Raw genomic sequence first — 111,499 nt, forward strand, 5'->3', positions numbered from 1 at the left:
TTGTTTATTTATTAATTTGTTGTTCTTTTTTATTTATCTCTCTTTTGCAGGCTAAAGAAATTTTATCCCAGGAATCTAACGTGCAGCAAGTAAAATGTCCAGTAACAGTATGTGGAGACATTCACGGCCAGTTTCATGACTTGATGGAACTCTTCAGCATTGGAGGTCGAATACCAGACACAAATTACCTTTTCATGGGAGATTATGTTGATAGAGGATACTATTCAGTTGAAACTATAACACTGCTTGTTGTATTAAAGGTACGTCTTTATAGGTGCAGGTGTGAATGAGTAGTAAGAAGTTTGCTTCCCAACCTCATAGTTCCAGGTTCAATCCCACTGTGTGGCCCTTTGGGTAAGTGTCTTCTATGATAGTTTCATGCCAACCAAAGCCTTGTGAGTGGATTTGGTAGATGGAAACTGAAAGAAGCCCATCATATGTGTGTCTTTGTGTTTGTTGCCCACCACCACACTGTTGGTGTGTTTATGTCCCTGTAACTTAGTGGTTCAGCAAAAGAGACCAATTAAATAAGTATCAGACTTTTTTAAAAATTAATAAATACTGGGGCCAATTTGATTGACTAAAAACTCTTCAAGTAAAAGATAAAGATACGGACAAACTAAATGCAGATAGGAAGAAAAGCCATGCAGCATCAAGAATCAGTTTACATAAGCACTTGAGGGCATGCTACTCTTCCTCCCGATCTTATCACACAAAGAAAATGCCATCATGAAGGTATGAAGGGGTGCTGCAAAGTTACTGACTTTAAGGGTATCGCGAAAGGCCTGGTAGGTGGCCCAACCTTCCAAGTTCTTTTACAGGGCTTAGAAAAACTGAAGAACTGCTACAATAAGTGTGTGAATCTGAGACAGAAATATATAAATATATTGAATAAAATCATTATTAACTGATCCTCCTGTATTTTTTTTTACCCAAAGCTGGGAACTTTTCAGCACCCCCTCGTGTATACATACATACATACATACATACACATACATACACTCACAAGGGGTTGCTGAAACGTTCCTGGCTTTAAAGGTATCATGAAAGGCCTGGTTGGAGGCTTGGCCTTTCAAGTTCTTTTACAGGGCTTAGAAAAAGTGAAGGACTGCTACAATTAGTGAATCTGAGAGAGAAATATATTGAGTAAAATCATAATTAACTGATCTTCCTGTATTTTTTTTTTTTACTCAAAGCCAGGAACTTTTCAGCACCCACTCATGTGTGTCTGTGTTTGTGTCTCCTTGAATTGACAAGTTTCACCATCAGACAATCAATGGAATTCATTTCCAATATTCTGCAAAAAAAAAAAAAAAATGTGCCTAGTCATAGGGAATATTACTTTGCTTGTCAAAACCATATCTGTATATTAATAGAAATGTTGTTAAACAAGACCACAAACTACTATGAGAATGGAGAATGATATTGTCAGGTTGTAGCTTTATTGTGGGATCATCTAATTCAGATGTAACAAAATTGTTCTGCTAAATATTTCACATTTCTTTTTGTCTCTTTTTTGATATGTTTCTTTTTTGACACTTGTGAACAATTTTGCTGTAAATCAAATTTTCAATGTTTTTCTTCCCAAATACTCTGGTTTTGCTACTTAAAACTGTAAAAAAAAACCATGCCTGTATATTCATAAAAATGTTGTTAAACTTTTTTCTCTTCCAACAGGTCAGATATAAGGACAGAATAACTATACTTCGAGGAAATCATGAAAGTAGACAGATTACCCAAGTGTATGGATTTTATGATGAATGTTTGAGGAAGTATGGAAATGCTAATGTTTGGAAATTTTTCACAGATCTCTTCGATTTTCTTCCTCTCACAGCATTAGTAGATGAAGAAGTAAGTTTGTTTTCTTCTTGCTTCTTTGCAGATTGCTTTTGTGCTGCTTAGAGATTTGTTGAACCTAATTTTTTTTCATCATCATCTGGTTGTGCTTATTCTGCAGATTGCCTTGATGTGTTCTTTCCAGTCTGTTCAGTCTGTCATTGCATGTTGTAGGTCTTTTCGGGTGCACTCAGAGTCCTTGCATAGTTGCTTTACATGTGGTCTACTGACATTTATTTGCATGCCCGTGCTTGTGTTCTCAGAGTAGAACATTACTGATGATCTCTAAGCCTGAAATCAAAGGGCCCTAAAGACCAAAAGCCCAAGTAAATAGAAAAACAGACAAATCACTAATCCCTTCAGGGATTGTACGTGTGTGCGGATAAACGTGTGTATACAGACTTGTGTGTATAAACATATTTTTTCTAGGGATCTTTCTCTGAATGGAATTTTTTGAGTCTGCCTGTTGCAGTGGAGTTGAACATGTTAACGTTCATAATAAATTTTATCCTTGCAGTGGTGTTTTTATTAACACATTAACTGCCATGGCCTGTTACTGGAACTTAGTGATGGAGCAGTTACATTACATTCTGTTTAGTTAAAAGGAAATGTTATTTTTTTTGCATTTTTACAATATTTCATTAATTAAACTTTAATATTTAGCACTCATGTTCTTGTTTCAGTCTTTAGACTGTGGCCATGATGGGGCATCTCATTGAAAAATTTTCAGTCAAATGAATTGACCCCAGTACTTATTTTTGTTAAGCTTGGTGCTTATTCTGTCAGTCATTTTTGTCGAACTGCTAGGTTACAATGATGTAAACACACCAACACCAATTGTCAAGCAGTGGTGGAGGGCAAATAAGACACAAAGACATGCACACACACACACACACACACACACACACACACACACACACACACACACAAACACACACACACATGCACACACACATATACATACATATATATGATTGGCTTCTTTCAGTTTCCATCTGCCAAATCCACTCACAAGGCTTTGTTCAGCCCGAGGTTATAGTAGAAGATACTTGTCCAAGGTGCCACACAGTGGGACTGAACCTGGAACCATGTGGCTGGGAAGCAAGCTTCTTACCACACAGCCACACCTGCACCTAGTTAATAAAGAATCATTTTACTTTTTCTTTATTGGCCAAAGAACAAGATCCAAGATCTGCTTTACGGGGGGGGGGGGGAATACAGAATAAAATATTTTCTCAAATTACGAAAATATACCACCATGTATATGGCAGCTGTGTGAAGTTTGCAGTGAACCACCAGTGGTACATGTGGCAGTTGATGCGTTAATCTTGTGTGCATTCTTCTAAGACTTGCAGTATTTCTTTATTATCTTTGAACACTTGTAAACTATCTGAGTCTTTCTCTCTTGTTTTTTTTCTTACAGATATTTTGTTTACATGGAGGATTATCCCCTTCAATTTGCAACTTGGACAACATTAATACTTTGTTCAGAAAACAGGAAATACCACATGAAGTACGTGTAAATTTATATTGGTTTCAAATTTTGGCACTGGGCCAGCAATTTCAGGGGTGGGGGTAAGTCAGTTACGTCGACCTCAGTATTCAATTGTTACTTATTTTATTGGCCCTTAAAGGATGAAAAGCAAAGTCAACCTTGGCAGAATTTGAACTCAGAACATAAAGACAAGCAAAATACCACTAAGAATTTTACCTGGCTTCCTAACGATTCTGCCACTTCACTGCATTCATTATCATCATCATCATCATCATCATTTGATGTCTGCTTTCCATGCTGGTATAGGTCGACAGGAGTTGGCCTGGCAGAAGACTGCATCAGACTTCTGTGTCTATTTTGGCAGGGCTTTTACAGCTGGATGCTCTTCCTAACATCCAGTGGTGGTGGTGGTGGTGGTGGCGGCGGCAGCATCAAAACAAAGACACAAATACACACGTGTATACACACTTATATATGTGATGGGCTTCTTTTTCAGTTTCCATCTACCAAATCCTCTCACATAGCTTGCTTGGCCCATGACTATAATAGAAGAAGGTACCATGCAGTGAGATTGAACTTGAGACTATGTATTTCGGAAGCATGCGTCTTAATCACATTGCCACATCTGCACATTTTTTTTCTTTTTTTCTACAACTCACTGTGGGATAGAATGAACCATACACCCATCAAAAATTCTGGAAAGGAAATGGGACTGGAGTGGTTACACTCTGAAGCATTGGTTCTCAACCAGAATCCATGTAACCCTTAGGAGTCCACATAAGATTTTGTGGTTAAAATTCATATGCAATAAATTGATTACACTTTTACAATAAAGAAAATATCTCAACAATTCTTATTTATACAATTCCTAATATCTAATTATAAAAATATATGATATTCTTGTTTTTTACATGGAATGGCTGGGAGGGCCCATCTGAGTAAAATAGGAATCAAAGGGGTTCATAGATAAAAAATGGTTCAGAACCACTGCTTTAAAGAGACCTTCAAGTAGCATTGCAAGACAAGGGTTAGACTGGCAACCCGAGGGAAAGAGAGAAGTTGGACAATCTAAGAAGACCTGGAAAGGATGTATGGAGCATGAAATGAAAGCAGTTGCTCTCTCTTGGTCTGAAATCAAGGCAGGAACCCAAGATTGCATCCACTGGCATGAAATGGTCATAGCTCTATGCTCCTTACAGAGTAAATGTAGACTAACTAATTATAATGCACTGTAAACATGAAGCTAAATATACAGAAATTCTTTTTCAGGGTCCAATGTGTGATCTTCTTTGGTCTGATCCCGGTACACACAATGGTTGGAGCCTGTCACCTCGAGGCCTTGGTTACACATTTGGCAAATGTATTTCAGAACTGTTCTGTTACTCAAATGGTCTTTCCCTCATATCTCGTGCTCACCAGTTGGCCATGGAGGTAATTATAATTTCTCTTGTTTCTTTATAGTTTGCTCTTAATTCATACAGAATATAAAATCTGAGAACTTTTGAACTTTTGTAAGGATTTTGATATTTTCAAAGTGCCACTTTTTTGTCTTACTTGTTTCAGTCATTAGATTGCAGCCTTGCTGGGTCACGTCCTTGGACAATTCCTTAGTCGAATGAATTGACCCCAGTACTTATTTTTTTTAAACCTGCAACTTAGTCTGTCGTTTGCTTTTGCTGAGCTGCCAAGTTATGAAGACGTAAAAACACACCAGCACTTGTTGTCGAGTAGTAGTGGGGGACAAACACAGACACAAAGACACATGCACACACATACACCCATATGTACAACAGGTTTCTTTCAGTTTCCATCTATCAAATCCACTCTCAAGGCTTTGGTTAGCCTGAGGCTATAGTAGAAGACACTTGCCCAAGGTGCCATGCAATAGGACTGAACCTGGAACCATATGGTTGGGAAGCCAGCTTCTTACAACACAGCCTTGCTTGTGCCTATTTTATTATTTTTTATTTTATTTTGACTAATGTCAATTATTTCATTTCTGTAATTGATTTACAAGATTCTTGAGCTGAACTTGTATGTTGAAACAGATTTTGTCATGTCTTAGGAGGGTCATTGTGCCAATAATAAACACATGCATTGGTTGTATTTCACCTTTTATTATTTATTTGTCAATAAACTATTTAATTGTTCTCTAATGAAACATCAGTTGATGATGCCTTCTGTTCTTTAATGAAACATCAGTTGATGATGCCTTCTGTTCTTTAATGAAACATCATTTGATGATGCCTTCTGTTCTTTAATAAAACATCATTTGATAATGTCCACCATTTAAGAGTTGATCAGTTATTCTCTCTTTCTCCCTCTCTCTCTCTCTCTCTCTCAAACATAATTGTTAAAATAAATAGGAAAAAAATTACAAAAGCAGTTATTCTCTTCCACAGGGTTACAATATGTGTCATGACAACAATGTAGTGACAGTGTTCAGTGCTCCAAATTATTGCTACCGATGTGGTAACCAAGCAGCCATCATGCAAATTGAAAGTGGCACGAAATATTTCTTGTAAGTGAATATTATTAGTATTATTATTATTATTATTATTATTATTATTATTATTATTATTATTATTATTATTATTTCATAACACAGTGTAGGTAAAAATGCACTGGAGTCTTTAGTCATCTGTCAAGTCACAACAAGGACTTCACACATGTAATACTTTCCTTAAGATGTGCGCTGTGCCCAATAAGGCTGCTTTTTACAAGACATCGATCTTGCATGGGATTTCCATTTTCCTTAAGAAGTCTTGAAATTTCAATGGGACTGAGCCCAACGCTCCAATCACCACTGGTATCACTTTTACATTACCCTCCCGCATTCCATACAGTCTTGCCATTTCTACTTTCAATTTGGAGTACTTGGTGATATTTTCAACCTCTTTACTCACAACATTCATGTCATTTGGTATGGCTACACCAATGATCTGACAGCATCTGTCTCTCTTATTCAATATGACAATATCCGGCTGATGGTGTTCGGTTACATGATCCGTCTGAAAATCATAGCCCCAGAGTATCGTTACTTTTCCATCTTCCTGCGTAACTTTACTTGGCACATGCTCATACCAGTTCTCTGTTTCTTCATATTGGTATTTACGGCATAAGAGCCAATGAAGATACACACACACTTTATTGTGGAAGCGTTTGTATTCTTTTTGTTCAAGGCAATGAAATAAGTACCAGTTATGCACTGGTGTCAATGTAATCGACATCAAATGAATTGATCCCGGTACTTTTTTTAAAAATCTAATACTTATTCTATCGATTTCTTTTGCCAAACTGCTAAGTTATGGGGACATAAACACCCCAACACCAGTTATCAAGTGGTGGTAGCAGGGGGACACAAACTCACACACACACACATATACATGACAGGCTTCTTTCAGTTTCTGTCTACCAAATCCACTCACAAGGCTTTAGTCTTCCCAAGACTATAGTAGAAAACATTTAACCAACGTGCCACACAGTGTGACTGAACCCAGAACCATATGGCTGGGAAGGAAGCTTCTTGCCACACAACCACCTACATTTGCTTGTTTGTTTGTTTGTTTTTGTTAATTAGAAATAATGAAACAAAATCTGTTTTATTCTCTTTATTTTTCAGCTTACAATTTGATCCTGCTCCTGTGAAAAGAAGACCAAATTCAGATCACCCAGTTCCTGATTATTTTCTTTAAAACTGAACTTTTAGTGCAACCATCAACAACATATACTTACAAAGACATACACAGACACCCAGACATGTGTGAGTCTATAAATATACGAGGGAGTGGCCGAAAAGTTCTTGGCTTTAAGGGTGTCGTGAAAGGCCCGGTTGGAGGCCCAACCATCTGAATTCTTTTATAGGGCTTACAAAAACTGAAGGACCACCACGATAAGTGTGTGAATCTGAGAAGGGAATATGTTGAATAAAATCATAATTAACTGATCCTCCTGTATTTTTCTTTTACCCAAAGCCAGGAACTTTTCAGTACCCCCTTGTATATATAGGCATCGGGAAGGGTATTCAGTTGTAAAATCTATGCCAATACAGTGAAGCTTGGTGCAGTCCTGTAGTTTGCCAGCTCATGTCAAACCATCCAACCATGCCAGTATGGAAGAGGGATGATAAAGGATGATGATATACACATGCACATATCAGCATCATCATCGGTATAATGTCCACTTTTGCAGGCTTGCATGGGTCAAATGGAATTTGTTAAGGCAGATTTTCTTTGGTCCAGTACCCTTCTTGTCACCAGCTGTCCCGCTGTCTTCAAGCAAAGTGTAATATTTACTCATGGCACCGAAGATTGGAAATAAATCACACACACACACACACACATACAAACATACACACACACACACACACACACACACACACACACATACATATAGTGCAGCGCCATGACAAATGTACGCAAGTATCCTGAGAAAGCACTAAACATTCACAAATAGATACTTCAGAAAATTACTAAATGACAAATATCTAGAAATTGTAAGGAACAAAAATCGGTGGGCCAAAGCCAAACAGGTATCCACTGGCCAACAAATAGCCTGACATAAGTAGGCCATATGTGAAGGAAACCACATGGTTGTTTAGTGAGGCAAACCCAGAAGGAAAAAATTGAAGGCAACATTCCTGATGATAATCTAGTGAAGATTGGCAGAAGAGGAATTTGAGATGACAGCGAGTTAACGGAAAAGAAAAACACAGGATCAACAACAACAACAACCTTTTTACCCAGCCTGCTTCCAATTTAAAAAACAGAAACCATCACTGGCTCTGTAGTACAAATGTCTTGTTTTCAAAAGTTCTGAATTAAAATCTTCCTCCAAACCTTGAGCACAACTTATGTCCTTAACACTAGCTTAATGATAACTAAGTTATTTTACTAAATCTTTGTTATATTTAAAATGAATTGAAAGAAACACAGAGCATATCAACAGAAATATGGTAACAAAAGGGTTAATAACAAGTATGTCTTTTGGTGCACTATTAGTGCACGCTTTTATTCAAACAATTTTGGAAACATTTGTAATGCCTGCTGACAGTTCAAACAATGTTTTATAAAATAAATTTTATATTGGAGATGAGTGTTGAATTTGTTTCTTAACAACTGAGAAAATGTGACACATAGGTGCAGGTGTGGATGTGTGGTAAGAAGTTTCCCTCCCAACTACATAGCTCCAGGTTCAGTTCCACTACATGGTACCTTATAGTGTCTTCTACTATAGCCTTGAGCCAACCAAAGTCTTGTGAGTAGATTTGGTAGACAGAAAATGAAAGAAGCCCATCATACATACATATATATATCTCGCTAGCCACTACACATTCTTTATTTTCTCTCCTTGTTTCTTTCTGTGGAAGACTGTAGGGGCTCGAAACGTTAAATACTTTTTTACTTCCCAAGCGTTAAACTAATACATCTGTTTGTCTACACCACCTGTCTTCGTCTTTTGTTTTTTTGTGAAATCTCCCTATATAATCTGCTTTTCATTCTGAGGGTGAGGTCCTTAGTTACTAACAAAGGTAGAAGCTCTCTGAACTTTGCTCAGCCTATTCTTATTCTAGGAGCTATACTCTTGGAGCATCCACCTCTCATTCTGACTTGTTCACCTTGATAATGGAAGCTATCAACTACTTCTAGGTATTCCCCCTGGCATTTGATGATGTCTATTTTCTGTACATTTCTAGTGTTTATTGTACCTGTACATATCTCTCTCTCTCACTCACATACACATAGAGAGAGAGTTCTAAGATACATCTCATGAATGATCTGAGATATGTCATCAGTGATGTTTCTGGGATCTCAAGACGTTTTTAATGTTTATATGCTTATGTGTGAGAAAACACAAATATAAGCCAGAGAGGAAGCAAACAAACCATTTGGTATCATGAATTTTCTTTTTCTCTTGCTTCTTTTAATTACTTTTCTTCTCTTGCCTCTCTTTATCTCTTTCTTTTCTTTGTTTAAGAGTGTCACCCAAAACATTAAATTCTCTTCTGTTTCTTCTACCTCTGGTGTATTTAATCTTCAATTATACATTCTTTTGATTGTTGTTTTTTTACTTTATATTTCTATGCTTTTTCAGTTATGTTTTCATTTGCATGACTCAATGTCATTTGTTTGTCTCTTCTTTACATCATAATCATACTCTTGTTATTTTGATGATTTTTTTTTTACCTATTTATATCTTTTTGTTATTTTAGAACCAATTGCTGCTACTTAACAGATTGATCATAACAACAATCCTTATATATATGTGTGTGTTTGTGCATGCAGCCCCATATATCCATATGCACAAAGACACACTCATATATGTATATGTATATATCTGTGTATGCATTATACTCAATATACGTACATACATACATATATATATATGGTAAATGAATCTTTACGTATATACTCCCATACACACCCACTGAGATATATGCATTCATGTGTGTGTGTATGTGTCTGTCTGTGTCTATCTATATATTTAATACCTTTATCATTTTTTCTGTGTTCCTCAGAATACGAACTATATTTTGAAACAGTCTGGAGATAAAAAGAAGAAATAATGAACAGCCATTAGTTACATCAAGATATTTTATAGGCACAAAAGATCATAGAGTGCAGAAGTACAGAATACAATTTTTTGTTCTCGGTGCACCAAAGATATTGGTGAACATACAGACAGCTTAATGGATATAAAGTGCTTAAGCCAGGAACAGTGGTAGTCGTGGTGATAATGATGAAATCGGTGGTGGTGGTGTGAGTATTGGTAGCGATAATGATATTGCTTGTGGTGAGAATAATGATGATGTAGAGATGGTGACAGTTGTACTATTGTCACTACTACTGCTGCTGATGGTTCTGAGTGTGTATGGAGGGGCAGGGTGTAATTTTTAAAGAAAATGGCAACAGCAATCATTAACATTCTGTATTCTAAACAATGAAAGAATAACGATAAAACACATGTAAAAGTTAATTTGAATTTGCTGTATTGTATCTTTTTATTGAGTAATTGACTCAGCTGTAAGTTCTTTTGTCAATGGAATCAGTTTTAGTTTCAATTTTCACTTGGAAGGGATTCACTTCCTCTGAGATGGTATCTCTGCCACCACCACCACCACTACCATCATCATCATTATCGTCATCATTAATATTGTTATGATGATAAGCTAGTAGATTTGCTAGTATGCCAGGTAAAAGGCTTAGCAGCATTTCGTCCATCTTTACGTTCTAGGTTAAAAATCCACCAAGGTCAACTTTACCTAAATTTGTGAATTAGATCAGGGGTTTTCAAACTGTGGTCCGCGGACCACAGGGGGTCTGCAAATACTTTTTATGGGCAATTTGATTTTATATATGTTTTTTAATCGAAATCTTTTAATTGACAATAAACCTATTTGTTAAATACTGTTAAATAAAGCCTGAAATATAAAGGGGTCCGCAAGTCAAAAAGTTTGAAAACCCCTGAATTAGATGATCGACAACAGCATGAAGTATTTGAAATGGGTTACAAGGCTTGAATATTTAAAGGAAAATTTGACTGAAATTCTATTGCATTCTATTCTAATGGAATGAGTGGTGTGGAGGAATGAAAGGAGACGTCAGAACTGAAAGTGATGTCACATCAAGTGGTAGGGCATTTGAACAGGGCAACAGACATGTGGAAGGGATCATTCAGGAAGAGTACTTTTTTTGATCAGAGGTTCGAGTAGGGCACAAGTGTGGGTACAACCGTCAAATTCTGCTGATTCCCATGAAGCAAAGCTGAACATACTGTTCTGATTTTTCCTCTCAAGTTAAGAGTGTCTTTATTTTTTGCCTTCCTGCAGCAAGCTAGGTTGGCATTCTGTTTATCTTTCCTGGAGAGATGTTTCCGTTTTATTCTTCGTGCCTTTCTACTGCTGACATGTGCAATGCTTCAAAAATTGGAACAGCGAATTGAGCTTCGCTTCACAGGAATCAGCAGAACTCACCAGATGTACCCACACTTGTGCACTACTCTAACCTCTGCCCAGAAAAACTACTCTTCGCGAATGAACTCTGCCACAAATTTGTTGCCCATAATATCCTGACAAAGAAAGATGCTGTTTGAATGCCCTGCCTCTTGACATGAGTATCATTTGAGTTGAGTGCCTGAGTAACACCTTACAGCTTTATCAGGACCTAGGCTCTGATGAAACTGTAGCAGTTACTCAGGCACTTAACTATGAACGAGTCCAACAGCAGTAAGTTAATGAAGTTCATAAGATAATCATTTATTCCTCTATCTTCTATTTTTCCTTTTATATATATATATATATATATATATATATATATATATATGTGTGTGTGTGTGTGTGTGTATATATATATGTGTGTATATATATATATATATATATATATATATATATATATATATATATACATATATATGTATGTATGTATGTGTATATGTATCTCTCTCTCTCTCTCTCTATATATATATATATATTATACATATATATGCTAGAGTTAGTTCAGCTGGCTTTATTCCCTGCTTGGTGTCTTGTGGAAAGGAATCAATATATTCAAACAATTACACTTTTGGCATTTTTCCCACTGCCAAAATAAGAACTGCACTATACACACACGTGCCATGCCACCTCTCACCTCATTTATTATTTAATCTCTCAAAGATCTCGTTTATTCTTGTCATATCTGCTTTTATTTTCATGCTTTTCTGGAACAAATGAACCATCCTTAGAAAGAAAATATATCGTTTTTCAAAAATCTCCACAATGCACTTGAAATATGCTTTTACATCACGGATACACACACACACACAAATATGTATATACACACACTCATATGCATACACTCACACACACACATATATATATACATATATAGACATATATCTACATATACATATATATGTATATAAACATATATTCACACACACACACACGCACACGTATATATAGAGAGAGAGTTGGCTTGTGTAGATATATGAAGAATGGTAATGAGCTAGTCACCATCATTTATTTATTTCTTGAAGGAGAGTTTTTCATCCCAAAATATTGAATATACAGTAAAGTGTAACCTTATTTTTCTTTTCATTTCCAATTTGCATTTTCAGTGGCTTTTAAAGAACAATTTTAACAACTCTGTTACATGATTCGTTATTCAAACTGCATTATTCCAACACACAAGATGCAGGCATGGCTGTGTAGTTAAGAAATGTACTTCCTAACCGCATAGTCATGAGTTCAGTCCTCCTGCCTGGTACCTTCAACAAATGTTTTCTATTACATCTCCAGGCCGGTTGAAGCCTTGTGGATTGATTTGGTAGATAGAAACTTAAAATATCTTGTCATACAGGCACAGGTGTGACTGTGTGTTAAAAAGTTTGCTTCCCAACCACATGGTTCCGGGTTCAGTCACATTGCATGGCACTTTGAGCATGTGTCTTCTACTATAGCTTCAAGCTGACCAAAGCCTTGTGAGTGGATTTGGTAGATGGAAAGTGAAAGAAGCTCATCACACACACATAAATGTATGTATGTGTTTATGTGTGTGAGTCAGTGTTTGTCCCCACTCCCACCATCACTTGGCAACCAATACCAGTGTGTTTATGTCTCCGTAACTTAGCAGTTCGGCAAAAGAGACTGATAGAATAAGTACTAGGCTTAGAAAGAATAAGTCCTGGGGTTGATTTGTTCAACTAAAACCCCTTAAGGCAGTGCTCCAGCATGGCCACAGTCAACTGACTGAAACAAGTAAAAGAATATACACACGTGTGTATGTTTGTGTTTTGTCTTGTCTTCACATAGCCTTTTAACTGTAAAAGAGCATCTCCGTCATATTAGTAATGTCCTTCATTTCCAATCTTCCATGAAAACATGTCTGGCTATGAGGAAATATTACCTTGTTTGGAAACAGGAGGCTTGGTAACAGGAAGGGCAATCAGCTGAAGAGAATCTGCCTCAATAAACTCTGTCTGACCCATCCATGCATGTAAATATTGTTGTTGTTGGCACTCCGTCGCTTACGACGCCGGGGGTTCCAGTTGATCCGATCAACAGAACAGCCTGCTCGTGAAATTAACATGCAAGTGGCTGAGCATTCCACAAACATGTGTACCCTTAACGTAGTTCTCGGGGATATTCAGTGTGACACAGTGGGACAAGGCTGACCCCTTTGAAATACAGGTACAACAGAAACAGGGAGAAAGTTGTAGTGAAAGAGTACAGCAGGGTTCGCCACCATCCCCTGCCAGAGCCTCGTGAAACTTTAGGTGTTTTCGCTCAATAAACACTCACAACGCCTGGTCTGGGAATCGAAACCGCGATCCTAAGACCGTGAGTCCGTTGCCCTAACCACTGGGCCATTGCGCCTCCATGTAAATATAAATCTTAAACAATAAGGATCTGTATGTGCTCTCCTGAATAATATTTAAAATTGAATAACTTAAGAGCTATTTTGAAACCTCACCATGAATCTTGAACAATTTTGGCATGCGGCTTCAAATACATTCTTAAATAATTCACCCCCCACAAAAAGAAAAAAAAACCAGACCATTATGGCAAAACAAGAAAGAAATGAACAAACACTAGTTGTAAAGTAGTGATAGTGAGAGGAAGAAGCACATTGTTAAATATTGGTAAGAATAACAGGAACATTCTAAACTGCATTGTCACTTTGCAACATCAAACTGTTTTCTTACTCCATCCATTCTCTCTTTAACTCTCCCCTTTTCTGCTATGTTCTAGGTCTCATTCTTTCTCTTTTTCACTCAAATACAATGTTTCTCACTTAACAGTATGTGTGTCATAATTATCATTATGTTAACATCCACTTTTCCAAGCTTGTATGGACCAAACAATTTGTTGATGCAGGGTTTTTTAAAATTTTTTATTCTTGGTACAGGACCAACTTATGCAGGGTTGGATATTAGCCAGTCGAATCTATCTTACTGGTACTTTAGAGCTGTTATGCAGTTGTTTGACCTTTCAGAAACAGCATCCAAATCACCTCCAAATTCCAATAAACTGTCTAAAAAGAGGAAGGGTGAATTGGACAATGACGATCAGTGGTTTCCAACATTTCTGTCACCTTGTCATTGTCTACCTATTATGGTACATAGCACCCGGTGGTTAGAATATTGGGCTTACAATCATGAAGTTGTGAGTTTGATTTCCAGACCAGGCTGCATGTTGTGTGTTCTTGCACATGATGCTTTATTTTCACATTGCTTCAGTTCACTCAGCTATAGAAATGAATTATAACATCATTGGTGCCAAGTTGTATCAGCCTTTGCCTTTCCCTTGGACAATATCAGTGGCATGGAGAAGGAAGGCTGGTATGTATGGGCGACTGTTGGTCTTCCACAAACAAACTTGCCCAGAGTTCTGCCTCAGAAGGGTAACTTTCTAGGTGCAATCCCATAGTCATTCATAACTGAAGGGGGTTCTTTTATTAACCCATTTGATTCCAATAGAGACAATATAAGATCCAGAAATAAATGCCTTGCAACACCATTCACTACTGTTTACAACACCCTCGGGTATCATAATCATAAAACTAACTGGAAACTACTGTCCTAGATACTCCTAAAGAGACAGAAATCACACAGGTGGAATATTAATGATTATAGGTCCACTCAACAGCTGGGCGTCAGTTGCAGGGCTGCCTCATAGTCGATCATGTTCGTTGCACTCTTGTAAACCACTTGGTACTTAGCATGGCGGCCTAAAGAGGCAGTCTGATGGTGGTGGTGGTGGGGTAACGACACTGTCTGCCTTATTCAACGTCCAAAGGCTTTTTGTCCAGAGAGGTCTGAACAGAACAGTCAACATCAACCTACGACGGACAGCCGGGACAATCTCTACACATTTTTTTTCTCTCACCGTTTCCCACCGCTTCTTATAATCCTTTGTGGAAGAACGTAGGCTCGAAACGTAAAAGACTTTCCCATTCTTCCGAGTGTTAAACTAATACACCTGCTTTTTGTTCCTACACACACACTGTCATTCAAATAAAAAAAACGTTTTTTTAGCTTCAGAAGACCTACGTAACATTTCAGCTATGACCATGTTGTCTCTTATTCAAATATGTATCTATTACATCTCCTTTTTTAAAAAGATGTTTGACTGCTATTTCTAGCAGGTCGAGCAGCTGCGTAGAGAACCCGCCGTTGGCACGAAAAATTTGGTGCATCGTATGAAAATTTTTTTTTTAAATCGGGGGAGGGGGGGTTACATTCGATACAGTTCAACCCCAACCTTGTCTACAGTTAACAACAATCTGCCTCGCACTACGAAGCGCTTTTAATTTGATTTAAGATAAGCTTTTGTCGAATTAATTGTGTCTTTATACATCATATAAAGCCAATAACATACTCTTCCAACAAACTATATAATTATAGCTTTCTCAAGAAGTTGGGGATTTCCCGCTTCACTCTTGAATTTTTATCTCCCTTCTTCTCTGGTAAAAGTATCTCTGATCAGTGTTTCTTTCATCATATCCGTGTGATTTTTATTGGCTGCTATCAAATAATGTTTCTATATTTATAACTATTTAGGATAGGGAAATTATATTTCTCATAGCTTATTCGAAATGAAACGACCAATTTTAATAAAAAAAAAAGTTGGCCTCTTTTTTATTTGCGGGGGATTACATAATTATCACTTCCTTTACAGCGTTTAAATAAAATTCATGGGGGGGGGGAAGATTGGGTTTATTTATACAGAAATAGCTAAAATGTTCCCTGTTTATAATTATACCATATGTTACATATAAATTACTATCAACAATTAATTTACTTTTTGATTACTATATTCTACTCCTTCATGTTGCAAAATGTTTTCATGTATTTCATCTAATATTTATTTTTACTTAAATAGTGTTTGTCAAAATGTGTTACCAGGCGGGAAATGAACAATTCAAACTGTGATATATATATATATATATATATATATATATATATATGCATACCACACCGCCATCGACTTCGTTTCCTCATGATTTGTTTTGAAAAATTTTATCCGTGGATAGGGAGAAGAGTTTCGGAAAATTCACACGAGTTAGCTTTGTTTCCTCATAACTTCCAGAAAAATTGATATTTTTCAATGAACTTTTCAGAGTGAGTAAATTACGATTAAATCGGAATTTAATATGAAAGAGAAATAAAGAAACGTGGGCTAGCATACAACGCATATATCTATAAAATGAAACTGAAAATATTGGAAAAAAATTGCTATGTGTGGGTGTTCCCCATTTTTCTTTTCACACCAAATACCGATCTAATCGTAATTTACACACTCCGAAAGGTATTTGTAGAAAACTTCATTTAAAAATGCTCAAAAGCGATTAGTGTTGATTTTCCTTTCCCCACGTCTCGGAAAAAAATTCCTCCACAACAAAATTTGATATGATCGGATTCTATACCATATGAAATGTATTTGTAGAAAATATCATTAAAATATATCCACTGCTCTGGAAGTTATGAGGAAACAAATTCGAAGGGGTACATTCGTGTAGTAATACCTGTATTATATAATTAGATGATGGCTTAGCAAGTCGAAACTTCGAAGTCACTGTCAATGCACTTCTTGTGATAGAATATATAGTCTACAAAAAGTTTAATGTAAAATATTTATTATGACTTAAAAATACAATCATTGCGTATCCTAATAAATGGAAATTTCTTTCGAGACGAAGAGAAGTTTTTATATAAAAGTGCAAATTTCCTCTCGGGTTTCGATTGTTAAAAAAGATCGGAGCATACAGAAAAAGATAAACCTGGAGTTTTCTCCAATTTTCCTGAGGTATGCAACCGAAAGGAAATACAAGTTTTGGACACTTTAGTAGAATATAATTTAGCTGGGCTAATCCAGTTAACATTGGAGTTTCTCCCCGATCCGTATCCGGTTAGTCGGACTATTCTGACTGACCAGCTTGACGTCAAGGAGACTCCGGAGAAACAGTCAAGTACATTGGTATACGCACACATATGTGTACGTGTGTGTGTGTGTAGTAATCCCAAACTTAACGTGGAATAACCGCTCTACGTGTGTCACTCCGAATATAAAAGATGAAGCTATTGGTTGTCTTTCATTTCAGTTAGTAAGGTCAACCTTTCCGATTGACCGTAGGAAATCAATCATTTAGTCAGATCGATCAGGTCTGATTTCACATCTTTAAGGTGGATGAAATATATATATATTTTTTTCATAAGGATAGAATGGTTTGAATATTCTGAGGACGTTTTATTATTTTTTTCCCGTGAAACAAAAAGCCAGAATCGATAGATTATATAATTTAATAACCCAAACTGAGCAATATTTTAAAATTAGACACATAACTGTAGATTTCGGAGAAAGGGAAAAGATAGACAATTCAACCCTGGTATTTTATTTTAAGCAAAGCTGACCTCAAAAAGGTTTTAACAGAAACATAAATTAAAATCAGCACATGAAAATAATTCGATTATTTTATAATAAAATAATTACATGTAAAGAATGGAAACTAAATGAATTGTATAAGTGGGCCCAAGTTAAAAACTGATGCAAGTCAGTTCACGTCTGGTAAAATATTTTATCAGTGTAGAATCAAAAATATTTTGTAACGATGTAGTGATGTCTCTATTCCGAAAATAAATACATTGCTGAAAAGAAATGTGATACACATAAGAAAATATCAGCAAGATACAAGTGGATTTTAATATTATGAACACATCTCTTGCACAAACACTAGAAGGTATTGCTATATTCTATAAGTATAGTTACCGAGGATAATTCCAGGGAAACCGGATAAATAGTAAAACGTGTAGATTAAAACGTTGAGAAAAAAAAAGCCCCATAAAGTAGAGTTAATAAAAGAAAGTCAGTAATCATAAATGAAAGAAGCTAGAAAGTGGATGGACTTGAAATAAACTATTTTGGTAGTTGGCTTCAAGTTTATATCCAGGACAGCGATTTCGAACGACGAACAGATGATAAAGAAGCTGCTTTGTTTCACTTCCTTTCTTTATCAAGTTTGAAACAAAATAGCAGTCGCCGAGCGAATATTACCGGGTAGAAAAAAAAGATCTGGCACACACGCCTAGCCTCAAGAAGGAGAAATAGAAACCGCTAAATTGACAAAGAGGCTGATTTATAAGTGTTTAACATAGACTGAATTTCCGGTGTCGCTTCAGATTTACAAATAAAAAAAAAGATATTAAAGAAAAAATTATCTAAAAATTATCTAAACGATGAATCAGTATATCGTTTTTATCTAAACCCCGTAAATTTACTGTATATATGTTATTATATCTATATATGAATAGATTTATTTAAAAAAAAAAAAAGATAAGAAAATGATATGCGCAAACTCGCGTTTGATGACGTCACATTGATGAGGTCGGGTCGGCCATTTTGTAACGTCTTATAGAGTTGGCTTGATTGACCTCGGCAACAGAATTTTGTTGGTTTTTGCCAAGTGAATATAGGCTTGACAATCCATTGAAACTCTTCTTGACTGGTTCCTCTTATTCACTTTCCGTTTCATTCTGTGTAAAGTGCCAGCTAACATAACAAATAAAAAAAGAAATATAGAGACTATTGAAAAACCGAAAAAAAATGGTAGAAGATCGAGCTGCGGCGAAAGAATTAGATCAATGGATTGAGCAATTGCATGAATGTAAGCAACTTACAGAGACCCAAGTTAAAACATTATGTGAAAAGGTAAACCCATTATTTCACTTCTGTTCATTTAACATTACGTAGATACTCCCATCTTTTATATATCCCCCTTCAATTTAGTCTTAAGTGTCTAAATTTTCTACCAGTCTAACAATGTCGACACTGATGTACCATAGATGCTCTTCCCTTTCTAACTGCCGGTGTCCAAATTAGTTGCAGCCCCAAATCGCCAACCATACTTCCATCTTACATTGAACATTAAGCATTCAATTTCTTTTTTCTCTATTTGGTCGTTAATCCTTTTTAAGTGTCTGCTGCTAAAAGTCTACTTATCTGATGGAGGTAATTGTCTATGATTAAAAATTTGACAAACTGCTATGCTATGTATCTCTCTCTATATATATACCTAGATGGCTGTATTTTCTTTACTTTTTCTAATTTAGTATTTCCATTTATTTTTCCTCCCCTGCAAACCTGGTTGATTTAATTCCCATTCCTTAACTTTGGTTCTCTGATTACTGATGCGGTCTTACACAAATATCAACTTCATTTCGATGCTAGATTTGGAGGGAGGCTTGTCTTCTTTAAATCGATGGCGCTATGTAACAAAATCTCCTTATACTGACTTCTCCTTTTCTGTATAAATGAAACGACTAAAATCCGTTTTTCAAGTCTAAACATTCTTTATCTCCATAAATTGTAGGAGGTATTAGGTGTTACCATTATCTTCCTCTTCGTACACTGACTAATCATAAATTAAACCGATGCAGGTATTTCCCTGCCTCGGTGTGGGTGTTTATATTATATAACACATATGAGTATTATCCCTTTTTCCTTCTGTTATAATTAAGATCTTGATTGGGAAGGCCACCTTAATTAACAGGTCTTGAAACATCTTGTAGCGTTTCAACCGAGATGAGATTCTCTTCTATGATTTACCCATTTTACCAAGTAAGGTTACCCAACCAATTCCAGTGGCAAAACTTTCTCCTTCCTCCCATATTTAAGGCCTACCTTCCTCCCTATCAAATAAAACAATTGGTTTCCTAATCGTAATGTGTTCATATATATTAAATAATAGTTGGAATTATAGAGTATTTGGAATAAACTGGCCTACTCGTACATCAGAATGTTATATGCTTAATATATATATATATGTGTGTGTGTACTTGTTTTATATGTATATGTGTATGTGTAGATGTACGTTATGGTGTGTGTTGCATACGTTTATACCCGTGTATATATATGTTTTTCCCAACTGTTTCTAAACTAATGTCCACAAATGTGTAAGTTTCTAATTTCCATCCTTCTTGCCTCCCACTCCTTTACATTGACTTCTGCTCCGTTCCTGAGAGAGAGAGAGAGAGAGATGAGCAATTTCGTTAACACTTTCATTTGTTGTGCCATCATTCACCAACACATTAAGATCACTGGCCGACATTGTTTTTTTTTTTAATTTTATTTCAAAGCTAGAACAATGCCCCCCCCCCCACACACACACATATATGTATCTGTGTGTGTGTTACTTGTTTGTGTTCCTTGACAACATAAACTGAGTAATTGTCTGGTGTTACTGAATCCGGAAACGTGCCTCAGATAGAACACACTCTGAAACAGTTTTCTTTTTGTTTTATTATTATTAAATCAGTCATCACAAATCATTTGTTAGATTTATGAATGTTCATTAAAAGTGGCCTTAATGGACAATAATTTGGATAATATTCTGACATGTTCAACTACGGCTTCTGCTAACACTATATAGGAAATGTTAGGTTTCTCTTTTGGTAGCAACTTAGGCAAGGATCATAAGGTTTCACATTCGATATATATATATGATGTAAGACATAGCAATGTGTATATTTGTATATACATAAAATGAAAGGAATAGTGTGTGTATGTATATGTGTGTGCGTGCCGCCTGACTGGCCCCCGTGCTGGTGGCACGTAAAAAGCACCCTCTACACTCTCGGAGTGGTTGGCGTTAGGAAGGGCATCCAGCTGTAGAAACTTTGCCAGAACAGATTGGAGCTTGGTGCAGCCTCCTGGCTTGCCAGTCCTCAATTAAACCATCCAACCCATGCCAGCATGGAAAGCGAACGTGAAACGATGATATATATATATTGTAAGGGACAGAAGTGTGTGTGTGTAGTATATACATACATAATCACATGTAAAATATAGATATACAGAGAAACAACTGATGTGTCATGTAAGCGATATACTGTATGTATACATTTCTGTGTGTGTGTGTATGTATATATATATATATATATATATATATATGTTTAATGTAAGGAATAGTGTGTGTATACATATATTCACACAGTACATTGGAAAAATGGGTGTTATATGACTTGTTGGGGGAAGGTTTGATAGAACCTTGGTTCTGCTGAGGACAGGGTCTTATCAAGCACAGCATATTAACCATTCATCTTGAGGTTAGTCTTCATTATGTATATATTAAATGTAGGCACAGTTAGCTTTATATGTATATATTAATGTAATCAGAGCAATGCTTGTGTATGTATATCATAAGGTAGTAGTGTGTGTGTATACTCACACAAACAAATATATATAGTAAGGTAGTAATATTACAATTCTGTTGATTCTGAGATGAGGAATTTACATATGTATTTGGTGTGATGTCCTCATCTGTTTGTTGCTTTTCACTCTGTTTTGGCTGTTTATGCTTCAGGTGTCTTATGATTCACTTTTGTACCTTACCTGGAATTGAACTCAGAACTAAGGTGAGGACACCACTCCAACTTATACATAATATATAAATTCCTCATCTCAGAAATACAGAATAATATTATCCAATTGGTATGGAGATGTATAAACCTTAAAAATCCACTCTGACACTGCCTACGGGCATAGTGTAGTGGATAAAGGCACTGAAATGCTCTGCAGTCACCTAGTAGTCTTGAGTTCAAACCTAGGCAAGGCACTAGGTTGAATCACAACACACCTGAAGAAAGCTGGACTGTACACAGCCAAAATGTAGTGAATGTAACTACCATGATGACATCATTGTGACTAATACACGGTCATAATAAGTGTATCAGCATCATCATTATTCAATGTGCTCAGCATGTGTTGGACTACTTTAGCAAACTGATGAGCTAGAGGACTGCTTTGACATGATTTCCATGGCTGGATGTCCTTCCTAATGCCAGCCACTATATGTACTGGATGAATTTTTTTTTTTTTTTTTTTTTTTTTTCTGTACTGACGCTCGTGGAGTCACCAAGTAACTTGAAGTATAAGTCCATCCAACTGAGTGCAGATGTTGAAGGTGACTAGAGGTTAGAGTTTGAAAAGGGGGTCATGTCTTGTTGAAGACAAGAGACACAACTTGCCCAACTGGGAAGAGAGAGAGAGAGAGAGAGAGAAAGATCGGGGAGCAGACTCTCAAAGTACAAGTTGAATATGAGAGAGAAAATAGAGGTAGAGGATCAGAAAGGGTGAACAGGCAGGTAAGTTTGCAAGTGTGTGACAGATGTGGAGGTATGGTCAGTGGTGAATTGGTAATAAGGGGGACAATGTGAAGTAGGGGGCAAGAGTAAATGGTATCTACAGCACGAGTGAGTAGTGTCATAATTAGAAGAGTGATGGGGACAGGTATTTTATTTATCTATATTTTTCTTTTATTCCTTTATTTGTTTATTCATATTGACTGCAGCCATGCTGGAGCATCAACTCCAGGACTTATTCTTTATAAGCCTAGTACCAATTCTATCGGTCTGTTTTGCCGACCTGCTAAGTTACGGGTAAGTAAAGACCCAACATTGGTTGTCAAGCGATGGTGGAGGGCAAACACAAATACATGTATATATACGACGGGCTTCTTTCAGTTTCCGTCTACCAAATCCACTCACAAGGTTTTGGTTGGCCTGAGGATAGAATACAAGACACTTGCCCAAGATGCCGCGCAGTGGGACTGAACCCGGAACCATGTGGTTGAGATATTTATATTGTAAGGTATCCTGTGTATGCATATGTATGTGTCTATATATATATATATATATATATATATATATATATATATACACACACATACACACACACAAACATATCTCGTGTATGCACGCAAATATATATCATCATGACTATGTGTGTGTGTGTATATATATATATATATATGAGAGAGAATTAGTAATGTGTGTGTTAATATGTATGTATATTTTGCAATGAGTAATGTGCTGATTTCAGTGTGAGAAATGTTATGAGACAACAAATTGCCTTTTTTTTCTCATTTTACTTTAATAAGGGCCCTATTAAGTTATAGCACCCCTACTTAGGAAGCGAATTCTCTTAGATGAGATGCAGTTGAGGTGGGAGGGTCTCTGATGAGACACCATGGATGGCCTCTTCTTAGCCAAGCACTTTAGTTATTGTCAATCTGTAGATGAATGTCTCTAAGAATGGTGTTCAGCAAGGGATTTTATGTGAATGTCGGTGTCCATGAAGGTTTAGTTCTTAGCTCCTTCCAGTTTGTTATTCAACAGCTGTATGTATTAAACTCCTGTGTCAGTGGCCTGGTTTCGTAACTGAATATGTCAGTTTTACAGCAGAAATTATAGTTTTAGTGGGAATACATGTTCACATGTGGTCCTTGATCACATGCGTACACACCGCGGGATAGTGTGATCTGGAGCAGTTCATCTTGCCTTTGATTGTCGACCACCACCAATTATTGGAGCGGGTTTTAAGTGGGTTCTAGAGACATGCTATCCCAAGGTGTGTACGCATGTGATCAAGGACCACATGTGAACATGTATCCCCACTAAAACTATTGGTGTGTAGGCATGTGATACATATGACATTGGGTAAAGTGCTAAACAGTCAAAATGGAAGAGGTGGTGAGGGCTGATCTTAATAAGTTGAGCCTCATGAAGGAAATAAAGGATTGCAGCTACTTTTGAGAAATTGTGCTGGAGAAAACCCATCCAACACATGTAAGTGTGTGAAACAAGTGACATGTGAAATATATTTATTGTTTAAAATCTTCAGAATTTTTTTCTCACAACTTCTGAGTTAAACGATATAAGGTGATGGTTAAATGATTATACTAATACTAGCATGATTCTGGTCTTCATTTTAAGGATCTTAAAGAAAATAGCAAACGTCATTTTTTGAAGTTGAAATTAAATACTATATGCTTTCAGTTCTCAGTAAACAAAAATTTTAATGGAATATTATTATCATAGCGGTCATATGATTTGTCATTGATACAAATTTGTACAGAATGTGCATTGATCTTGTGGCAGTCACCCAGCTATGAAGTAGTATGTAATGAAGCACTTTAGGGCATTTAGTCCAACCTGCTTCCATTTCTGTCACCTGTCAACCTTTGTGATAGCTACATTTTGATAAATATATCACTGATCTAGTTTAGTAATTTTCTCACATATATTAGTGTTTGTTAATTGTTTTTCATTTCATATCTTGAATTTTCTTCCAGTACATTATGACACAAAGTAGAGAGAGCGGGGGAGTGTTGAAAAAAAATCAATTATTTGGTCAGCATAGCTGGTTAGGTTCTAAAAGCCTTCAAATTTAAGATGTAAAGGTTCTTTCTTAGTCACTTTTCTCCAAGGAAAATAAGATCAAGAATTCATTTATTTTTGCCAATGGCCAACTCAGGTATACTCTCCTTTTCCACATGTCATATCTTGTTTGCACACTTAGCATTAGATGTTGCTGTAAATGATTTCACAGTATCCTTTATATTTGGCTTCAAAACCAAATTTTGATATACAAAACTCCTTAGAGGTATCAAGTGTAATTAAGAGAGAGCTGAATGAAATTGAGTAAAGTGAAATATTCATACCCTCATCAGTGCAATCATTTGATAAGTAGACATTTTTTAGTTAACAGCAGCAATAGTTGGCCTTGTTGAAAATGCTTGCAATGTGTCATAAAAATGTAGGCATTTTTGACATTTCTTGTATGTTATTTGGATAGCCTTTTAATTTTTTAGTGACATTTTCTGACACCCCCTAGTTATTTTGTCAAAAAATCTAACTTAAATGAAATTAGATGAATTTTCCATTGCTTTTAGAATCTGATGTTTTATCAAGTTTTATGTTATTTCTATATTTAGAAATTGACCAAAAATAGTTTGGAGTGCTTTCCTTGAGTTATTGGTTACTTAATTCATGTTTTTATCTTGCACTGATGTTCATAGATTATAACTTCTTGCACCGATGTTCATAAATTGTAACTTCTAACTTTTGGTTGGTTGGTTGTGAGTTCACTGATTTTCTTTTGTCTCTTCTACAGTTACAACAATAACATCATCTTAGCCAGAAATCATTGGCTCTCCCATCCACCCCGCTCTTTTTTTTTTTTTTGCGTATGTCTGATTCTATCATTTCTCCTTCCCTGCTGCTGTTTTTACTATCTCCTAGTCTTAATATGTACTGTACATTCTTTTCAAAAGCTACATTGGCTCATTCCTTTCCCGTGCATGTGTTCCTCTAATTGCTACCTTACATCATAATTATCACATTACTGTTGCTTTAAAAAAAATAAAAGGTCAACTGTCGCTATCACATTTGCTCTCCCATATCTTCTCTCATAGGTCCCCGAGTTTTGGGACCAGCCTTTCTTCCTGTAAATAGCTTAAGTTTTTTTATGCATCTTTACATATATATATATATATATATATATATATATATATATATATATATATATATATATATATATATATATAGTAGTATATTTGTTTGAATTTCTGTTGAAATATTTCATTTATGTATAATTTTATTTTCTGGGCTGCCAAGCATGTACAAGCTACTTAGCCACTTGCTCATAGACTCAAACCTCATCTAATTTGAGAACATTTGGTCATACAGCACTTGATACCAGAAGGCATATATGAAAATAACTGTTATATACTTTTCCAACTTTGCCATCATTAAAATGAAACAGATGTAAAGTGATTGAAAATGTTTATTTGTTATTTTAAAAGATTTTCTGTTCATGTAATATCCTCAGTCACATAATTGGCTAGGAAATGAGCATTCAGGAGCTTATTTGAGCCTTTTGATACAAATCAGTCTGAGACTGCCTTGGGTCCAACATGAGCTTCCTGTTTTAAAAAGTTACCTTTAAAAAAAAAAAAAAATCTTCCATCAAAATTTATTTTGTACACAGGTTTGGTGTCAGTTGTTTTATCAAATTCTTCATTATTTTCAAAATAAATTGAAAAGAAGGCAGGACTATAACAAAATAGTAATTTAGTAAGTTGGTTCTGTGGCTGCTAAACTGGGCACCTTAATATTCTAGTGGTATATAAATATTAAATTTTCTTGACAGGTCTGTGATAAATAGAATTGACACAAGAAATTCATTTCTGATAGCTGCATTTTACTTTATCTGCATGTTATACTTGCACACTCTGAGTTTCATTATTTGCCTCGTTTGTTTTTCTATTACAGGCTAAAGAAATATTATCAAAAGAATCCAATGTACAACAAGTAAAATGCCCCGTGACAGTGTGCGGTGATGTTCATGGCCAGTTCCATGATTTGATGGAACTTTTCAGAATAGGAGGTCGATCACCAGACACAAATTACCTTTTCATGGGAGATTATGTTGACAGAGGATACTATTCAGTTGAAACTGTCACATTGTTGGTAGCTCTAAAAGTGAGTTTCATTTTTGTTTTCATCCAGTTGCACTTTTATATATACACACACACACATACAATTAACAGCTCAATAACTATTTGATTGTTACATCAAATTTGGAGTTAGAGAGGGCATCCTGCCGCAGCAACCATGCTAAAATGGACATTGGAGCACCATGCAGTCTTTGGATTTGTTGAATCCTGGGAAGACATCTGACTCTGGGGAAATGCTACCTTGCTTTGAAATGGATAAGGGCTGACAATGGAAAGAACATCCAGCCATAGAAGATCTGCTTCATCTAATTCCATTTGACTCATGCAAGCAATACCAATAATGGCAGTTGTTTGTATTAGTTACTGTTATTTCACCTTTGTGCAGTTCTGCTTAGTCATGTGGTTAAAAGACATTGTAATCCTGGCTCTTTGTTTTTTTTATTATTTTTTTGATACTATATCTGGTAGTTATTACATTACCCAATGTGACCTATTTATTAAGGTGGAAGTGCAATTTAAGGAATATTTGGCTACTATTTCTAGCAGGTTGAACAACCAGGTGGAGGTTTCTTTTGTTGGCTATGGTTGTATGTGCATGTATTACAAGATTGACTACAAACTATTCAAGGAATGTTGGTGCTATCATCTTGACACAGGTCTTTAATGTGTTGAGTACTATAGAGGATTATGTGGAGTTTCTTTTTGTTGTCCTCAAGGTACTTGGTGACCCTGTTAGTGCTGGTGCCATGTAATGATCACTGATGCCGGTACCTCATAAAGAGCAGAGGACTTTAATACTACTTCATTGCATGGGTGGTGTAGAAGAAAGTGAATGTGAAAAAGGTTCATCATTATTTCAATGTTCACATTTCTGTGCTCACATGGGTCAGATAGAAATACATTGAGGCAGATTTTCTGCAGCCAGACACCCTTCCCATCACCAACCCTCACCTGTCGCCAAATAATGTAATAGTTCTATTGAACATTCAAAACCAACATTAGTGCTAAACACACACATATGACAGGTTTCTTTGTTTTCATCCACCAAATCCACTCAAGGCTTTAGTTAGCCCAGAGCTACAGTAGACACTTGCCCAAGGGGCCAAGCAGTGGGACTGAACCTCAAGTTGTGTGGATGGGGAGCAAACTTCTTAACTACTCACCTAGACCTGCAGACATAAGATCACAAGCTAGGGTGAGAATGGAGAAGGATGTAACAGAGATGTAATAAAGAATTTTCTGCTAAATATTTCATATTTCTTTTTGGTCTAAATTAAATAATTTATCTTTGTTTTTAACAAGGATTTTGTTATTTCTGAATTTGTTATGAAAGTAAAATTTACACAAATATTATAAAGAATATTTTCTTTGTTTTTTGTTGGAGTAGACACTTTTGATTGATTTTGCTGTAAATCAACTTTCCAGTGTTTTTCTTTCCAAAGACTCTGGTTTTGTTATTTGAAACTGTTAAAGCCATGAGTGTATATTCATAAAAATGTCATTTTTTTTTTCTCTTCCAACAGGTAAGATATAAGGACAGAATAACTATACTTCGAGGAAATCATGAAAGTAGACAGATTACCCAAGTGTATGGATTTTATGATGAATGTTTGAGGAAGTATGGAAATGCTAATGTTTGGAAGTTTTTCACAGATCTCTTCGATTTTCTTCCTCTAACAGCATTAGTAGATGGACAAGTAAGTTTGTCTTCCATTTTATTTATTTATTTATTTATTTATTTTTTAAAAGGCTTAGTTGAACCTTTGCTGTGAGCATTTTATGATCAGAAGTGAAACTATAGCAAGAGTTGTAAGCCCCACAGGTTATAACACTGTTAATCCATTTACTGTTTATAAGCATAAAATCTAGCTGTGCTTCAGTACTATTTGGATTATTGTGTGTTAGGGGCTTTCCTTTTCTTTCTCTGAAATTTTGTGTTTAGGCAAATGAGTCTACTCTGTTTTGTGTATTCATCTTAAATAGTTTCCATTTCTGATTGTATGTGGATATGGTGTACATCTGTACATAAGATCTTCTCCAAGGTGTGCAGGGACCTTCATCCAATATCAGACATCATCAAAGAGTATAGTTGTTAGTTTTGTGCTTCACTTTCAAATGGATATCTACTTTGTTCTGTTCTGTTGTAATACCTTACCAGATGTAAACCTCTCTTAGCCTTACATCCTGCAGTAAGTGAGGCTATTGAAATATTGTTGTTTGGCTCTTTCAGTGGTAAACTATGTCAGTTTGTTCCAGCCAATTTTGCCAGGAGATTACTTACCCCTGTTGCATCTCTTTAGTGCTTGTTTACCCCACCAAAAGATTAATGGTGAGGACACCCAGCACCAGTCCATCTTTGAGTTGCCCCTCTGTCTGTTAGCAATCCACTGAAAGGATTAGTTTTATTTGATGGGAATCTTGTAACAGTCCAACCAACCAAGACTATTTGCTTACTGTTGAGGACACTGTTTGTTGTACATTGGTCTGTCCCCTTAATGAGTTTCTTTTATTAGATATTCAGGATTTTATGAAGGCACCCTTTTATTTTAACTATTTTAAACTTTAAGGACTAAAATATTAAAAATTACTTCAGCTGTATATTATCGATGCTTTGGTAGGTTTATATTTTGTAGTAGTGGTGAGGTTTGTCTTAGTTTCAATATGCTGATGTAATGAAAAAGCAGAATTGTAACTCAAAAGTTGTAAAAAAGAAAAAAAGTACCAAGCTTTAAAAAAAAGAGCTGGGGTCAATTGATTCAGCTAAAAATTCTTCAAGGCAGTGCTCTAGCATGGCTGCAGTCTAATGACAGAAACAGATAATATATGTAATTCAACTGCTAACATTGAACTGAAACCTTGTCACTTTTTATTATTAAAATCGTTATCTTTGCTATATTTAAAACATTTGATAATTTTAAGTTTTGCAATTCATATTCCTACATTATCTGAAAAGAGACAGAGATTTAGGTTAAATAAATTTTTAGTTGGTTTTTGTTTGTCATTGAAGAAGTGAGTCATATTTCTGTCAGGATCTTGTTGTCAAGTGACTCTGTGATCATTTTGTCTTTTCTCTTTCCAAAATATTGAAGTAGCTGTGGCATATTCGGAACATAGATAGTTGCCCATCTCTCTCTCTTTCTCTAAGAATGAGTTATTTTGAATTATTCAGTCACAAGAATTTAATTGTTGCATTTTAAATTTTTCTGTAGGATTTTGTATCGTATGTAATGTGTTTTTGTCTTAACCCTTTTATTACCATATTTCTGTTGAGATGCTCTGTGTTTCTTTCAATTAATTTTAAATAATACAACAAATTTAGTAAAATAACTTAGTTATCATTAAGCTCCTGTTAGGAGCATAAATTGTGACTAAGGTTTGGTGGAAGATTTCAAATCAGAATTTTTGAAAACAAGACATTTGTACTACCGAGGCAATTTCAGGCGGGTTAGTATCAAAAGGGTTAAATAATTAAAATATTTTGTGGCAAACTTTTTTCGTGGTAGCATTTATCTATTCATGTCTATAAACATATGTGCCATTGCTCTTTAACCTGTTTGGCCTTGATTCAACAAGCTGGTGATCAATAGGTCTTTTGCTGGTAGTGTTTGTTTTATAGCAGGTTGACAAGTCCATGAAGAAGTGCTTGTGTTGGCATGTATTTGCTTTCCAAATTCATGTATCCAGGTTTCATCCCCTGCATTGTACATTGTACAATTATCATCATACATTAGCTGTAGATTGATGCAAACCATGCTGGGTATAGAGAGACTGTGCTGAAGCTCTTAGGATAAATTGTACTTGTGATTCAAATCTTCAGTTTTGTCACACATTTTCAGGCTTACTTGAAGTTTATCTTTAGAGTACATTTGTATGTAAACTACTTAGTCACTTCCACTGAATCTTACTGAGAATTACATTAAGCGTACATGTCTGTGGAGTATTCAGCTACTTACATGTTAATTTCGCAAGCAGGCTGTGCCATTGATTGGATTAACTGGAACCATTGTCATAGAAAATGACAGAGTGCCAGTTATTTATGCACGTATTTGTATCAGTTACCGATTCTAGCTTGCATTTGTGTTAATACAAACTCTATGAAATGTATTTGGTGGTTTTCATTTTGTGTGTGGTGGGATTGCAGCTGTATTGTCATGACACAGAGCATGTCTTGAACTTTTCCAACCTTGTGGAACCCATCTCTATCGAGATCTGAACACAGCTGATTTCTTCTGGGGAGGGGAGAGAGAGAGTTTCCCCCAGTATTTAAAAACATAAGTGATCTTGGGTGGCTCTAAGCTTTAGAATGTACAGTGACTGCCACAAGACATTCTCTATCAAACTCTCTGAACAAATTTGCCAAAATGCCACCTTATTTCGTGTGTCTTTGGCAAGAAAACAGATTAACCTGTGATTTATGATATTGATTCTCTGAACTGGTATTTCATTGACAGAAAAATTAGAATGCTTGTATGGCAAAATAGTCCTTTGTTTGTGTATAGGTTACTGTTTAACACCACACCAAGTTTTCATACAGGGATATTTTTATTGCTGATATCCACATAAAATCCTGGAATGGATTTAAAGCCATAACACTGCATGTGTGTGTTGTGCAAGCATGCTGTTCCTTGTCACTTAATATTTTTTACCTTTTTATTTGTTTCAATTATTGGATTGTACCCTTGCTGGGGCACCACTTAGAAGGGTTTAAGTCAGACAAATTGACCCCAGTACTTTTTAAAGAAATTTTTCCTAAAGTCTGGTAGTTTGTCAGTCCTTTTTGCCAGACTAAGTTATAGGGATGGGTTGTCAAGCAGAGGTGAGGGACAAAAAGAAAGACACGTAGATACAAGGGGCTTCTTTCAGTTTCTATCTACCACATCCACTGGGGCTGACCAAAGATTTGGTCAGCCTGAGATTATAGAAGAAGACTCTAGCCCAAGGTGCTGTACAGTGGAACTTAACCCAAAACCATGTGTCTAGGAAGCAAACTTCTTACCACACAGCCACCACGGCACCTGTCCTAAATAATAGTAATGAAATTTTTTGAATTTGTTTCCAGATTTTCTGTCTGCATGGTGGCTTGTCCCCTTCCATAGACTCTCTTGATCATATAAAGGCTCTTGACAGAATACAAGAAGTACCTCACGAAGTAAGTATCTATTTTTTTAATTATTATAAATGTGGATTGTTACTACACTTTAGTATTTTGTAGAAAAATTTTATCCAGTATTTTCAGAATTGCTGACTATTATTAAGATGTTGTGCATCTAGAGTGGTTACTTGTTTCTTCTTTTTACAACAAGAGATTGTTTTCAGAGAAGGAAAGTTTAACTTGCTACATGTGAATATTACTTGGCTAAATAGAGTAGTATTTAAATAACTACATAATTATTAGTCAAAGGTAAAAACTGAGTAGTTATCTCTACTAGATTTCTGGTCGAGAAGTTTAGCATTCCCACAGGGCAAATTGCCAGGCTTATTTTGCTGTAGGAATCAACAGTGCGGTTGATAAGAATGAAATGTTTCATGTTGCTAGATTGTTGGAATGAGTGAAGATATGGAGTAATTTTGAAATAAGGATTCATTTGTACTTGTAGCAACAGCTAAAAATGACTTCAAAGAATTATTGAGAAGTTGCCATTAATTTATTGAATGACAATTGGCAGATGGTAATGCTCTGCTCTGATTTCCAGCTGTAAACAATAAATGTGATGGGAGTAAAGCATTCTGCAGATATGGAGTCAGCAGAAATTTCCTATGATGGTTGTGTAGGCTTGAAAGCATCAGGAATGATTAATGTTAGATGAGCAGTCACCTGCTCAGGGTGGCAAGATTTTGTTGGAATGTATCTTATTCATTGACTAGCAGCGTAACAGAACAATTGTCACTTGAAGCTAATTGATCAAATTAGGAAATTAAAAAAGATTATAGTACCAGGTAGAGCTGGTACTACTTTAGCCCCTTAGCTTTTAAACGGGCCATATCAGGCCCAAATATTCTATCTGTTTTTATATTCAAACTAGCCAGAATTGGCCTCTCACATCTGCTCTACAATGTCGTAACTAAATATAATCACATCATCAGTATTTCAAAGTTATGAGATAATATATGGTTAATTCAAAACAATGTGAAATAAGTAAGTATTACATCTGGCAGATGGCAGAATAATCTGAAGCGGTTGTTAGTTTTATATTAGGACATGCTATATTTTTGGGTGGCTTACTTGCCAGAGCTCTTGAATTTTTTTTTTTTTTTTTTCCCCGGAAGGCATTTGGTGGCTGTAATAGTCATATTATTTGCCTCAGCCTGTTACAGCATAGTTTAATTGCAAGGAAATGTTTTTTTTGTTTTTTTTTCATTTTTACAATATTTTCATAATTAGACATTAATATTTAGCGCTCATGTTATTTAAATGTGTATGAGTAAACAGTGCAGAAGTGAGCTCAGAGTAATGGAGGAAGACAAAGGACTGTTATAATGGACCTGTGATGAGGGTGAAGAACAACAGGTGAGTAAAGGTGATCCCGGTAGATAAAACTTGGAAAAGAGGGAAGGCATATAGGAAGAAGTAAAACCTGATCTCAAGATCCACAAACCTTACACTGTTTTACTACAAGTAATGGCACACTCTGCTAGAGAAGAGTCCTCCAACTCATGCCGTCATGCACAAACAGACATAAAAACATTGATTATAAGCTCTCTTAGTGAAAAGCACGCAAAGTAGTAGGTTGTTGAACTGACTCCAGTTCAAGATGTAACTTTGCATTATGGTCTCTCTCAAATTTTCATTGCTTCAATCTGAATGAAATTGGTTGTTGCCCTCTTACATTATAATTGAGTGGTTAAAATAAGATGTATAAATCAATTCCAAAACATTTCTTCTAATATTTCAGGTGATATATTTTTAAATTCATACAAACATTGAAGATCCAGTCTAAATCAACAAGACATGGTTTTGTTTAACTGGTTGGCTCCATGTGTTTAACTGATCACGTTACATGTAACTGGTTCCTTTTATAGAAACCAAGTACAGGCAACCTTTCCTGAGAAGCAAGTCACATGAGATATGGCAGTCACCGATTCAGCTTGCTAAGATCTTACTACTGCTCTAAGTCATAGGCAGTCATTTAGCAAATGGCCATAAGTTTTATTTTGTTGAAGTTGCTAATGACTTATGAGATAGTGTTAAATTAACAATTGTATTTTAGTGAGACGGGTTTAGTGCAGACTTTCAGTTTGCCTGCTTGAGAAGAGTTGAAAGTTGCTATGAAGGCTAATTATCTAGGTGCTCAAGACAAAGACCTCAGTGGATTTTATTACTGAAGTAACAGTGCTTTGTTATTTAAAGAGTTGTTGCTTTCAAGCATAATGTTAGGTAACATGTATTAAAAGTTAAAATTAGTATGAGGTGTAGATATAATTATGAAAATATCTTGCATCTAACAAAAGGTCTTTTTACAAAAAAAACAAGTTGTTTTCATAGAGCTATAGTGAAGTGGGTTAGGATTCAGTTTCTTCAGTATTAAGGAGTGGGTAGCTGCAGCATGACTGATTTAATTGAAGTACAGAAGACTGAAAATATTGTAATCTATAAATTCTCACAGTGTTGCAGGTGAGGGGTGAGGTAGGTCTAAAGCTAGTAGAGCAGGAAAATCTGAAATTTTTATGAGAAATTTAAAATACTTTCAATGTCAGCTGTACACTAGTTATAGACAATGGTTTCCTATTTCACAAATAGCACATAAGCATGTTTGTGTGAACATGTGTATAATGAAACAGTGGAGTAATGAACAAAAATATATGTGTCTATAATAAGTAGCATGTAAAAACCTGTTGAGAAAAAGCCGTAAAACTAAATAAATCACTCGAGAAAGTAATGAAAATATTCTCCATATGTGTGTGTATGTGTAGATAGTTACATTCTAATACTGTAAATAAATTTTCTGCCAAAATAAAATTAAAATAAGACAAGCTTCTGTAATTCCTTCTTCAGATAAGTTTGTAAAATTGTTGTAATTTAGTGCAATATTGATTTGGCTAACATTTTATATTTGTGGTGACCTCTGTTACATAAGGTTCTTAAAATCTGGTTTAAAGGTCACTCTAGAATTAATAGTCTAACAAAAATAATAGGTTCTTTGTATATTGTCTACTAACCTGATCAAATTTATAGCTTTACAGTTTTAGTAATAGGGTGATGAATCCTCTCTTTTGAATGTGTAATCTGAACTGAACATGTGTGTGTGTATAAATATGTTTATAGGCATGGGGATAACTGTGTGTTAAGAACTTTGCTTTCCAACCACTTGGATCTGGGCTTAGTTCCACTCTTTAGTATGTTCTGCTCTAGCTTCACGCCAACCAAAGTTTTGTGAGTGAATTTGGTAGGTGGAAATTGAAGGAAGTGAGTTGTGTGTATGTTTGTATTTCCTTGTCTTGACATCAAGTGATAGTTGTAAATGACTGTCACTGTCATTCTGAGAGAATGTGTTTGCCGTGGGTAAATATTACTATGCTTAGAACCAGGTGAAGGTCAGCCGGCCAGAGAAAATTTACCATAAACTCTTTTCAACTCATGCAAAAGCATGGAAAATGGTTGTTGATGATTATATATATAGATTCTTCCTTATTTTAAAAAATTGAAACAGTCTGCATGTTTTAACAGAAATATGGTAACAAAAAGGTTAAATTGAGTTTAATTAGTTGTTCATATTGATAATATAAAATGAAACCTATGGGTTATGGTAAATCTCTCTATTGTACAAGTATTGATTAGCTTAACATTTGAAATTAACTCATTATTGCTCCTTAGGCTATTCTTGTATTTGAGGGAATATATTTTGGCTTGGCATTTGTATTGCAAATAAAACTTATGTTTGTGATGATTTAGCAGATCAAAAGTATTCTAGATGTGAACATCCCAACTTAAGATAGTTGTGTGAAATCTGGTGGTTATTTCAGCAGATCAAGTGACTACATACAGGCTCCCTCCTGGGCTTTATAGCAAATAATATATATTTTTTTTACTTAGATTAAGAGTTTTGTTTGTCTATAATTTTGCTGTACTTCTATCTTGATTTGAACTTAAAACATTGAATGTATTATCCAGGGTCCAATGTGCGATCTTCTATGGTCGGATCCAGATGATCGTGGTGGTTGGGGCATCTCACCTCGTGGTGCAGGATACACATTTGGGCAAGATATTTCCGAAACTTTTAATCATACCAATGGGCTTACATTGGTGTCTCGTGCTCATCAACTTGTCATGGAGGTAAGTTGAAATCTTCTGAGATTCTTTGCAGTATTTATTCAAGTGATAAGTTTAATTTTAAAATTCAATTGTAACATTTTAAAAATAGATTTTGTTTTAAAACTCTGAAGCATAATTGTGTTGTTGAAAATTTCACTTTGACATCATGTGGTTGTTAGGTTTGGTTGCTCTGTGCAGAACCTTGGATGTCTTCTGCTTACAGTCTCAAGTCAACCAATACCTTATGAATGAAATTTGGTAGAAGGGACCAGTACAGAAGCCTCTGTGTGCACGTGCACGTCTCCCACTTCAAATTTTTACATTGACACCACTCTGTGATGTTTATGTCCTTATAACCATAAGTGGTGATGTCCTATATAACCATATAACAGTGGTGATGTCCTATATAACCATATAACAGTGGTGATGTTTATGTCCTATATAACCATATACACCAAAAAGTCTGGCACCTTGACAGTTTGTGAAAAATGGTAGAATAAATTACCTTACTTGAAAAAAAGTTGGTGTCAGGGAGTGCAGAATACTGTCTTCCAAAAGTCTTGTCCAACTCATACCAGCATGGAAAAAAAAAATGTGAACATGATAATGAATCTCTTAAAAGTTTCACAGCTACTTTAAGCAGGGATTGACAACTTTGTGTCAACTGGGACCCGCATCATACCATTTCCAAGTGGGAGAGGGCTGCATGATAGAACTCATATGCATGAAATATTACTTGCCCACTTTACACCGAATTTTTTGCAGTTCTTCTTAATTTTGTCTTAGTATGAAATTAGTAACCTAGAAACTCGTTGAGAGCATAAAAACATGCTGTGGGCCACAGGTTGCCCATGCATGTTTTAAAGCATGGGATTTTGTTTTCTGTTTGAGTAATTCTGTTCCCTTAAAATTTGTGAACTATACGTGTATTGTTTTCATTTTTTAATTTTTTTTTTTTTTAACTTTCAGGGTTACAATTGGTGTCATGATAGGAATGTTGTAACCATATTTAGTGCTCCTAACTACTGCTATCGATGTGGTAATCAAGCTGCAATTATGGAACTTGATGATGCATTAAAGTATTCCTTGTAAGTTAAACCTTTTTTTTTTTTTTTTACATGATTTTGGCTTTGTGTTTTTCAAATCTCTATAGAATTATTTTTCTTCTTTTCCAACTTAACCCCTTAGCATTTGAAACAGACCATACTGGTCCAAATATTCTGTTCATGTTCAGACCAGCCGGATCCAGTGTCGCATGCCTACCCTACATTGTCATTCCAAAAATAAAAAACACCCTATCAAGATCTTGCAGCTACAAATATAGATGTAATGGGAATGCTGACAGGTTAATATATTTCCCTATTTCAGGCTGCAAGCTGGCAGAAACATTAGCACCCCTGGCAAAATGCTTAGTGGTATTTCCTCTGTCCTATGTTCTGAGTTCAAATTCCACCGAGGTCGACTTTGCCTTTCGTCCTTTCGGGGGGCAATGAAGTAAGTACCAGCTGCATACTAGGGTCGATCTAACTAGCCATGGGGAAAATATTACCTTGCTTGGAAATGAGTTGGGGGCTGGCAACTGGAAGGGTATCTGACTGTAGAAAAATCTACCTTGACAAATTTCATTTGACCCATGCAAGCAGAGGTGGTGCACCAGCATGACCGCAGCCACTTGGCTGAAACACATAAATAAATAAATAAATAAATAGGCATGGCTGTGTGATAAGAAGCTTGCTTCCCAACCACATGGTTCTGGGTCCAGTCCAACTGCATGGTACTAAGTCCTGTGGTTGATTTGACTAAACCCTTTGAAGGTGGTACTCCAGCATGGCCACAATCAAATGACTGAAACAAGTAAAAGATAAATTAGATGATGATGTCTATCCTTTTTCCATTCCAACTTCGTATATTGCCCTGGTAATATATTTTTCCATTTTCCTTTTTCAGCTTGCAGTTTGACCCAGCACCAAGACGAGGAGAGCCACACGTAACACGGCGAACTCCTGATTATTTCCTTTAAGAACCCTGAACATTTTTTTAGTTGTACTGGGCAGCTAACTTTCTGTTTTTTTTTTTTTTTTTTGTTTTTTTTTTGGTAACTAGTCTAAGTACAACAGCATCAGCAGCATCTGGTCCCTTTCATTGGGAGCTGTGGCAAAATGATAAAAACATACTCTTGCAAAATATTAAAAAAAAAGAAAAAACAACAAAACAAATAAATATATCCCCCCTCAAAAAAAAAAAAAAGACCATTCTCTATTCTTTAATGTGAAAGCAGCCAACAAGTATTGTAAGACATACACGATGGTGTGTGTGTGTGTTTTGCGGGGGGTTTTCTTAATAATTTGAATGACATGAGCTGTCTACTGCTATCCCCGCCTTCCTCCTAACGTACATACCCTTTAGTTTAGTAACACCATTCATAGTTCATCTATTATTGGTGGAAACAAGGCTGCCATAGATCAGTTTTGTCCTCTCTCTCTCTTTCTCCTTACTCCAACATCTATTCTTGTTAAATGTTTAACCAAGTCCTGCAGACTTATGTGATATAAGATTTTCTTTTCTTTCTTTCTTCCTCTCCCTCCCCCTCTCCATCTCATAATAGAGCTGGCTCTTCACTTCTGTTTGTTTCTGATGGATTTTACTTCCCCCTCCCCTCTCTGTCTCTTGCTCCCCCCCTTCCCCATCCATCCTATTAATCTCCTCCGTATAGCTACAGAAATCTTTGTTTCTCTTCACTCTTATTATTATTATTATTATTATTATTTTAAAATGGAGCAACTGAAGGAATGGTGGACTTAAATGCTTGATGCCTGAAAGAAAGGGACACATGTAAAGAAAGAAACAAATTTGAAAAAAAAAAAACAAAACATATATATATATTTATATATGTATACATAAACATAAGAGAATCTGTAATTGTGATGCTAGAAATTTACAAACCAAACAAACAAAAACAGAAAAAAAAACACACAAAAATATCTTCATTGTATTACATTTGAATACTTTTTGTCGGAAAAAAAAAAACAAAGAAAAAGCAAAGTTTTAAGAAAGACGATTGGAATATATTCTCTGTATGGATATTTTCTGGAACCGATTCTTCATCTTATAGCTCAAAATGGAAATGAATTTACAAAAAGTAAAGAAAGAAAAAGTTTAAAAAAAAAAAAAAAAGTCATTTCTGTTTTAATATATATTTTCTTTCTTCATTTCCTGTTTTTTTAAATTTTATTTTATTTTACTTTTTTTTTTTTTTTTAGCTCTTATTTAATTTTTTTGAAATATTCTCATTTTAAATTATTGCTACTAATATAATAAAGATGCTAATGGAACAGTGCTGCTTAGGTGATATTTAATTTAAGTTAACGAATGTGTGTTTTATGTATGTATAGTTTGTGCGGGTTATATATATAGCTATGTATATATATATGTATGTGTGTGTGAGTATCTGTATTGTAATGGCTTTACAGAAAGAAAGGTCCTCTTGTGATGGGTATGCAGGAAGGGATTTGTCTTGAGATTAAAGATCTATCCCCAAAATACTTGCAGCAGTGGACTCTACAGAAGGCATGGATATGGGATGTTAGAGCACAGCCATTTCAGCACTGCTAATTCGTGGCTGCCTTATTTGACACGTGGCATTTTTAAGATGTTTTTGTTTTTTGTTCTCTTCTTCCCCTTCTCTCTTTGTGTATGATGAGAGAGAAAGTGTATTGTGTTCAATTAATGAATTGTAATGTCTCTTTCTCTCTCTTTTTCAGTCTGTTTATTTGTGTGAGCATACTTCTCTTTATGTATGAGGAGAGGGGACAGCATTTATGTCCATGTTCAATAAATAAATTGTATTGTTTCTGTCTCTGTGTTCAAGTGTGTGTGTGTGTGTGACGAAAAGGTAAATGCTTATGTCGGTCGTGTTCAGTTAATAAATTGTATTCTCTTTCTCTCTCTCTCTCTCTCTCTCTCTCTCTCTCTGTAAGCATATTTCTCTTTATGTACTGAGAAGAGAGAAAGCCTTTATTCCAATCCTATTTCAGTTAATAAATCTATCTCTCTATCTGTATGTATATATTTCTGCATGCACACGTATGTCTGTGTGTGTGGGACTGTTTCTCTCCAGCACCAAAAAGAAGTGCCATCACCAAAACAGAGTGAAGATTCAGTTCATCTGTGCCAAATTATTGGTATCCAGACAGCTATACCCAATTATCTCTTCCCCAAAAAGCCCTTAAAGGACGGGTAGTGGTATTATACTGGGTGGTGGATTAAGACCACCATCCAGCTGTGTGGTAAGAAGTTTGCCTCCCAACTACATGGTTCTGGGCTCAGTCCCACTGTACGGCACCGTGGGTAAGTGTCTTCTACTAATAGCTTTGAGCCGACCAAAGCCTTGTGAGTGGATTTGGTAGATGAAACTGAAAGAAGCCTATTGTTTGTGAGTCTATTTGTCTCTACCCCACTGCTTGACAACCAGTGTTAGTTTGTTTACATTCCTGTAACTTAGTGGTTCGGCAAAAGAGACCGCTCGAATAAGTACCAGTCTTTAAAAAATTATACCTTGGGGTTGGTTCGTTCGACTAAAAATTCTTTGGGGTAGTGCCCTAGCATGGTTGCAGTCTAATGACAAAATGAAAGATGATATATATATATAAACGTGTGTGTGTATCAGACATGGCTGTGTGGTTAAGTCTACCTCCCAACCATGTGATCTTGGGTTTGGTGTCTTACTGCATTTAGGACAAGTGTCTTCTACTATAGTAGCCCTGAGCTAACCTCTGCCTTGTGAGTGGATCTCATAAATGGAAACTGGAAGCCAGACATCTGTGTTTGCATTGTTCATTTCCCCCACCTACCACTTAACAATACCTTTAAACTGTTTCTCCTCCCCATTTTAGCTAAGCATGTTTTGGTATTTTAATGTAGCAATATCATCTATTCAATGATTATTTATTTGGTGGGGAGCTGTTCTCTCATGATTAAACAATATGAAAGACTCTCCTGCACCCACCCCTTTTTTTTTATCCAGTTAAATATTGAAAAAAGTATAGAAAACAGGTCTCCAATTATTTTATTCATATGCCTTACCTGAATTTTTGAATTCTGAGATTTCAAGGCAATAAAAGTTCTTTTTTTTTTTTTTTTTTTTTTTTTTTTTCACTTCATATTTATGAATGCATGGCTGAGTGGTAAAAAGCTTGCTTTGCAGCCACATGGTTTCAGGTTCAATCTCACAGCATGTCATCTTGGGCAAGTGTCTAAGCCTTGAGTGGATTTTGGTAGAAAAAAACTAATAAGAATTCCATTGTGTGTATGTGTGTGTAACTATATCCTTACCTTGACATCACATATTTGTAAACAAGCTCACCCATCATGCAAACAGTATGCTTCGTTTCCCATCTTTCATAAAAACGTGCTTGCCCATAGGTGTAATATTACCTTATTTGGAAAGAGATGAGGATTAGTGACAAGAAGAGCATCTGGTCATAGAAAATCTGCCACAACAAATTGCGTCTGACCCATGCAAACATTAAAAATTGAATGTGAAAATGGTGGTGATAATGCTTTAACCAAAAATTTCTTGGATAGTTTTAGGATTGTTTCATTGATATTTAGATTTTTGAAATAGTGCGCCAGTATCTCATTGCATTCTCTTGGATATCCTTGAAACCTTGCGGTCTTCCACTGCAAAAACTGAGGCTTGGTTTCATGGTCATAGATGTAAACCCATGATTTGTGTGCTACGAAGTTTGCTTCCCAACCATATGGTATCAGGTTCAGTCCCACTGTGTGGCACCTTGAGTAAATGTCTTGTATTATAACCTCAGGCTAACCAAAGCCTTGTGTGTGGATTTGGTGGATCCCCACCACTGCTTGATAACCAGTGTTTGTTTCTGTTCCTGTAACTTACCAGTTCAGCATAAGAGATCAATAGAATATGTACTAAGCTTAAAAAGAGAAATACTGGGGTCACTTTGTTCAGCTAAAGTCCCTTCAGGACAATGGGGCCCAGCATAGCCACAGCCTAATGGCTAAAACGAATTTTTAATTTTTTTTTTTTTTTAGACATATTTGAGCTAGGACTATCTTTCTATTACAATTGCAACAAAAAATCCTAACAAAAACCAGAACGTGAATTATTAGACTTAAAGATAAACAATGTCTTTTCTGTGATATATTATACTAATTGCTAAATTTGTTTTTTTTTTTTTACTAAGGAATTAGCTAACTTTTTGACACTAATTCAGAACGGTCTTTCTTTTGTTGCATAGTGTATGTAATATTGGATATTTGACAATTGCCTCATTGTTAGTTACTGACAATAGGATTAGGAATGGTCATGTGTACACCATGTTTGCCATTTAATATAAAGAGTAAATAAAAGACCTTCATTAGTTGACAACCTTCGAAGTGTGAAATGTCTACAGTTGAATATTGACTCTTTGATGATTATTAAATGAAATAATACTTCGTTATTAGTGATGAAAGCAGTATTAGTACCGGAAAGGAATCTGTATATTATGTTTTAATGTGGCTAGAGCATCAGGGTTGCATCTGTGAAATTGTGAGTTCCATTCCTGGACTGGGCTGTGTGTTGTGTTCTTCAGTTTATTTCATGTTGCTCCAGTTTACTCAGCTGTAGAAATCGGCCTTTGGACAACAGTAGATTTGGTGTGAAGAAGGGAAGCTGGTATGCATGGACGACTGCTGGTCTCCTGTAAATAGCCTTGTCCCGACTTGTGCCTAAGAGGGTAACTTTCTACATGCAATCTTATGGTTATTTGTAACTGAAGGGGTCTGTACCATTTTACTCAAAGAAAACTGATGGGTGCAGCCATGGCTGTGTAGTAACAAGCTTGCTTCCCAACAACATGGATCCATGTTCAGTCCCACTGTGTGGCACCTTCAAGTGGAATTGGTAGATGGAGTATGAAAGAAGTCTGCCATATATGTGTGTGTGTCTGTATTTGTCCCCCACCATCACTTAACAGTCAGTGTTTACATCTCTGTAACTTAACAGTTTGGCAAAAGCAACTGATAGATTGAGTATGAGGCTTTAAAAAAAAAAAGTCCTGGGGTTGATTCATTCAACTAAAAATTCTTCAAGGCAGTGCCCCAGCATGGCCACTGTTTATATTAGTTGGACTGATGTCCTCCTCTTGGTTGTTGATTAGTGTACTGCAGTCGTCTAGAGATTCTGAGTTCAATCCCAAGCAAGTCATAAGGTAATTCACAAAACAATCAGCTGAAACAAAAATGTCACAAAATGTAAAAAGTGTTGTGTGTGTATCAAAGGGTTAGGATTGAAATTCTGATGTCACAAAACTGAGTTCAACACAAGACACCTGAAGAAGGCTGGAGAGTACAACAGCTGAAATGTAATGGGACGCCCGTCTGACTAATATAAATAATATACATGAAGTACATTGTCATTTCCAGCAATCTGCCAATGCCTGACCTGTGGCAGAACCTTAAGGCAGTGAGCAGGCAGAGTCGTTAGCACAACAGGTGAAATGCTTAGCGACATTTCGTCTGCCTTTACGTTCTGAGTTCAAATTCTGTTTGGGATGACCTCACCTTTTATCCTTTTGGGGGTTGATAAAATAAGTACCAGTTGAGTATTTGGATCAATGTAATCGCCTTACCTCCTCCCCCCACAACTTTCAGGCCTTGTGCCTATAACAGAAAGGATGAGTATTATACAGATGCAGGCATGGCTGTGTGATAAGGACCTTGGTTCTGGGTTCAGTCCCTCTGCGTGACATCTCGGGTAAGTGTCTTCTTTAGTCTCAGGCCGACCAAGGCTTCATGAATGGATTTGGTAGATGAAACTGAAACATATATATGATTGTGCTTGTGCCCCACTGCTTGACAACCAGTGTTTGTGTGCTTACATCCCTGTAACTTAGCAACTTGGCAAAGAGACTGATAGAATAAGTACTAAGCTTAAAAAATAATCCTGGCATCAATTTGTTTGACTAAAGCCCTTGGCTTGGCATGGCCGCAGTCCAATGACAAACAAGTAAAAGAATATGTATATACACACACACACACACACACAACAAAGTTTATTATAGAAGATTACTAGTTTCAGAGATTGGACTGTGGCATTGACTTCCAATTTCCGGTCAGTCACTTCAAGCCTGAGGACTCATTAGAAATTGTTTCTTTAATTGAAAGGTTTTGTGACTTTATTTAAAATGCAACACCAGTAAATATAAATACTCAAGCAATGTAAAATATATATTTTACTATAAGGTCTTCAGTCAACAATTGTTATATTAGTGAAGTGAGAGTGCAACAGGTTAGTTTCGGATCAGCTTTGATCAAAGTACACTTGTTAACACTAGACGAATACGTTATTGTTAGCCTAATTTTATAATCGCCCACTCAAGATAAGGTTAAGATTTTTACCTGTACTAATCAAAATGGTATAACAGTTGGTGGCCAAACCATGTTTGTTTTTATCTGTAAACTAATAGAACACTAACCTGTTTACTTCTGTTTACAGCATTGATCTGTATTAGTATAATGAGCCATTTCACATTTAAGATGTCTAACATTTGAGAGCTATGAGTTTGGGCTTTGGGCTCAACAAAAAACCATTAGTGGCATTTTGCTTGTATTCCGAGTTCAAATTCTGCTGGGGATGACTTTGCCTTTCAGAGTTGATAAAATAAGTACCAGTTGAATACTGGGGTCAGTGTAATTGACTCATCCCCTCCCCCAAATTTCAGGCCTTGTGCCCATAGTAGAAAGGATTAGTATTATATATATATTAAGTTTTTAAAGTTATCTGTATAGATTTGCTATAGAAATTAGGGCCAGCATTGAAGGTTATGATGTTTCATATATAAATTACATCTATGTAAAACAATGTGATCGAAGATAGAAAAATAGGTAATGGGTGTATATGAATGTTTCAGGAGTGCTTGCATTCTCTTCAGTACCTTATTTTCCCCATTAACCATCCATGAACACATTACTTAAATTGCTTCTAAATTTAGCTGTGTAACACTTGGATATACCAATTTTACATATTAAACAAATTCCTGGCAACTGGTACATCATCATCATCATAATTTCATGTCTATCTTCCATGCTGGCATGGGTTAGATGGTTTGAAAGGAGCCAGTCAAGTAGATGACTACACCAGGCTACTGTGTCTGTTTCAGCATGGGTTTTATGACTGGACGCCCTTCCTTACACTAGCCACTTTACAAAGTCCTACATGCATATTAACTACTGGTAGGGACACCATATTTTGTTATGCAACTATGATGTACTACCAGTTATATTAAAGGCTTTATAAGTCAATACTGTGTTTAGCAGTGAGATTCAATCACTGTTCACATGTTTAGTGTCAGGTCTGCTTACTCGAATGGTTTATCGTGTAGGCACAAGATGTGTAATTCTTACAAGACAGAAGGTGAATGGACATTCAAATAGGACCAAAAAAAAAAACAATGCCTGTCTACGGAGGCAGATGAATTTAACATGGAATTAATGGCCATCCATCAACCCTACAAATTGCTCAGAGCCTCATTAACTTTATTGATGCCACCAACTTAGGACTGCCCCCAAGTTCTTTAATCCTTTAGCATTTAAACTGGCCATATCTGACTAATATATTCTACCAGTTTAATGTTGAAACTGGCCAGGTCCAGCCTCTTGCACATACTCTACAATGTCATTTTAAAAATAAACAACCACATCATCAAAATCTCAAGGCTATGAAATAATGCATGATTAATTTTTTTAAATGTGGATAAATAAGCATTACCTTTGATAGATTAATGTAAATGCTAAAGGGTTAATACAAACTTCTTGTTTTAAAATGATCTAAATTAAAACCTACCGTCAAAATTTATTGTCAATTTATGTTCCAGACACCAGCTTAGTAATAAAGTTATTTTATTTTACTAAATTCTTCATTTCTGAAATTAATTGAAACCAAGGCAGTGTACTTCACCAGAAATATGTTAATAAAAGGGTTAAGTAGGAGTTGTTAAATGGATCCTTCTCTGCTTTTTACAGAATGGCAAGCATTTCAACCAGACCTCTGGTTCCGTGCCTCTCAACTAAGATGTTTCTTAACCCTTTAGAAACCAACCTGTCTGAGACTGCCCTGGTTCTTTGATACAAACTTCCTGTTTTAAAGTAGAATAAGTTCAAACCTTCCATCAAAATTGATTGTTAATTTACGTTCCAGACACCAGCTTAAAATAATGACAGTTATTTTGCTAATTTTTTCATTATTTTCAAAATTAATTGAAATAAAGGCAGTGCATTTCAACAGAAATAATAGAAGGCTTTTGAAACATGCATTGCTGTCTCTTTTGGCAACCCTTGTATCCAGATGTCTGTCTCAGACACACTGGCCTTAACTCAGTAATATCCAAGTGGAAGAAACCCCTTGGTGAGTACAAGGATCACACAAGTAACTTGAATCAGTCCTGGCTAGGATTATTACCATTCCATCTCACGTTGTTTGGAAACAATGGAATGGATGAATGCCAGTTACTCCTTGCTACAAAAACTAACTTCATGCCTAATCAAAGATACCAGTATGATCCAGTTTTCTCTAATACTTTAATTTACTTGATTGTTAAGTCACAGAATTAATCTGATTATAGGATAATCTTTCTAATTACTCATAAATGACTTTGAATAGAGTCATCTCAAATATTACAACTACTTAATTTATAATGGGTTCAAATTTCAGTACAAGGCTTACAACTTGAAGGGAAGGAGTAAATCAATTACATTGATACCAGTGATCAATTGGTGCTTATTTTATCAGCCCCCGAGAGAACGAAAGGCAAAGTCAAAGCTGGCAGAGTTTGAACCCAGAACATAAAGAGTCAGAAGAAATGCCACTAAGCATTTGTTTTTGCCGGCTCACCACTTGATTTATAATTAAGTTTGTGGCTATGTGGTAAGAAGCTTGCATCCCAATCACATGGATCCAGGTTCAGTCCCACTGCATAGCAACTTGAGCAAGTGTCCTCTATTATAGCCTCAGTTTGACCAAAGCCTTGTGAGTGGATTTGGTAGACAGAAACTGAAATAAAGCCTGTCGCATGTATATATTATATATACATACATATATATATACACATACGAGGTCTGATCAACAAGTATCCAGACTGTTGCCATAGTAACAAGGCTAAAGCATGCAGAGTGAAGCCACTTGGCACAGATTGACCTTGAACTCTGCTGTGTATGCACACTAAGTTTTAACTTTCTAGCTCACTTCCGCTGTTGGTATCAAAAGGGTTAATGTAGAAGTGATGAAATGCTTGTTGCAAATTTACACACACGTCATGCACCAGGAGTCAATTTTTGTGCCAGATTTCGTCATCTCACCTTAAAATGCAAAATCAATGAATAAATAAATTCTTCTTGTCCATGTTTTGTTCATTTATAAATGCTAACCAAATAATGACATATAAAATAATGAGGTCATTATCTGAGCAGTTGTACTGCAAATAAACACACACACACACACGTACACACATACACAAACACACACAGACACACACACACACAAATAGGTTTGATGATGCAAACAAGAAAAATAGACCTCAAAACATGAGTATTTATATATTTTTTATTAAAATTTAACAAAAGCAACAGAGGGACTTAAGGGCCAAATTTTCATACATCAGCACTTATCAAATGTTTGATGAGAGCTAACACCCAAAACTCTCAGCCTTTGAGTCACTCTGTTGCTCCTGCTAAATATTAAGGAAAATATGTGTATTTGTGTGTATGTGTATGTGTATTTGTGTGTGTGTGTGTGTGTTTATTTGACCTATACAACAGTGTTTTAAGGACACAGTAATATAAATTTGTTCTATATTTTAATACAATGCGTCTTTTATATCTATCTGATTGATTATCATGATAATAAACATGACCTTCATTGTCAGCTCAATATCTGCTGCTGTCTTCCATGTCGTTCATGAATCACAAAAGCCATGGAAAGCTTAAAATATAACCACTTGTTTTTTGGGTTTTTTTTATGTTTCACATTTTCATCCAAACTAGTTGCTGGCTTTGTTTACTCAAAGTTTATGCTTCAGCAATTTTGGATATTCACAGATGGGTTTTCAGAGTCCTGTATTTGATGGTGTATTAGATACATGGGCATATAAAAGGCACCCCAATTTCAGCAGCACATATTCAAACAGAAATATCTTTTCAGTGCACAAAAGCATGTAATATTTAAAGCAATCAAGGCAGCGAGCTGGCAGAATCATTACTATGCAGGCTGAAATGCTTAGTGGCATTTCATCCATCTTTACATTCATCATCATCATCATCATCATCATCATCATCATTATTTAATGTATGTGTTCCATGCATGCGGGGGCGGGGGCGGTACCACTAGACTTCACTAGACTTCTTTAACTATTTTGGCAGGATTTTTACAGCTGGATGCCCTTTCTAATGCCAACCACTCAGCAGAATGGACCTTGTGCTTTTTATGTGGCACAAGAACAGGTGAGGTGAGTAGTGCTTTTTATGTGGCACAAGAACAGGTGAGGTGAGTAGTGCTTTTTATGTGGCACAAGAACAGGTGAGGTGAGTAGTGCTTTTTACATGGCACAAGCACAGGTGAGGTTAGTTTTGGCAAGGTTTTTACAGCTGGATGCCCTTCCGAACACCAACCACTTTACAGTGTGGACTGAGTGCTTTTAGGTGGCACCTGCACTGACAGGGGCACCAAGTTCTTGCAAGACAAAAACTTTTAAGAGGGGAGGAGAAATAAGATACACACACACACACACACACATACGTATATATATATATATATATATATATTTATATATATGTATATATATATATATATATATATATATATATATATATATATTTTATATATATGTATATAGTATATATATATAGGGTGGCCTAAAAGTAGGTTTACTCAAGGACACATCATACCTCTGTGAATCGAACTCACTACCTTACAACCAATAGCTGAAAACTCTAACCACTAACCCACGTCTTCATACTGCAGGATACACAGACGTTCTAGACTGCATCATGAAACATGGCCACCCAAATATCTGACATGAAGTTACTTGCCAACACACCTCAAACTCTGGCCCATAGACATGCTGTCTCCTCTCTACCTTACTTACTGATATGCTCCTGCTTCAGGCCGACATATTTTTTGCCTTGTTCTTCCATACTGAATTTGGTACTTTCATTATCAACCGTCAATTTTTATTTATTTATTTAATAAAGGATTAGTAAATACTAGGTAGAATCAAAAAATCCCAGACTAGTTTTATAGCGCGCCAACAGATGACAGCACACGGTTGTGTGCGCAGTGAGAGCTAGCAGTGACCTTCATGAGGCAATGTACCGAGTGACATCACTGTGTTTACTTTGCAAGTTGTGACATTTGTGTTGCTCACGTGTATGTTGTAGTCTGTGATTTTGTCATGGACAGGAATAAAGTGCAAACGTGAAATTTTGCGTTAGATTTGTGAAGTCTGCTGTAGAGTTATTGAACATGCTTTGGCAGGCTTACAAAGATGAGGTAATGGGTGTTGTACGCAATGTTTTGAGTGACACGCGCGCTTCAAAAGTGGAAGAACGTCCCCTGGAAGACGATGAGTGATCTGGAAGATCAGCCCCAGAAATCTGGAGAAAATTCATCAGGTTGTGCATGAGTATCGTCGGAGGACAATCAACAACGTTTTGAATGTGTTTGAGGGAGAACATTCAGCGAAAGCGACCGGATCTGCGGAGCACGAAGAACTAGATTCTTCACCACGACAATGCAGCCCTATCACCCATTCATGTGATAATAGCTGAGGAGGGCAGACAATGATTGATAATTATGATGGAAGGGAAACAACTCTGGCTATCAGACATAAAAATGATTTATATGTCACAAACGTCGACTATTTTCTGTTAATTTTCTTCATCTTGGCGTTTCTAGTCAATCTTCCATGACTTGAAAATTTATTTCGAGACATGAAACGTCTAAATAAATATATAAGGAACGGTTTTTTTTTTTTCAAATGGAAAATATTATTAAATAACTCAACTAACAGCAAAAGACACACACGCGCACAAAACAAAAAAAAAAAAACACGTTATTTTGAATATATTTGTTCGGTTATTTAATTAAGAATTGTTTTAATACAGAGCGATGTAAAACAAGAGATAAGATTTCGCAAGGTTAAGGTTACGACTCCAGCTTCTATTATAATTCTCTTTTGTATAATACTACGATTCTCGCTTTAGTAGCTGCATTTAGTAACACAAGCGTTCAGCTCTACACCATTCACGAAACGAGTCGCTTGTTGGAAGCCTATGAAATTCGGTATTTTAGTTTCATGCCGCCCTTAGTGAATATTTACGAATCATTAAGTCTAATCTGATCTCCCTGTCTCTTTCTTTTCGCATCTTGGATGCCCTCATATCTTCTTTTTTTTTTGTGTGCGTTAGGGAGCTGCCACGTGGTTGTTCAATCTACTAAAAAATCTCCCTGAAATTATTACACCTTGCTGTCAAACAAAAGAAAGTAGCGAATAAGATCATGTTGTCCTGGGGATTTGCATAAAAGAAAAACACGGTCTGCTCGATTGGGGTTGACCTGGAGTTAAACGACAATAACAACAAGCCTCCACTTGCCAGATCTGGTGATGGGGTGGGTGGTGTAAGTACTCAATCGCATTCCATTGATCATTTTACAGATTTAAGTGAAAATAGCTTTGATGTAGAACTTAATCTTGTACCACTAGCCTACAAGTTTTTCAACTGCGTACATCAATAAGCTAGGAACTCATAAATTATTCTGCGACAGAAGCTATATGATTAAGTAGGTTAGAAAGTATTAGATTACCAATACCCAGTGTACAATCTGTTGTTTCTAAACAACAGGCTACAATCTATGGGTTCCCCAACAATGCATTGTTCTTTAATTGCTGGCAATTCGTTATGCAATCATGATATACTACCAAGTATATTAAAGTCTTATAAGTCAATATTGTGCTGGCTCTAATTTCTATAGAAAATCTGTAAAGATATCCTTGAAAAGTGAACACTGTTCTTTGTATGTTTCTGGATAACATGCTGTAGTCTATATTTATTTCCAGACTCATTGTATTCTATGAGTATTTCTGAACAAATTACTATTTTCTATGCCCTTCTGAACATGTAGTATTGTGTTCGTTACCCTATATTCTATGTATGATTTTTCTGCATATCACTCTATTTTAGATGTATTTCTAAACACTGTATTTTAGACGTTTTTCTAAACAACATGCTATTTCTGTGTATAATTCAGAACAACACATTATTTTGTATGTCTTTCCAAACAACATTTTCTGTTTGTTTTTGAACACTGTACTTTATTCTATGTAGGTTTCTAAGTGATGCAGTAGTTTCTTTCTATGCAACTCACTATGTTATATGTATGAGTTTCTTCATAGTACTAAATATCATGTATATTTCAAAATGTCACATTATGTCCTGTGTATTTCTGAAAAATACACTATTTTATGTGCCTTTTTGAAAAGCTCACTCTATTCTGTATATTTCTGTTCTACATCCATTATATTCTTTGTCCTTGCCTGACCAACACACTTTGTTTAATGTGGTTCAATTCACTAAACTATTTGATAATAATAGGCAACAGCTTTTCTAGGAAAGTTACCTTTGTTAAATTAATTTCATATCCCGAAAGAAGATTTATCCATTATTTGCTTCAGACAACAAAACCTGAGCTGAGCATTGGTGTTAAGTAGGAAATATCATGGGTTTGCTTCTGTTGATTTTTTATATGTTCCCTTGTAAAAATTAGCTTGGCGTTCCTTCCAGTAGTAACCAATAGTTTGTGTGAAGCAGCCAGGAGAGGAATTACTATATTGTACAAATTTAAACCATGTTTGATGTGCTCTGCAAACTCAAAGTTTTCATAAAATAATAATTGCATGCATTTATTTATTTTAAGTTTGTTATTTATAGCTCATAAAGTTTGTTATTGGTTTCAAATTTTGGTACAAGATTAGTAATTTCGGGGCAGGGGGTAACTCAACTACATTGACCTTTGTGCTCAACTGGTACTTATTTTATTGACCTCAAAAGTCTACCTATGCAGAATGCAAAGATGCATTTTACTTGGCATGCTGACAATCCTGCTAGCTCACTGCCTTAATGTTTGATATATATATCTATGTCTTTATTGCGCACAAGAGGCTAAACAAAGAGGGGACAAACAAGGACAGACAAAGGAATTAAGTCAATTACATTGATCTCCAATGCGTAACTGGTACTTATTTAATCAACCCCGACTTTTATTTTACTCTACTGGACTTTCATAGCCATTTATTGCACATGAAAAAAATCCTACTGTATTTTTATAATTAAATATTATTAGGGTTTATTAGGGATTTTATTGTATAAAAAAAGTTAAAATATTTTGTATATAAGGCGCAGGAGTGGCTGTGTGGTAAGTAACTTGCTTACCAACCACATGGTTCCGGGTACATTCCCACTGCGTGGCATCTTGGGCAAGTGTCTTCTACTATAGCCTCGGGCCAACCAAAGCCTTGTGAGTGGATTTGGCAGACGGAAACTGAAAGAAGCCCGTCGTATATATATGTATGTGTGTCTATGTTTGTCTCCCCACCATCACTTGACAACCGATGCTGGTGTGTTTACGTCGCCGTAACTTAGCAGTTTGGCAAAAAGTGACCGATAGAATAAGTACTAGGCTTACAGAGAATAAGTCCTGGGGTCGAATTTCTCGACTACAAAGGCGGTGCTCCAGCATGGCCACAGTCAAATGACTGAAGCAAGTAAAAGAGATTAAAAGAGTATTGCAGAAGTATAAGCTATTTATTGCACAAATTTCAAGAACAAAATCTTATATGGACTCCCAAGGGCTATTGGACCCTGGTTGAGAACCAATAGGCTAAGCTATTATTTTCTTATTTAAACTCTTCACTCCCTTAGGAGCATAGGCTAGTGATGGCCTTCTTTCACTGTTCTCAACTCTGGGCTGCCCTTTCTGCATATCTTCAATTCAATCTATTGCTCTTTCTCTTGTGATTAAACCATTAGAAAGGGGGTGGGGGATGGCCTTATGCCAGACAGTTGGTTTGAATCTATTTACAAGGATTTAGTTCTGCCATAAGTGATGTTTGCAGAACCAAAAGCTTGTCTGGAGAGACAGGACAATACATTTTGGGTGAAAGCAGTTGCTGTTAGTGGAAAGAACTTTAGGTTGATGAAGTGATGAGATAAGGTTTTTACATATTGAACCTCATGAATAAGATGATATAAGATCAAATATGATGGTAATTTTCTGTATTGTAGATCTGTCCAATCTATGGTATAAGTGTAAAAACGAAATGGATGTTAAAATTATGAAAATGAGATATCACTAACTGACACCCACTGCCTTCCCTGGGACTTGCAGTCCTGTAAGTTGCAGGACAACTTCAATAGTGATGGCGGAACGAAAAAAAAAAAGCATCTAGTCTATACTGTAAAGTGGTTGGTGCTAGGAAGGTCATTCAGCCATAGAAACCATACCAAAGCAGACACTGGAGCATGATGCAGTCCTTGGACACATTTGATTCTGTCAAACCATCCAACCCATGCCAGCATGGAACACGGACATTAAATGATGAGGTTGTTGTTGATGATGATGACGATGATGATGATGATGATGATGATGTTGATAATGATGCTGTTTTAATTCACTGAGCATTTGGAAGATACCAGATCATATGGTTACCTACACAAGACTGTTGTTTCATTCATGAGAAGAAAGATTTACCTTTAATCTATTTTCTATGAAGCTAAGGTTAAGTAGCAAAGCTTGCTTGTTCATCGGTTTTGTGTTCAAATCAAATGCAGACTTGTGTGTGTGTGTGAGTGCGTGCGCGCTTCTGGACGGGACATTTTAATCTGCGTTGTGTCTGTTCACTGATATGTCTGGAATACTAAAATATGAAATAATCTGATAATAATGGGGGGAAATGATGATAATCTCCTTTGTATTCTACTCCAGTGCTACTCAAAGTGGTGGTTCGCGGGTCGGTGCCGGTCCGCGTGCCATCAGCTGCCGGTACGCGGTGAGTTTCTAGAAAAGAAAGAAACATTATAAAATGCTTATGTAATATTATATTATTTGTTTATAAAATAAATAAAAGATTTTAAAAATTGTTGACTTTTATTATATTTATTATATATTTAGTTTCCGTTATAAATTAATATTACTAAGAAATATTGCCGGTCCCTGGCACATTGGAAAAAAAAACTACCAGGCCGCCACATCAGATAGTTTGAGCATCTCTGTTCTACTCCACATCATAAAGCCAATGCATTGTAGCTCTTCCAAGGCATCTTAGGTCGCAGAAATCATTTATTTCCTTACCAGTCGAACACTGGGGTTGATGTAATCGACTTACTGCCTCCCCACAAAATTGCTAAGGCAGGATCGTTAGTACGCCGGGCAAAATGCTTAGCGGCATTTCGTCCGTTCTTACATTCAGAGTTCAAATTCCGCCGAGGTCGACTTTGTCTTTCATCCTTTCGGGGTCGATAAAATAAGTATCAGTTGATAATCGGGCTATCCCTCGTCCGAAAGTTGCTGACCTTGTGCCAAAATTATCGGCGCTCCCACGCAGATAAGATTCTGTTCCCAAGGGGAGGAATTAATTGTGGTCTTGTAGTTAAACGTGTTGCACTCATGTTCCGCAAGATTGCGGCTTCGATGATCGGACTGGACGATGCGTTGTGTTCTTGAACAAAACAGCTCGTTTTATGTTTCTTTAATCCATTCTGTTGTAAATGAGTAAGCTACGATGGGCTGGTATCCCATCCAAAAGGCAAATTGTGATCTCGGTCACTTATATATGCCATGGAAACCAGATAATCTAGGATTCGAGCCAGCAATGTCAAAGGGACTGACTGAGTATACTCATTTTTATCCTACTGCAAATCCTCCAAAAAAAAAAAAAGGAAAAAGAAAAAGACACATGGCTTTGTGTCTGACTTAGAAACCACTAGTCATATATTAGTTAATCTCTTTTTTTTTTTTGTTTCTTAATTTATATATTTAAATAAGGTTAGACCAGAAGAGGAGGTCATGGCCATGACCTTTGCAGCTCCAACCCCCGTTCTACTGAACAGGGTTTCAGGAAAAAAATTTCAGACGTCAGTCGTGATAAGCCAATATACATGGGTGGGTACTGTCAAATATAAATAGACAAACAAAACATTTATTTTTATCTGCATGTGTATGTGAAATAATTAATTATTTCCGTGTGTTGATATTAGCGATGTTTAATAAAGCAATCCGTCGTTAATATATAGATATAGATAGATATATAGTTTTAACTGAGGCCTGTGCGAGCGACGAGGCTTTAATTATTGCTTTTAAATCAATGTCTCTATCGCTAATGCTCTTTAAACAAATGTATGGATGTCATGACATTTTTTGAAAATAGGGAACCTTAGTGACTGTCAGAAAGAAGGGTATAATATCTCGGCGATGAATTAAATAGTTTGGACTTGAATTAAGCCATTACTAAAGGAGAGAGAGAAAGAACAAAATAGACTGAAAATAAAAGAAAATGGAAATTCAAATTATTTCTTCGTGTTTATTATTGTTAAATACTAAACAAGTTGATATCGCGGTTTCGATTCCTTCATATAACCATTCCATTTCGCATTTTATCGTATACAATGTCCCTGATAAAAAAAAGAAGCGTATTTCACTCCCCACCTTCTTTCTAAAGCAATGACTGGCCTTTTGCTCATAACCCCCCCCCCCCCCCGAAACTATATTATTTTATTTTAAATATTAAAAAGAGTTGAGAAAATAAAACTAGAAGAATGTATTTATTTAATGTAATTATTAATGTTTGCTCGGCATTTATATTTTTTCTTTAACAGCGTCACAAGACAAAGAAGAAAAAAAGCCGTCACGTGCGTTATAATGGTTGAAGAATATTTGTTATAAAGTAATGATTACTTTCTGTTAAAATAGACATATTTTGAACGTAAAGTAGCCTTCAGGTTAGAGCAAATCGTAACGCAGTATTTTATTAAACTTGAACTAACATGATATGGAAAGTGTTGGGAATTTATATAAATGAAATATTGGTGTCGTTTTAAAAGCGGTCTTTTTTTTTTTTATATATTTCCTACGTTAATTCATGAGTTCATTACAAAAATTTAATAGCTATTTAAAAAAGAAAGAGAATTTCTTTATTGCTTTAAAAAAACAAGAGAGATAATGAATGAATTTATAGTTTAAATGTTGTGAAAGTAATTATAGGTTTGTAACATATGTCCACAGAAGGCAACAGATCTTATGAGGGAGAAGTAAATCAACGCAAGGACACCATTGGTACTCGTCGACCCTTACTTCCCCAAAGGAATGGGAGACGAGGCCGACATCGCCGGGATATGAAATCAGAATGTAAAGATATGCAAGCTAATTACGAAAGGACTTTTTATCCGTCTGTCTGCTAATGATAATATAAATAAATCTCTTTCGGCGAAGCACAAGGTCAAGCTCACACGAGGGAAAGAAGCAGAGCTGACCGACACAATAATACGTAAAGCAAGGCTTACTACCGGCAGAATACCGGTTCAAAACAAAAGCGATACACTAGAGCAGCGATCTATTGACCCTGTGATGTAATACTATACTACAACTAACAAAAATAATTAAAATAATTGGTTGTTGCTTTACATTATACAAAACCCGAGCCTGTATCGAGTGTAATAAAGCTGTGACGTTTATGCCATTTGTTTAAAAAAAGAAAAAGTGTGTTTGATGTGTAAATGAAGGGGAATAGTCAGTTACCCCGAATAAGAAATAATTTAATGAATTTATTAGAAAAAAAAAAGCAATCAAACATTATTATTGTGTTCAAACAACGATCATTTATAGGTGAAAGGGAGGATACGCTAGGAGGGAGTAGGACTACTATTGCTAAAAGACTTGCATAAAACATCAGACGTCATTATCATTTTTCTGCAATGATCTGAAAAGGAAGATATTAAAAAAAAGAAGTGCTTCAAATAGTAAATGGATATTTATGTTAAATTGTAAATTAATCACATCCCCAGTTACCACATGTATTTTTATTTTTTAATGGGCAAATAAATGTGTACATATTTAATTTCCTCGCCTTTCTATTGGTTACTTGTTATTCACTGCCTTCACTTGCCGCTTAAAGTTCGATTATAGCTACCCACAATTCTAGAGGAGTCGCCATATTTTATTCTTCCTCTTATCTCCATTGCTCAGGTCAGTATCGTATCATTGCAGTTATAAACCTATAAAAATCAATTAGAATTTACTTTTTTTGCTTTTTTTTTTCTCTCACACATCCCCCACTTCTCTCTGGTTTTGTTTTCGATGCTACCGTGCTACAAACACTCCAACAAAATACCTCTTTCCCGGTTCTCTCTTCTGGATGTAATCCTTCTCTCCACCACCTACCAACCAAGATTGGATACGGTTTGTACATTATTCATTTCCTATGGCGCCCTTTACACGTTTCTCTCTTTTTTTTTTCCTTCATTCTTTTCTTCAACCATTATTTTTATTTATTATTACTTTAACAATCTCCCCCACCTCTTGTTATTTATCACCGATACGCGATGTTCATACTCGTCTTCACAACGATTGAAGCAGTCACTCCAATATGTCTTGTAAATCTTCACCTCCACTCACATAGACATAATTATGTGTGTTTCTCTATATAATGTATGGGATTAACGTAGTATTTTATTCGAAAGATCTTTATTTTCTCAATACCACTGTATTACATATAGTAATTATATAAATAAATTTCCTACATATACTTGTATAACGTATATGTAACAACGATGATGGCTGACCTCTCTCCTGTTTTTTTTTTCCCTCTTTCGTAACCGAATCGCGAAATATATTTGCCTTGTTCATTTCAAATATGCATATAAAGCTCAAATAAATATTAAACATCGATACACACGCATCTATACATACATACATACATATATATGTATTATTTATATATATATATACATATATATATATATGTGTGTGTGGTGTGTATTGTTGCGGCATCTGTGATCTTGTGTAAAATTTTAGTGACGTAGAAAGAAAAAACGGAATGAAAGTATGTTTATGTCTGTGAACTGGTTTGGAAGTATAAATGTATTTTATCCTAAATCCGTTGATGAATGCGGTTTAAAAAAAAAATTGGGAGTTTACTAAAAAAAAATAAATAAAACCTAACAATATATTCTCCATAGAAAATCCTTTACATTTCAAGTTATGGAGCAAATGTATTATTATTTTTTTTTGTCCGATTTTCTGTTTTATTATTCATTTCGTTTCTTCTCTACAGCCAAATGTTGGTTTAATTCATAGGTGAAGAAACATGAAACATTTACTTTATAAATTCTTTAATTTTTTTGTTTGTTTGTTTTTTTTCAAACTGCGACATTCAGGGTTTTCTTGCTTGGTTGATGTTTTAAGGTCCCAGGCCAACCCTGATGGAACAGAAAGACCTGTGATCATTTTTTGTTTTTTATTTTTGTTGCGATCGTCTTATCTTATGGCTGTCGAAAAACGTAACATCTTTTCCATTTCTAATTCGTTACGATATGATTTGTGAGATTTTAACTACCATCTCTAGTACATTGAGCGACAAGGTAGAGGCAAACTAGTATTGATTGATTCTGTCTAATATTTAGAGCATAAAAGACGGAACTGAAATCGATGCATCCTAAACATATGTTGTTCTCATCTATATTGGTAGACATCTTAGACGAAGGTTGTGTAATTAAACTATCAAAATCCGAAATTCCTGTGAATATGGAATATAGGTTGCCATTTCTGAATATCGATCAATCCGGTTAGAATGCGTCCTTAAGCAGATATTGATTGATATCAGTTTTACTGGCAAGCTAGAATGTGTTGAGTCCCAGCACAGACTGATAGTCAAAAGACAATGCATCCATGACCATTCCGTCAATTATTGTAGCCATTATATATATATATATATATATATATATATATATATATGTAGTATGCGGTGCTCGTTAATGTGGTTAAGTTGTAGTTTCACTAAGAAGCCTTCGTCTTTGTATTATTTTTTAATGGTTTTATGTGCCTTTTGCTGTTGAAGCCCGTGCTTCAGGAGGATGCTAGTTTCCCCTAGTCTGAGATGTCTGTAAGAAGCTTATCCTGGTGATGTTGAAAATCTTGTAGGCATCTGTAGGCAAATAAATAACTAGTTTTTTTTTGTTGTTGCTCAATTGTCATTCGATACTTTTCGTAAATTAACCGTATCTTCTTTTCCCCCACCCCCCCGGGGCTTGGAGAGAAGTTTGATATTTTCCCATACAGACTTATTCCAGATGGAAATGAGGTATTTGCTAAGAGTACAACTTCAGAGTAGGTTTCGTAGTAATTATTTTTAGTTAGATATATTAGGGGAATCAAAATTGTGAGCAAGGAATCATGGCGCTCAGAATCGATGTTGGCGGACAAAAACTTGACACCTGAGAAGTGCAGTGACAATAAGCAATATCTGTTGAAATGTGTTACCCCAGGAAACAAAAGTGGTCACGGGTGAATGGAATACATAAAAATGGGATGCATTAAAAGTTGCATTTAGGATTTTAACTCTCACCTGTACGTGGTACTAACAATGTTTGTAAATCTGGCAAAGGATGAAAACCTATTAAAAATGTTAATCTCGATGACAGAATGAGTGAAAGCGATTTCCCGAAGTTGAATTCCTTTATACTAGGAATGATCGAACGTTTTAGAGGGACTGCATTACTAAAAGGATCAAGGTAATTTTTCGTTAGATGTGCCATTCAGAAAACCCCGCGGGTTACAGTTTGCCCTAGACTGCTTTATACGCACCAATTTCATAGTTTTTGTTTCTAAATTTTTTTTCACGTAGAGATTCTTTATTTCCACAAGTACTGAAATTATACCTGTTAAATTTATAGTAGACTTTCGTTTTTATGTGTCGATTATTTGCCGATTCCACTTCGGTTGGGTTTCACGTACTCTCTCTCAAAACAAGAGGTAAAGAGAGACCGCTACGCGCATACATTGACATTCCTTCTTTACAGTACAGCCGTAAACTAAAAATAAAATAATAATACTAAAAAATAAAATACGCAATAAAAATTCAGACACAAACGTCAGATTTTCGAAAGAAACCAACAATGTTTATTATATATATATATACGTAATGTGTAACATTTCACCAGGGTAGTATTGTTTGAACCGGCATAATAGTAACTCCTCCTATTTCCACACCTTGAACAACTTATTGAAATTGCATTGTGCAGTCGACATTCTTTCATTCTTTTTAAGGAAATATCCTGGTGTAGCACCTGGGTTTAGTCAGACCAGAGTGTGGTCTGTCTCAGTCGTTTGAATACGTCAGTTATTCGGCACGACAAACCTAATAGAAGAAACTTGAGTGAAGCAACACTTTCGATCTTCGTGTAATACCTCAAGATGAGAGAGGATTTCGAGTTTAATCAAAGGAAGAAAGATTGTCGGCGTCACTGTTGAATCCATCAAATACTATAATGGCATTTAAACTTATATATTTTACTCTGTGATCACTAGTGTATATATATATATATATATATATGTGTGTATGTATATAATACAAGTTATTTCCCCCTCCAATATAATTGTTGAACCATCTAAAATGCATCTTTGGTGGATTTCACTAAAAAGTAAGCATTTTTTAAAGTTAAGGGTGATCTAAGTCGGTGAGGATGCACTTAAGCAGTTGCGCCATTTTGTGTGTGTGAGAGAGAGAGAGAGCTAAGCAACTATTCTTCAGCATTGGCTAAGTTCGCAACATTTTGCTGCGTCTTCATTTCTTTTCTTTTTTACGTAGATATCTTGTAAAATAGTTTGTATTAAGTTTCCTGTTAGTGTCTATCATACCAGCTTGTGCATTAGATTGTTTTAAATACGTGTATGTATGTAGGTTCCCGCACGCATGCACAGGAATTATTGATGTTCTCCCCAACCCCGCCCCCTCTGTTTATTGAATATAAAACATGTCTAGAATTTGAAGCCATATAACAGGCGAGCTAGCAAAATTGTTGCCACGCCAGACAATGCTAAGCAGCATTTGTTCTATCTTTCACGTTCCGCGTTCAAATTCCTCCAATGTCGATTTTATCCTTCATCTTTCCGGGGTCGATAAACATAAGTAGCAGTCGAGCACTGGATCCGAGGTATTCGACTGTCCTCCTGGCCTGTAATAGAAAACATTATTAATTCAAGAATGAAAAAAAAATGGAGTTTTAATCATCGGTTCCTGCCAGAAACGTTCTCAAAGAACGTGTAATTTTGTTTCCCTCTAAGCTCCAGTAAATATAAACCTTTCGATTAAGGTTGTCTTTGAAGTGACCATCTTATAAATAATGTCTTTCAGTTGGCGACGTGGACTACTATTTCGGGTGGGTCTGCATTTGTATTTAGTATTTTTGTCTCTCTTTCTTTTTGTATTTTTTGTTTTTATTTTATTTATTTGGTAATAAAATAAATCAGTAACTTTTTGTTGATGTTGTTGTCGTCAACTGGTAACAAGCAAGTTTCCTCTCTTAGAATCGTGCGAAAAGGCATCGACATCACTTGTGACAAAGAGGAGACTAAATCATGTATTGTTTATTACTAAAGCTGTTGACAATATGTTGGAAAGCTGACACAATGTGTTTGTTAGGCATGAATATATTAAGTTCTGTTAATTCATTTCTATATTATGCATGCATCTCTTCGTGTTTTTTTTCCCTTTTCTGGAATTGAATATTAGGTACCTTCCTTCTCAGAGCAATTCAAGGGCATGATTTTTCTTTCTTTTTTGTTTCACTGGGTTTTCTTATTCACCAGTCACCCACTTTTATGGAAATGCTGAATTTATTAAGCATGCTATTTCATTAGCAACAGATGATGATTGAATTTTTTTTTTTTTTTTCAATCAAATGGGTTTTATTTTTTAATGCTTGGTGTAGTTTGAAGTTCTGTGGTTTTATAAACTAATATGAAAGCTTATTCAGCACACTATTCGCGCCCATCTCTCCTGTTTTATCGAGACAGCTTTATTCCGCTGCATTTTCACGTCCATCGAAAAAAGAAAATATTTACCCCCCCCCCTCTTCTGATCGCGATAGAACTAGGTTAAAACCCTAGAATTACGGTCAAGACTTCTATCGTTCGTTGCTAGGAACTTTTAAGCAAGCGATTTACAGGGTCGTCCTCCCACCCTCTCGGTGCTTCTCCTCTATTTTTGGAACCTTAAAGGAATCGTCTCAGGACGATGTTAAAAATTTCTCGAAAAACTCATATATAAATGTGAATGTTAAACACAACTTTTCCTTCAGGTATTTTTGATGAAATAAAAGAAATATTGGCACTGTCATGCTATTAGCTGTCAGAAGTGAAAGTGCTCACTGCTAGTGAAGTATCTGTCTATCTGCCTGCATGCCCCTGTGTGTCCGTCTGTATGCCTGCTGGTTTGAGTTGATACTTTGGCTTACTTACTTACTGATTGATATCTATCTACTATCTATCTATCTATTTATCTATCAATCACTCGTCCACCTTATTAGAAAACACAAATTTAATATAAAAACATATTTCCTGAAATTGCAAATTATTTAAAATATAAAAATATAATTTTCAACAGAGAGAATTTATCAAAATAGAAAACAAATGAAGTTTGAAGTTTAAAAATAATAGGATCGACCACTCACGACTAGCTAGCGCGGACACGCGACCACTCTGCTTTAGTAGTACCCTTATACTCTGTGTGTTTTCAAACGCATGGATATAGGTGTCAAATTTGTTCCAATAACTTTCGAGTAATAGATAGATAGAGAGAGAGACAGACAGACAGACAGACATATAGCTCGCTCTGGCCAGTCATGGTATTAGCTGTCAGTAGCCAAAGAATCGACAGGCAGGCAGACAGACAGATACTTCACTAGCAGTGAGCACTTTCACTTCTGACAGCTAATAGCATGACAGTGCCGAAATATTTCTCTTGAGGAATGTTAGTTCCATAAGCTCACTTTTTATTGATAGAAACATGGAATTTTAGCCATTAATATTGGATTTTAGGATGAATATCTTGGAATATTCTATATTTTAGAGATTTTAGTGAGGAGTTGGAAAAGGAAGTTGGCATGTTTATTATGTGGAATTTTGTATATGTTGGTATTGGTATATCACTGGATTGGAGCCAAAAGAATTTAACTTGGGAAGACAATTGTAGCATTAATGGGCAAGAATGTGGAAGAAAATACAGATTAGTAGTATGAGCTGAAGTGTTCTTTACGAAATCAGCTCGAGTGGAATATATTTTTTTAGCGGATTAAACTGTTGCCAAAGCGGCCAACATAAAATCTTTCACACAATTTTTCTCAAATAAAGCTGGATTTCTCTTGCGTAATATTTTAGCTGTTGAGTTTTTTTTTTATTTATTTAAAAAAAAATTTAGTTTTGACTCTTGTGCAGCAGCAGCAGAATTTGGTAATGTTAATCATAAATTGAATCCTCGTTTTATGAAGTCATCATTATGGTTTGGTCAGCTTGTTTCTTATCGCTTGAGCTGTAGAAGTTCATTGTTGTTTTTAGTGAGTTCCATCTATTTTGATCAATATTTAGTTTCTTTCACTTTATATGGGAAATAGATATAATTACTTCCTGTTAAGTTACATACAAGTTTCAATCTTTGTTAAAGCTATTTCTTTGTTTTGCTTTGCCAAGAAGTTTGTTTGCCATAACTGAATATTAGCACTGCCCCCAATCAAAGGCCACTAAGTTGTGGAAAGAAACTTCAGTAATTGATAAGGAAATGTCTCAACAGAACCATCACCTGACAAATGTAAAAATGAGTTGGAATTGCCTATTTTTCATTCTGTTTATCATACATGCAAAAATTTACTTCAGTAAAGAATATCAAAGCATTGTTATATGCATGTATATAATGTAAAAAGACTAACTGGATGTGCTATTGGAATACTAGCTATTCCATCAACAGTTCATCTATTTTTCCTATAGAAACCCCCCTAACTGCAGTTAATGGGGTGGGAGCTGTTTGGGATAAACAGCTGTTTATTGTTACTACATGTAGAGGTGAGCTGGCAGAAACGTTAGCGCACTGGGCATAATACTTAGTGACATTACGTCCGTCTTCACATTATGAGTTCAAATACCACCGAACATTCATTTTTCCCTTTCATCCTTTCAGGGTAGATAAGTACCAGTTGAGCATTGGTGTCAATGCAATCAACTTACACCCCCCCCCCAAAAAAATTACTGGCCTTGTGCCAGAAATTGAAATCATTATTACATGTTGCAAGCAAATCTAAAAAATCTCTTTAGCAACATGCTGGAACCTAATTATAACAAATAACCATGCTCTTTCTACTAGCCTCCATTTATCTTCAAATATTAAGAAAATTGCTTATGCTTTCTTTCTCTTAGAGAGAGAGAGAGATTGAGACAGCACTTGGCTATTGCAAATCACTAATTCTTGAAAGAAATATAACTATGTATCATATAAATTGACTACTACTACTACCACTGCTGTTCAGTAGGAAAACAAAGCTCCTGGCAAATCAAGTCTGCAATTCAAACTCAAAGCCAGCTGTTTCATTTATCTATCTCATATTGTCCAATAGCAATTCTTCCCTAAATGGTTTTGTGCTAGTCAAATGAAATGCATTAGAAATAGGTGATAGAGTGAGTTTTGGTTTTAGTACTCTATATGTATGCATATATCTATATATATGTATATAGATCTTGTCTACTTTCCTTCAAGTTGTCCATGTATTTTTACAAATGCATTTTTGAAATTCATTTGGATTTGCACAGATACCTCTAGGTTGCTGCATGATTTGTTGGATTGCTTGACAATGCTTCAGTCTTGCAATCAGATTCCACTTGCAGTTGACTTGGCTTTTTTTTTTTGTGGATTGGGTCAAAATAAAAGTAGTGGGATTCAATTAACTACCATCTCATTTAGAGAAAGGACAAGAACTTGATCATGTAATAAGTTCTATCCATTTATGATTGGATTATATGACCTGGTGGGTTCTACAAAACGAACTACTCCATCTTTGAAGGATTTGCACTTTTTTTTTTTTTTTACTTAAGATAATTGAATTTTTTTTTTTAAGCAATTTCTGATTTGAACAATGTATACTTCTGCATTAAATGTATATATAACCATATATATGGTAATATATATACGTATATATATATCTATATCTATATATATATATATATATACACACACTTTTTTTTTCTTTGAAAGCTCTAAAACGTTAACCAGATGTGAAGAAGCAGGGAGGTATTTTTTTTCAATAAACATATATATTAAATATATAATATATATATAATGTTTTACATATATATATATATTATATATGTATATATACAAACACTCATAAACAGTATGTCTTTTGTTTAATATCTATGCCTAATATTTGTTATTGTTTTCTTTTTGCTTTTTTTTTTTTTTCATAGACTTTCTATGTACATTTTTACCTGCTGATTCCAGTTTTTTATTGAGCCCCTATTTACAAGAAAGTGGGAGGTAATTTTTTATTTTTTTTTTTTTTTTAATTGTTTACCTGCTCAAATAATTTACTCTTACATATATATATATATATATATGTATATATAAAAAAATGAATATGACTTCAGAATCTAAAATTACAGTTGGCTTTCCTTTTATTTTTCCCTCCCAACAATCATCTTGGTATCTTTGCAACAGGGAAGTGTCGAGAGATGGTTATTAGTCTTCGGATAATAATAATAATATATAATATCAGCTTTTCTTTCTCTCTCTCTGTAAAGGCTGAATGCAGTTACCACTACATAAAGTGTGCATAATTTTCTTTTTAAAGTGGTTTTGCATTATCGTGTTGGTATGTTTGCTCCAGAATGTAAATTATTCTCCTCCATGACTTATAGCTGTACATAGGAAAATTGTATTTCCTTTCAATTCCCATTGCCACCCCCCTCCCACTAATTTATTGGCACTTCACTGTTGCTTATTTTGCATGAATTTTCTTTGAACAAGTTGAGTGAGCATGTTGACCTGTCTTGTCTTATAGAGTTGGGTGAAAATATCAATGTCAAAACTTCTTCAATCTGACTGTTTTGTACGTCATAATTTTAAGATTTGAAATGAAAACTTTTTAATATGAAGTTACTCAGATAAACATAGAATGCATTTTCAAATTTGAGTTTGCATGCTGTTTTAGGGAGAAAGTCATAGAAACTGATTCTGAAGTTATATTTTTATAGCTTAACCAAAACCTTTTTTTTTTTTTAAATTTTTTTTTTTAAATCTCTGCTACCTTGATAAGCTTTTTGTGTGGATGTAGATCTCTGAAGTTGCAATTTTTTTCTTGTATTTTTTTTTTTTTTTCTTTGCTCTTGAAAACATATGATCACTTTTTTTATTTCTTAGTTTAGGTGTTTGCATTTCCAGATGACTAGGTATTATATAGATACATATATTTTTATATTTCGAGTAATCTGTTTAGAAACACTTTTGTATATTCATCTTCCTACATAAATTACTAGATGTTTACATGCCAATACTTGCTGAAAAAAAAAAAAAAAAGCAATGGCATAGTTTCAGGATTTACCATTGTTTGTCATATAGAGGAACATTATGATAAACTTTAAATTATTTAAAATAGTCATTGAATAGAAGTGGGTTCAGAGCCCCACAGATTCCTTACATTTTCATACTGTCATGAGTGACTTTTTGTATTAGCACGTTTCACTTTAATAATGTAACTTGTTTTACATAAATTTATTCCTTTTTACTGGTTTATTCTTATCTATTAAAAGAAGAAAAATTAATTTGCTTCACTGATGCAAATTAATTTGGAATGCATTTTAAAATTTTCCAAAAATTTCTAGTTTATTTTTATCTCCCACCCATCATGTATTGATGATTGTTAGCATTTGCGATCTACAGTATTTAAAAATAAATCCATGATTTTGTGCCTCTGTCCGATATTTGTTCTATATGATATTTTAATTTAAAAAAAAATTTTTTTTTTAAGTATGAATTTCCTTAAATCTGTATTGCGAATATCTTGTGATATCACGTTTACTTTTCGGATAAAACTAATAAAAGTTTCATTATTCGTTTAAAAAAAAAAAAAATTTTCAGTATAAAATTAAAGACAACTGCAGCAGTGTTCTCCATGATCTATTCATTGAATACTCTGTGTGCTGGGCTTGGAGGTGGGGGTGGGAAAGAAAATTTTAAAAAAATGTATGTGCTGAGGAGGATTTGAAAACAAAAACAAAAACATGAAATTAGCGTATAATTAAATGGTTGAAATGTAAATGTTAAATTTAGAACAATTCTTTGGACTAATCAGTTTTTTTATTATTCCTAAATATTTATCAAACATAATTGCAAATCTTACATTTGTGTATTGTTCTTGAGAGAATTCAATTTGATTAACATTACAATTCTGTTGCTGCTGCTGCTACTGATTAAAAAACATTTTTTTTTTTTCCCTAATATTTACAATAAACATTTAAATTTCCTTGGGTTTGTAATAGAGTTAATACGGAAAATATTTGGGAAAATATAATTATATTAAATTTTGATGCCGATTGTTTTCGTTGTTTGTTGTTGTTGTTTGTTGTTGATTTAAACTCTTCTCTTCAAGCATGAAGTATAAATGATATTCCTTGGTTAAAATATGATTTATGCTTCAAATTCCAATTTAATGTTGAAGGGAAATTAAATATTGTATATATACATGTAAGGAATTTTACAAGTGTTAGAATTGTTCTTGTGTTTGAATCTGGATTTGTGATGACACTTCTGATATGTTTTTAGTCCTTTCAAAAACTACTTTACATTTCAACAATTTAATACTAGATGCAGGCTTGTGGACTTCCTTTTATCTCTACCTTTCTGTACGCACTATCTATAAGGAACCATGCTGTATTTGATTGGTACTCGTATATGGAGAACACTGAAGCAATATTTTATTGAGAACTTTTTTTTTTCCTACTGTCTATATGTTTTTTTTTTTTTAATTTTCCCAGGAATCCTCTGATATAATTTTCTTTTTTTTTTTTTTTTTTTATCTTCTCCCCAATGGAGGAACATACATATTACCTGGAAGTTTGACTGACTGCAATACATTTTCAAGATGGAGATGGACAACAAGCGTACCAACCTGATAATTAATTACATCCCACAAACTCTTACTGATGAAGAGTTTCGTTCTATGTTTTTAAGCATAGGTCCCATCAAATCTGCTAAAATAGTCAGAGACAAAGCCACTGGCTATAGCTATGGTTTTGGTTTTGTTGATTATGAGAATGTAGAAGATGCTCAGAGAGCAATGCAAACATTGAATGGACTTCAGATGCAGAATAAAACCATTAAAGTTGCTTTAGCAAGGCCTGGTGGTGAGGAGATCAAAGGGGCTAATTTATATGTTAGAAATCTTCCTAGACATTACCAGCAGATGGACTTGGAACGTCTTTTTCAGCAATTTGGAACAATAATACAGTCAAGAGTTTTGACAGACCAGGCGACTGGTGTGTCAAAGGGTGTTGGTTTTGTTCTTTTTGATCAGAAGAAGCAAGCTGAGGAAGCGATAAACCAAATAACTGGCACAGTTCCTGCTGGTGGTACAGAAGCTCTACTTATTAAATTTGCTGATGACAATGCAAAGAAGGTACGTCCCCCTGCAATGCCCTACATCAATACTGCTCCATGCTTCCCAGCACCTGGTCCAATGAGAAGTCCTGGCAATAGATTCCGTTATAATCCAGTGACAGGCAATTACTCAACACCTAACTCTGGTTTGAGCCTCTCTCAGGGAGGATATGTTATTTTTGTATACAACATTGGAGCCAGTTCTTGTGAAAAAACCTTGTGGCAATTATTTTCTCCCTTTGGAACAGTCCAGAAAGTCAACATCATGAGGGATCACCAAAAGGGACAATCTAAAAATTATGGTTTTGTTACAATGACCAATCTTCAAGAGGCTCAGAATGCAATTGCACGACTTAATGGCTATGATTATGCTGGTTGTGGTCGACCTCTGCAAGTGAAGTTCAAGAACTAGTGATTTCTAGGAAATTCCCCTTATTTTTAAAATAACATTTTTTTCTGTAAATCCCTCCCATTACATTTTTTTTTCTTAATCATTAAATTTTCATGCTGAAGGACATACATTATAGGTTTTAAAAAAGCCATGAAATAAAATGTTATGGTGTATCCTGGGATTTCCCCCTTCCCTTTCCTTCCTCTCATTTCCCATTTATTTTTTTTTTCTCATGAGTTTTTTTTTTCTCCTCCTCTCATATTTTTTTTTTCTATTTCCATAATAAACCCTTGTCATTGCAAAAAAAAGAAAAGAAAAAGAAAAAACAAACTCCAGTCAACATTGACTGGAGATTTAGTTTACAATTTATTGCTATTTACTGTAAACCAAATAGGTTTTACTTGTTGAAACATTTTATCAAAAATACATTATGTATCTTAGAAAACATAAATCGCTTTTAGCGAAGTATTTTTTTTGTTTGTCTTAATTTTCTCTCTGTCTATCAGAATTAGCTATGAAAATGTTATCACTGAGCACACTCAAAACAATCTTTACTGCACATGAAAGCTGTCACTTGTCTTGATTTAAGCTAATATCCTCATTATCCCGGTATGCATTTTTTTTTTTTATAAATTTCATAAGGTCCTAATAGCTTTAATATGCAGTAACAATATTTACTGTTTTTGAGTTGTTCAATTGTTTGCTTAGGGTTGTGTGAGTGTTTATATTTGTGTTTTGCCTGTGTGAAGTTTGTGTACGAGACTTTCTTTTTTTTTTCCAAATACTTGTGTAAGATTTTTAAATATTTCAAAGAATAACTGAATTGTTGAAAAATAAACTTCCATGCCTAGTTTAATTTTTAATAATTTTGGTTAAGAGTTGTTATATATTTATATATATATTATGTAATATATTTAAATTCACTTGACTAAAACTTTACAAAATTTCTAATTAAATGCTTGATAGGTAGTGCATCAGTAAGTTTTTTTAATTTTACAACTAAAGATAACAGCTGCTTGCTTTATATTTGGTGATTAGTTAGGAACTATTTCTAACCAGATACACGATAGTGTTAAAGATATATTAGCCATAGGATTTATTTAAGAAAAAAAATTGGGTAATGTAATTTTAATTGAAAGAATTTCCATTTTATGTTAAAAGAAATAGCTCTGGGAAACTGTTACATTAAATATGCTGTTTTGTGAGCAACCTATCCATCGAGTAAAAAGTCATTGGGAGGGAAATAAGCTTCCATCGACCAGGAATGCCAGTTTCTGTTTCCAGTTTTTTTTTTTACCATTAACGAGATGAATGAAGACATAAAATATTCCAATGAAGATTCCAATTTATCCACCAAGATCTTCCTGTAATTGTTTGGAAGACTCGATTAGTTTTGAAATAAAGAACTATGTTTATTTCTGTGCAGGTAGGTTCAACTTTCTTCTATCCCTTCCTTCAGATAGAGATAAATAGGTTGGATTTGGTGAATTCTTGGGATAATTTATAAAAGGTCTTTTAATAGCTGACTTCTCTGAAAGCAAAAGCATTTGGCTGGTATTCTGATTAATTTGAAGTTTTAAAAATAAAAATAATGGGTCTTTTTTTTTTAAAGGCAAATTGTGTGTGTTAAGTGTCTTGCTTCAGGTAAAATTGATTTTCCTGTTTTGTATTGTCAATATTCAGAAATAATCTTATAAAAGGTGAAGTTTTAAAGCTTTGGATTGTGACTGTGGATATTGATTTAGATAAAAAATACTGGTCTTTTTTGCTTGAGAGAATAACAAACAAAAAAGTGTGATTTTTATCATGTTCTTGTTGGCTGTTTCTGGCTACTTAATATTTTTAAAAGTATTCTTTAATGGTTTTGGTGTATGTCTTTTTCATTTCTCATGTTAAGAAAAATGTCGTTTAAATTTAATTTGGTTTCAAAATTTTAACTTAGTGTAAAAGGCCAGTCAGAACCTTTCTGACTAGAAATATTGACAGGAAGTGATGACAGCATCTTCAATGTCATTGTTGGTTTACAATGTATATAGTACTCGTATATCATCCGAATTGATTTCATTTACTCTCAGCTACTACTAACTTGTCAATAATTGAATTCTTAAAATCTAGTTGGTATCAAGAATATTGTATTATGCAAGTAACATAGAATTAATTTGGACTGCTTTTAGGCAATTAATTGAAGATAATTCTAGATTAAAACAGCTTTCATGTTAAAACTTTTGTATTATCAAAAGGTTTGCTTTTTTTTTCATTTCTTTTTTTTTTTAGCGAGTGGGTGAGATTACCAATAAACTTTATATTGTTTAGCAACTTAGCTGGGTTTTTTTTCCTGTTCTACTGAAAAAAGTAATTTTTGTTATGTGATTAGTTTTAAAACCATCTAGCTTTCAAGAAGTCCTTTAATAATACTAATTACTAATCCATGGTAATTAGTATTTAAAAAGTAACAAGATTCTTAGAATATATCAAAAAGAATTACGCCGATAGCGTGATTTATTTAAAGCTTTTTTTTTTTTATGACTTACTTTTTAGAACAATATTTAGGTTTTATTTTTGCTTTAATTCCCAATTTTTAATTAATCTCAGATAAAATTCCAAAACATTTTTACTTGTGGCTCAAACAAACCTTCATGTTTTGTCATGATTATCATATGCTATCTAAGAATTAGCTTATAGATGTCTTTTTTTTTTTTTTCCTTCACATTTTGAGGTTTTAAATATCTGTAAATCTGCACCCATATTTATCTTACAAAAATTTTAAAAAAAACAAAAAAAAAAAAACAGGTATTTAACTTAATCCTGTAGACTTTAAATCCTATTTGTGAGTGACTGGCCTCTCCCCATCTGGATAATAACAGGTGACATTTTAGATGCTTAATGAAAATGTTAACTAAATGGAGTTGATTTTTCTCACAAACATTTTTATATTTTGATAAAGGAATAGAAGTGTGAGAAAAGTGCATAACCTAGAGTTAAAAATGATAAAAATTTCTAAGTTGCAGATACTGTAATTCAAACTGTACGTTACCAAAGACCCATTATTTTATTTTTTTATCTTTTTTCTTCTATAACTTCATGATTTGTCAATCCTCTCCACCTATTTTTCTATCCTTCCACACCCCTATACCTGAATTTTACTTCCCACCCTGTCCCAGAAAAAAAAAAAGCTAACTTAGTTGACCATGGAACCCCAGTGTACTTCATACCAACTGCTGTGCTTTGTTACTGCTTTTGCCTACCCACGACTGTTCAGGAGGCTTGTTGCATTATAGATTGGTTAGTTATTTGAATTAAGCTACTGTTCCTTCCTGGTCCCATCATGGACAAAAAAAAAAAAAAAAAAGCCCTCATATCATGGTAGCTATCTGGAGTATTTCAAACCCTTTTTACTTTATTGTTGCCAGATTGTTTTTCTTAAAAGTTACATTTGTAACATTTTTATTTAATTGAAGATAACTTTAAATTAGTAATGTTTTTTAAAAAACTTAAACATAATTTTACATTGACTGCAATAAATAAATGTTTGAGATTTGGACATATACTTAACTGAACAACTGACAATCGCAACCACTTTTACATTTCAGGGTTACGGAAGAACCAGAGGACCACATGGTGTTTACCATTCTCATCAGAGATAAAAGTCTTAAATCATGGTCTGGGTGGGTAACAATATTAGTATAATTCTTCCAAGCTGAAAAGTGTTTTCAATTAATTTGGTTTCAGAGTGCTAAATAATATATTTAGCATTGTAATCTTTTTGAACTAAAAATATTCTCTCTGTTTCAGGGGGACAACATAAAATTTGGATTTTCTTTTTATTAATGGTAAGTTAAAACTTTTTGAAAATTAACTTAAATTTAACTTGTTACATATTTTCCCTTCTGCTAAAGTCCCAGTTTTGGTGTAATGTTACTTACATTTTTTTCCTTTTTCTTTTTTTAAATATATATTTTTCAGGATTAATTTCATTTCACATTTGATGTTTAAAGATAACCAAAGAAAATATCGTAGACCAAAGAGATGAGATGTAACCAAAGAGATGAGAAATCTTATTGAATATAATCAGCAAAGAAAGTTTTTCGTTTTTTTTTTTTTAATACATTTAATGCATTTATGGTCAAATTATTTTCATACCTCTCAAAACATGAGATTCCATTTTAATTTTGCAATCTCTGGTTGACATTAGAAAATAAAGTAAGCACCATTTTGATTTGTGCTATTTGAAAGTTTAATGGGTTTTTACTTATTAATTCACTTGTTTTATATTCTGAAGGCATGCTTCAGCACGGAGAGTTAACCCAGAGACTTCGCATTTGAAGAGCTAATTTTGAATTTAAGTTACAGATTCCAGTTTCAACTTTATCAACATCTGGCTTATTCTTACATTTAGATATATACACACATATATATATCAGATGAGGTGAAGGAACACACCAAGTCAGCTTGAGTCAATATATTTATTGTACCAAGACAGTTCTTTATAAGATTCTTCAAATGATTTCAGGAACTGAAATGGAGAAGAAAAAGAGGGAAGGGAAATATATAATTCAAAGTCATGATTGCCTTAGCAATGTGGTGAGGGAGGGAGGAGAGAAGCACTGGAGCAAAACAATTTTTGTGGCAGCATTACAGCCAGCAGAATTTATTTATTAGAAAATATTACAAGGAATGATCTGAGATGTTTTTGTTGTTTTTGCTTTTTTTATTCATACATTCATGAAGACACCTAACATAATTGAATAATGAATAGTGGACCAGTCAAACCAATATTTTCTGCCTTAATATGGACATTTGCAAGAATGCTTGCGTTCTTACTAAAAAGAGAGAGAGAGAGAGGAAGGGGAGAAAAAAGGTTTTTGGGAGGAAAACGTATAAAAATAAATTTAAAAATTCAATAAATTAAAAACAAAAAGGGGGAGGTGAAATGAAATTACATTAGGGGTGCTATTTTTTTGTTTTTTTTTTTGTCAAACTGCTGCGTTTGTGTATTGAAGCCACAAAACATGCTAATCCCTTAGTATCAGTTTTTGTTTTTGCTTTTTTTTTTTTAAACACACATCTATCAATACAAGATGTTACCATTTTTTAAGTTCTTTTGAAAATAAGTCAAGGTAACTATAAAGAAATAATAATAATCATAATAAAAGAAAATGCAACAACTATTGTATTGCCACTAATTAGCTTAAGAACAATATGTAATAATAAAGTTAAAAGAAAGGGAAGCTGCCATTTCTTAAAATTACTGATAACTTTGTAACCTTTGAGAGGGAAGGGGAGGAGAAATCACCTCCAAAGTGATACACAGTTGGTAGCAGCTTCAATTGCCACTTTTTGTTTTTTAAATTCCACAGTAAAGAAGCCGAAAAGTAAATTAATAGTAAAACAAAATAAGAGTATAGATATTTTTAACTAAAAAAGTAAAAAATAAAAAAAAGAGGGGGGGTGTAAATGAAAATAACCCATAAGACTCAAGTAAATTATTTGTTTTTAAAAGAGACTTGGAGAGGTCCCCAACCGCGATAGCGGTATCCATTGAGCCTGCCGACAGCATTTTCTGCTTCGTGTTGGTTAGCCATCGTGACAAAGCCATAACCTTTTGTCTTCTGATGTACACGCACAATATTGGCCTTTTGCACAGTACCAAAGCCGCAGAAAAGCTGGCCCAGGTCAGATTCATCCATATTGCCAGTGTTGTAGATAAACAACACTGGACTGTTAGACATGTCATTATTTGGGTTAGGGTTGGGGTTGTTAGGAGAGTAATTGACAGGCACCGGACTTGTAAATCGTTCATTACGCATGAGCATAGGCGTGGAGAAAGTTTGTTGTATGCTGTTATTATTGTTCATGTATTGTTCATGTGGAGGGCGAGTTTTTTTAGAATTGGGAGCTTCATTAGCAAATTTTACTATTATTGGCTCACTACCACCTGGAGGTATAGTTTGATTCAAGTCAGCAATGGCAGCTTCTGCCATTTTTTTCTGATCATACAAAACAAAGCCTACTCCCTTAGATTGGTTAGTGTTAGGATGAGTCATTATTCTGGAACGGATGATAATACCATAAGGTTCAAAGAGCTTAACAAGGTCGCTCTGAGCATAATGATTTGGTAAGTGGCTCACATAAACATTGGCCCCCTTCACTCCAAGTCCACTGGGCCTAGCAAGAGCCACTTTGATTCTTTTGTTCTCAATATGAAGTCCATTTAAAGTTTGAACTGCTCTTGCAGCATCTTCTGGGTGTTCGTAATCAACAAATCCAAATCCATAGCTGTATCCTGTTGCCCTGTCTTGAATTATTTTTGATGACTTAATTGGACCAATGGTCAGGAACATGGCTCGGAATTCTTCATTGGAAAGACTTTGTGGGATATAATTCACTATTAAGTTGGTTAGATTCCCACCATTATCTTCACAGTGATCTTCTGTTGCCATGGCAACAGTCCCTTGTCTGTCATAACAGCTCCAACACAGTGATTGCTAACAGTTGCACAGGGCTTTTCTCCCTAGAAAAGTAAAAGAAGAAAAGTTAATTGGACTATTATCCAATCACAGATTAAAAAACAAAACAACAAAACAAACATAAACTTCATTGATGTAGGTAATTATTTTTCGCAGTTGCAATAAAAACCACGTTTTCATGTGTGTAGTTCAATACTCACTACTGATGTAACTGCATAAACTCCAGAAGCAGTGTTAAGACATTAATACGGATTTTTTTTTTTTAAATATATTTATAAACTATGTAAGAATATTCTGTCAGAATTTGTGATGAGAGTGCTTGTGAATGTAGACATCAAGTAAATCTATAACAAAAAAAAAACAACAACTTAATATCAGAAAACTCATTAGGAGAGGATGGGTGTTTAGTTTTGAATTAGGTTCTAATGGTAATTGTATGTATAAAGGAGTTCTAAATCAGACATGCTAATAATATACTGTCAAGAGAGTAAATATTAGATTCTTTTTACTTTTGCTCGGGTTTCAAGTTCAATTCCAATAAAAAGATTTATTGGATTCTTTAATTATCACTTATGTGGAAATACACTGCTTTTGTTCCAGTCCATTTTGAAACTTCGGTAGAATTTAGTAAAATAACTTAATCATTAGTAAGTATTTGGAATGTAAATTGAAACAACTTTTTAATCTAGAACAGTTCAAGACAAGCCTGTAACAAAAGTGGGGCTAATATACAAAACTTGATTAAAAAAGCAGTTGAATCCAAGATAAAGATACAGGCAAAGCCATCCACATCTAATACCACGAAGTCTACATGGAACCTTTTCAGAAGTCTAAGATAAGGGGAGTGGAGCAACTATTTTCATAAGGTACCGATGAGCAGCATCAGCCACATTTTGAGATGCAAGGGAATCCTGATGAACTGTTCACGTACAAGCCCAGAATTCACCAGGTTGCAGGTATGGATTTGGATTTGTTGATTACAAACACTCAGCAGTAAGAGCAGAACAAACTTTAAATGAACTTCATACTGAGAGAAAGAGAATCAAAGTGATGGCTCTTGCTAGGCCCAGTGAAGGGGACCAATGTTTATGTGGGCCACTTACCAAATCATGTAGACCAGAAAATAAGCAAATGGACATATATCTGCTATAAATGAGACATGTCAAAGACCTAGACTCACACAAAACTGACTGGGTTTCCTTTCACTGATGCTGTACTCTGGATAAGACCAGAGAATAAAAATAATCACATCATTGAAGCTATACATAATTCAAACCAACTTGAATAAATAAAAATAAGTATAACATTTGACAGTAAACTGAATGTATTTACTAGCAAGAGTAAGATAACTACATACAAGTGATGATGACAAAAATAGAAATACAAGAAAGGCAACCACCTACTTAGCAGCAGCTTAATAATTTTAATGAATTAACAGCAGCAATAACTTATTGCTGATAGTAAAACAGAATGATTATAAAGATGTAAATAAATAAAATAGTTTTTTTCTTGTGCTACTGACCAACTTAATTTCTTGGTCATTCACCACAGTTTAAAATAAGCATGTCAGCATTAGGATTGAAATAACTGCCTTCTGGCCCTGTAATTATTAATGGTCCTGATTAGTACTTGTAGTTCAAATATTTCAAAATGGATATTTTCTTTGAGAAGGTGGACTGTTAATCTCTACTGACAAACACTACATGATTTTTAATATTTACATTTTCCCTATATTTTGATATTTTACAAACAAACAATACAAAACTTTCATGATAATTCTTAGAAATTTCACTCTGAGTAAGAAAGAATTGCTTGGCAATGATTAGAAACTATCGAAGAGCAGGGGAGATAATTTCAGGTAATTAATTTCTCAGTTAATTTGCAGGGAGGGAAATAGTGGTCCCTCCCTGCAGGTAGAGGAGAATTTGGCATATTTTCGTCATCTTGACTTCATCAATGTAATTTACTCTCATCTAGTTGAGTCTGATGATGTATCAGTGTAGATTTCCACACACAAAGCCAGTCTGACTTGCCAGGTAAATGAAAAATATAAAACGAGTTGATAGCTTTTCTACTCTAGGCACAAGGCCCGAAATTTTGGAGGAGGGTAGATTAAATCGACGCCAGTATGCAAATATATTCAGAAATACTATCAATGAAATTAATATTTCATTGATAGTATTGATGGTACAAAAGTCAAACATTACAGGTGTTGATGTTTAATGCTTTAGCATTTAAACCAGCCCAATATTCTACCTGTTTCATGTTCAAACTAACCAGATCCAGCCTCTCACACCTACCCTGCAATGTCATTCTAAAAATAAACAATCACATCTTCAAAACCTCAAAGCTACAAGATAATACAGGATTAATTTTATAAAATATGAACATATAAGTATAACATTTGACAAAGGGTTAAATCCAGCCCTATGAATAAAGGTATTCAAGCCGTCTTTGTTTATTCTCTCCGAAGTTTTAGGGACTGATTTGACTATTTCTAGCCATAATTCTGATTTGCTGAAGTTGAATAATACAAAATATCATTCAATGGTTCATTGCCACAATAACTATAAGAAAGTGTATTCATTTCTTATAAAGAAGGGAACATACTCAAACAAAATGAGACTGTTCTCAACATTGATTGAACATTTACTTTCCAACATCTGCAAAAACGAAGATAAATAGTCAAGACATGCTTTTGAAAATGACTGGAAACAAAACAGTATGAATTGAGGCTCTCTTATTTACAGTCAGAGAATGTACATACACACACATTTGAAGATGAGAGCAACATCAACTCTCATGTACAGAATATGACGATGGACTTCAGTTTCTGTCTATCAATTTCATTCACAAGATATTGGTCACAAACAGTGGCTATGCCGAGGGACTGAACCCCTAACCACATGGTACCAAAGCAACTTCTCTTAACTATGCAGCCATGCCTGCACCTTGTCTTAGTTATATCTCCAGGAAATAGCCGAGCCCGAGAGTTCGTCTTTCATAAAGCTATACTTGGGGAATATTCGGTCAACTAATACTGATAGAAGGATTCTGTAGTTTCAGGTTGTGGAGCTATGTCACCTTACAATATAACCTAATGGACACAAGTGATAAAATAAAAGCTGTAGACACCTTACACTGGTCCATCAAATGCAAATTCCATCCTGAGATTGATCAGAACATATAACTTGGAATGAATTATCATTATGTGAACTTGGCATAGAAAAATGAGACAAGGTGCACTGCTGCTATATGCACATATATTCAAGAGTATATTTAAAAAAAACCTGACAATGAAAACTGCCCCTTCTATCACTACCAGAACAGAGTCTGCTCCTTTGAGCTAGAAAGCTACATTATCAACTCAAACAAAATACATTGATATTTTTTTCTTACACGTTTCAAAATCGATATTCTCTCAAGCTGCAACCTTCTAGAGTTCTCTCCCTTCGTAGACAGACTGGTTATACGTTAAGGTCACGAACTTGGGAAGATATTTAATCTTTCCATGTGTTATATTTTTGATGCTTTACTTGTTTCAGTCATTAGACTACGGTCATGCTGGGGCACCGCCTTGAAGAATTCGTAGTTGAATGAATCGACCCCAGTACTAATTTTAATTCCCCCCCCTCTTCAAGCTTGTTACTTATTCTATTGAACTCTTGCCAAACTACCAAGATGTGGTGGTAGTGGTGGGACATAGACACAAAGGCATACACATACAAGTTTTTCAGTTTCCACCTACCAAATTGACTCACGAGGTATTGGTCGGCCCAAGGCTACAGTAGAGAACACTTGCTGAAGGTGCCATGCAGAGAGAGACCAAGCCCAGAACCATGTGGTTGGGAAGCAAGCTTCTTACCACACAGTCACGCCTGCATCTATATCATGAATCAGTGTTTAATCTCTATAGTTTTATGGAGAGGACACTAAATAAGTTAGGACGTCAGTCCTTTACAGCTGGTACCAGGGAAGATACAAAAATTACATTGCTGTTGCATGTAGTAACAAATTAACACTACCCAACAATATCTAAGTGAATCGCAAGATGTGAGATTTACCTTGGACAAACACACAACACAGCAGCAAGACTAGAACCAACAATCTTTCAAGTTGGTTATCATGATTACTACTACTATAAACCCAACAAACAATTGGCTCTGCATAGGAAGGCTAAAATCCAGTTCAATAAGATAATTTTAACAATCAGTAAGACTTCACCCATTTTGCTTTTAAATCACATCCCAAATGACAAACAGAGGAACATTAAATGCAAACAAGGAATTGGAGGTCTATGAGGATATAAAATAAGTACTGTATTTGATGGCCTATAAGATGCACTAAAATAATGTTTTAATTCCTTCATTTACCTGTATAACTTTGTTATTACCAGTAATTACAAGCAATTTATTGCATCCACATTCGATATAAACATACCATAGGCGATTGTTCACCAATAGATGGTAGCATATGTTTTGAGCGCATACACTGAGTGCACTGGACATAAGGGGATTTTATGGGTAAAAAAGTTGCGTCTTATAGGCCATCAAATACACTAGCTTTTAGTACCTGTTGAATGTAATACTTATTTATTCACATTGTTTTGAATTAATCATGCATTATGTTGTGGCTTCAAGATTTTAACGATGTGATTGTTTAATTTTTGACTGACATTGTAGGGAAGGTGTGAGAGGTCAGACTTGGCTAGATATAGTTAATTTAAATGCTAAACGGTTAAGTCTTTTAATTTTAGATAAATGCTTGAAGATAAGCTTTAACATGGTGTTGCTTCCTGGCTCCTCTCCACGTGCAGTCGGTTGTTGCACAATAGGCGTTCAACCGGCAACGAATGGTTGGATTCTTTTATGGCTGGATGCCCTTCTAGTCACCAAGCAAGGTAATGTTGCTTCTAGTCCATTGCACGCCACTGCTAACATGCATCATAGGTTTACCATATACTAAAACATACACACTGAGATTTATTATTCAAGAAAGTAACCATTTCATGTCCTAGTGAATTCATTCCGACTTTAGAAGTCGAAAATACAAATACTCCAAAATTATTGTAGGTTACAAGTTATTGTATGCTACGGTAGCTATCACAGACTAAGGTCATTCAATTATATTTTGACCATAAAGCATAGCTAAGAATAAAGGTTGTAAGTGATCACAATGGAAGAACAGAAATTATTTGCCCTTTATGATAGAATTGTCATGACAAACCAGCAGGACCTTCACCATTACATCACTCAACCAAAAATCAATTACGTAACTCAGAGTTTCTCCAAAACTGAAGGCAGGACACTTAATGCAACTTGTTCCTCTTAGCACCTGAATGACAAGAGGTCCCAATTTTAGTAACAATTAAAATATGAATCAAACAACCTTGCACGAGAAACGACATACTGTGGTGAGCTGCAGAAATTATATCTTCACTAAAAACCACATAGAAAGCAATATATCAACAGTAGTAACAGAAAAATTACAGACTTGGCTGTATGGTTAAACAGCTTGATTCCCAACCTTGCGGTCTTGGGAACCTTGGGCAAGTGTCATCTATAGTCTCAGCCTGACGAAATCCTAAGGAGTGGACTTAGTGAACGGAAACTGAAAGAAGCTCATCGTGTGTGTATGTCTATGTGGCACCTAAGGTGGGTGCCTTCTACTGTAGCCCTGTGAGTGGATTTAGTGGATAAACTGAAAGAAGCCTGTTAAATATGCATATATGTACTGTCACTGTCATGCAAAAACGTGTCCTTGGTTTTCAATATTGTCTGAGCATAAGGAAATATTACCTTACTTGGAAACAAGTAAGGGCTGGCAACAGGGAGGGCACCCGGCTGTAGAAAAATCGATAAATTCCGTCCGACCCATGCAAGCGTGGTAAAGTGGAAATTGAAACGACGATACACACACACACACACACACGTGCTGACCGCGCGCACCTTTGTTCTAGACATCACGTGATGCTTGTAAATAAACATCATGGTGAGGCAAGCGAGATTAATTTAGTCTTTTACGAGAAACATGCCCAGTTATTGAAAAATATTACGTTGCTTGGAAACAGGTGAGGGTTGGCGACACAAAGGGTATCTGGCCATGGAATAGTCTGTCTCAAAAAATTCCGTCTGACCTTTGCTGGCGTGAAAAAAAAAAAAGTGGACGTTACATGATAATGACATCCGATAAAGAAATCATGATTACACGGTCAATTTACCAATAACGACTGATCACTTACAGGACATACACCAAAATCCAAGCCAATGCTAAGTGAAATAGCATTTTTTAAACACACACACAAATCCTTAAAACTACAAAATTGCAACCACGACTTTCCTTCGCGTTATCAAATCACTTGCTGGATTTCAAACTATAAAAGCATTTATGTACTAGAAAAGAAAAAAAAATTAATAAATGCTCGACAGCCATTGACCTTTTGTATCTAAAGCGGTTTTTCTTTAAATCCAAGATTCACAGTTAAAAAAAAAATTTTTTTAAAACCACCAAGAATAGAGAATTTTTGTTCTCAATACTGTTTATTTATATTTTCAATCTAGTTATCATGAATTAAACAATGATTCACTGCAACTTTCTAATTAGGGATTATCTTTGATTAAATTACTTGACATATGGCACTGCAAAAACAATAACAAATTCTGAATTGCTTTTAATTTTATAGTTTCCTAGTCAAAATGTTGCGAGATTTAATGTTTAAAAAAAAAACTTAGAAGTCGTCGGTGAAGGGGCAAATATGTTATAATAGGAAAATTAAAAAAACAAAAAAAATTTCGGTAACGGTTTGTTAGCTAAACCCCTGTGGGCCTTGTATTATGTTACACGTTTTAGGAGGGAAAAAAAGCAGGGAGCGGGATGAAAGAAAAGCAAGCGCGAACGAACCAGCAGTTAGTTACAAGATCGTTGAATATACATACACACACGCACATCTATGTGAACACACATATATGTGACGATGGAGACTAACAAATCACTAATGAACAGTCAAAACATTTCAATATTACAAATCTTGAAGGCATCGAAGGATGAAGGGGGAAGGAGACAAACTGGCGCACGCGCATACAAGGCACATAAGAGGCTGCAAATATGAAAGAAACTTGCGAAAACGTGTTCGAGACCGCTAGCTTGCTTGTTTGATATTTCAGAAATGGATTTGTAAATAACTATTTCTAGTAGAGAAGCACAGGCCAGTAATTTTGAGGGGAAGCGGGTTTCGTCGATGCCATTTAACCCGCCACATAGTAATATTTTAACGACACTGGGAGGGATGAAAGGCAAATCAACGTATGCAGGATTTGAACTCAGAACGTCAAGAAGCAGGAACTAAAGCCGCAAAGCACCCCACTACCACCACCAGAGAACTCCATTAAGTCTGACAATGATAATTCTATACATTATAGACACAAAGCCTGAAATTTTTTTTATAGGTAGGGGGTTAGTCGATTACATCGACACCGAAAGGGATGAAAAACAAAGTTAATCTCGGCCGTATTATTTGAACCCAGAACGAATGCCGCAAAGCATTTTTTCCACCGACGTTCTAACAAGTTTCACAATAATATTGAAAGCAAGGAAGACTGGCGGAGGTAAAATATACATACACCACCCGCTTTTCGGCGTAACAAAAACCCTACAAAAGCCAAATTCCACTTTTAAATAAACAATATCATTATTTCCCCCATATTTAGTTATATACTTATACCTGTATATCGTGTGTACATTCATTTCCTATCCTCACGCTCTTCCATCACATTTTACAACAAATCATTGTAATTGCTCATTCATTCGACAAAAGGCATCAATATGTAAAAAGAAAACTATTTTGTTTTTTAATCCAACAGCTTTATTCCCTAAAAAGCGATTATAAAGTTTCGGCTTTAATACCACACTATATATTTTAATTTTGTACAAAGTACTAACGTGCAGTCACCCTTTCTCTGTGTGTGTGTGTGTGTATATATATATATATATATATATATATATATATATATGTATTACACACACGCGTGCGTACATGATGGAAGAGGCCTGAGAATAAGGTAAGGACACTGACTGCTCGCAGGAAACTTGGTAAAAAAAACAAAAAAACGTTAGACTATATAAAGCCGCACTGAGTAAGCACAGTATTAAGTACATTTAAGATGCCACATTGTGCTGAGAAGAGTTGAAATTCAAAATAATTTGTTTAAAAATGGGATCTATCTATATAGATCAAACTTCAGTATGTGACATCGATGTATACACACATATTTATAGACCTAATGTATGAATAATTTCTCTTATAAACGTAAATTATAATCCTCAACATCAAATTTTAACAAGATAAATAAACCCGATTTTATACAACTAAGTCAATGATAAAATAAAATTTAAAAAAACTATTTCGATCAACACGTGCACTGAAAAATAATATTTTTTCCCACCTAACTTATAATTATAAAATAAAAATGACCTTAGGGCATTATTATTAATCATCATCCACCTCTACCCCCACTCAATCTCAAATTTAACATAATTATATCGTCAGCTCTATCACAAACGTGTGTGTGTGTATACATATATATATGTATATAAAGAGAGAGAGAGAGAAAGACAGAGAGGGCTAGAGTTTGATAGATATATACACACAAATTAATTTAATATATTACAATATAATCCGAAACAACAAAGAGAAATATAGAAGGATGACAACGAATTAAGAAAAAATAATCTTGCGAGTGAAAATAAATAGAATGCAGCAAGTGAGAAAATGAGAAGACATGAATTTTAGACTTTTTGTTCTGACTGGTTGATACCGGCCGGCATATAACATGAATCCGCCTTTCAGTGCCGTTTCCTCTCTTGTCTCTCTCTCTCGCTAGCTTAACAACTAGATGAGGAATCCATTAGCGAAAATTGGACACAGAATCAGTTTTACATATATATATATATATATATATATATATATATATATATATACATACATATATTATAAACGAGTGAGCAGACTAAATGTAACATTTTAAAACTTAATTTACAAAATTACACAAGGTTTTAATGTAAGAATTTACACAATGACGTGTGTATGTATGTATGTATGTTATATACGTACGTACATATGCATTACACAACCACATTTTAATGCACGCATTTACACAATGTCGTATATAACAAGCAAATGTGCGTGGATGTATATGTAGGATCTGTCTAGATTAATTTCATATTCCGATTGTCGACAAAATGCATTGTTAATGGATCAGACAGAAAAGGTGGCTACAATGAAGAAAAAACAAAGAGAGAGACACCAAAATATAATATATACAATACGTATGCGTGTGTCTCTAAATATATATATATATACATGCACACACACACATATATATATATATATATTTATATATATGTCCTTACATATGCGTACGTATCCACATAATGCGTGTATGTAATACGCGAGTTACACAAAGAGAAAGTATGTAAGAGAAAGAGATATATACATTTGCATTACACACACGTGACAGGTAAATTAAAAATCGAGGGACGACAGCATTCTTTTGTTTCAATCTAAATTATGGAAAATAAATACTAAATAAAACAAAATATTAAAATTATATGACATTTGGCCCCAAACCACGATTTTCACCATAGGTTTATCACTGACCTCGGTACACTTTATGGCACATTTTTTTTGTCATCGACACAAGAAATGGCAAGCGTAGTGGACTCCGGCCAGATTTGAACTTAATAAAACCTCGAGAGGACCAAACTTAAAATGTTGCACGGAATGATGATGATAATGATGAACAAGACATTAATCTAACACTGAAAATCTCATCCATAAAATACCCGCTTCTGTATAAGGTCTTTTATCCATTTTGCTAAGCAAAATTTAAATTCTAGAGATTTTCTTTTAATGTTTCTGTCCTCTCTCTTCAAGGGAAAAATGATCATGCTGCCATCAAGAATAAGTTTATTTTAAATTGAAAAATGCTGAAGATTTTGGTAGAGTTATTTTATTTTATGTTGTAATCCGATCTAATTTAATTTTAATGATTGTTAAACTATGATGATAGAACATTTCGTTATAATCATTAAAATTATATATACATATATAAAATTAAAAGAAACCTAGAATTAAAACAAAGCTTAAAATTATGTACAATATATAAAAGGAATAAAATGGGGGGGGGGAGAGAAAAAACCCCCGTTTCTTGAATTTAAATCTTTTTTCTTCTTTCACAGTTGAAAGATTAGAAATAATTTATTGTTAAGGAGGTAGGATAAAGAAGAAAAAATATAATAATTAGAAAGTATTATGTCTCATATATTATATATATTTATGTAGGCATGATTAATGGTGTGGAATAATAATAAATATTAAATCCTAAATAAATGATGCATCTTTTGTTTCGTCAAACTAAGAGCCTCCCCCCCTCTCTGTCTGTCTCTCCCTCCACCCGCCAAAAGCCAACAAAAGATGTGCATGTTTGAAAAAGTGTCCATCGAGTGGCTGAGAGAAAGGGTTTACATGTCAAATGAAGCACATGGTGGCGACTAGTAGTGAGCTTGGCGAAAGAACATGCCACACACAGGAGGAAAAACGGCTGAAAATTTCAAACCCCCTCCGACTTGACGCAAAAGAAAACATGTCAAGCGACACTGTAAAGCTAGCAAAAGACAAACGAAGCTCTTGCCGAACGTTTCGTCTATATTACTGTCACAACTTGCGACACTGTTAAGAGGAAATAATATGATAAAGGTAACACATTTTCGAAAAGAAAGCAGAAAATTGTACTAACCTTTAGATAGAGATCAAATATGGCGGCTTCTACCTTAAACTAAATTCGGTTAAAGTCGGCTGTTTTCGAGCGCCCAAAAAGTCAACCTCAATAAATTATTCTTCGACTGTTTCCGGATATTTCCGTTCAACAAAAGCATTCATTCGAATTACTCCGACTACTCACGGATATTTTTAATAAATAAATAAATAAAAAGATACAGCTATGGCATGAGAGAGAGAGACAGAGAAAGAAAGAGGAGAATAAAAGGTTCTAGTTATATAGAATGATGGAGGAGGGCAGAAACGAATGAGAGAGAGAGCCTAGAACAAAAGGGCATAGGATTTGAATGAGAGAGAAAGGAGGGAAAGGAGATAGAACAAATTGATTGTGAGAGAGAGAAAGATAAAGAGATATATAGATATAAAATAAAAAAAGAACTAAAAGCTAGCAACACAATGAAAGAGAAGATGTTACAGCTATGAAAGTAGAGAAAGAAATGAACGAAAAGATATAGCTTTAGAATGAGAAAAAGATGAAGAATAAAGATACAATCATACAATGAGAGAAGATAAAGTGATTGAGATAGAGCTATAGAACAAGAGAGAGAGGAGCTGAAGGATAGAGAGAAGGACAAAAAGATACATGTATTGGATGAAAGAGGACGACGAAAAGATACAGTAATTCAATGAGAGGGGAGAAAAAAGATACAAATATAGAATGACAGGAGGAGGAGGAGGTGATTTGTCACAGGAAGTTGCTAAAGGGAAACTACTGCGTTAAAGCGACGGTATACTCCCTTTAGTCACTAAAATGATGAGCTTTGCATTTTCCTATTTTTAAACAAGGCACTGAGTTAATCTCTACACGTTTGGTAATACTTGTCACGTGTTTTGCTTGACTTAAAATATTTCACTTTAGATATTAAGATAAACATTGATATTTTAAAATGTTTGCCAACAGTGGCTTCGAAATTTCGTCATAAACTGACTTTTCAAACTCATACATACGCATGTGTGTACATTTGAATTGTCAGGTATAATTCTTTTAAAAATAATTTTAGCTTTGCTATGAAGAGGTTACACATCAAATGATATCAAATGTTATCTAGGCAGAACGACTAGGATAAATCAGATTCATCACGTCAAGACTAAAATTGTATATATCTAATCTCTCCTCTCTCTCTCGCTATATCTATCGATCGATCTAACCCGTTTTCTATCTGTCTGTCTGTCTATCCGGCTTTCTATCTGTCTCTCTGACTTTCTTTCTGTCTATCTATCTATCTATCTATCTACCTACCTACCTATCTATCTATCTATCTATCTATCTATCTATCTATCTATCTATCTATCTATCTATCTATCTATCTATCTACCTACCTACCTATCTATCTATCTATCTATCTATCTATCTATCTATCTATCTAACTACATACCTATCTATCTATCTATCTATCTAACTACATACCTATCTATCTATCTATCTATCTATCTATCTATCTACCTACCTACCTATCTATCTATCTATCTATCTATCTATCTATCTATCTATCTATCTAACTACATACCTATCTATCTATCTATCTATCTATCTATCTATCTATCTACCTACCTACCTATCTATCTATCTATCTATCTATCTATCTATCTATCTATCTATCTATCCCTTTCATCAGCAGCTGCATTATCCTTTCACTTTCTATGCTCGTATGGGTTACATTGTTATTGCGTCCATCTTCAATCAGTTTCTACGGTTGGATGACCTTTCTAATATCAACCACTTTAAAGAGTATCTTTTACCTTTTAATTGCCTCAGTCATTGAACTGTGACCATGCTGGGGCACCACCTTGAAAGTTTTAATCGAACGAATTGATTCTAGTACTTGTTTTTTAAAGCCTGATACTTATTCTAGTGGTCTCTTTTTGCCAAACTCCTAAGTTCTGGAGACATAAACAAACCAATACCGGTTGTCAAGCAATGGGGGGGGGACAAACACAAAAGACACATATATAAAGTTTCTGTCTACCAAATCCACTCACTGGGCTTTGGTCAGCTTGAGGCAATAGTAGAGAACACCTAAGGGGCACCACAGAAAATGGTAAATGGTTTATGGCACAAAAGAAATCACTTTAAACTTGCTAAAATGATATTCAAAGTTACTTATAGGATCAGAAATATAATTTTGAAGTGTCCATGGTGTCAGTGAGGATTTGATCAAAAACTTTGCAATTAAAGAAAAAGTGAGAAAAAACTTTTCAAATATAAATAAAGTAGAAGTATACAAAAATAAACATTATTTTCCATCATTTTTTTCTTTGTTTCATTTTGAAAAATAGAAATTTATTTAATGGTTTATTATTGTTTATATTTTGAGTTACATATATGAGGGTGGGGACCAAAATCTTTTAAGTGGTTAGGACTTCCATGGGGTTTAACCTAACCCGGGGTCTGGGTTGGGGTGGTGTTGAGGTGGAAGTAAAGTAATGGAGAAAGGATTGTGAGAGAGAAAAGCGGGGGGGGGGGGAGAGCAAATGCAGCTAGAACTTCCAAAGGGAAGAATAAGCAGAAAATGATTGCTGTGAGTAAAAGTGAGACAATGGTTCGAGTGAGGCGAAGAGTACCACGAAAGTGGTGGTGGTGGGAGTGGGGGGATAAAGAAAGTACTGGGTTTCATTGCACTATATTGACTTTGTTCATATGATAAGGAAGGATACATTAAATAATGCAGTCCTACATACACTTGGAGACCCCAAAAAAAACAATGCTAGAGAGTCACAACTGAAATGTCTTTGATCAAGGGCCTGCCAGTTGAGGACTGATCTGAGACTTGGTAACAACCTCAACAATGAAGGAGACATTAAATAATTTAGTCTTAGATACACTAGGCACATGGCTCAGTGGTTAGAGCATTGGGCTCACAATCATGAGGTAATGAGTTCGATTCCCGGATCAGGCTGTGCGTTATGTTCTTGAGCAAGACACTTTATTTCACATTGCTCCAGTTCACTGAGCTGTAGAAATGAGCTGCGACGTCACTAGTGCCAAGCTGTATTGGCCTTTGCCTTTCCCTTGGATAACATCAGTGGTGTGGAGAGGGGAGGCTGATATGCATGGGTAACTGCTGGGCTTCCATAAACAACCTTCTCCAGACTTGTGCCTCAGAGAGGAACTTCCTTGGTGCAATCCCATGGTTATTCCTGACCAAAGGGGGTCTTTACTCTCTTATCCTAGATACACTTACTTCCCAATCATGTGGTTTCAGTATGTGGTACCTTCTACTATATCACCAAGCTGATCAAATAATTCATTCTCATCTTTTGACATCCATCATCTGGGCTGGTATTAGTGTGTGGCAGATGCACAGGGACAATAAACCCTGAAGATGTACAGAAAACAGATTCCATCACATGCCAGGGGGAAAAACTAGAAGCAGTTAATAGCTTCTGGTATCTAGGTGACCCAGTCTGTAGTGGGGGTGGTTGCTCTGAGAGTGTAGCGGCTAGAATAAGAATAGCCTGGGCAAAGTTCAGGGAGCTCCTACCTCTGCTGGCAACTAAAGGTCTCTCACTCAGGATGAAAGGCAGACTGTATGATGCATGTGAGCGAACCGCCATGCTACACGGCAGTGAAACATGGGCCATGACTGCTGAGGACATGTGTAGGTTGAAAGAAATGAAGCTAGTTTGATCTGCTGGATGTGTTAATGTCAGTGTGCATACCCGACAGAGTGTAAGTATCTTGAGAGAAAAGTTGGGCATAAGAAGCATTAAATGTGGTGTGCAAGACAGACAACTGTGCTGGTATGGTCCTGTGTTACATATGGATGAGGACAGCTGCATGAGGAAGTGCCACTCCCTAACTATGGAAAGAACCTGTGGAAGAGGTAGACCCAGGAAGACATGGGATGAAGTGGTGAAGCATGACCTTCAAACACTGGGCTTCACAAAGGCAATGACAGGAGACCGAGACCATTAGAAGTATGCTATGATTGAGAAGTCCCTGCAACTAAAGTGAGATCACAGCCATGCATATCCGGCCCAGTTAAGAGTACCTCTGATGCGTTGTGCGATATGATGTGCTTGAGAAGACCTGATGAGTCAAGTAAAACCAATATAGTAGCTGTGGCCAGTGCTCCCTGACTGGCTTCCATGCCAGAGGCACGTATAAAGCACCATCCGAACGTGGTCGATGCCAGTACCCCCCGACTGGCTCTCGTGCTGGTGACACATAAAAAGCACCAACCAAACATGGCCAATGCCAGTACCCTATGACTGGGCACATAAAAAGCACTATCCAAACGTGATCAATGCTAGGCCCACCTGACTGGTTCCCGTGTCAGAGCACGTAAAAAGCACCCACTACACTCTCGGAGTGGTTGGTGTTAGGAAGGACATCCAGCTGTAGAAACATTGCCAGATCAGATTGGAGCCTGGTGCAGCTGCTGGCTCTCCAGACCACAGCCAAACTGTCCAACCCATGCCAGCATGGAAAATGGACATTAAATGATGATGATGAGGTATCAAAAGATTCAGTAATCTTTCAGCTACCAAATAAAGTATGTTTTTTGTACAACTCTTTTTTTACTACAAAAATAACCTCAAAAACAAGGTTAGGTCACACCATTTTGATAAAGGGTCAAATAGATTGATTAATTTTGTAAATAATCATGAATTTTAAACCAGATAAACAGTATATATCATTAAGCTATATGAATACAAAAGCATGAAAGAAACGATAATAGACAAAATATTTGTTGGTCAGAAAAAGAATTAAAATTTGAAATTTTGACTCTTTATTTGACCTACCTATCAAAATCTACTCCCTGTGAAAATACCACAGAAGAGGTCAAGGATATTGATCAATGAACTCAAATGTTACAGTCTCCTCAACTTAATCACTGGAGTGGAAAGAGAAATCATAGTAAAAAGTATTTGTTGTTTGTTGTGAAATTTTTAGCTTCGTGGCTGTGTGGTTAGAAGTTTATTTCCCAACCACATGATTCCAGGTTCAGTCTCACTGTATGGCACCTTGGACAAGAGTCGTCTACTATAACCTTGGGCCAACCAAAGCTTTGTGAGTGGATTTGACAGATGGAAACTGAAAGAAGCCAATAGTAAAACGTGTTGTATGAGTGTGTGTGTGTTTGTCCTCCACCACTGTATGAAAACTTGTGCTGGTGTGTTTACATCCCGGTAACTTAGCAATTTGGCACAAGAAACCGACAGAATAAGTACCAGGCTTAAAAAAGTAAAGAAAAAAATATATATTAGGGTCGATTTGTTCAACTAAAATTCTTCAAGGCAGTGCCCCAGCATGGCTGCAATCTAATGACTGAAGCAAGTAAAAGATATAAGATATATTACATATGTGATGAACTTCTGCATACTTTCCTTAAATTAAATTCCACACAAATGGTATTGGTTAACTCAAAGCTTTGAAAGAAGAACTTGCCCATGGGGTCATGTAGCCAGATTGAAGTTGAAATAACACAACTGTGTTGAGACCTGCTTAACCATCCGCAGGCGTGGCCATGTGGTAAGAAGTTTGCTTCTAAACCACATGGTTTCAGGTTCAGTCCCAGTAAGTCTCTTCCACTTTAGTCTTGGGCCAACGAAAACTTAGTGAATGGATCTTGCAGACGGAAACTGAAGCTCATTGTATATGTGTGTGTGTGTGTGTGTTTCCCCCACCACTGCTTGGTGTTGGTTTGATGATGTTCCAATAACTTAACTGTTCAACAAAAGAGACTGATAGAATAAATACCAGACTTGACAAAAATAAGTACAGGGGTCGATTTATTCGATTAAGCCCTTCGAGATGATACTCCAGCATAACCACAGTCCAATGACTGAAACAAGTAAAAAATAAATGAAAGATACAGCAATATCTTCCACCATGTTAAGGCGGCGAGCTGGCAGAATCGTTAGCACCCAGGGCAAAATGCTTAGAGGCATTTCATCTATCTTTACGTCCTGATTTCAAATTCCGTCGAGGTCGACTTTGCTTTCCATCCTTTCAGGATCGATAAAATAAGTATCAGTTACTGGTGTCGACGTAATCGATTTAGCCGCTGGCCTTGTGCTAAAATTTGAAACCAATATCTTACACCATGTAGTCTTATGGCTTTTTCGTAACACGGGTTAGTCACGACTGTTAAACGTTTGAATACAGATTGGCTGAGCAAGAGTCGACCAGGAGCTAAGCAACGACTTTTACTTAATATTTGACAGTTCGGGAATAAACTGAGAAGTCAATCAAAGCTCTTTGAAAACCAGAGAAAATTGGTTGCACTCGACTGCAATATCCGTAGCATACGCTGTGACATGACCCGATCTGGATGAGTGTCAGGATTCGGGTTTAGGATTAGGGTTCGTGTTAGTGTTAAGGTCAAGTTAGGGTTCAGAGTCAGATTTAGACTGCATGCTAAAGTATAAATGGCTAGGTTGACCGCACGCTACAAGGCAACCAAAAATTGTTTAGACATAGTTTAAACAATAGTAGTGATATCTAGCATGGACAAAAGAGAAACAGAAAAGATTCTGAGTTGTTCGATCAACTAATTTTATGAGAGTTAACTACCTTTTTTGTTTTTAGCCTTTAACACAACTAAAATTTGTACTTACCAATTGCTAGGATAATCTCAATTGATCGAAATATTTCAACTCGTTATGTTACGTATATGATACTCCTACACTAACCGAACAGTAGCCCCAGCATTTTATCTCTAAGCCATAGTGATTAACAAAAGACATGAAGTCGAATCGAAACCGGACCGCAGGCTCGTGTGACTACGTTAAATTCTTTCAAACTCCCATAATAAATTTGCTGTTTTTGCATTGTTTTATTCAAACGCGATAAAGATTGTTGTTGCAAACTTGTTTTATTTAGCAGAGCGAAAATTAATGTTTTAAAAAGTATTTCAGTTCTTGATTGGGTTCATTGTCTTCGACATGGCAACCCTAACTAACCGATTCCTGTCAGTATTTCTGTACGAGCTGTGCGGTCTTAAAAATAACTTATGTGAATGTCTGTACGATTTAGAGAGAATATTTTACCATTTACTATTAGGGAGGAGAAATTTTTAATGAAAAATGAAAATATTAAGACCCATTTCATTCAACATGAAACAACATATACATACAGATGCGTACACTCGTACACACAGATACATGCAGACAGAAATACATACAAACACATACAACCATGCACACACTCAGATAGATACATACACTCACACATATATAGAAAACACACGGATACACATACACATATAAAGAAATACACACATATACTGTATGGAGAAACTAAGCGATATTGTAATATTTCTAAAACGAGGCTAATGTATTGGACTTTAAAAAATAAATAAATAAGGCGCGTATTGAGGTTGGGGGATGGATCAACGGAAGAAACAAACGCAAACAATTATGGATTTGCGAAAATCAAAGCATATAGATCTATATTCTCTGTTATTTACTGGGAATATTACCATCATCTAATTTTTAGATATCAATTTTGTCAACTCAGTCATCATCATCGAATGATTTTACTCCATTTTTACTTTTATTTGTATCTTTATATTTTAATGTCATAATTAATACCGATGACTGTATCTACGTTATAATCATCACCACCACATCAATCTTCTGCCAATCTCTCATGACTACTGTATACATGAATACCAAATAGATCTCGAAACACTGCGCAAATTCTCAGGTATGTACTATAAGCCCCCCAGCTAAAATTCTCGTATTTTACGCTATTTTGTATTTTATTTTGTTTTATTAATTTACTGGTATTTGCGGGTCCTTGCGATCTGGCATTTGAAATCTCGCGGAATCCAGTCGGCAAACCGATTTCGATTCTCATTTGAAACCGTTTCGCATTTATGCGTTACTCATCCAGTCTATAATAAACCAAAGCATCGAACCCAACCAACTAAATTATTAACATTGAATCAAAATAAAAACAGGCCGAGTTCAAAGTAAACCCTTATGTAAACAATAATCATTGGCACATAATGTTATGCGGAACTGAAGTTAAACCATTAACGTTATACAGAAGTAAGGTGTCCGGTTGTGTCTGGTTGAAAGCATTTCTTTCCATTTACGTCACCGATATCTTTTAGAAAGACTTGCGACTTCGCAACTTGCTGACTCCATTCAAGGACACGAGCTAATGAGACAGTCACTAAATAATTGATAATTTCCTTGAAAACCACACTTTTTTAGACAACATGTACATGGATGTACAAAATAGACGTGATCACCATGGCTGGATATCGTTGATCATCGGTCTACTCGACCAGGGTTAAGTTCGAGCTAAACGACAATCCATCAAGGACGCTATCAGAAAGCATTGATTACGTTCTTTAAAATATTTTACTGTAACTTTTGGTCATTTCTACGGGTTTCATACACAAAGGGACCTAACTATAGATTAGCAGTCGTCTCTTATTGCATGATAGAAAGCATTCGCTGTGAAAGAGCGCGCTAAATCTAAAACTACAGTCCTATTTTTTAGTTCAGTTGTGTGGCCTTATAGATATCTTAGAATATTTACAAACATATATACCACACACACACACAAAATAAAATAAAATTAGTGGAGAGACAAAAAAGGACGAAGGACAGAATGGTTAATTTTTGTGATCGGTTAACACATTCGTTTTTATTTGATTTTAGTGTAAAACTTATTGAGACAGGCTCAGTGAAATAATCTTACTAGCCTGTTTATTATGATCCGGAGCCAGTTTCTAATTCCGTCTCTCTGATATTTAGTATGTTTTTAATGTAGCAGGTCCATAAAAGATGTTATCTCAAGACAAATACAAGACTTATCAAGTGTATCTACATTAAATATTATACATAGATGGCTTACAGCGAGTCGCGTAAATCAGTTTTCAACCATTTCTTTTTATTTGTAGACGTCTTTGATTACTATTTTATTCTGGTGGACCCCATAACCATTCGATATTGAAAAACTTGTTTTATAGAAACTTCTTTTATAATTTCTATTTTGTTTTTCACACATTGTGTAGGGTGAACTGTGTAAAATGTTGGAGAAAGAAACCTAGTTGTTCCTTGCAATACATCTAAAGCAAATTTTTTTTCAGGAACCATTAAAATACATTTGTGGATCCCAAATTTATTATTTTGTTACGTGAACCCCGCAAAAATTTATATCGAATCCAGTTGAGAACCACTAGTGTAAAATGCTTCATAGTCCCAGCAGACGAAATGGCGAGGTAGAAGAGCTTGAAAAAGTCATTCCACATCATGCTAGTTGTTCCTGAAAATGGCAGTGTCTATCTCAATCAAAATGTATAGAGAGGTGGTTCAGGTTAGGGACGCCGGACGTTTCCAAAGCTTTAGATTCAAAAAGAAACCTGTCGGAGAGAACTTGTGATGTGATCCATCACCTGCCTAGCGACGAAGCCCGATTCTGTGACAGATTTCACCAGGTTGCCAATGGAGACGGTAACGCAGCATCTCGCACCCCGGATGGAAGACGTTTCTGTATGAGAAAATTGTGATGTCGTCCGGTCTTTTCTCATCCTGCCTGTTCCCATTACAATAGAAACTCGGCTGCGTTCGAAACATTTGATAATATCAATGGTTAGTGAGATTATTTCACGGAGGATCTTGTTTTCATAAGTTTTAAACTAAAGTCAGATAAAAACGATTTCGTTCTCGACCCACAAATACCAGCGGTACATTATAAAGCCTGGAACTTATTCTGTCGGGTGTTTTTTGCCTAACTGCTAAATTATAGGGATGTAAACAAACCAACACCAGTTGTCATAAACACACACACGTGTATGTACGACGGGCTTCTTTCAGTTCTTATCAATCAAGTCCATTCACAATGCTTTGAACGGCCTGAGGCGATAGTAGAATAATCTTGCTCTATGTACCATGCAGAATATTTTAAAATTTAAATAAAAAAAAAAATTTTATTTAATAAAATTGAACCAGTGGATAGGTTGTACATTTCTGTGCACCAAATTTGACTCGTGGACCTCCTATGCTTGCAACTGCTAATTTAGCAGCTATTTTGTCAGTTCGCAACAGAATTCATGTCTCAACATGGTACAGAAACACTCTTCCAAATTTGTCTCTATTAATGTCAACCATTGGTCGTCATTTAATCTTCACTTTCCCATGTTTACGTGGGTCAGATGGAATTTGTTGCAGCAAATTTTTCTTCAGCCAGATGTGCTTCTTGTTGCCAACCCTCACCTGTTTCCAAGTAAGATAATATTTACTGACCAGACATGTTTTCATGGAATATTGGAAACAAGGGACACCAATTGCAAGATGGTGATATTTGTTTTACAATTATTACATTAAGTTAAGACAAGACAGTAACACAAACACATGAATGATGGGTTTCTTGGAGTTTTTGTCTACGAAATCCACTCCAAAGGGTTTAGTTGGCCTGGGGTATAATAGAAGACACATGCCTAAGGTGCCACAGTGGGCTTAAAACTGAGAGCAAATTTTACACCACACAGGTGCATCTGATTTATATCATCATTGGATGTCCACTTCTTCATGCTTGCATGGGTGAAACAGAATTTGCTGAGGCAGGTTTTTCTACAGCTGGATGCCTTACCTGTTGGCAGGCTATTTAATATTTCCTCTGCGATCAGACATGTTTCCACAGAAAGCTGAAAACAATCTCATTTGTATGATGACGATGAAGCTCATTAAGCAACTATCATGTGACATCTAGACAAAGGTACAGAGCCATGCACAAACACACAAGCAAATACACTCATATATATATTTATATATATGTATATACATATTTATATATATATATACTTAAATATATGTATATATATATATATTTATATATATTCTTTTACTTGTTTCAGTCATTTTGATTGTGACCATGCTGGAGCATTGCCTTTTAGTTGAAGAAATCGACCCAGGACTTATTCTTTGTAAGCCTAATACTTATTCTATTGGTCTCTTTTGTAGAACAATTAGGTTACATTTGTATAATATATATGTACTTATATATATATATGTATTTATATATATATATATATATATATATATATATATATATATATATATATATATGTATATATATTTATAATTATATATATTTGTGTGTGTGTATGTATACATATATGATGTGTGTGTGTGTGAGTGTATATATATATATATATCTTGTCAATTCAATGAACGAACAATTAAATAAAAAACCAAATGAATAGAAAATAAACGTGAGGACATGCACAAGACATTAGTTTGACATATATATATATATATGTATGTATATATATATATATATGTATATATATATATATATTTGATAAATAAATTCAAAAAGGGATAAAACTCTTTTACAAGAATTTTATCAAGAAGCCAGTGTGTAAAAAAATTCATAAGGGAAATTTCTATTCCCAAGAATATAATTATTCGTTTATATTTATATAAAGGGCATTATTACAGAAAATAATAACGCCACACAGTGGACTTCTCAAAATAACCACATTTAGTAACTAATGCGAGGAAAAACAACCAACAGAAGACAACCAACTTTCTTTTAAATAAACTTAACTGTGTATCGGCCGATTTCGCGATTACTAGAATGAATCTAGATTCATTCTAGTAATCGCGAAATCGGCCGATACACAGTTAAGTTTATTTAAAAGAAAGTTGGTCGTCTTCTGTTGGTTGTTTTTCCTCGCATTAGTTACTAAATGTGGTTATTTTGAGAAGTCCACTGTGTGGCGTTATTATTTTCTGTAATAATGCCCTTTATATAAATATATATATATATATGTATGTATATATATAAATATATGTATGTATATATATAAATATATGTATATATATATGTATATAAATGTATGTATGTATATATATAAATATATGTATATATATATGTATATAAATGTATGTATATATATAAATATATATATATATATATATATATATATGTATGTATATATATAAATATATATATATATATATATATATATATATATATATGTATGTATATATATAAATATATGTATATATATATGTATATAAATGTATGTATGTATATATATAAATATATGTATATAAATGTATGTATGTATATATATAAATATATGGATATATATATGTATATAAATGTATGTATGTATATATATATAATTATATGTATATATGTATATCTATGTATGTATATATATGTATGTATATATGTATATCTATGTATGTATATATATATATGTATGTACATATATGTATATATATGTATGTATATATATGTATGTATATATATGTATGTATATATATGTATGTATATATATGTATGTATATACATATATGTATATATATGTGTATGTATGTAAATTGTACAAATAATTAGGGCGTAACACCTTGTTTTTAAAGGTAGAAACTCCAGGTTTATGTGAAATATTTTGTATAATATATATAAATAAATAGAGTTAAACGCGGGTGTTATTCAAATTCTTCTACTGTCCTCATTCATTCGTAACACATGACCATGCCAGTGCAGTCATCTCTTTTGCACACCACATCTGAATGCTTCTTAAATGCAACTTTTCTCTCAGGGCGCTTACACTCTGTCGTGTATGCACACTGACATTACACATCCAGCGGAGCATACTTGCTTCGTTCCTTGCAAGCTTACGTATGTCCTCAGCAGTCACAGCCCATGTTTCACTGCCATATATATATTTCCGTGTGAGTTAGAGTTTGGGAAGCCAGCCAACTAAGGGATAATACCTATCCAATATACTGCTGGTAGTGAACCCAATTATTAATACCCAAGCGTTGTTTATTGCGTGGCAATTTTGCAATCAGGCGTCATATGTGGGTGGGGGTCAAAAGTGGTTTACCCTTAATTTATACGGCAACATTCTATGATGTCTATTCTAAAACATAAGGAAGTATTATGAGAATACATACACATGCAAAGACTGTGTGCTACACAAATATGTACTAGTAATACATAAAGGAGTAAAAGTTTAAAAGATCACTTCCTTACAGCCGTTTATGCCAAGAGGCCACAATATTCTCCATGCTATCTCCATTACTTCAGTGTTTTGTAGGGATGGGTAGATAGAGTTCGGATGTTGAGTGTGCCTCTGGGCTTCTCCAGGGTGTCTAAATGATTAGGAGAGCTGATACATACAAGAGTCAGTTACCAAGTTTTGCTCCTATTCTTCTTATGCTCTCTTCAATAAGAAAAATAAACTATGCCAAAATTTGAAAAGATTATTGCTGTGAAGTGCGTACATGTATGTATAAACAGTTGTATAGCAGTATATTATGTGTATGTGTGTGTTATATGAAGCTAAGGTTGTTTCTGTTTCATGGGTTTTTTTTCTTTTTGTTAACGATGTTGCTTCAATTTGTCATTGCAGTCCATAGCTGACATGCAAAGATGAGTGTATCAGACTTCATTGATCGACAACCTACTGGTGACCTTGACCTTTATGATGACATCCTTGAGGAAGACTTTGCATGTGAGAAGGAATCTCTTGCTGAGGTAGGTGGAACAACAAATATTTATTCCTCCTTCTAGAAGTGTTAGTACCCCTTAGGAGGCGCAATGGCCCATTGGTTAGGGCAGCAGACTCGCGGTCATAGGATCGCAGTTTCGATTCCCAGACCAGGCATTGTGAGTGTTTATTGAGCGAAAACACCTAAAAAGCTCCACGAGGCTCCGGCAGGGGATGGTGGCGAACCCTGCTGTACTCTTCCACCACAACTTTCTCTCACTCTTACTTCCTGTTTCTGTTGTGCCTGTAATTCAAAGGGTCAGCCTTGTCACACTGTGTCACGCTGAATATCCCCGAGAACTACGTTAAGGGTACACGTGTCTGTGGAGTGCTCAGCCACTTGCACGTTAATTTCACGAGCAGGTTGTTCCGTTGATCGGATCAACTGGAACCCTCGACGTCGTAAGCGACGGTGTGCCAACATTACAACAGTACCCCTTAAAATCAGGACAGAAAAATTAGACACATATTGTCTTATTCACTAACTTGAATCCTCCACTCCCTATGGATCATAGGTCATTGATGACTTTTCTTCACTGTTCTTAACCCTCAGCTATCTGTTCTACTTCTTTCCTGTTGGGTCCCTGCTTCAGAAGGGGAGTTGACCCTGCAGCCTTTCAGATGTTGCTGCATCATGGGGTGATGGGAAGGCCTTCCTCTCCCAAGACTTGTTAGTTTTCATTTGCCATCAATGATTCCATAACTTAGTCTGTTTTTCTAGGTAGGGGTATAGGCCCTATGCAAACCTATTTATACCTCCGGGAAGAGGCAGTCCATATCAGATTGGCCTTTAATCTTTGACTCTAAGAGCTTGTGCGACAGCTCTTGGGGTCATTGAAGCGCATAAATCACTATACTGCAACAAGGACTGGACCTTGTGGTAAACACATAATAGTACTTGATACTCATAAAAAGACAGGATGGTCTCAGCTGGAATGTCTTTGACCATAGAAGATCTGTTATATCAAGGGGCTAACCCTAACAACAACTTGTGCCCCTCTCTTTGTTTTTGTTTCTTTTTCTTTGCCCATTGTGTATATGTTTACATTACATGTCCATGGTTGTGTGGTAAGAAACCCAACCACTTTCGAGACTCTCTAATGAAATTATTCTTTGTTTTAGTTGCAACAAAAATACCAGGAAGCTCTGCAGAAGATTGCTACTTTGGAAAATACTGTGAAAGAACGCACTGCTGCTATGGAGTTACTGGAAAAGAAAAACATATACTTGCAGAAGAATATATCGATGCTGTACAAAACTGCATGCACAGAAATCAAAAGGAAAAACGATAATATTGAGTCTTTAAGAGAACAGTAAGTTTGTTGGTCTGTTTGTCTTTTCGTAATATTTTTTATTGACTCTATAACAGACAGTTGGAGTCTGGACAGCGCCATGTCACACCGTCCAACCCATGCCAGCATGGCGAGTGACTGTTAAACGATGATGATGATGGATATAGATACAGGTGTAGCTGTGTAGTTAACAAGTTTGCTTTCTAGCTACATGGTTTTGGTTTCAGTCCAACTACATGTCATCTTGAGCAAGTGTCTTCTACTATAGTACTATAGCCCTGGGCCGATGAAAGCCTTGCAAGTGGACTTGATTGATGGAAACTGAAGAAAACCTGTCTCGCACACACATGTATATTCATGAGAAAATGTTGGTCTTATGAAGGGCATCCATCTGTAAAAACTATTCCAGTGCAGACAGTGGTGCTTGGTGCAGTCCTCTGGCTTGCCAGCTTCTCTCAAACCGTCCAACCCATGCCAGTATGGAACACAGGTGCTAAAGAAAGATGATGATGATGATGATGACAAAGAGCAATTATGATAAACACACAAATATATCATTTGTACCTGTATACATTTCACCATTGTGGTTGTTGGGAACTCTGCATTGAATGTTCCAAGCGCAATTAGATGCTTAACCACAATGGACTGTCAGAGACATTAGCTCTCAGTAACGTTGTTCCAATGATCTGTTGTAGTTAAGCATCCAGTGTAGAGCTCCAAACAAGCACAATGGTGGAACACATGTAGGAACAAATGATATAATCTTCTGTTTATTGTGATTTCTCCTACATTTGCTCTGTATATCATAACTAGTCATATTAACAAGGAGCAGTTCAACCACTATACTAGAAGCAGACACGACTAGGATAATACATGTGGAGCTCAAGGTGGCGAGCTGGCAGAAACGTTAGCATGCCGGGCGAAATGCTTAGCGGTATTTCGTCTGCCATTATGTTCTGAGTTCAAATTCCGCCGAGTCCATCATGAAAGCATGTTGGGGCCCTTTGTTGTTCGATAGACTGGTAGATTATTATCTCACATGGGAACAAGTGGGGGAAAGGATGGTGATAACAAGAGTATCTGACCATGGAGAATCTGCCCCAATGGCCTGTGCAAAGTGGAGGTTAAAACAATGATGATGTTGATGATGCACTTTTGAATAATTTAGCCATTCATTCTTCCCTACCTCCTCGCCCATCGCAGTACAATTTCTTTCAAGCCTGATCGTGGTATTCCATCAGTTATGACAACGAGGGTTGCATTTGATCTGATTAACGGAACAACCTGCTTATGAAATTAACATATAAGTGGCTGAGCACACCACGGACACATTTGCCGTTAACATAGTTCTCAGGGAGATTCAGCGTGACACAGAGTGTGACAAGGCTGGCCCTTTTGAAATACAGCTATGGCTCATTTTTGCCAGCTGAGTGGACTGGAGCAATGTGAAATAAAATGTCTTGCTCAAGGACATAATGTGTTACTGGTTTTCAAACTCATGACCTTACAATCATGAGGCAAATACCCTAACCACCAAGTCACAAGCCTGATAATGAAGCAAATAATGTGATGAAATTAAATCTTTCATCACAAAATTCCTTGAATACATAGAAACCAATCAACTAATTTGTAGAACTTATTTAATGTTTTGTGTGTCTCGATTGTTGAAAATATAATTTTACAATGCAACACACCTATTTATATTCTGATTTTTGGTTCACTTTCCAGATTGGAGTCTTACGAAAAAGAAAACTATCTGAAGAAAAGACAGTCGGGATATTCAAAATGGAACGGTGATTATCAGAGCAACAGCAAGCCTTCACAAACTTATAGACGAAACTCTTATGAAAAAGAGAAATCCCCGCACATGTACTCATTTTGACAACTTCCGTACACAATCTCATTTCGCCTATACCTCCAGTGATTCGATTATTATTTCAAAAATTTCTGAAGGTATTTTACATCATCAAAATAGGTTTGAACCCAATTCTCATTGCATAGCTCCTACTGTGCCAAGTGCAAAGTTGATGCCTTCTGATTCAGTATGATCACCTACATTCGAAAATATTATAATTTCTTCACAGACACTGAATACCCCACATTCTACAAATTCAAAATTAAATTGTTTTAAATGTGAAACAGAGAAAACTGCTGCTGATAAAAGTTCCTACAAGAAGTCTTTGTACGTCATCCATTATTTGAAAGTATTGATCTGAGAAAATCTGCTAGCATAAATATAACTTCCCTGCCTGACTGAATATCACATGAAGCTTATAGAAAACTATTAAATGTTCAAACTCAAGAGGCAGTAAACATATCACAATCAACTGTTACAGGGATTGAAGAGATTTCAAAGAAAGTGATAGGAAATATTCCTAACATTCTAGCTCAAGAGAACAAAGGCAGAATGACTGAAGATATGAGGAGTAACATTCTAGTTGAGATTTGCAAAAGCCTGAAACAACAGATAACAGATTATTGGAAAGGAAACCATCAAGATACCCCAGAAACAAAACTAATTCTTCAAATATAAAAATGGAAAATTCCTCAAGAGAACATAAAAGGGAAGGTAGTAAACAACATCATTGCCAAAGGATGCCTTCGTCTACAAAAAAATTATCTTTGAGGTCTGAGAATACAAAATCTCATACTGCTCCACTCAAAGAGAAGCACAATTTATCTAATGACTCCAGTGAATTCGGTAATGCCAAGAGACAAGATTCTAAGTTGATTGATTGTCAGCAGTCTGTAGAACCAATCAGTATAGTAACACAACTGTCAGTAAAATCTGCAGGATCTGATGCAGAGAGCTCTAAATCTTCTACTGGAAAATTCTCTCCAAGTGACAAACATCGCAGTAAAATGTGTGATCCAGTTGTAACTTCACCAGAACTGACAACTAAATGTGATAGAAACCTCTCACCTGTTATTTCACAAAATTACAAGACCTCAGTCACATTGAATAATCAGGAACCTATAGTTACTGAGTGTTTTGGCAAATCTAATTTAGAAGATTCTCGTTCTTCTGTAATTACTCCTTGCTTTTCTAGCAGTGTGACAAACTCGATGGCTCCTGAATCATTGAGTAGTAAAGATTCTGACTGCGATGATTCCATGACAAGGAAGAAAGCCTCTGTTCGTAAACTTTTCTCACCAAGTAAACCTGATTATGAAGTATCAGTGGAAAATCCTATTCAAGATGACACACTAGCAAAGAATCACAGCCTTGAGTTTTTGAATGAAATGAAAAAAAAACTATCACAAGAAATTGCTGCCCATAACAGAAGGCAACAAGATGAAGATTGTGAAGATACAACACAGTTAGTTGATATCTATCAGACTCATGATGAGGAATATTGTAGTAATGACAGTCTGAGAGAAGATCAGAATTCTCTCAAAACATTTTCTCCTCAGCCACAAAGTGATTTACATGCAGTCACTGAACAGTCAGAAACTGAGTGTGTAGACTTAGAAAAGGGGGAGATTGTGAGCGATGATGATGATGGTGATGACGATGACAATGACGACGACGATGGGGATGATGACGATGAAGATGATAATGATGACGACGATTGTAATGATGATCGTGATGATGATCATGATGAAGAACAATTTTCCAAGGACAAATTCTCACCTTCTCACATTAGCACTAAGCATGGAAGTGAACATATTTCAGGGCAACCTTCCAAAAAAAGGAGTTTATTAGGAGATGAAACATTAACTAAAATTAGGAATAAACATAATAACAGCTCTTCAAGAACTGAAAACAAAAAACGACGAGTAAATCGGTGAGAATTGAGACCTAAACAAAAGTTATTTTTAACACTATCTTATTTAAGTAAAACTGAATTTTATCCTCCTCTTTCTTTTCATCCTGTTTATGATATTGTATTTGTATGTTTATGTTATTTACATGTCATTTATACACCACGTCTTCAATCGAAAATACACCAAAATACACAATTCCGTATTTTTAAGTGTGTATGATAATTGTGTAAGTTAATTGTCAATATTGCTACAGGGCAAGTAAAGAAAAATATTAAACATGGTGTTTATGTGTTTAAATAGATGGGGGGAGCAAAAACATTTTATTTTTCATTTAATACTATACAGTCAGTTTTTATATTTGTATTTACTGCCATCGCAACTTAATTCTGTTAAACATTGTTAAACATTTAATTAAAAAGGATTGACACAGAGTGTAAGAGAGATATATTTAGTTTTCTCTAAGACCCAGGTACTTCAAGACTGGTGAGATCAATATGGCTGCATTCAGCTTGAACACCTGCAAAAGAAAAACATAAGCTAGGGAGAGATTTCCTAAGTGTCTTAATAGAAAATATAGTCTGTAATAATTATAATCATTATATCAGAACTAGTGGTGTTGCTAATAGGGGTCCAAGGGCAGAATTGCTTCCCCATGATATTTTTCAAAATTGGCACCTTTTCAACAATTTTAAAAAACTTATAAAACTTTTATCGTCATTTGGGCGATAAAAGTCGAATCTCTTCTTTTTTTATCGTTTTTTTTTTTTGTTATGTTAATCACATGGCCTTGGAAGAATTTTCTGGAGTCATTACTTTCTTTGAATACCCACCTGCGTTTTTAAACTGTCTGCTCAATTTCCTGTGATCTGTTGGTGGCTGCTGACATTTGAAGAACCAAAACAAACCCAGACATCTTAACACTGGACGATGCTGTAGAGTTTCCTCTTTTCCACATCATACCTATGTCAGTAGATGTAAGTTAATGAAGCATGAAATTAATACATGTGGAATACAATTATGTATATTATAACTAATGAAATATTTCATGTAATATAAGAAAATTGAGGTAAAAATTATTTGGTATGTGTCATAGCACCTTTTTTTTATGTGCTCGCTTCCCCTAACTTTAAAACCTGGATACACCTCTGATCAGAACCTCTGTTAAAGTAGTGGAGAAGGGAAAATAGTTGTTAAACATGTTGCAATAATTAATAATAATCCAGTTCTTCTGTTCTCAAATCACTGCTCAATTGTCTTTGCTTCCATATCTAGGGTGAGTACTGTAGCTGATTCAGTGACTCAATGACTGCTCATATCAAAGAAGCAGTTTCATACCTCACCTTCTTTAATCTCATTTAAGGATCCTGTTAGTCTATATCTTCAAGTCATATCTTAGTAGACTTTGCTTCATTGTTTCTGGTGTTGACAATATAAGTACCGGGTGAGTATTGTGGTTGATTCAACGACACAGTAAGATAACCGCTGTTCACATCAAAGAAACAGTGTAATAGCTCGTCCTCCCTAATCTTGAACAACACTGAATAAAAACCCTCCAAATCCCTACAAATGTCAGATCTCATATTCTCTGATATCAATCCTCTCCAGCCGAGCATTCTTAATCTTGTGGGCTTGTAAGTGCTGGTGCTATGTAAAAACAACTTCTGTGCTGGTGCTGGTGCACTCTGTACAGTGGTTGGCATTAGGAAGGGCATCCGGCTGTAGAAACCATGCCAAAACAGACGTAGCCTGAACAGCCCTTCAGCTGATCAGCTCCTGTCAAATCGTCCAACCCCTGTCAGCATGGAAAATGGACATTAAATCATCATCATCCCTGCTCTTAGACATAACATAGCTAAAATTCACACCCAAAGCAGAAGAAGACCAACCTTTCTCTTCAGAACTAGAGAATATTCTAGCTCTGATTCTTTACGAAACCCAAGTGATATCCATAACGGAGTACTTCTCTCACTTTTTGGACGGAGGTGATGCTATCATCATCATCATTGGTTAACCATCTACTTTTCTATGCTTGCATGTGCTGGATAGAATTATGCTGAGGTGAATTTTCTATAGCCAGATGCCCTTCCTATCACAAACCCTCACCAGTTTCCAAATATGGTAATATTTCTCATGACCAGGCATGTTTTCACAGAAGATTGGAAATGAACAACACCACTTGTATGACAGTGACATTTGTTTACCCATGCTGGCATGGGTTGGATGGTTTGACAGAAGACTGCACCAGACTTCACTATCTGTTTTGGGAGGGTTCTTACGACTGGATGCCCTTCCTAACACCAACCACTTTCAAACACACACATCCTTGACAAAGGAAAGCTTTCTGACTGATTGATAAAAACTTCTTCAACATCACACTACCCCCTCCACCCCCACTTGTTACAGGTGTGCTGCTTCCTCTTTTCCAATTCTATTGCAACTACAATGATCAGTGCTCTTCTCAACTAGATAGTTGCACATCACTTCCACTCAAGACCTCTCCCCTCTCAGCCTTTCTCCACAAGGCCCACACTAGCTGCTTTGTACAATCCTTCTTCCGCAAAACATCAAATCCTTTGGAAATCTCTCCCTTGCTAGATTTTTCTTTTGCAGGTTACATTCAAGCTGAACATAATTGTAGTGATCTTACCAGTTTCAAAGATCACAACCATGGTTCTTCTTTCTAATTTAGGCACCCCATCCCTGCCACCCGATCAAGCAACAGAATAACTGTATCTACCCCCAACAAATCTGGCCTTGTGCTAGTGAAGAATTCATTATTAGAAACTTTTACATCTTGCAGCTACCACAAGCGCCAATTCTTGATGCAGTGTGTGACTTGTGAGCCTCAATTCCCTTGAAAGCTATGCTGGTGAAATGCAAGCTCTTTCTAGGGCTTCCCATGCTGCACAGGTCAAAGGATAGAAACCAGAATAATATGGACCACATCATTCCAGCAGTAGAAATGGGTTTGTTTAGAGGTCTATACCACTAGCTAGAAGAAAGACACATTGATGATGATTCAAAACCAACAAGACCTGGGCGAGAGCAGACCAGAGTTGAGATCATGATGATCATCATTATTGTTAAATATCCATTTTCCATGCTGGCATGGGTTGGATGGTTTGACTGGAACTGGTATGGTCAGGAACTGCACCAAACTCCATTGTTCTGACATGGTTTCTGTGGTTGGATGTTCTTTTTATGTGGCACCAGCACCAGAGCTTTTAACACGGCATCAGCACATGTGCCTTTTATGTGGCACCAGCACTAGCATCGATTATGCTATGGTGGATAGATCTTGAGTATAGCATGGCATCAAATATCTCAGAATCATCGATGGCTTATACTCTATATGGGATCAAAGGGCTTAAGTAAGTCACATCTTGCAGAAAGTGAAAGAGAGAGAGAGAGAGAGAGAGCAGGTCTCATGAAGCAGCTTTCAGTTAACTCTCAGAAAAATTTCACTGGCTGCAGATTTACTCTACTGCAAACTCGTTATTTAATTCCAAGTTAGCCATGATTGAGTAAACCTATGATGGAAGATGTTCCATGCTGTGATCTTACTAACTTCTCTGCTAGATAGTGTATCTAGGTATAAATCAACCAGTCTTTTGCATTATTTAATATAGTAGGTTGTGATTTGACTGCTATTTCTAACAGATTGCATAGCTGGTTCAAGGCCAGTTGTGTTGGCACTGTCATGCTTGTGCCTAATATGTAGACTTTGCAAAGGCTTTCAATAAAGTCACAAACTGCATAACCTTGGGACAGTTAAAAAAGACTAAAGCATAGTTCTATATTCAAGAGATGAGGAATTATGTACATTATTTACAGTTGACGGATATTTGTCCTCATCTTGTTTGTTGTTAACAACAAACAAGATGAGGACAAATATCCGTCAAGTGTAAATAAAGAATAAAGCAGTTTGCTGCAGGACATTTTAAAAGCTTTGTGATTAAAATCTTGTTGATAGAAACTATGGAAGGCCGTCAGATAGATGATGCCTGAAGCTGTTCTTCAGTGGTTGATATAAATAATCTCTCATTTTGTTTAATACCACCATCTGGCTGTTGGGTGTCTTTGGTGAATTCCAGGCTGTTGCAAGTAGATGTATTAGATTTTTGGTTTGAGGTTAACTTTCTCCCTTCCTCCCACCAGTCTTGGAAGACCCTGTAAATGGCTACTTCCCTCTGAAGGTTAGTCTGCATTACTCCATAAAAATCATAGGGCTGGTTTCTCTGACATATATATATATTCTTCTCTGCATGGGGCTCCGGTCTATAGCAGGGTTACTCATTTTTGCCAGCTGGGTGGACTGGAATAATGTGAAGTGAAGTGCTTTGCTTAAGAACACAATGCATAGCCCAGTCACCATCATCGTCCTTAAACATCTGCTTTCCATGCTGGCATGTTGACAGCTGTCCAGACTTCAACTGTCTGCTTAAGGCATGGTTTCTATGGCTAGATGCCCTTCCTAATGCCAACCACTTTACAGAGTGTGCTGGGTGCTTTTTACCTGCCACTGGCACAGGGGCGTCTACATGGCACCAGCACCTGCAAACAATATGCCTATATGTATGGATGACTATAGTTTTATTTAGGTTGATGCGTCTTCTCAAGTACAGCAAATTGCCACAACAACCTGTCGCTTGACATGTCCTTAGTGAGGCTCCATGAACTGAAACCACAATTTTACAATCAGGAGTGCAACACCCTAACCACTAGGCCATGTGCCTAATGGTTAGGTGTATATATATGTGTGTGCATGTTTACGTCCCTGTAACTTAGTGGTTTGGCAAAAGAGACCAATAGAATAAGTACCAGGTTTGAAAAGAAAAAAGTACTGGGGTCAGTTCATGTAAAATTCCTGAAGGTGGTGCTCCAGCATGGCCACACTCTAATGACTGAAACAAGTAAAAGATATGATAAAAGATTATTCCAATGAAAAGATAAGCCACCAAAATAGATCCCAATCGAGTATTTAACCCTTTTCCACAAGCCCTACAAAGGGCATGCGCTTATTCTTAAAAAAAAATTATAAAAAATAAAGTAATAATCTTACATATATAAAACTATATACATTCTTGTAGGAAATTGAATGAACTAATACAATCTTTGTTATTTGACTTTTCGGTCGATAGATTGGTCGTTGTCTTCTAAGGTTTAAGTATAAGTATGGCTGTGTGATAAAGAAATTTGCTTTGCAATCACACGGCTTGACCCCACTGCATAGCACACTGGGCAAGTATTTTCTATGATAGCCTTGGTTGGCAAAAGCTTTGTGAGTGAAATTAGAAAGCCAGAAGCTAAGGACACTCATTGAATGATGTATACCTTTCTTGGGTTACAAATTAGGTAATGAATTAAGTTTAATAGCACCAGCTGGTCTCCTGGTAACTTTGAATTAGTCTATTCTGTTGCAAGCATTCAATGCAGGTAACTGGTTTCTTTCTGTTTGTCCCCTGCAACTCAAAAGGCCTACTAAACATTAATGGTAATGCTTTTTCTTTTCTCCAAATAACTAAGTGGTTTTCAATCAGGGTCCATGTAAGATTTTGTTGTTAAAATTCATCTGCAATAAATTGGTTATACTTCTACAATACACAAAATATTTTAACAATTTTTTAAAAATACAATTTCCATCAGTATTTAATTCTAAAAATATAATAAAATTTTTGAAACATCAAATGGCTATGAGGGTCTATCCTGGGCCTACCTCTTCCACAGTTAAAGGTTAGCACTTCTTGACTTGGCTGTCCTCATCCATTTACATCACACGATTGCAAGGTTGGCAATGTTGCATTTAGTTGACAAACTGAATAAAAATTTGTTATTAGCAACAGAAGCAGTATTAGTTCAAAACAGTAACCTGTGTATGATACATAAAGCAGATATATTGTTGAAAGCCAACTAAACTGATATTCATTTCAAGAAATCACCTCCAATAGACTTAGTGTTAAAAAGTACAGAAATGTGCCAACAGCAGATGAAAACCATTCTTTTGCCTCACTTTTTACCTCTTTCTCTCTCACACACATATGACCAATACTTCATTTCAGAATCTATTAATATGATTTTTTTAAAAATGAGAATATAAATCGTTTTCAGAATTAAAAAAAAAAATTGTACGAAGGGAACTAACTGTGATGTATATAGTTGAAATCCTACCCAAATCAAATCAATCATCCACCTTTTTATACTCTCAGGGGCTTGGGTGGATAAGACTAAACATCAGTGGTGCTACTGAACAGGTAGAATAAGAGTAGTTGAGATGACTATTTGACTGCAGCAGCTAGTGGAAGGGTATTCTTTCATTCAGAAGTGGGTAAGTTATCTGTCTCACATTGAATATAATAAGGCTGTAGGAAATGGAGCAGTTTACTAATGAAACATCATCACAGGCGTAGCTGTGTGGTAAGAAGTTTGCTTTCCAACCACATAATTCCAGGTTCAGTCCCACCTCGTGGTACATTGGGCAAGTGTCTTCAGGCTGGCCAAATCTTTGAGTGGATTGAAAGAAGCCTGCTGTATATATATATATTGTAGAAGTAAGAATCAATTCATATATACATTTATATTTATTCAGCCTTAGACCCAATATGTATGAAATTTCCCCAAAATATATTCAATACATCAAACATAAAAATATATAGATATATAAAAACATATAA

General features: G+C 35.4%; 6 protein-coding genes across 18 annotated transcripts in view; 5 read left to right on the forward strand and 1 right to left on the reverse strand.

The window, feature by feature from the left end:
- The window catches only part of LOC106882003 (serine/threonine-protein phosphatase PP2A), an 18,861-nt gene extending 10,441 nt beyond the window's left edge, over positions 1–8,420 (forward strand). The window contains exons 3-8 of the mRNA XM_089339421.1: positions 51–260; positions 1,678–1,851; positions 3,260–3,349; positions 4,601–4,762; positions 5,734–5,852; positions 6,954–8,420. Of these exons, the coding sequence (XP_089195547.1) occupies positions 51–260; positions 1,678–1,851; positions 3,260–3,349; positions 4,601–4,762; positions 5,734–5,852; positions 6,954–7,026 (828 nt within the window). The 3' untranslated portion in view covers positions 7,027–8,420. The remainder of the gene's footprint in view (positions 1–50; positions 261–1,677; positions 1,852–3,259; positions 3,350–4,600; positions 4,763–5,733; positions 5,853–6,953) is intronic.
- Positions 8,421–18,681: 10,261 nt separating this feature from the next.
- On the forward strand, positions 18,682–39,188 carry LOC106882016 (serine/threonine-protein phosphatase PP2A). The gene is made up of 7 exons (XM_014932566.3): positions 18,682–19,016; positions 26,420–26,629; positions 28,128–28,301; positions 31,664–31,753; positions 35,714–35,875; positions 36,824–36,942; positions 37,802–39,188. The coding sequence occupies exons 1-7, from the start codon at positions 18,912–18,914 to the stop codon at positions 37,872–37,874; spliced, it is 933 nt and encodes a 310-aa protein (XP_014788052.1). The 5' UTR covers positions 18,682–18,911; the 3' UTR covers positions 37,875–39,188.
- A 17,896-nt stretch (positions 39,189–57,084) lies between these two features.
- Positions 57,085–73,230, forward strand: LOC106882011 (ELAV-like protein 1). 9 transcript variants are annotated; one of them, XR_016237827.1, is made up of 6 exons: positions 57,085–57,152; positions 65,415–65,484; positions 68,038–70,418; positions 72,583–72,657; positions 72,785–72,822; positions 72,956–73,230. XR_016237827.1 is itself a non-coding variant. In XM_089339423.1 (3 exons), exon 3 carries the CDS (start codon positions 68,087–68,089, stop codon positions 69,011–69,013), a length of 927 nt encoding a protein of 308 aa, XP_089195549.1. In that variant the 5' UTR covers positions 57,085–57,365; positions 65,415–65,484; positions 67,980–68,086; the 3' UTR covers positions 69,014–69,460. The 9 variants fall into 9 exon arrangements, 7 of the variants coding, with proteins under 7 accessions (XP_089195549.1, XP_014788039.1, XP_089195550.1 ...); XR_016237828.1 differs by lacking the exons at positions 65,415–65,484; positions 68,038–70,418; XM_089339423.1 differs by lacking the exons at positions 72,583–72,657; positions 72,785–72,822; positions 72,956–73,230 and having other exon boundaries at positions 57,085–57,365; positions 67,980–69,460.
- A 206-nt stretch (positions 73,231–73,436) lies between these two features.
- Positions 73,437–92,954, reverse strand: LOC106882010 (ELAV-like protein 1-B). 2 transcript variants are annotated; one of them, XM_052975354.2, is made up of 2 exons: positions 92,858–92,954; positions 73,437–75,503 (listed from the first exon to the last, which is right to left on the reverse strand). In XM_052975354.2, exon 2 carries the CDS (start codon positions 75,430–75,432, stop codon positions 74,476–74,478), a length of 957 nt encoding a protein of 318 aa, XP_052831314.1. In that variant the 5' UTR covers positions 75,433–75,503; positions 92,858–92,954; the 3' UTR covers positions 73,437–74,475. The 2 variants fall into 2 exon arrangements, with proteins under 2 accessions (XP_052831314.1, XP_014788037.1); XM_014932551.3 differs by lacking the exon at positions 92,858–92,954 and adding an exon at positions 86,253–86,309 and having other exon boundaries at positions 73,611–75,503.
- A 621-nt stretch (positions 92,955–93,575) lies between these two features.
- On the forward strand, positions 93,576–105,104 carry LOC106882019 (uncharacterized). Of its 4 annotated transcripts, none has more exons than XM_052975352.2 (5): positions 93,576–93,947; positions 97,114–97,182; positions 99,631–99,755; positions 100,891–101,081; positions 102,789–105,104. In XM_052975352.2, exons 3-5 carry the CDS (start codon positions 99,651–99,653, stop codon positions 102,940–102,942), a joined length of 450 nt encoding a protein of 149 aa, XP_052831312.2. In that variant the 5' UTR covers positions 93,576–93,947; positions 97,114–97,182; positions 99,631–99,650; the 3' UTR covers positions 102,943–105,104. The 4 variants fall into 4 exon arrangements, with proteins under 4 accessions (XP_052831312.2, XP_014788062.2, XP_052831313.2 ...); XM_052975353.2 differs by lacking the exon at positions 93,576–93,947 and adding an exon at positions 95,710–95,848; XM_014932576.3 differs by lacking the exon at positions 97,114–97,182.
- On the forward strand, positions 103,596–105,104 carry LOC149131486 (uncharacterized). The gene has a single exon (XM_089339416.1). It carries the CDS (start codon positions 103,596–103,598, stop codon positions 104,850–104,852), a length of 1,257 nt encoding a protein of 418 aa, XP_089195542.1. The 3' UTR covers positions 104,853–105,104.
- Positions 105,105–111,499: the final 6,395 nt, after the last annotated feature.

Source organism: Octopus bimaculoides, chromosome 21 (genome assembly GCF_046866305.1).
Source record: "Octopus bimaculoides isolate indiv1 chromosome 21, ASM4686630v1, whole genome shotgun sequence".
NCBI classification, from domain to species: Eukaryota; Metazoa; Mollusca; class Cephalopoda; order Octopoda; family Octopodidae; genus Octopus; species Octopus bimaculoides.

What these genes read in the sequence shown, in the direction of transcription:
- LOC106882011 (XM_089339423.1), top strand. Translation starts at nt 68,087, where the DNA reads ATGGAGATGGACAACAAGCGTACCAACCTGATAATTAATTACATCCCA.
- LOC106882010 (XM_052975354.2), bottom strand. Translation starts at nt 75,432, where the DNA reads ATGGCAACAGAAGATCACTGTGAAGATAATGGTGGGAATCTAACCAAC.
- LOC149131486 (XM_089339416.1), top strand. Translation starts at nt 103,596, where the DNA reads ATGGAAAATTCCTCAAGAGAACATAAAAGGGAAGGTAGTAAACAACAT.
- LOC106882016 (XM_014932566.3), top strand. Translation starts at nt 18,912, where the DNA reads ATGGTAGAAGATCGAGCTGCGGCGAAAGAATTAGATCAATGGATTGAG. An exon ending in TTAAAACATTATGTGAAAAG is followed by an intron (nt 19,017 to 26,419) that starts GTAAACCCATTA and finishes TTTCTATTACAG; the next exon opens with GCTAAAGAAATATTATCAAA. An exon ending in CATTGTTGGTAGCTCTAAAA is followed by an intron (nt 26,630 to 28,127) that starts GTGAGTTTCATT and finishes CTCTTCCAACAG; the next exon opens with GTAAGATATAAGGACAGAAT.
- LOC106882019 (XM_052975352.2), top strand. Translation starts at nt 99,651, where the DNA reads ATGAGTGTATCAGACTTCATTGATCGACAACCTACTGGTGACCTTGAC. An exon ending in AGAAGGAATCTCTTGCTGAG is followed by an intron (nt 99,756 to 100,890) that starts GTAGGTGGAACA and finishes TCTTTGTTTTAG; the next exon opens with TTGCAACAAAAATACCAGGA. An exon ending in ATTGAGTCTTTAAGAGAACA is followed by an intron (nt 101,082 to 102,788) that starts GTAAGTTTGTTG and finishes TTCACTTTCCAG; the next exon opens with ATTGGAGTCTTACGAAAAAG.